Raw genomic sequence first — 144179 nt, forward strand, 5'->3', positions numbered from 1 at the left:
AAACACTCTGTTCTGGCACTTTTCCAATGGTTTTTCCTCGTCTCTACCCTGCTAAGAAGGCTCAATCATTATCCCATATACCAGGACAGTTTCCTATTAGCATACATCCTCTACCAGCCTTCCTGGGCTTTGGCTGCTTTCCCACACACGGCTCAGTTGCTTCTTTGGAAGATGGTGCTTTAAAGGTTTTCTAACTATTTTGGAAGAGTTTGGCTAAAAAAGGGGAGGGCTTCAGAAAGAACCAACCCATAAGAGATTCCTCCATGACAGAATGGGGAGATGACAATGCACATGTGCTCCCAGAAGCTCCACTTCCACACTTGGTGGTGTTTGATAAGGATCATCTCATTCTAGAGACAGAACATGGAAACAAATCTGCTGCTGCCAGGCTTTCACAGACCACTGCTTCTTCTCTGTCATCAGAAATGAGGCAGATGTGGTAAGATCCTCAAAATACAAAACCACACATTCTTCTAGCACTTGGTCTTATGGTGTATGAACATCAACAAGTGAGGTATGTTGGGACAGGTGGTATCTTGTTTGGCCAACCAATATGGGCTCTTCATAAACCTCACCTTATGAAGTCTTTGCATATATTTTAAAGACTGTAGATACTCTACAGTGGCATCTGTCCAAACTGGTACCAAGACTGGCAGTGGTTCCAGAGGATCTCATCTTCACAGAAGGGCTTCATCTCATCTTCCTGAAGGGTTCCAGGTTGTCCCTCTTTTGCCCAGACTCAGGATTTTCATGTCCCTCTTTTGCTCAGACTCAGGATTTTCAAAGTTCATTCCTGTTGCTGCCCTGTGTAATTTTAGTTGGACATTCTAGGCTTCATGTCACTTCCAGCCTTCAGTCCTGCACCTGTTGCTGCAAAGACTGTCTTGGAAGCCTTTGCTCATCCAGCAGCCAGTCTTGGCAGAATGCATAGCTCTATTGAAAACAAAAAACATTGCAAAATTAAGTCTGTTTTGCAGAAAATTTTAGTAGTAAACCAGAGGCTTCTGGATGAAGTCAAAACTTCAGACTCTTTCTGGTAGTTTTCCTTTTGTGAAATGTTCACCGTTCCTTAGTAGTTATTGCACTGGTGGGGTGCAGGATGGTTCTGCTTCTGGTTGGCAGCCAAATTTTGAAAATCTTTTCTGGAATAGAGAATCATATTTCCGAGATCATTAATAAACCACTTGGAAAGAACTGGGGTGGTGGTCGTGGGGTGGGGTGTAGGGGGAAATACACCCCCGACAACTATACAGCAAGGTACCAGCAATCATATTCCTCAAATATGAAAGTTAGAATTGTTTAAAAAAACACCCACATACTTAAATTGTAAAACTTCAGTGAAATGAGGGTAGCAGTCAGAGTTGGAAAAAGAAAAAGCATGAGAACCAGCAGAGATTTTACTTGGAAATGACTTGAGTTCAAAAACAGCTTTCAAAGTAAAATGATAAAATATTGCCTGGGCCCCTGTAGATAAACCAAGCCAAATCAATTACTTTTCTGTCTCTAAGTCATCTCCACTTTATAACGTATTGAGTGAGCAAACAAAGGCACTAATAATAAAGTGTTACCACTTCAACAACATTATTATATACAGCAGCTGATTTTGGGAGTAGGAAGCCTTTCCTCACAGGCAGATGCTATGACCAAGGGTAGTGATTGTATTGAGGTTATATGTTTACTGGCTGCTTAAAGACTATTAATAGCCACATGTGCAAACAGTTAACAGTTTATACAGCACATTTCTAAATTAAAGGAATTAAACATCAGTGTTTTGCTATGAAGCACAAGTGGCTCAGCAATTGCCACTGCAAAATTAATGTGCTGGTTAGCACAGCCTGGAACACACAGGCTGCAGAGGGAGATAGGGGAATGTAAAATTGAAACTGAGCAGGTATGAGTTAGTAAAATAGCAAATGGGGTCACTACAGATTGCTTTCTCCTGACTTCTCTTGCTCTTTCAGCTGTGCATGCACTCTAAGACTTTTCTCTGGTTCAGTAACTTGGCAGTTCTGTGGGCAGGTACCTGCAGAGGAGAGAACAGAACTTTGGGGTGGTTTAGGTAACATTTGCAGCTGTGGTGCAGGCAGCCCCTCAAGGCCCCATCCAGCTTGGCTGGCCTGGTAGAGCCAGAAACGTAGAAATGCACAACTGCAAGGGTTTGCCAGCACAGGGCCTGCTCTGTGTGTGCAGCTTGTGTAGCAGAGCCAAGGACCTCAGGTGCACAATCACTACCTTTTACCATGAATCTCTACAACTGACTCTGTCTTCTGTTTGAATAGATAAAGGAGAGTTTTATTCACATACCCCAGTTCCTTACTGCAATGAGAGAGCAGAAAAGGAATGTTTCTTTTACATAAATATCGTATATTTTAGCAACAGAATGTAAGAAATTTGCCCAGAGTCTGGTCCTTGCTGTGAAAATATATTCTGTGCTAGTCCAAGAGGCTACACTTAACAGGAGTGATTTACAAAGCTTTATAAAAGTGGCACTCTTGTTGCCAAGAGGGAACTGTCAGTGGAACAGGACTGCATATGAGCATGTCATAGGGCTGCCCTTATGACAGTGGCTGTAGAAACAGGATGGGAACATCTTTGCCCCTTGGGTTGTACATCCTTGAGAAGAGCACAAGATTTGACATCAAAATGTGAAGATGCAGTCCCTGCTGCTGATCTCATGTGCCTGCTGCCTGGGCACTTGGGCACACTGCACCAGTTCTCCAAGGAATAAAGGACAGGGAGTACCCAAAGGCAAAGTACCAGCTGCAGAAAATATAGTGGTGTGTGGAGTGTATGCTACTCCCTCTTTTTCACCATTCCTCTGAAATATGCTGCACTTCAGGTAAAACAGAGAAGGATGATTTACTTAGCTTCAGCTCTAGAGCATGCAGCATTATTGGCTGGTTGGGTTTGCTTCTTCAGTGGCTTTCCAGCTCTTGGAATAGTCCCCACATGACTGGCTCCCAGCCCACACTGCTCTCAGTGACCCCAGAGCACAGAGGCACGTGGAAGAGGACTGTCCTACCCATGGGAAAGGGCTGCCAGGTGAACGGCTGGTGAAATCCTGCCATATAGCTCTGCATTTCCCACATCTACCCCCGAGTCTCACAAACTGGAAAATCCCACATGAAACATTCTTAATACAGAGCAGGGCTTGGGGCTGCTAAACAGAGTTTAAGATTACTTGTGAGTCACAAAACAAATGGCTGCATCCCTTTTCTGCTGGGATTGGTTGTACTTACCACTCAGTTATTTGGGCTGTGCCTTTGTCAACAGGTTTTGCACTTGTTCATCTCCAAGATCAGAAATCAGTGCCCAGAAAAATATTGCTAGCAAGAAGCCAGTACAGCACATGCAGACCTTAATGTGAAGGAAACAATATTATTAAAATATTTTATTATTATTATAGGACCAGGATTGTTGAATTAAGATAGAGGAAAACTAACACTTTGACAGCACCATCCCACAGTCACAGGTTTCAACAAAACTTACCCACAGAGCCAATATGAATGAGGAAACTGCACTGACTCTCTAGGCTGTTCTTTGGGCAGTTTTAGCTACTACCTCACCTCAATAGCAGCAGGAGTTACAATTACCTGTTACTCTCAGATTAGCTGTTCTTCCAGGTTTTCTCTTACTCCACCAATCAAATTGCATGAAAACAACATAAATCAGCATTAATCTTACAGGGTATATACGTATGAGAGCAGAGGAGAGAAAACAAACCTGGCATTTTAAGCAGTGCACCCCAAATTTCTTCATCCCCATCAATTCACCAATCCAATCTCAGGAGGAAAGCTAAAAGTGGTCATCTACCAGGGGCAGCATCTCAGGCTTGTGTGGTCAACCCCATGCTGCTGCCCTGTGAGAAGGAAAGTGTCCTCAGAGCCAGCACTGAGCTCCTGAACACGGTCCTTACCCTGTGCCAAAAAGGGAACTCCCTGCAGCATCAGCTGTTGGCAACCAACATCATACTGGGAGCAAACTGGAGCCTCAGTGGAAAGCAGGCACTTTGGAGATTATTGAGCTATTTCTCCTCATCTACCACTTGATCCAAAAGGGAAATCTTGACTGGGAGTTAGAGACTGGTCAAAATGTTCTTCCTCATAGTGCAGCTAAGCAGGGTTGATGCTGTGTTTCGTCCCACCAGCCGAAACCTCTATCCCAGCAGGGCTGTGCAAACAGTGGGACTCACCACAGCAACCTGCCACTGCTCCTTTCCACAAAAACACCACAGGCTTTCAGAGAAGCTCAGAATCAGCTTTCACCAGTTCTGTCCATGGGACCACAGCTCCTCCTGAGCTAAGTACTTGTTTGGGAGACTGGTGGGACAGTGGTAGACAGAAGAAAGTTCTCCCAAACAAATGAAGATTAGTTTTGGTTTTTCCTCCTTTTACCTACCTCCCATTTTCACTCCTCTTCTGGCTGCCACATACAGGTAGCAGATTTTTCAGACATAATGTTTTTTTTGCTGTTTTGACATACTAATGTATTCATGTTTCCAGCCCATTTCACTGCTAACAAATCCTTATGTGGGCAGGAATATTTGTGTAATCAAAGAACAATACTTTTAAGAGTCAGGATGGGACAGTTTAAAGCCATAGGAAATAAAATCATGACTCAAAGCCTGAAAGCTATGGGATTGACAGAAACCACAGAATGCTACCTTCAATGTACTACCTTTTTCATGTGCAGACTCCCTACATCAGAAACTTTGCCTAAACATGGAGTTCTTGGGTGTCTGTTTGAAACAAGCAGAGAACACCAGGTAACTCAGGCAAGCAACCAAACTAACTCCTAGCCATACAAGACATGTTTCAGCTCTATTTCCCATGCAGGGCTCTAAAACCAGTAAATGGCATCCCTAAAGTGGAGAGGGAAGGTAGCAGAAAGTTAAAGCATAATCTACAGGTCTGTCTAAGGCCTTACACTGATTTCCTTTCTGTTGTCAGCTTCACATTTCAGGAAAGCATTTTGATAAGTAACAAGTATATAATAGACAATAAAGTATTTTCTGCAAAAGCTTAAAGCTTTCCTAAGCAATGTTATGAGCAAAGCACCCAGGTAGAAAGTTGGGTTCTGTGTCCTATGGAACTGGGCCATTAGATAGGAAATAATGTAAAATTTACAGAACTCTGAGATCTGACAACAGCGAATTGTTTCAGTGCCTGTGGCCCCCTTGCTGGCCCTTGTCTTTCAGCTGAGATTCTAAAGGCTTTAGAGGTGGGCGAATGTTGCCCTTCAGCAGCACTTGAAGGACTGACAATGTTTTCAAGAAACAAAAGCAAATGATACTACCCTGGCAGAGGGAAAAACAAGGTCAATCATGCTATGCAAATTAGCTCTCTGTTGGAGAGAAAAATCAAAACAGAGGAACCTGCTACCCTCATGGTACAGACTGAACATGAATAATCAAAACCTAATTCCTGCTTGATTTTATCACCAGGGAGAGTGAAAGAGGAAAATATATGGGTGCAAAAATGCTTAGATGAATACATTAGGTTTAGAAACGTCTCAGTGCTTGAAAAATAAACTTGCGGCTATGAAGTCCTGCATTTTCAAACTAATGGTGTATCACATGCAGAAGGCAGCTGAGGACCTCTGAGGAACTGGCATCTAAACAGCTTTTTGCTGGCATGTATGTAAAAAGCATTCTGGCTCTGAATACTGCTAACATTTTCTTGGGTTATTTCATTTCAGTTCTTGACAGAAACCCATACATGAAAGGAAATACTCCACTGCTGAAAATTCACCTGTAATGTCTCATGTCAGGTGAATAGTACTTGTGTATTTCTAAGTTTTTAATTAATTTACTTAAAGGCTTGGTTACAACTTACCAGCCCATCTGTCAAAACAAGATTCACTTTAACTATGAAGCAATACTTATTGCAGATCTTGCAGAAATCCACACCTCACACATTCAAAAATCCCACTTCAAATCCCTTGGCCTAGGAGAATGACAAGAGCAGCAACAGGCACCACCCCAAGAAAAGCTAAAACCTGAGATATCACCACAAGCAGCTCTAAATTCCTGCAGGGCAGAAGGAAAGCTGTGCAGACAAGAATGAAAATGTGAAACCCACTAGGACACCAGAGGAGAACCACACAGTATTATAGAAATGCCAAATGCCTGAAAAACATTTCAAACCATAAGCAAATATTTACTTGAAGATTCTATTCAGTGTCCTAATTAACCAAGTAAAAACAATTATATCTTCAGTGCTTATTGAAAGAATGGACACAACACTCATTTTCAATTCAAATTTTACTCCCAATTGCACAAAGGTTGAAAAGACTTTTTTCAAATTTTGAAAACCAGCATAATAATTTTCGTTTCGTATATAAAAGAGGGAAACCCAAAGAATACAGAGTTGTGTGACTGACAGGTTCCAACATTCAGCATTAAAGTTTTGCCCAATTTTATCTCATACATTGATTTTCTACATTATCTGCTTCTCAAACTCTGTACAATACCCACAGACATCGAAGGTTAAAATATTTTGAGAAAATACTATGTTATGAAAAGTTCCAATGCTAGTACAGATTACAGTACAAATTAATGACAAGTCAGAGCATTGCTAAGAGTTTATTCAGAAGCTTTTACCTTCGGTTCTTATATCACAAAAGACATGTTTAATGTTTACAACAAGGATTAGAAACTGAGATGTTTTTATTTCTACTATTATAAAAGTAACATAGGAGACCGTTCTAAGCCATCTTCAAAATGCAGACCAATTTTTTTTTTTTGTATATAAACTGTACACAAAAAACAAGGCACTATACATTTTTGGATAATAAAGTATAAAGGTTGATTCGCATAGTTTCTCAAGAAATCCATGCTATAAATACAAACGCTTTGTTCAGTTTAGCACCTGAAGCAGCACTGAGAACGATTCATTAACTATTGCAAAGAGAAACTTTTCAGAATGCAAAGGAGATACATATTGGTGGTATAGCTAATTCGGTACAAGCAACTGCCATCCAGCTACTTTTCTGTAGTTTTGACATGGAAGTCTTGAAAGTGAATACATATTGCATTGTTAAATACATACTTGTTCTATGTGTTTATATAAATATAAATTCTTTGTAATCCACAAACTAACAAAATAACACTTTACAAAGAGAACTTCTTTAAAAACAAAAATGGCAAGTATTGGATATAGCCAAAGGACACCTGCAGCAGTAGCTCAATAAACTACTGTTTAAGTGCATAGGAGAACGGAGCTTAAAAACATTACCTTTAAGAGTCAAAATTGAATTCCATTTTCAAAGAGTTCTCTTGGCCTTTTATTATAATATTACACACCTCCAGATAGGTAGTCACTAATAACTTTGGATTATTTTTATTTGTTCTGTAAATGTAGGGTACAATTCTTCTAAAGGACATAGAAAGTGAGAGTGGACATCCCTTTAGTGCTCACTTCCATAAACACAGCTTAGAAAAGTCCTTTTGCCTTCTTCAGGTTAACTTGCTTCCAAGATGGCAGTGCATTGTACTCCTCTCTTGTCATCTCTAATGCAACCTGCATTTAAAATGAAAGGATGTACTATTAGCAAAAACAACTAATGAGTAGCACAACCAGCAAATTACTTTCTTGCATGGTTAGGTGTAGATGCACAGAGTAACAGTGCACCTATTCTCTCCTTACCTCAAAGTCCTGATCTGAAAGGTAAATTTCAAGCTTCAGTGGATCAACTCCCTCAGGCAGAGGCCTAGCTAAGAGATCTGCTAACGGATACACTGTTTTACACAGCTTGGCCAGCACGTCCTCTACAAGTATTATCTGATTAGAAACATCAGCATCCTGAAAGGAGAAAATAGAGAACAGGATCACAATGCTGAAAGCATCAGCTGTGCCCATGGCCATCTGCAGATGGCATGGGATAACCTCCCTGCCAGAGGACAAAGCTGTATGTTTTGCCCTACAACAATTTCACTCTAAAAACAGGTCTGCACTTAGCAAAAGGACATGCTGTACTGCCAGAATCTCAGTTTAAGGCTGAAATCTGTGTTTAGTCATGAAGCCAGCATTTTCTACTAAGGATGGCTGCAGAAGACTTACAAAACAGAAAATGTCATTTGTGTTGAGATGCCCTTTGACTGGAAGATTTTAAAGCAGCCACATGTAATTTGGCTGTGACTCTGAATCCCAGGTGAGGACATCAGTAACAAAGCCCTTTGAGCCAGCTGATCCTTTGAGAAGTGTTTTGTTCCCCTGCACTTCAAATCTGGGGAAGAGACCAGAACTGTGCATTGCTGCATGACTGAAACAGCTATTCTGTTAAGCTCAAACTCCAGCACATCTCTTTCTAAGAGGTGATTCAGGTAATACTTTCCTTCTGTTTTTAACAAAAAAAGAATATGAGAAGTTACATGAAAAATAAAAAAACAATGCCTCTGATATACACATTCCCAGTCAGAATTTAGCTGTGGTGTTGGGTTTTTTCCCCCTGTGCAGATTCCTGAACTGTGCTTTCTAAGTTTATTCTCTGGATCTTGGGGCTTGACAGTGGAAATAACCGATGTTACTGACAAGACAAGACACAATTACTAGCAATAGGAAACAGATTATGCAACGAAAAGATTTACCATTTCTGTGATTTCTGCGATGTCTTCCCTGTGCTCCCAACTTGGGAACATATTAGTGAATGTCAGAGGCTCTAGGCCAGCATGAATTAGATAGGATTTTGGGGGCTTCTTTACATTTTTTCCTAAAAACAGTCAAAATACAAAAAAAGGAGGGAGAAATTACAAAAAGTACAGTATTTACAATCTCAGCACTATTCAAAGTTACCTCCTAAGGGTATTTAATTTTTCCTAAAAAGCTGAAGCAGCTTAAGGCAGAAAGAACAAATTTTCCAGGATTTCTTTTTAATTAATATGGGACCTTTTAACATGCTTTTCAGTATTCTTACACTGGCCTTTTACTGTATCTGACTGCAAAGATTAAAACATATATGCTAAAAATATCCCCAACAGCTACTTCTAGCTCAATGCCTTTATTATCTTACAAAAACAGACTTAGAATAGAGGAAGCAGAGTGTGATGGTCTGAAATAAGCCAAATTCAGGTAAACGAAACCTTCTGGTACGCTCAGAAGAAGTGTCCTGCCAAGAACCAACTAAGCTTAAGCTTGGAGGCTTAAGTGAGAATGTGTAAACTGTTAACTTGTGATTCTGAGGTATAACACAATAAAGCCTTTCCACTGAGAGCAGAGTCAGTAGAGTACCTTGGCAATTTGGGAACAATGCTGTTACTAGCAAATGGTTTGCTAAGAGTGGGCAGTGTATCTTCAAATAAACTGATGTTTATTGCTAACATTGGGGGAGCACCTTTCAGCTCAGGATAGAAGGCATGGACAGGCGTGACACACTCAGAGCAGTCGGGCACAGCAGTCTGTTACCTTTGCAGTACCGGAGCACCGTCTCCATGGCGCATTTCCTGTCTGTAGCCCACCTGATTCGAGCTGATCCAGTAATTTTGTTCTCCACAGGCCACCAGCCTTGCCACAGGTACACTTCATGGTGATTGTCAACAAGGAAGAGTGCTACACAGTCAGAAAATAACAAATCCATCATTAGCCACTTAACTACTTTTTGTAATCCCCTGAACAACCCCAGTCTTATGTGCTTGTCAGCATCACAACAGGATAATTTCACATTTTACCAATTCCTTTGTTAATTATCCAGCTAAACTTCAGCTAAACTTTGATTCTCTGATATAAACAATGTATTTTTACAGGAAGCTTCTGGCATACATGCATACACTTGATTATTTCTCAGCATCTTCATCATGGAAAAATTACTGTTATTGCTTAGTACTGTATAAGCATCATGTGCACAGATTTTCCTGTGATATATCAAGTTAAAAGTGCTTACAACTACTGAGACACTGCCCAATGCTGGATACAGTCACCTGTTTTCTTGTTACTTAAGTATTTTAAGACACATACCTGGCTGTGGGGCAGTGTAAAGATCCTCTTGCAAGAATGGCATGGAATTGATGACAGCAGGGTCTCTTGAAGGGTAAACATACTCAGTGGCTGAGAATTCTCCTGATGAACTACTGAGGCTGAACAGGCGGGGTGTGAAATTAAACTTTCCAGGATCTTTAAAGAACAAAAATTAAGAAGAGTCACAACAAAAAATGTTAGATTTAATTGTAGAAACTAACAATACACTTTAAAAGTGACTGTAAATTTTCTGGGTTTTGAAAAATCAGGAAAGACAACCAGATGTCTTGAGGGACTAGCAACAGCTGTAAAGCAGTCGAGCTGAGCAGCTGGCTGCCATCAGTCTGAATCTGATCCTGGTTAGTTACTATCAGCCATTTCATAACCCGCTGCTCTGCAGCTTAAGTGAAGCAAGCCCATCGCAGAGTTAGCTGACAAATTTTCCACTTGGTAAATCAATTCCCCTGCTACCTTTGTTGGCAGTTTCAAAGCAAAGGCTGGACGGGAATGTGAGCAAAACTGCCTATTAAATCCCTTTAGAAGAGAAGCAAAATATATTTGTAACAGTGTTAACTATTGCTCTGTACTGCCTGAAAACAGAGGGGCAGCAGAAGCGGGGGAGAACAAAATGAAATACTTGGTTTTCCAGTACTTTCCTTCTAGAACAGTATTACTTAACTCAGTAAGACTTTTGGAAGCATTTCTCTGAAGAACTCAACTACCAAAAAATTCTTCAAAAACTTTACATTAAATTTGACAACACCCTAGACTAGTAGAGTAAAATGTGAGTGCCAAGTCCAGGCAGGCAGATCTACCTTGCAACATGCAGTCATAGGCCTTCCGATCTCTCCTCCCCAAGGCGTCCCAGAATCCCAAGGGCTCTGACCCTTCATCACATTCATGAATCGTCACCTTGCTGCTGCTGTGCAGCCCTGCCTCCAGCGGACACCTGTAAAACACAAAGAAACAGTGAAATCATATTGTTCCTGCCCCAAACACAGCTAACACAAACCTGCTGGCCACTCACATTAGTGGACCCCAAAAGTACCCTACAGGTTTGTTGCACACTTCAGATCAACACAGGCACTTGGAAAAATTATCAAAAACCAAGGCAGGGAATTTCAACAGCTAGTCTTGTAGCATTTGGATCCCATTCCCAGAGTGAAGGAGATGCTCACCTAAGTTCTTAGTAGGGATTGTCATTGCCTACTTTCGTAACGGCTGCTGTCCTCCTTGCATGCTTTCCCAAGTTAATTTCCTCTTCCTCACTCACAAGGCTGGATTCTAATCCTCCTATAGAATGCACTATAATTTGCTATTCAGATGTTTAGCATCTCACTCCAAATGGAAAATGACTTTGTTTTAACTGTAATTAGTACAGCAGGAAGAATGTGCGCACCACATCCCTGGAAGTGTTCATGGCCAGGTTGCATGGGGCTTTGAGCAATCTGGTCTAGTGGAAGGTATCTCTACCTATGGCAGGGGGACTGGAGTTAGATGATCTTTAACATCCCTTCCAACCATTCTATGAGTTTATTAATAAATGCATTTGACCTCCAGTGAAAGCAATTACAGGATATGAGTTTTCTCCGCTCTATCAAACCAACCAACCTTCACTCCTCCTCCAGATGAAACATGCACATGCTGCATTTGTACTTAGACGACAGCTTTATTTATTTCAAATTTTCTTTGAGTAAGACTACTTCAAGAAAATTGGTAGTCTATATAATCATCTCAAACATATAGATCAGACACTCACTGTTCTTTTATTTTATTGGCTGCTGTTCTTCCTACGTCCTTGGTGTGAGACTGTGCTTTGCAGCCATGCCACAGATAGATGAGAGCTTTGTTGATATTGAGGACAATCATGGATGTCCTGGAACGCAGGCTGCTGCAGTGACACGCTACTTCAAGTAAGTTTCCTTCATTGGGAACTTCTCCTCGCACGCAATAAAGCCTCCAATCACCTGGAGCAGACAGGAACAGAGCAGCACTATTATAAAATCACATGGGACTGAAAATTCAAAATCTCTGCTCTGGAACAGCTGTTCTCATACTGGATGAATTTCACCAACTGCATGCCTACGTTGTGACAGAATGAACTAGCCAAGCACCCGGTTTACTTCAGAGACCCTGTGCAGAAGAGATGCCTTCTAAAACCTTGCTACAAGAGCACAAGTATTGAGAGCTGAAGAGCTTAACAGAGCAGAAGAGTCAAGTTCTGCTGTTTCATATGGTGAGGAAGGGAAACAAACACAGTATTCCTCCTATTCAGCTCCTCTTCCCCTCTGCACCTTGGGAACATAAGGGCACAGTCAAGTGAAAACTGGAGCATCTCCAAGCTACACTTCCATTGAAATTCTCCTACCTCAGCTACCACATTCAAGGAATGTGTTACAAAAAGCAATGGTTGGGTAATAAAAGCTTAGAGCTTTCTTTGGAGCAGAAGAACTGCTCATAAAAACACTCCTCTTCCCCAGACTGTGAAGAAACGAACATACTTTAAAGGAAACGGGCATTTGGCTTAAGTAAAACCAAACAAAAAAAATTGTTTGTGCATTAATATAATCAAGTCAACATGCTCTAGGGTGACAAAATCCATTCTCTGCTCAAAGAAAAAAAAGGATACCTTGAAACAAAACATTGCAAAGCTGTCTCAAGAGTTTCATGGCATTCATTTTTCTTTTCTACAGAGTAGGGTAGTTGAGACTGAATACAAAACTCTGCACAACAGCTAAAAAAGGGGTTTGGGGCAGAAACTCTTAACTAACAATGATTTACTTTGTGCATTTTCTTCTTCCTCTTCCCTTCTTCCAGCATGCACAATCATCCCTCCTTGGAAGCACTGCAAGAAGCACGGTGGTTCTTTCCCTTGAAGCACTTGTACCTGGAAATTGAAAGCACCACTCTTCATTAAAAAAGTAAAGCAAGTATACAGACTCAGGAAAACAGGTCTCTATGGATTATTAAAAATTATATAGTTATGGCCACCCTCGAAGATGGCTTTCCTTCTACTTTACAACTGCTGACTATTGTTTAAATTACCATATATCAGCATGCAATGGGTTCCATATGTGGCCTGCATATTAAAAGAAACCTCTAGCTGGAATCCAACAATTGAGTTTCAGAGGATAATGGAATACCAAATGAACTTTAATTTAAAATGGTTTAAACTAACCATTTTTAAAATTTTATGAATACAGAACCTGTCCACCTTGACCAGTGTTCACTAAAACCATTATGGAGATAACATAGGAACTGAATTAGGTACAAAATTTGCTATAAAACTGATTTCTATGATAACATGCATGTTCTTTGCTCATTAAACATTGCATTTGGAGTATGAAACTGATCTAGCCAATTCCTAAATCAGCTACGTTGCAGAGACTCTTACACTCCTGATCAAGGGCTCTTATATTTCTCCTCTATGAATTCCTGTCTTGCTGGTTATTTCTATGCTGCTGTTAAAAAACTAATTAAAGCAGGATCAAGGTACAGAAACTAACTTTAAACCACCCATCTTGTATGCTGGTAACAGTGAAGCCACAGCAAAGCCCAAGTCTGCCTAAAGACAAAGCAAATTAGCTTGTCCTCTCAGCTTCAAACTGCATTTGTAGAATCTCTGCAAACAATGCAATTAATATGTAATTACAGAGTAAGCAAATTGAAAATTTCCAATGTATTTTTTTGCCTTGGCCTGCAAAAAGTGCTTCTCCTTAGCACTAAGAAGACAGTCCTGCTATCTGAACATATACTCAAAAGGATGGCATAAATCTGTGCTACTGTGCTTCACCTATTCCTGCAGGGAAGGGAGAAAAGACCTTCTTCTTCAGCCTTTTTCAGAAGCAGCATTTGGGAATCACAATCCATAAAGGAGCTTATATGCATCTTGCAACTGAAATAATGTGAAAAGTAATTTTGAGGTCTGACTATTTGTAATGGCAAGAACACATTTACAGAAAGGGAGGAGGCAAAGAAGATAATTCCTGATTACTGTTCATGGCTACCCAGACAGGCAGATCTTACCAGGTCTGCCATCTAGGAAGCTCACCTGTGCTCCTCTCTCTTCATCAAGTTCCACTGTCATGAGTGCTGATGTTCCTTTCTCACTCACTGTGGAGTGCCTTCCTTGCCAAAAGAAATACACACATTTCTCTTTTCCAACAGCCCGTACTTGTTGCTCTCCTTTTTGTCTGCTTCCAACTGTGAAACAGAGAGCACATGCTGAAGAAAGTATTTTGGCTATAGGTTTAAACAGCACATGGTTTCATCTCATCTGCCAGCTCAGCACTATCCCATCCAGAACAGGAAAGTAAAAATGTGCAATTGGAGGAACATTAGGTCTCCAAGCCAGAGAGTCCCCATGCAGAGCTGGCATGGTCTCCTCAGGTGGATGTAAGCCCACAGGCAGGGATGCCTGTGTTGGCTGGAGAAAGAGATGTAGAAAGACCTGGTACTATCTGGAGAAAAATAACTGACAGCATTTGAGCCAATTTGCATGTGAAATGGCATGTCCAGTAATGTTACCAGAAGAGTGCATTGTGGCTGATTTTCCACATTACACACTGTTCTTTGGCAGGAGGAGAGGAGCTGCTTTTTTTTTTTTTCATTAAGAGTCGGCATTTACTTGTTATGATAAGCAAATAATGTTTACAGCAAGTGAAATTCACAGCACAACCACTTACAGAATATTGCAGTCTTTACAGTGAATAGAGAATAAACAGTTAGAATGAAATCAAAGATTTTAAAAAACCCAAGAGTTTTAAAACAGATTTGAAAAAAAAAAAAACATTAACACATCTGCCTTGATTCCAGCAGTGCTGAGCAGCATCCAAGTGAAACACTTAGGAAAAAGCATCCTGTTTTTTTCAAGTTGAGAATACTCAAAACACTACTTACTTTAAAATTTATGGGTTTCATTCTTATCTGTACATTCAGCCCATAAAAGTACTGCCTCCTACATAAAAATTTATTCTGTTTTGGAGTGATGGAATATGTTTTCATCCATTTGGATTAGAAGTCTGTTTACAGTTCAGTACTAGTGTTACCCACTTCTCCCAAGACTTACAAGCTCTTGTATTTTTCTTGGATTTGCCAGTATCTGATCTCAACGATCCTGACTAAGACCTACCTACATTTTTTTGGCTAAAAGCCTGAAGCTGTATAACTGTTCTGATGCTTTCAACCGACTTTAATAAATTCTATTTGGAACAATCAGTTTTAGACTATTTGTTTTTAACTTACCACAAAAACCACCTATTCTTAGTTTAGTGCCAGAAGGGAGAGTTCCAATGGACTTATGGAGCTGACTGGTTCTCAGGCTTTACCTGCTGCTCTCAGGCTCTTTGTCAGAACACTGCTGAGCCTCAAATCCAGATCAAAGGCTTTCCAGCAATGGCAGAAGGGATAGCAAGGGCAATGAGCTGGCAACGGCTTTTCCTGTCATTGTTATTGATCTCCATAACCAGCAAAGGTTTTTCTTGTTGCTAAGCCTACCTCTTTTGCAAGACATTCAGATCACTGCTATTAGTCCAGCTGCCTAATTATTTTGGTGGTAAGCTGTGGGCATAATTCTGGCTTATGAACGATCCTGTGAACATGTACACCACCAGTGGTGGGTAAAAGCAGAGATGGACAGCATTATATCTGGTGTATCCAAAATAACTACCATTTCTTTATTTTTTACTGCTTTCTTTTAAACAAAATACAAAACTTTACATTTTAATGACCTAGAAAGGCTAAATTAGTATCCCTAACCTTTCAAACTGTCTCACATCCATGGAAATCCAGGTCTGGATCTCACCACTAACAGCAGGAGTTTTAGCTGCACTTCTGCATGTTTCAGCAGGATGAAATGGAATTGTTCACTAACCTGTAGTGCTCACCATGTACTTCCACTTCACCACATATGTGTCTCCCTCATGGAATTGCCCTATGCTTTGCTTAGGCAGTCTACTATAATCGAATTCCAGGATATGCCAGACATCCACAGAGGCAGTGATAATTTCAAACTGCCTCCCATCTTCTCCTTCTACCAGTCCATAACCCCGGCCAATATTCATTCCATCCAAGACTGTGCCCACAGTTGTTTGAGGCACAGCTACCATTAGCATGACATCATATGGTTTAGAGTCAGATCTGGATTCTTCCTGTCAGAAAACACAGAGAAGAGATTTCTTTGAGCACAGCATTTTTTTCTCCTCACTCCACAGTTCCAGTGAAACATTTTGACTCCTGCATATTTCAGTACTTTAGTATCTTGTTGTCGTTTGAAGCCCTGTCAAAGCCACCTCAGCAGTATTAATTGAGCTGCCTGGCTCATATATTAATAGTAATAATAATATTATTAATAATAACAGCAATAATTTAGAATTTATATATATATTACATATAATATATATATTATATAAACAACACATAAGATATAATTATACTATAATCTATAAATAATAATAATAATAATATAAAACAACTCAGTGGGTTCACTGTAGGAGGTGATGTTCTGACCCCTAGGTCAAAGCCCACAAAATAAAAAATGTGCTCTTGATCCTTGAGCACAAGTTTTCCTGGCTGCCATCCCAACTAAGTCATCTAGTTTGAAATACCTAGCATGCTTATTATATGCACCTTCTGGTGAAGGGATTCACTAGAATTCTTCTCATTCAGTTTCTTCAGTTCTGTCCAATCAAGAAATTTTTCTTTGAACAGTATTGTCTCGTTATGTTCTGTGAGTCTGCCAAATACAGCCCAGTCTGGGCGTCCTTGTCCCTTTCTGTGCAAGGGAAGAAAAGATATAGAATCAAATTAAACACTGTGAAAAGAGGGCAAGAAAACTATATATCTGCAATGAGACTAAATTTGAGTCACAATACCTGGGTATGAGGGGATTGCATTCTCCAGGGTCCAGAGGATTTATATCACAATTGGAGTAGTCAAAGGTGCCATTCCACAAGTGTTTTGCCAGCTGGAATGCCACTTTTCTTTGTGCTAAAGTAACTTCTTTTCCATGCCATACATATACTTCACTGCCAAAATCAAACACCAGCACCTAAAATCAAAACCAAACAACAGAAAAATCAACCTGCCATTATGTTAGGTGACACCCTGATCCTCCAGTTTCCTTGTGCTGAACAGAAACTCCTCCAAATACGAGTTTCTGCAGTGACAGTAGCAAGTAGCACTGCAATGTGACTAAGGACAGGCCAGTGGTCTGCATTGTAATGCCCAGTTTTTGAGGATGACTGGAAGCAAGCAGGGGGAATGCTGTGAGGTGTATCATTAGGTGGCTGAAGTCACTAGCAGATTAGAGAGCTCTTACTGCTAAAAACCTGGTTGCATGACTGATAGCTGTCCAGTTTCAGCAACTTTCTCTGCCATTTAGATCTATGCCTTGTCCTACAGCCAGGGAGGGCTGACAGAACACACAATATAGGCAAAAAGGCAGTGACTTCAATACTTTCAAAAAAATGCTTCATGTCCTCATTTTTGAAGGATGGGTGACTGCTTGGGTAAAATGGTTATTGGAAAAGTCAGCTAGGGATAGAAATAAAAGCAGATTTTATTTTGTTTTGTTTTTCCAAAGTGCTACTTGTTCTGCACTTCGTGACTTTGGGGTAAGCCACTGTTGACAAAAAAGATTAAGACTTTCTAATATGATATTTTACTTAGAAGATAATGTGAACTAATTTCTTGAGACCTTGCAGCACACTCTAGACAGCAAAATGTGCAGAAGTCTTTCAGAAACACAGAGGACCCAGCTTTCAGCGATCCTCTCCACGAGCATTTGCAGTTACTGCAAGTCATCACCAGTTGCATGTTCCTGCACTTACCACAGGAGCAGTTAGTGGCACGATACCTCTTTTGGTTGTAGCAGGGTACATTTTGGCACCTTTCCCCAGTAGTCATCCTCAGGAATGAGTTTATCCTCTACGAGGCGGTAAATGCAATTTGTTTCTATTATTGCGGCTTCGTACATTTCGTCTTCTTCAGGACTTCCAGCGGCTTAAGGGAAAGATTGTAAAAAAACCAAAAAATTAACTTCCAACTATCTTTACTAAAGAGAACCAACTCTACTATTTTATTGTGGTAGAGCATCAGATACTGTAACTAAACAATGCTTACACTGGTAATTTGTCTGTCCACCAAGGAGTTTCCAGAAGTCTTTGGCTGCGTGGGTATGGGTATTTATTCCTTCTTCTATAGTCTGTATATAAGAAGCTCTACAGCCAAGTTCCCTCTTTGTCTGAATTAAAGTTGCAAGTTCTGAAGCCTAAGAGATTAACAGTTATCTGAACAGGATTGCTTAAGTCTTTGGAATACTTGTGCAATATTCTTGCTCAGTGAGAAGGCAAATGAGATATAATACAGTAAATAGCAGAAGAAATTGTTATTATTTATTGCACTAAATAAACAGACAATAGAGGAAATGTTACAGAAATGAATTTATTCTTTCATTTGCCTTAAAGCAAGACTGATCTCAGTGGACATGGGAATGAAAAGGACATCCTGCAATTCAGACTATTTTTTTTTTTTAGTTCAGTCTGTATCCTGAGGATATCCTTTTTTTCTCTTGCAGCTTCACAAACTACACACTCCTTCACAAATGCCAGCTTTCATTCAGTGCATGACCTAAAATATATTTTCAGGAATTCTGCGTATCTCCCTGTCACGGACTATCAGTTACATGCCACTTTTTGAGAGAATTGGCACTAAGGCTCAATTTTATCACAGACATATATTGCACAGGTTCTAAAAATAAATAATAAATAAAACCTCACAACAGTACTGACCTTTGCTTTTTCTATGACATTTGCAAACTCTCCTACCCACAAGAAACATAAATGTGGAGTTAACAACAGGAAACAGTCTCCGCTGTTCAGTGATGAGGCTCTTGGTTCAACTAATCTTGTTTGAACATGTCTTCTTCCTAAAGAGAAAACAAAGCTAATTATATTCTTTCAACTACTACTATCAAATGCCACAATCTAATTTGTTTTGAATGAAACACAAACAATTCCAGTACACGTAGCAAAATATGTGGAAACAGACTGTTTAAGAATAATTAAAAGACTACTACTGTGGAAAAAGAGTTTACTCACAGGAAACAAAATAAATGTTGTCTCCTATCAACTAATATTTCTATTATTTCCTGTTCTTGCTTTAACAACTCAGTGTCCTTCTGGAAAGAAATGAATTAAGTAAATGGCAGACAGCAGCAAAATTCTAGAACCTTTTACATTTGCTTAAGTGAAGTCATAGCACAATTTCTGTAGGCAGTAAAAAGTTTTAAGAATTTTGCTTTCCAAAACCTAGCTATTTGCAGAATCAGAAATGTTACTATGCACTGTAAGGGGAAGCGGAGCAAGAACACTGTCACATCATTTCCAAATTATATTGAGCACTGGAAGAATGGGACAGTTAAAAAACTTCCACAGGGGATAGCCAGAATTTGTGAAATATTCTGTTTTCTCTTTGGGAAAACACCGTGAATCAATGTAAAACTATTTGTGAGGTTTAACTTTTTTTACACAATTACCATTTATTTTTTCAGGTTTTGGAATCCTGAAGATTTAGAACAAGCTAAGCATCTAAATGTGGTAGCAACTCCCACATGTTGCATTCAGCCTATTATTTATGGAAAGTAAAAGCAGTTCCAGCATACCTTTAATTTGCAGGAGCATTAGCTTCTTGTATGGCACAGCACTGTTGTTAGAGTTTTGCTCTGTTAGATTAACACTCCTCAGGCTAATATTGCTGAAATTCTCTTTGCTTGCCAGGCCAGCAAGTGCTACTTCTGAGAAATTTGAATTTGTAGACACTTGTACATAAAAAGAAATTGGAGGAAAAGACAGACAGACATAAAAATAACAAAATTATAATTAAAAAAATATTGTTGCATTGAGAAAATAAATTCTGCCCATTATTTTCAGTTTTTCTCCATAGCAACAGTAAAGGCAGGTTGAACTCCGATTAACCACTACCCCAAAATATTTGTTGGTTTAGGATTATCTGAATTTCTAGATATCCAAGAGTACACTGTCAGTGTCAGAATTACGCTGTTTGGCATGAATACCAACTTTGCTAGGAACCATTCTACCCAATGCTTTGTGAAGTACTGTGCAGATCTTCAATGCCTTAGAAGTACTTAATAATAAGAGACAGCACAGAGACAAGGCTAATTAACTGTAATTCCCTTAAAATTTGGCTGAGACAGTTTGATTCAACACGCATTTACATTTCAAAGTCTTAGCCATGTTTTACTGTAAACTTACAGCCCAGATGCTTGGCTACTTTTGTTTATCGCTCAACCAAAGACAAGACAAAACACTTTATAAATTTATAACTCGGGGAAATCCTTCTCATTGGGATGGCAACAAAGTATTACATATATAGTTAGCCTTTTCATCAATACAATTAATAGCTAAAGATGATCTTTCTTTACTCAAGTGTAGTAAGGTAAACTTGTACCCCAAAATGTAAGAGTGGCTGGATGAATCTTTGAATAAATTTTATAATGATGTCTTTGCTGTCTGTCTGGTTGTCAGGAAAAAGCAAATTCCCAAGTAAAGCACCTTGTAAGCCCTGCCACAAAGCACTGATCCTTTATGGAAATTAATCAGAAGAAGTCAAGAAGGCTAATTCCACTTTCTGAGAGAAAATTAGGACTCAAAATTGATGCCAGTGTATCTGAACAAAAATTCATCTACTCTTGCCAGCTCTCACTGCAGCATGACAAAGTTGGATCTGCTTTCCTTGATCTCCCATCCTCACCCTGCACACCCTGCAGGCATCATGGCTCTCTCTCTCTCTGCATAAGGTGACTGTGCTAAAAATAAATAATTAAATTCTGCATACAGGAGGTGGCTATAGGTAGCCTTCCCTGAGGAAATCACACATGCCTTTCTCTCCAGGTCTCCCACACAGTCTACATTTCACCTTATACGTCAATCAATTTATTGCCACTCAGATAAATACATTTCATTCCTTCAGCTCCGTTTTTTGCCTTTTTTTTTTTCTATTTTAATTACAAAGGCAAGATGGTGTCCTGTACAAATCATCCTGCAGGCTTACTTTTTTCTACTTTCATTCGCTTTGACTCCATGAAGGCAACATTCAGTCTTTGTTCAGTGTATTCATGAAGAATATCTTGTCTTGCTGCAAGCATTTTCAGGGGGTTCCTTGAGGACTGGACTCTGCGCGTGGGCCTAACTGCACGTTTGTGCTCTGCTACAGAAGATGTCAACCTGAAAAACAAGTAGAGTTTATAATCATCAGGTAATTTTTCTAGTCAGGATCATCCAATGACAAAATCAGGATCAGCTCCTCAAATCAGGCAGGAGCATGATTTCAGAAGAAATGAACGTGCCCAGTACTAAGATACCTACAGGATGACTTAGAGCTGAACATTTTGAACACTGCCCTCGTGTCTGCATTTAAAACAATGGGGAAAAAATTCTTACTTTGGTGCATAAGGATCAAAGATGGCATCAAAGTCCTCATCAAGGTCCAAAGGCACTGAGGAGGAAGGGAAATCCACATGGCGATAAAATTTGGAAAATGTTTCATCATCATCCAGCTTCATCACCTCTTTCACAGATCTTCCTGTAACTGTCAGCACTGTCTCTTGCATCCCAGCAACTGCAGGAAAAAAACACCTCACCCAGTAAATAGCCATACTAGAGTTTCTAACTCTAGAAAAGGCAAACATGGGTTGTTTGGTAGTTGCCTGGGTAATTTTTTTTTTTCAGTGTGGTGGTAGTATTTTGGTTTTTATTGGGGTTTTTCTGTGTTAGTTTTTTTTTTTTTTAATTGATGGTAGAAGAGTGTGTTGATAAAGAATATTGAAACAGTGTAACTGCAACTCATATGCAATAATCATTATACAAAATGGTAGGGAAATAAGGCTAAATGAAAACTTGGACACTATAAATGAGTTGCTATAGTATGACAATGCAAGTATTTTAGGGTTTTGTATATTCCATCTTGCCTCCAACTGTGTAATTCCTGCCTTTGAAAAGATCTAGAATCACAAGGGGAAAAGTCACTACTTCAGACTAGTGAGTGTGGCACAGTCATTATCCTATGATAGTGCTTCCTGTACTGAAATGTGAATAATTTGTTTATGGTATCTGTTACACTACAAATTACATAAGGATGTAATAAAGATTTCTGCCTCACAAATGAGGACAGACGTATAAGATGGGAACAGCAGACAACTCCAGAGACCTTCATAAATAGCCAACAAACTGTACAGGGAAGCTGATAAGCTGCTACAGAGAGTCAATTTTCGAAAAAGCAGGAAAGTGAATGAATTGTGCTTGGGAGCAGCTTAGTATCCTATTTTGATTTTAATAGGACTCAACTACATTTAAAGATGTTTCACTGTATATGGCAATATGGTTCAGACTGGCTGTGTGCTCTTAGGAAATTCTGCCCTACAGAAGGATGTGTACATTGTTTCTATAGAATTAAGAAAGTTATTTAGGTATCTGTGATTTATTCTACTGTACACTTGTAATAAAATTATCAGTAACTGAAGTCTGAGCAAAGAAATATTCAGTTTCTGCTACCAGATATTTTAACTAAGGGGCACTTTTATCAATTTACTAAAGTCAGAGGGTGCATACACTGCCACCCTTCATAACTCTACTGACCTTTGTTATTCAGCCTTCCCAAGAATGACTCCAACTTGTCAAGCTTCATATCTGATTCCAACTGCATATCAGGCCTGGCTTCAATTTCTAAGCAAACCAGAAAGCAAAACCTGTTAATTGACAGGAAGTAAATAAGCCTGAACATATTTCAGCCATTTTTATTCCTTACCTTCCAAGGGCTTTGTAACTGGAGTGGTAGACTTCTGCCGGAAAGGGGATGCTACTGGTGTTAGTGCACTTGGAGAAGCCAGGCCTGCACAGGGACACAGAACATAGGAAATGCAGCCATGAGTCAGCCTGTGTTTCCAACAGTGACGACAGAGAAGCTATTTGGGGAAAGCAGATGAGCCTGGCTACTTCCTACAGGCCAGCACACTTCCCCAGCCATTGTATTAGAGATGGCAGAGGGCCCTGCCTGCTCCTTTAATCAACAGTAGCCTCAGAAACCAACCCATTCCCAAGAACAAAGCTTCATTTCTAAGTGTCTCTTTGCAAGCTAACACAAGATACAGGCTGTCTCTGTAATATAGTAATTTTTCTCCTTTTCAAGGTAGCAGCAGTTCATTCGGTCTACATTTTGGGCTCCAGCTGTACCACAAGCTACATTTTAAAACCATGTAAGTGTTCTGAAAAAAGGGTAAGTTTATCAGGGAAGTCACCGTGATCTTGCTAGGCACCTCTATCACCCTCTTACTCCCTTTTTTAAATTTAAGCACATCTCTACTAATAGACGTAACAAGATGCATCTGAGTTGTGAATGCTGTCCCTGGTTTTCACAGTAATTTTTGGGCCCTGTTGGGTTTCTAAGAACACGTGGAAATTGAAGTAGAAACGGAAGATGGAATCTCAACCATATCAAGCACTACCCTCTCCTTTTGTTGTACTCTCCTTCATCCTTTTCAGTAACTGTCATAAAGCAATTCATTCTGGACCCAGTGTGTAAAATAAGGATGGATTTTTTAGTTTTAATTTTTATGCGAATCTACACTGCTCTACTAAGAGAACTGGACTCAACAGGAGTCGTGGATTTTATTAGGTAAAAAAGCATACTGAGGCAAAAAATTGCACCTATTAACTTTAGTTGCCTAGACTTTCAGTAAATGGGGAAACAGACATTTACACTGTTCTCTATTATCTATTTTCCACTTAGCCACAGTTTTCTAATTACTGAGCCATGTAAGTTTAAGTCTTTAGTTATTTTGATCAGATTAAACCAATATTGCGCTGGGAGAACATATACTAAACATGTTTCCACTATCTTTACTGCAAGTCATAGCAATAGAATTGCCATAATCATTAAACTCCAAGTTAAATTTGGAATATAACTAAGTAGTTTTTCCACAAGCAATTTTTCCCATGTTACCTAAGAGACTCAAAATTCCAGCAGGTTTTAAGTCAATGGGTAAAGCCTTCCTCAAGACACACTCAAGAGGACACAGCTCTTAAGCAGCTCTACTAGTACATAATCCACAAGACCACACTGAGAACTGCTTAGGAAAGGATCACCTTCCAATTAGGACTGGATAATTTTCAGCCATAAGAAGCAATTAAAATACAGCATCTGTGCACATGCATATGATAAAGATGTTATTTTGCATTGCTTTCTCATAATCTCTTAAATTAAAAACTCATAATGATAATTTATTCTTTCAGGATATGAATCAGCACACATCTAACTAAAATCCCACTTGGGCTACTTTTATTGATTTCACTGTCATTCCATTACCTTGCTTGTTCAAAAGAATCATCATAGCACCTAAAGTGATCCTTTCAAGATCATTTTTTTTTTCTTATTAAGAAGAGCAAATGCTACCACCTTCTTTCCCTTTCCAAAGACCAATATATTTGCAAAAAAATAATCTGAAAGAGCAGGTCTGCGGACAACTGAACATTTTTTTTAGTGACCCTCCAAAAAGGGTTACTCTTTAAATAGTGACCAACTGTCATTTCTAGCAGCAAAACTCTGTAAAATGTAAGCAGCGGCTAAAATATGTTACTAACAGAGGTAATTCCTAATACTGTTTATCTGGTTTTCTGCCAACAGATTGTGTCTTGGATTGCAAGCAGTTACTCCTGTTGCAGTATTGCCCTTGCCCTACAATGGTTTTTTTTCATGGTTGTAATTTAATTCAAGGTTCACTGTTGTTGTGTTTAATAACCAAGTCCTTGTAACAACCCAAAACCTAGTAGTCGTAAAGCAAAAAGATCAGTTTAGGTGTCTTCTTCCCAAAGCTATCATCTTCCCAGGCATGCTGTGTGAACAGCTGCATTCCTACCATGTACAGCCTTCAGAGACTTCTGTCCACTTTAGAAGAATGATTAGATCTGGAAACAGAGACTGAATTCAAGAGATCCCAAAAAAGTCAACATTGCTCCCTTGTCATTTCTACTCTGTGGTTTTATGCAGAACCAGGGAATCTTCAGCCAAACATAACACTTCAAGCTGTTCTCCAAGACAGCATCCATAAAAACAATACTTGTTTCCTAAATATTCCAAATGATCCTAGGAGTGGGGGAAATGCCAGCAACAGAAACAACTCGATTTCACAACTATTCTCTAGGCAGTGCAGCTGGGTTTTCAAAGGAAGAATAAGTAAGAAAGAATAATCCAACTATGTCCTGTGGGTTGCATTAGAAGGAAAACCAAAACATATATCCCTGTTCAAGTGATATTTCCACCAGCCAGCCAGAGCCCAGTGATAAGTGGATGGCAGTGCAGAATAAAATGGATCAATACTCCACAAGAAACTAAAGTGAACAGCCTCATGACACAATTATTCAGTGGAAGATAAACAGTCTTCCTCTTGCTAAATACAGATGCTGTTTCTGCACAGCTTTAGTTTGACTTTATTTTGACTAGACAGATAAGAGGTGTCTTATTTATATTGGGATCATTTAGTCACTGACCTTTTTTTACCATTCGGCCAGCTACAGTGAACTGTGTGGAGTCATTGGCTGCTCCTTTACCCTTGGACTTCCAGGCTTCTTCTCGAGCTGTAATCAGGTGTTTCCTCTCCTCAATGGTCATCTGACTCTCCTGGTTATCTGCCATTCTTTGCTTTTTGGGTGAAAGAAAGAAGAAAGAAAGAAAGAGGTGTTTAAAAAACCTGCTAGACACATAGCTAAAGACTGGCTGAACATTTCAGCTGCCAGATGCAGAGGGAAAGGAGCAGGGAACAAGCTACTGCAGTGAAGTCACACACAGCTTAGTGACCCTGCAGTGCTTCATTGTCTTCCTGCCCCATTACACTGTGAGCACAAGGTTTTGGTCTGTGCTCTTTGACCTTTTCTTGAGACTACCAGCCAGGGCAGATGGCACTCCTCTATGCAAAGCAAACTATTCACTCTGTGTATGAAATCATTTCACAGGCCTTGTTCTTTTGAACCATGACTTGCTACACAAGTGACATCACTACTGACTATGAGCAGATGTTTCCAAGTGTGCAAATCTGCAGGTGGAACAGGGAAAAACAGAGAAGTGGTGTAACTTCAGTGGGTCATTCCTAATCAATCTCTTACAGTAACTTAGCTCCCCAGGCAGAATTAGCAGTGTCTCCAGAGGCTGCTCGTTTTAGTTCTTAAGTCAGCCTGCTCTACTAAATATTTTTCCTGGATCTGAGGAAGGAAAGATCATCTCTACCACTCCCTCCTTTTTTTTCCTAGGTCACCCTTAGCTTTGCTTTCTTGCTTTGGAGGTTGGCAGCCAACAGCTGGAGTGATTAGAAGCAGAAGGGGCACTATCTCAGTGCCCTTCTCACACAGATGGATTGATGATGGTACTTTAGGAAAGAAACTGCATTTACATACTCTGCTGCAGCTAGGTCAGGCCAAAGGACTGTTACTTGAATATACTTATCTTTAAAAATTATCAACATTTCAGGGATTACACTGCATAGAAGTCAAACATAGGAGTATTTTTAGTGCATGGGACTGTCAACTCTAGAATTACTTCCAAGTTGAGGCTATTCATCATTTTTCTTCACAACCTAGCTGCTAGAATTGAAAAAAACAAATTAAAACCTCAAGCTTTAATACCACTCTAGGTCACAGAACCACAGAAGGACGATGCAAAAGTATGCACCAGCTTGTGAACATTAACATTCTTCTCCTTTCAAGATACAAAGAAGACACTGTTATTTTTTATTTTCTTAAAAATCAATCAGACTAAATAAATGAGTCACGTCATATAAAAACTATTGTGACTGCAGGGGACACTCTAATATAGAGACTATGTAGCTTTCAGCATTTACCAGGATCAGTAAATATCAGTCAGAAGAATGAAGAAAAGCCAAGAAAAGGTTTGTACAAGGACTAGGACCATGAGAGCCCTCCACTACTTCCCTCTAGTGCCATATTTTTCTGCAGCCTTCTGCAGCAACACTTCCTCTCCATTTATCAGGAAAGAGAGTTGGACAGCCAGACAATAGGACTGCAAGCCATGATAATCAAGATTAAATACTTGGATTTTTCTCTAGAACTCCAAAATGTTCAATAGAAATAACAACATACAAGTCTATTCAATATAATTTCCTCATCTGTCAAAGCCTCTGAATGCTTTAAAGAAAAACACTGAAGAAGCCTCTTTCATTTCTTCCAGTCTCTACCCATTCCAGTGTCAGCACAGCCACCTCTGGGATGAAAAGTTGGTAGAAAATACCCCAACAATATATTAAGGGGCACCTGGGCAGGAAATTAATAAATACCTAATGAAGCCAGAAGTAAAATTTAATACACAAAACAAATATTTTTAACTTAGTAAGGATGCTGACTTCCATTACGATATGAGGGAAGGGAGGGAGAGGCAGAAAGAAGTAAAATAATGTGGATTTGGGTTTGGGTTTTCAACCTTACAGGAGTCTTAATTTTGGATTTTGTCTCCAGCAAATACCTGGAGTTTCAGCATCTACAGAGCTACTGCAAATTCTGAAGATGCAGACCTAGAAAGTAAGTGTGTTAATCACTACACACATGAATTGCCAGAAAGATTGTCAGTAATTCTGGAGCTGTGTCAAAGGATAAAACAAAACAGCTGTCAGACAAAAACAGACTTTTTTTTTTTTTTTTTATGGAAGTATTCAAGCTGTTCCATTGGGCAAAACAACTTTGGAGTTCCTAACAAAAAAAAAAAAATCAGACTGCGTACATATGTTACACAATTTGGAGAAATTCCACACTAGATCTCTTCTTAATGCATGAAGACTCCTACCTTAATCTATTAATCAACAAATGAACTAAAATATTATAAACTAAATAGGCACCAAGAAATTCCCCATCAACTTAATTTCCCTTAGTTCTGCTGAAAACCAGAAGTATATGCCATGATTAAAGAAATAATAATTTTATATAGCTAGAAAGCTAATATGAGGTAATGCAACTGTCACAAGAGATTTCAGAAAAAACCCACCTGCTAGTTGGGAACAGTTTAGAAAGCTTTCAGAATTGCCACATGGAGAATTTGTGGAGGAATTAACTGGTCAGAGCACAATCTAACTGGGAGAAAATATGCTAAGAAAGCTAAAACTCAAGAAGTTTCTACACCCAAATTTAATTTCTAAGTTTAAAAACCCCAATTACGATATGAAAGAAGAACCTCAAATTTGCAACTGCAAAAAAGTCAAATCAAAAATTAGTATATCGAGAATAAATAAAATAACATATAAAAACTTAGGAATAAAACAGCTCCAATGCAATTTTTTTCATTAAAAAAGTGGTTACTTTCAATGAAATATTCTAATGTATTGTGTATAATACATGGATATGTTCATTGATACCTTAGACAAAAAACTGGAAAAGGCGATGCCCCAAAACACAACAACAAATTTCCAAAAAAAGCCATTGAAAATGGGAAAATAAATAGGATAAAAGCTCAGATGTGGACAATATTTAGAAGTAAAACTAAAGCAGGCAGGAACAGGTCACACAAGCTGTGGGTTCTTCCAGACACCCATGGAAAGGCTGCTGCAAAGACAATCAATGAAGAATCAAATCACCAGCATGTAATTAATGCCATTCCACATGGCATTATGGAAAACAGGTTTAATCAAAAGGGTAAGTTTGATGAGCTCAAGTGTGATTAAATATATTAACACTGTTACCTCTGATTTCTTTAATACATTTGAGTTAATCACAGATGACATTCTGGGGAAGGTTTTTTTGAGCAATATAAAAATATCAGAGCAGCTTACAGGCTGTAAACTGGTTAACTGACCAAACAGGAAAGAGCCATTCAGTGATGTGATTCATCCCAAACTTGATCAAAACGTTTTCAAGAACGTGAAAAACAAAGGATGTAGTATCATCCCCTGAGAAGACCCATATGATGACACCAACAGAGAGAAGAATTATGAAGATAAAGAAGAGATAATCACATAGATGGTTAAAAAAAAAAAGAATATCAGAAAAGTCTGGTAAATGAGGCTTTTAAGAGAAATGTGATTTGAAAAGGGAAAAAAAACCAAAAACAACCCAGCCAATTAGGAAGACAGAAAAAGAAGAGAGACAAAAACTCGCATGGTAAGTTGTTCAGAACAGATAATCTGTACTGGAATAACTCATCCATTTCCAGCCTCTATGCTTCTACCCAGGATGCTGACAATTTTGAAAGGTTTTAGGAAAGGGCTGAACTATTTAAAAAAAGAAATTGACCTCAGATTCTATGAGCTAAATATGTATTTTCACTGAAGAAAGAGTTAAGAGTTACATTTAACACAGCAAGAACAATAACATATGAAAAATTACTTAATATTGCCAATAATTGTCTGTAGGCTGACAGTTTAGAATTAAGACTGTGTGTTTTTCTAAAAGGTCCTGTTTTTAGTCTGGGAAGGATTTACAGACTCAATGCAAGAACAGTTAGAAACAGGGATTAGTTTCTCCCACAGCTTGGTAAGGTTGGATGATGATACTGGTCATTTCTAGCACAGTAACACATTTCTTGAGGGTATGGCAGGCACTCCCCTGTTGATGCTAAGGAAGGGGCCACATCTAGGCAATGCTCCTACAGTTTTGCAGTCCAAGCAGTGTCCCCTTTAGGTTGCAAGAACTGAGAAACAGTGGTTTGTTAGCATGCTGGTGTGCTGTTTGGTTCTGTTGTTTTGTTTTGGATTGTTTTTTGGTTTTTGGTTTGTTTTTTTTTTTTAATAAATAAGAAGAAATAAGATAATTAATGGTTTTCTATGTAAAAGATGAAGACTGCCCCTACCTGGGGGAATCTGAACCAAGAATGAACACAAAAAAGATCTGGTTTTCAAAAGAGGGTTCTATTTAAAATGAATGCTATAAATTACATAAAAGAATGATTCAAAAAGTATCTATTTGTTTTTTTAATACAAGTAGCTTCTCTAGTTTAAGCTCCTAAGATAAAAAAGCATAAGGAGAATCCAACAGTTGTACAAGTATGGTAAAAAGTCTCTGTGTTGTTTTGCACTGCAACTTTATATGGGCCTTCATATAAGAGAACACGGAGGGGAAAGTCCCTGCAAATGTATGCCTTTCTGTTCAGAACTGCTTTGAGGAAAACAGAACACACTCAACTCATGTTTGGTGCAAATAACAAAGTGATTAACTGTGCCAGAAAAAACACCCAAAAACAAAACCCCAAACAAGTCTGCATGTACCTTTACACTGTGCTGGAAGGAAGCAGCTTGGTAAGAGAGAAGGATGTATTTCACCAGAGTCAATGGAAAGATGAAGACTATTTTTGCTCTTTTCCTTTTAGACAGATGGAATGAACAGCTCATTAAAGGGCCTCCTGTCATTACTGGAGGGTTATTATTAAGTTGCACTGTATTGTTATCCTCTAGATACATAAAGCTGGTGAACTCTGTCACAACCAGATTAACAGGTGATCTGAAGTAAATAAGCTATATTAAATCCAGAGCTTATAGGAAAAGAGGTAACACTAACACATTTCAAAATAGTCCAAAATTTAATGTTCAATTTAAAAAACTCATAGTAAAAGATCATATTCAAAAACAGCTATGGAAGTGAATGTGGAAATGGTAAATATCAGTTGCCTAAATGTTTATAATATATCCAGTAGCTTCTTCTGTATTCATCATCCTCAGCTCAGCAGTAAGTATCTGCTCCTTAAATTCACTGCCATTACCCATGCTGGTCAGAAAGCTCCCTGCATGCAGCACAGACTGCGGGAATGAAGAACCCAATGGATTCCTTGTAGCACAGGAACCACAAGTGCGACCTGGGAGGCAAGGGACAAGAAGTGTAATATAGCAGAATTTGATTTACATAGATCTATTGAGACCTTCCAGTGAGCTCTCCTTCTTTTCCTGTGGTTTTCTGCAGCTTGTTTATTTGCCCACTTCTGCCTTTGCATTTTTTACCTCTGATCACGTGAACCAGATATAGTTTGCCCAGATCAAGGTCTAGTACTCTACTGCTCAAAGAGAACTTTGTTATGTTGCTCTGGGTGTAGGAAGTTTATAATTCTCATTATCTATTAATTATTCAAATTGTCTGTGATGGAATTGCAGAGGTACAGACATGATGTTGAAGAACACTTCACATGAAGCTTCTCTAACATTTACTGGAGCAGCAGCAGAACTCTGTTCCCAAGCAAACACAAATCAGGAATATGATCATCAATCTGAATGTAATTTTCTGTCTTACTCCTCCCTCCAAAAATGAAATAGAAATTTTATATAGCATTTCACCTTCCATCTCCAAGGATGACGGTCACCAGAAATCAGAGAGCTTGATTCTTTCAAACTAGTACTACAGACCTTAAAGGAAGAAAGAGAGAGAAGCAGGAAGATGGGATAGTCAGAGAGTAGAAGAAGGATGTGTCAAGACAAAAATCCTTCACATAGGGACTAGGGAAAAGCACTATGGGAAAGTTGCCTCTCAACAAAAGCAGGTTTTTTTTACAGTCAGTAAGTTAGATAATGTTATGTCTTACATTGTACGTGCACATTACTTACAGGGAGATCAGGGTACACAGCATTTTATTTTAAAATAAATGCTGTGTAGTTCTATACTACTCCTTTTATACACTCTCTTTAGCAACTTACAAGTTTTCAGTATTATAATGAATGCAATAATGTTTTCTTCCTTTACTTTCTCACCTATACAGTCTAAAAGAGATACAGAACTTTCAGAAAAGCAACCATAAGAGAAATAGTAGCACAATGTATATTGAAGAAGAGTACACAGGATAGTGGCATAATATTATGTTTCTTTAAAGCTACATTTACTGAGCTGGTTAATCATTTAAGAGGATTATTAATTCTGTATGTTAAAAAACACTGGTAAAATGTCCTTACTTGAAATTGTTGAGCATTTAAATTGTGCAGACTTTTGCTCACCTGATTAATAGGTAGAAAAGGATGAAACTTATGGAGAGCAGGTAAAACAGGAGAGTAAGTAGAAGCATATACAGGTTCCTATGACAAGGACAGAAGCAGAGCAAAGGAATTAGAAAAGAACTGGACCACCAGAAATGGAAATGGGGAAGAAATAACTCCTCTTTCCCTTATTTCTTAGTAAATATTTTTATCTTCTAGAAATGTTTTCCCTGTTGGAAAGCAGAGATCAAAAATGCTGTCATAATACAACAGCACGTTTACCAAAGCCATTCCATGCAGGAATTATCCAAGTTAGTAACAATATCACTACAACCCAACACAGAACAAAACAGCACAGCTGGAAGATACACTTTCTGTATGCTAATAATTTTTATATGTCTCTGTTTTCATGCACCATTAAATTGATGAACCATGTCAACCACAATGTGAATAATTCTGCTGCAAGTTTAATCAGACCCTGCTAAACAGCAAATCATCTATTCTCTGGATGAAAGGAAAGAATGCTTACTGAAACTGGGAGACTCAAAAGCCATCTGGAAGGATTTGCTAAGCCCAGAGTACTCACTGAAGGTGAGTTCACCATTCCAAACACAGCCTACAAATAAACCCTGCCCCAGAGCTGGGCTTACCCAAAGCTGATTAGACATGGCTTTACCAGCTTTAATTCTTCTCCCTTTCTGTAGGTTAAAGCAAATGGGGAACATGGCACAGTGGATGGATAAATGCAGCTTATTAGAGTGGCTCAAAATGAAGCCTAATAATTAGTTTCAGCTTTGATGAGAATGTGATACAAGCACTTGGTGGATGCCATATATGAAATGGATAAAACTCTGACCACAGCAAAAGACTAATATCTTAGTGCCTAAAAGTCACTTTTCAAGGGCTTACCCTCTCTAAGATTTTTACACACTTCATCTCTGAGTAATTTTGAAATGACTTCTCAGCCCTAGCCTTTAACACCAGTGCTGAGCTGCAATTTAAACATAATGTAAGAATTAAGTGTTTCAAATGTCAGTCACTGCTTTAATGCAACTGCAATGCAGCTGGTAATCACATTAATCAGGGACTCTATTAAGAATGGTTTACTATAAAACAGAAATTTTTATTCCAGTAAATCTTTCTATTTTGATATTATGGAAAGATTTTGAAGTTAATTAATTTTTCTACTCAAGAAGAAATCCAACAAATTGCAAGTGTTCCATCTAGCCTAAGATGATGAAAACAAAGATACTAAATCCAAAATATTTTTCCTAAATAAAAGAGGTTTTCTTTTCCAGTAAGACATTCATCCAGTAAGACATTTTCATTCCAGTAAGATAGTTGTTCCCCTGATGTTAGAGCTATTCTTTGAATTGTCCAAATATGTTTTACCATATATATAAATAATTTAGGAAGTCTCGCAGCTTCCAAAAATTTTTCCTCCTGTGTGCAGCAATCATCAAAACAGATGCTGGACCTCCAAGTAAATCTCAGCTTCCCCCCCTCATCTGTATCTGCTTGTGTTAATTCCTTAGTCTCTTTTTTTTTTTTCCCTGTTTGAGGTTGCTCTGTCAGCTTTTCCATGAATTTTATGGTGTTTTTCTACAGTTTAGTCTACACACAAATGACTGTAACACATTTGGATAAATATTTCACCATGTAGACACCAAGAAGAAGTATTTTGACTAGAAGTAATCAAACAGCACTATTTAATGCAGCTATTTTTTAAGAGTATGAATGTTTCCACTTTTGTTGTTTATATGAAATCTAAATGCACTCTAATAACTTCTAATTTCTGCAGGTAGGCTTGAATAATCAAATCTCCAGAACAATTTAGGTAACCTTTTAAGAGAGAGACATGCACACAAAAAAAAACCCCTAAGAAAGTGTCTGACTACATTAATAGGAGCACCATACTCCAACTAAAAACATCAGGCATTGTTTTGAACCAGCAGGGCATGACCAAAGTTTACACACCCTTGCTCTTGATGCCATGGTGTTGATGACAGCCATATGTGGAAATAGTCTACCTAGCTCAAAATTCAGTAATCAACAAAATTCCTGCATTTTTACTGTAATCCAGCAACAGAAAACACTTAAGGTTCTCAAATACAACAGAGTCTCAAAGTTCTACAAACAGATTTCAATAGCACAGTGCTTCATTGTCCTCAAAGGAGAACAGGCACCACACTGATTGCTAATCAAAACCAGCACTTCTAGATTTAAGGGCAGCTGACATGGTGTCTTGTAAGTAGAGTGGTCACCTCAGAAAGGGTTTACATATTTTTCATGTATCACAGGAGAATCAGCATCCCAAACATCAATATGTTCATGGAATTCTATATCTTACACACCAAGTTTTCATCCATAGTCAGACATGAAAATCCTTTGATTTAGGCTCTAAATAGCCAAGAGCTAATGTGAACTATCAGAGTGGGTGACCCAGTGTCACAGAAACTTCCCCTGCTAGCACTGTCACTTCAAAGCTTGTATCCCTCAAGCACTTCATGCTCCCTTACTTGCTTTAAAAGCCTGACTCGAGCTCACTGCACATGGTAACTCAGCAGGGAGGGTATGGGTGCTGAGGGGTGAGAAGAGAGAACAAAGGGTTTGTCTCTGCCTAAATCTTGGCAGCTGTTTAAAGCTTTTTCTCAACCCCACTGTCTTTAGCAGGAGTACATTTGTTATCTGATCTCAACAGTTGTCATTTTGGAGAGTAGCCTGTTAAAAATGTGACCACAATTTTGCTTTCCTCCCTGGAAATATTTTTGCTTTAGTACGTCTTTCAAACTAGCAGCTGACTTTTTGAACAAGTCCACAGGGCAAAACCAAAACAAACCCCATAAACCAAACTGCAAAAATCAGCTTTATTCTTTTCTGTCCAGTTAACACGACTGATGACTCATATGGTCAGGCACAGATTTATCCTCAATAATGACAAACTGTCCTTACTTTTAACTCACTGATGGAACAGGAGACTTTTTGTTACTGTTTGCCTATACTATTTAGTAGAAGTAAACAACTAAATAATTGGATCCAAAGATTACCGTCCCCACTAGCAAGTTTTGTAATACAAATTTTATTTTCACCTGTCCTCTGTGAAGTATTCCTACAGAAATTAAAGGCTTTTGAGACAGCCTATTTCATGTGACTGCGAAGGGAAACAAGTCTCCATTAGTCCTGTACTTTGAGCCAGGGGACAGTCCATTTTGAAGCAAATCTCCCAGTCATCCTCACATTCTGCACTTTGGTTCACACAGCAGACTGCACAGACTTTTGCATAAAGCCAAGCCCTGAAGTGCGCTCCAAGATCCCCATGTAGCACTACTGCTGCTAAAGGCAGTCAGGCCACAGGACCAAGCTAAATTTAGTCTGAAAAAAAATTTCACTGAACCAAAACAAACAGCACATCATCAGTGGTAATTATTATTACCTCAGTAATTATTCCGATTTACAGATCCGCTCTTGCTGGGCAACCTAATTTACTCATGTATAGACAATCAGAGTGTGCTAACAATGTGGATCTCCCTTTCCTCCACACCTTTCTACCCATCTCCCTCTCCATTCACTACCTGTTGTAAGACAGATAAAATCTTGGTCCTGCCAGTTCTGGCTATTCACAAATAAAGATCATGCAAGATAAACAAAAGCCAAATGGCTCATGAATGCTCTTGTACCTTCATTACCCCAGTAGTTCTAGGATCCAAAATTACTGGTTAAAAACCCAGTGTGTGCACAGAGATAACACAGTGTTAGGAATGTGACATTTTTACAAACTCACCTGTACATAAGAAAACATCAGAACTAAGTATTAAGGCAATTTCAATGGTGGGGCATGGAAGGGTGAGAGGAAAGAGGGGCAGGAGATAGGGCTTAAATCATTATACCTGTACATGCTGCAGAAGCCTTACAGACCCACTTACTAGTTCATTATCTTCTGATGTGAAGACACTATTGCACATCCCAGGACAGTGACGACTTCCTCATTAAATAATGTCTCACACTGGGAGAATCGGTTTTTAAACAAGCCTGACAACAAGAGAGTAGCAGGAGCTAGCAGCTAATATTAGGCATGCCTGTCTACTTGGATGCATCTTCAAAAAGCAAAAGCATTTCAAGCAAGATGTTTTTCCCAAATAGGGACAGAGTTACCTTCTTCAACAGCTGCTCAACTTCTTGCATCTGCGCACTGCGATCAGCGACAGGCACTTTTGCATACTCCTGCTTTTTGCTGAGCCTGCTCTTCCAATCTTCTTCACCACTCTTCTTCAGCAATGCCAACCTATAAGGAAAAGCATGCCAAACAGGCAGCTTTAAACATCGTCCTTCCCATTATCCTTAGAAGATAACCTTACTGTTTCACTAATGCTGCATTCAAGATAATCTGAAATTAGGTTTTATACCATTAACTAAGTTATTTACATTTCATACACATATACAAAGCTCACAAACAAACACCAAGCCTTATACTGTACATGTTGAATGGCAATCATCTGTCAAAACACAGACAACCAAACCTGAGACAGACACTCCAGTTAATTTATATCATCAGTGGAAATTGCCAATACAGTCAAGGGAGACCAGATACAACACAGATCCTCCTGAAGTAGGTGTATAAAAAGGTCAGATTCATAACTGCTATTTTCCCCTCCACTCTGTCACTAAGGCACAGCAAGTGAGTAACTTGGCTACGGATACTTATCCTGTAGATGTCCAAAGTTAAGAATATGTATCCTTTGGTCTTCATTGTACTAATTTAAAAATACTTTTAAAATTATTTTCTTTAAAGCCCAAGAAGAAAGAGGTCTGTTCAGCAGGCACACACCAATTAGGTCTCACCAGGCACATCAAAGGAGAACTCTGCAGTTCTTGCTTTCACTAGGACTCCAGGGGCTGAGGTTACTTATCAGACTCCCTGGGCTCACTTTGTATCTCCTTGCTTAGCCCAGGGATTGCTGTGACACAAATCAGCAGCACCAATGCACTAATAACCTGGCGCTAACTACCCTGCAGCTGCGAAATCTATCAGCAAGATTCAACTTGTTTAAAGGAGGTCTTATATTTAAAATGTGGATTACCATTAATCTCAGTAAGTGGGATCTTTTCACAGCGCTGTTTCCTAATCTTGAGCAAAATTCTGAATATAGTACAAAGGGCTGACTGGCTGCAGTGGGGACATGTAGATTAATTTTGCTAGAATTGTATTTGTCCATACAAACCCTGAGGTGACTACTTTTGGGGATAGGGGAAGTCAGTCAGGAATATGAGGTCTATACAGGCATGATTGATCTTCAGTTTACCTTCCTCAGAAATCAACATTTATATGAGTTTTCTGCCCTTCAGAAATCATTCTTAGAAATCCATAAAATGTGTATCTGCAGCACTTTTGCAAACGGTTGCATTGACCTACTAAATAATTATTTTAGTTTAAATAAGTCTTACCACATACCTTTCTCAAATCTACAGCATTTCAGTAAGAATTATACAAAACCTTTAACCCTATTAATGTTTGAATAGGTTGAGTAATTAAACCTATTCTGACCACAAGATACAGAAATTCTTTTTCAGAGATGTGATTACTGTTATCCTCACAGCAAATCTTGTCTGGAAACTCTGAGGAGAAGGAAAGGGTAGAACCGAAGAGGTCTAGCCAGAAGACAAGTTTCAGGCAGCTGCCTCCAGCAAAAATCCAGGGGGTACAGCCATGCTACTGACTTATTTGGGGATGATCAATTGGGCCTAAGGCAGTCACTTGAGAAAAACTAAGAATGCAGAAAACAGTAAATCTACAGCTACAATGGCAGTAAGAATGTTAGTATTCAAGAAAGCAGTTATTTCCTCTCTTCCTGCCCAGGCAGGCAGTGCTGGCAGGCTTCACATCGCCTGGTTGCTTCATACCTCACAGCACGGGATGAGTAGGGGTGAGAAGGACTCACAATAAGGAGCTGAGGTCATGGTCATTGTTTGCAGAAAGGACACAAGATTTCACTGCCCAGAACTAATCTTCTGGAGTGCATCCATGCATGTGTAAAACTGTGGAGGAGACCAAGATGGGACTGAATTGCCACCATGCAATGAGTTATCTTCAGTAGCTATGTTCTCTCAAGTCAGTTTTGCTTAGAAATGATCTGTGATAATTGAAGCTGGAAGGCATATTGGTCAGCCTTGTTTGTTTTTAAAAATGTTTACAGCTACTCAGCATAGCAGGCAGGGGGAAAAAAGTGGATTTTTTTGGATCTTGGTTGTTTTTTTTTTTAAGCTAACATAACCACAGGGTATTTGATCTAGACCTTTGACCCAAACAGCCTGCTTGATCAGGGAGAGAAAAATCTATAATTCTAAGAATACTTCTGTGTCTTTGGAGATGTTGTTTTCTTCTCTGCCATAAGGATGGTTTCATAGCAGCCCTCCATTCTTCACTGGTATGTGTAATGAAAAAACTGACTCCTACAAGTGAGAACACACATTTGCCTGAATTTGAGCAATGAAATCACCACTTAAAAGAAACATATATGCCAATAAAAACTTCACTGCTGTGTAAAACCTAAAGCCACGCATTTCTTTTGAACAATGGAAGTGGCAATAAAGTCAGACTGCCCTGACTCAGCAACAACTGAATGGAGGACACTCTTTTGTATTAATGGAGATGCAAGAACTACTGAATGCGTTCCTAAGAGTAAGCCCACCAGCTTACTTTGAATCAGCCCAGAATTGATTTCCAAAGAATTGGCTCAGCAGCTGATTCTTTGGAAAGTCTTAGAATATAAGGCAAATATCAGGTCTAACCATTAGATTTTTTAAGGCCTGCTGCTTACTAGTTTCATTGAATACCTATATTTTTCCACTCTTTATAAATAATGAATAATCATTCATTAGTCACTTTCACAGTGTAGACACACTACTTTTGCCTCCAAAAGGTCCTTTTCCAATATGAAGAAAATAAGTTCTACTCTTTTCTTGAAAGAAAAAGCTTTCAATGTGTCTGCCCATCTTTGACAGCTTGCTCTGTATCCTTCTTTCACCTGCTACTGAGACAGACTATGTGACATCAAGACGGGATTCTCATGCCAGAGGTATCAGGGTGGCCTCAAAGCAAAAGTTTTCAGAGCTGAAGGCAAAATGCTGGATAGTGAATACTGAAGGGAAACAGAAATGAGATCTGAACAATGGTTTTGCCTAAACAAAGGGAGTTGCATGCAAGGCCTTGGCAAAAATCCTGGCAAAAAATGTCAAAATGACACATCTTTCTTCTGTAGCAATATTTTAGTATCTTAGTTGTTAGTTGTCTCCTTGAGCTAGAATAAACTGGACATAGGCTTGGTTTTCACATGTTCTCCCTTGGCTGCACTTGACCAGCTCTTTTTGGATAAATCATAAATCCTGGAGGGCAATATGAGATATATAACTACAGAAAGGAAGTTGCCTGTTAAAAGAGTGCATAAATTCAGCACAGTGGGAACCAGACTGCGTAAGAAAGTATTGCTCAGGCATCCATACATCAAAAAAGGTTGAAAACTAAGTTTAGGCTAGATTTTTCCTGAGAAAGTGAGAATGATGTTAAGAGGTTCAGCAGAAATTAATCAGATGTAGCTTTCTAAAATAGTGATCATGGCATGCAGCTGACTTCTGCAGTGGAGCTGACAGGATGGGCTTTGGTCTCAATAAATGCACAAAGACAGGAGAAGAGAGTATAGGTGTCTTTCCTCCTTAAAAAATCATTATTTTCATTCTTCTTTATAATACAGGTAATTCTGAAAATGCCAGCCATACATTCACTGTACCAGGATAGTATTAGTTCAGTGAAGCAAGTCTTTGTGGAAAATCACTTTCATCCAGACCAGTATTCATGCATCCTGCCCAAATACTATTTCATGTGTGGAAAAGTTGTTCTTCCATAAGGTGAAAGAATGTCTGACACAGCCAGAAAAATCCACTGGATGGGAAGATGAAGTTACTGAATGTAAAAGGAAAAATAAATCCAAGTGTAATAGTTAATCTTTAGCAGAAATGTTCTTTGATGTTTATGAATACTTGGCATGAACTGCAGCCAAGCAAAAGAAACTTAGTTGTTGTAGTCTTTTAATTCTGGGACAAGAAGTAGACTACTGTGGTATTTTGGAAGGCTGAAACATTTTGATATAAGCTCAGTCATTTACAGATGTTTGGGGAATGAGGGAACACAAACTCCTGACAAGACAGCAGATATTTCCTTTTGTCAGCTCTGGGACTGAGTAGACAGAGTCCTAACAAAAGTGGTTCCTGATTGTGTGACAGGCTTCAGTTCCTCAAGAGATCCACTCAGCTGAGGCATTGAAGTTAGGACTGAAACAGCTACTAAAACTTGGATCTTCCCTCCAACCTCTTTCTCTCCACCAGGATCAGGGATGGTAGATCATTTACCACCTATAAACCAGAAGCCATTGGGTCTTAAACCTCATCTGCCAAGACAATTGACATGTTTAGAGGAGGGGGATGGGGATGAAAGTTGCTTTAAGCAAAACAACAGTAAACTGAAAAAGGTAAGTACAGCCTTCAGAAAGGGCACTAAGACTGCTCAGCTGCTGTAGCTGCCCCTGCACCCCCTTGTGTAAAGGGGTTGACAGGGAGTGGGGATGCTTGTAAATGAGAATGACTCACATACCTCCTAGAACACATGAATTTGGGAAGCAAACTTTGGAATTACGTTTAAAAGAAAAAAAAACGGTTCAGAATGCCTAATATCACACTCCCCTCATTAAGTGAGGGAATACTTTTACATAGTGAAAGTTTAAGCAGGCAGCTATTTTCATTTATTGGTTCTGCTTTCATGCAGAAAAACTGAAGCAAAGATAGGCCAAATAATCGTAATTCACTCACTGGACTGCTACCAGTTTGGGACGGAGTTTATACTCTCAAAGTTTTAACTAAGTTAGGAAAACTTTTACAAGTACTACAGCAGCTATTGGCACTTCAATCCTGAACTGCCACTCTCTGCACAAGTGCAGGACTTCACATTTTGCTTCAGATCAGAATGATCTTGGGTTGGAAAAAGTATTTCTAGTACTCCTATAAACCTGTCCCATACTATCCCTTTAAAATCCCTACAGTAAGCTCCAAGAAGTCAAAATGGCAACCAGGTACTTCTGAAGTAGTGGGGCAATATCAGAGTCTATCTGCGACTCCCTCTAGTCAGCTTATTTAAGGGACTCCTGTAGACCAACAAGAAATGGTTATTAAAATAAACCAGAATTACATTTTACCTGCTGTATAACTGAAAGCAGAATCTGGAGAAGTATATTGGGTATATAAGTGTAATTGGAACATGTATATTTTAGAACTTTAATTTTCTGAAATATTAATTGATTATTCAGGTGACTTTCAAAATCAGGTTATTATGTTCTCTTGAATGGTAATTCTCATTCACCATCACCTGCTTCATAAGCATGTCAGGCAGATTAGCTGCATGTTTCTGCTGTTAGTAATAATAAAGCCTCATAATCACTACTTAGCTTTTTTAGAAACAGTTTTAAAGCTTCTTTTTACACCATCATCAATATAATAACTGTATTTATAGGGATCATTAAAAAAGAAAGAGAAATTTAAGTACCTTTCCTTAATTGACATAGTTTTGCTGGAATTATCAAGGACATCCTCAGCTGTTTGTGCTTTGCTCTCTCCCATGGAAAACATCTCACAGGAGTTCTTATAAAATTTGCTTTCCAATTGTTCAGAGAGCTCCTGCAGTCTACAGGATGCTGCAGCTGCTGTTTGTGAAACTGTCCTCATGGCTGATGTGCTGGTGAGTTCAGAAGAAGGCTCAGCGTGGTCTGCCCATTCAAAAGAGAAGTGCTGAATTAGTTCTATTCTCAAAGACACTTTACATTACTAACAGTGAAGGAGCAAATCTGTATTTTAAACATTCACATCACATACTAGTCTAACAGGGAAAAACTTCTGGCTGAGCTAGAGCACAAAGATTAATTGTGTAGCATTACTTGCTACAGGGACTGGCCATTTGTGACTGATGTTCACATGAAACCACAGAATATCATGTTCAATACACAGTTCTGAACTTCACGTGGGTGAGGCACAAACTGCTGCTCCCCTCAGAACACCAACAGGAAAACGAACACATGAAAGTGGCAGGGAACAAAGAGCAGGGGAAGAGAAGCAGACAAAATTTAAACAAGAAAATTAACTATTTGGTAAAGCAGTTTAATGCTTGAGTAGCATACTAGAACATTTAATAGCTTAATAGAGGTATTATTTTCTAGGAGGGTGTTGAGGGCTCTTTTGGGTTTGTTATTTCAAGCAGCAATTAAACCACAGGAAAAAACTGCCTTGAAGAAAGGTAAATGCACCATGACAGTTATCCTTAAAGAAATGTAATGTTCATTTTTCTTTTTGAAATGTTACAAGCACAACACCCCTCTGATATATGACTGCTCCTATTATATCCCAGTCTCCATCTCCCCTGCAGTCATCAAAGGCTAATTGGACAGAATGGATACTGCTTTAGAGGAATAGAGGCAGAGCTGTACCTTCCTCTCTACACCTGTGTGAAGACCATTAAATTCAAAATAAATTAACTCCACAGGATGGACACAAAAATGCTTTTAGTGCTACAGGGTAGTGTAATCCTGTCACCCATCATAATAAAAGAGAAAAGGAATACAACATCCTTCTAAATTCAGCAGAATAGAAGGACTTATGAAATGGCCAAATTCACTGTTTATTTCCAAAGTACTTTATTTGAAGATGGGCAAGTTTATTTTTTTAAGTTTAAATTATGCTGTGCATATAAAAATGTAATTGCTCTGAGAATTTCCTGGTTTGTATTTCATCACCACATCAAAGAGAAAATAATACTAGTTTTGCAAAATTAATTATCAGAAAATTATCCACTCCTAGTTATGTATGCACATATGTGGGTAATTCATAACTCTATATGCACAGTAAGGCAAAAATTAAGGGCAGATAATTGACTCAGAGCAGCAAGTTTAGTTTGCTCTGAATTTTGGAGGGCAGGTGCAAGGGCAAAACCAGAAAGAATAAATCTTAGCCTGAGCATATAATACCACTTCTTTCAAAGTAAATAAATCTGAATAAAACTGAGCCATCTTTAAAGACTGAAAAATTGAAAGAATAAAAACTCCCTCTATTTGTAAAACTTAACACTTCACAGATATTTCTGTACTTCTAAGCAGTGTTAGAAAAAGGAAACATAACTAGCCTTGATAAAGCTTGAAACACCATTTGCTGAATGAGACCTCACCAACAGCAAGTAATTACCACACCTCTTTGCCAAGTCTTGCTTTTCATAACACTTTCCAAATCCACCTTCTCTTCAAAGGACTGGCCTTTTTTGTCTTCCCATTTACCTTGCATGCCAGTATCGATTTCTTTCTGTTCCAGAGGCTGAAAAAGTGCTTGTGAACCAAACAGTTCCAAGCTGCCCTTCCTCAGGAAGCTGTATGCTGTGTCTTTATGGTGGTCTCCTGTTTTTTCAGGAACAGGATGTGCGGTTTCATCCTCAAAGGAGCTGTACTTTTTAATTTCATTAGCTTCATGGGCTAGAAACCTCTTTCTTTCTTCTTCATGTTTCTTTGATGCTTTTCTGCTTTCTAGTGCTTCCATTGAGGGCTGCCATTGTTCTGACTTGTGTGTGTGTTTTCCTGATGAGTCCAAGTTTTCTGCTGCAGGGTGGAACCTGGTGGCAGCACTCCCTCTTCCATCAGTCCCTGGCTTCCCAGACAGGTCCCCAAACAACGGAGCAAGGGCAGAGGCCATGGCTGAAATCGATGTTGCAACTGCAGATGACAGGGGGGCAATCTTTCCACTTTCACTCTGTACCTATGAAGGGAAAAAACAAACAAAAAAATCCAGAAAAACCAAACAGGACTAAGAAGATCTGAAATTATCAATTCCAAAAAACAGCCTTATCACATCAGTTCATCCAAGGTATGTTTTCATGTAAATATTGCACTCTATCAGGACAGACTAGAACAGGTAAGGAAAGCAACAATGCCCCTGTAATTTGTCTGCAGATGGGTTATTCCACTCAAGGTAAAAACAACTGCATGTGAGCAGCAACATCTTTAGTAACAAGGGGTGTGTGTGGAACATGCAATCTGACATCGTGTCAGGACTCAGGACCTGCAGCAGTGCAGGAAGGAGTTAGCTCAGGTTCCAGATGCCAGCTGACATGCCATGTGCCCAGGCTAATCACCTCTGCATCAGCAGGACTCATTAGCTTTGGCACAGCTCTGCTCTTACACAGCTCTGCAGCACCCAGCTCTGGTGACCACTCAGTGCCAGGGAGAGACTGTTCCATGCTGTCCTAACCCAGGGCAGACATTCCTGATGCTCCCTCCACATAAATCACCTTCATGCAGGACTTTTTCAAATATAAACATTGGCTGTCATGAGCCAAGTATTTGAGCCTAAGAAGCACATTAAAAACCCTTCCAAGCTTATTCTGCCAGCCCTCATGGTGGAACAACTATATTTTCTACTCTTCTAACATGAAAATTTTGTAAAATTTTCCTAGATGTAGTTAAGATGCATTTTTTTTTTTTTTCAGAAATGCAGAGCTTTATCTTCTCCAAAGGAGACAAAAGCTATGAGGGTGACAAACATGCCTCATACACAACTGGAGAGGGCTTTTTTTTGTTGTTTTCTCAAACTGCAGTTAGTTTGCAAAAGGACAGACAAGATCACACCAGTAGGAAGAAATCAGCTCAGAACCTAAAAAGTGCATGCAGATTCCATAAAACACAGACAACAATCATTCTCTAAGCAAACTGGGAAGCAGAGCAAAGACTATGTTAGCTCAAAGATTTCAAAACAAGATTAAGAAAATAGTTACCAGTTTATTTTTTTTCCATTGCATCTATCAGAATTAGAAATTTAGATGAGATCAGAAAAGTGAATTCAGTTTTAATTACAAGATATTTACATTTTCAAATATGCATTTTGGGAATATAACCTCTAGTTATCTATTTTCAGAGCTCTCTTTTGCTTCTTCCTGGAAAAACCATACTTGCATCTCAAAACCCCCCAACATTCCAATGAAAAGTTAATTGTAGAAAGTATTTTTGAAAATATATTCCCATTGAGCTTGCTTTCAGAGTCAACTCTGATTTCATTTGCTAGGTTCAGAAAGATGACACAACATGCTTCCTCTGATTTTCCTTGCTTGAAAAGCATGTTTGCTGTGTAAGGCTGACAAAGTAACATGACTGTCACTTCTTCCCATCTGCTTCAGCCCTTTTCTGTTCACCACCTTACTGGCCCCCAAACAAGTCAGTGACACAATCATTAAGGAGACCATGCTGTGACAGTGACTGGCACGTGGAGAGTGAATGGAAAAGGGACTATGTAAGGTCTGGAAATCTTGCTTAAATAAATCTGTCAAGCATTTATTACTACTTCATGTGCAAGCAAAGTAGGCATAAAGTACAATTATAATCTGTACAGCCTTGAACCAATATGTTTAGATAAATTCTGCTTTCTCACTATCCTGTTATTATAAAATATAGAAAATGTATAATCATGAATGAAGCATATAGAAAGAAAAGGGTAGGAACTTTCTAACACTCAGATTTATCCAAATACAAAGAAATACAACATGCACAGGAGTTGTGCTTCACTGTTAAAGTGATTTCTTTCTAAGCTGTAATGCAAAGGGACTGCTGTTTCTGCTATTGTGAAAAGATCTAAAAGACCACTTTTAGGCCACCTTATGCTGAGGCTTTACTAAAAAGGCATTCCTTTGCAGTTCCAATTAGATGAAGTATTCCAGAACAGGAAGCCAAATTTCACTGCACATTAAATAATTTCTCTCTGACTTCCTGAATTTCAAAAGTATTCTGCTTTCAGGGAAAAAAAATACAGACAAAAATCAATGCCCCTCCCATAGGAAAATGACAGACTATGTCCTCAATAATAACAGAAATATATTGTGCTTTCAGGAAAGAGCCTGAAAACTGCACATGACAAAGCTCCAAAATGCTCTGAAAATACACCTAAAGCAAAATGATGTGTGTCTCAGTTTTTTACACCTTTGATCAGGAATTTACTTTTAGGTACAACATGTAATACTCTAGTGGAAGTGACCCACACTGTGAAAGCTACAACTTGCACTAGGCAGGAAGTCGATATACTCTCAAATTACTTTAAAAAAGAAGAAAACCATACCAAAAATTTGAACACTTCAGGGAATGTTCAATGTCAGAAGGCAGCTTCCTGACAAACTTTTTCCTGTGTGTGTAGCTCAGAGCAAAGGAAAGTCCAGCCTTTATGGTATCTTACGCTGAAGCTGCTTTCTCCAACAAAAAGAAATGCAGAAGAGCTATGATGGCACTTACCTGTTCAACTTCTCCAAGAGTGACTGGCTGGGTCTGGTAACGAGCATTCATTCTCCTGTGCCTCATATCTCCCCGATTCCTGGTGGAGATGGCCCTGGATACTGGTTGAGACAGTTTGTTAAACAAAGCCATCTTTTCTGCCAAGCTTAAGGTGGAAGAATCTGGTTCCTCAGACTGATCTTGCCCCATCGCCTCTTTGGCTGCTCTTATCTCCTCTTTAGCTAAAATTTTTTGGTGTGCTGATGCCTGCAAGCTGAAGAAGCAGAACTGGAAATTAGTTTTGAAGAAGCCATTGTGCAGTTTTAAAATCTCAACCTGATAGAAGCAGAAGATCTGCACGTGAAGCACAATAGCCAATGTAATGTAGCAGCCTAAGTGGGTATGCAGTGGTTCAACATTGGCATGATGAATTCTAATTCAACAGCTGAAGATTTAAAAAAGAGTTACATTTTCATTCATTAATTAATTTGGGACACAACATTTTTTACAAGGGAACTCAAGACTGAAGAGAGATTTTACAGACAATCTCTTTATACAGAGCACAGAGCTATAGAGAGACATTTAAGATGCCTTTAAGGTCCTATAGTGCAATTTATATAAAGTTCAATTTTATTGAAAGCAATTTGTGGACCATCTATGATAAAAACATTTAAAAGACAGACTTAAACTCCAAGTTTGTGCTGCTTTTAAGTTAGAATAAATTGTAATGACTCTTCTAATCCGAAGTGGAACAGAATTCAGACTGTCTTTTGTTTTGAATTATCTGTGATAAATCAACAACAAAAATTGGTTTTGAAACACAGTCCATTGATTTTGAAAATTGACCAATGCTGAAGGCAGACATTTTCATTCATAAAAGCTGTAACCGCATTTGTCTCTACAATAATGTATTTTCTTCATCTTTACTATAAAAGATTTTATTGTTCAACTTCTTTCACATTTACAGAATTAGAAATATTCTCTAATTATTTTTTTCTGTCATGGTCTCTGCTAAAATTCTCATTCAGAGTAGTATTCTGCAACTTTACCTATAGGTGGTGCAATTTCTTATATTTCCTTTAATTTTGCAAGCTAAAAAAATACATGTAGAGACAGACAAAGGACATGTACTGCTTGTGAAATCAAGCACTGAGCTGTGCTATTTTCATCTCAGGATGACACCACCATACAAAAAAAAATTACAAGAGCAAAGAGGGTTCTGCTGTGTTTGCTCACATGCAAATTAATTTCTTTCAGAAGAAGAATAAGCTTCTACAACAGGTTAAGTGTGGTTAGAAGGGTCTTGAAAACAGACGCTTGACAAAAAAAAAAAAGCTGCTTTGCTTTATCATGCAAACATTAATGAAGTTGACGAATGTTTTAAATATGCTTGAAACAAGTATTCACTTGACACATTAAAAAGGCATTCAAGACTTTAAAGATGCATCTGCTATTGAGGAATCTTGTGCTCCATGTAACATGCATGTTTACCCCCCCAGTACCTGGTAGGTTGTACAGTGCTCTTAACTACAGTGGGACTAGGTACTCTTGTCACTACTGTGTGGGTATTCACAGAACGTGAAGCAGGGGTAGTTTCACTTTAAAGAATTGCCAAGGAGGGAATTCACAGGGAGAGAGAAGAAAAAAGCATTAAGAAAAGCAATACATTAAGTGTTAACTACAGAAAAGACCAAACCAAAACAAAACAGAAAAAAAAAACCAAACAGCAATCATTTTTAATTAACTGAGTTATCTGCTGTGACATTTGCAAAGCAACTCCAAATACCTTGAAAGAACTAAAAACCTAAAGGAGCAAACAGGCTGTCTCATGAAGTTATTCTTAACCCATAAAGTAAGTTAACAGCTGACCATTAGGTGAACATCCATTCAATTCACTGTTGTTTAATTTCCCCCCACCCAAAATGATTTTCCCTTTTTCAGGAAAATGTCATGATATATGAGTACAGTGCAAGAAAAGCATTTCCAAAAAGTACCATTGCGATTTCAGGGTGTAAAAAGTTTTCCCCAATACATATGCATTCCATAAGAAATTGTGCGGATTTCCCTCAGCACAAACTATCTTATTCATTTGGGTTATGAAACAATGCTGTGATTAATCTCGTTTTCCTAATCCACAGGTTCCTGCCAAATTACAGTTCATACAAGTTATGCTTTACTAGTCCCTCTACATTTAAAAAGGAATTTCAATATAGCTTCCCCTGTGGCTCTCAAGGCCCTTAGCAATAAATGTTTTCCTTGCTACAAAGTTATAAGCTCCACAGATATGGAGCTTATTCCCAGATTTGAAGGCAGGAGCCAGGGGTAAAGCCAACACGTGCACCAGACTTACGTGGCTGCAATGACCACCTCCTCACTGGTGATGGGCTGTGTGTGAGACCTGTCCTGCAAGCGCCGCAGCCTTCTCTCTACTGCCGAACTTCTGGTAGGCGGTTTGGGAATATTTTTCATTTCAAATGATTTTTCCATTTCCTAAAAGGACATATGTCATAATTAAAACCATGGAAGAAAAGTTCTGAAACAATACTTTTTTCTTAGCTTTCTTGCATGCACAGCAGTGAAGTTCCCAAATGCTCATCTCTGAATTAGAAGTGAGATGCAACCACACATTATGCATGGAGATAAAATTCACTACCCACTCTCTCTAAATGACATTCTTAAATCAGGCTTTAGAGCAACAGGTCTACTGTGTAGGTAGGGAATGAAGTAAAAAACAAAAGTTATGTAGCTTGAACTTGGTTAACTGCATTATACTTCATTCTAATGCACTTTGGGTTCCTTCAACATCTTGTATTTCAAATATTTCATTCAACCTGCTATTTAGAAAATGCAATACTCACTCTAAAAAGGAGTCTCTTTGCAGCTACGCTTAGTTTAGCTCGGTCATCCAATTTTTCTTCATCTACACAAAGAGAAAAAAAAAAGGAGACTGAACATAGAGAATCAATCTCATATTAAGAACAATGTTTTTAAAATATGAATAATTACAAATCAGAAAATAAGCGGTCTGTTTCTCACATTTAACAAAAAACTTATTGTGAACCCAGCTGTGTAAACTTTACCTGTTTTTACACATATTGCATCAAATGAGCAATACAGTCTGACATGTAGTCTGACATGATTTGCAAACAAAAGACTTGTCTTCAGGACAGTTCAAGTCATTTCCAACTATTGCATCAGTCTATGAAAACACACGGACTAAGAAAATAAAGACTGCCTTAAGGGTGAGTGAAGAGTGCTGAACATCTATCTTCGACTAGCTGGCCATTCTGATTACCACCTTGTGTCCACATTTCTCAGAGGCTAAATTGGTATCCTCAGGAGCTGAAATCAGCATCCTCCAGATCCAAGAGCCAGCATCTCAGAGCTGCAAGGAATATCAGCTTTCAAATAGCATAAGGCATTATATCTAAATATAGCTACTCATGAGATTACCTACTTAATTTGTGCCACACTTGCCAAAGGGGACAAAAGGGAAAGAGAAGCAAGATGGCAGACTGAATTCTGTAATTTAATAACTTGCATTTTGCAACTTCCTTAGCCAAAAAACATGTTAGCAACATCAGTTTCACAATAACCTAAAGGCTTTCTTTAAATTATAAGTCATAGACCAGTGATTAAATCTGACCAATGATTAATTTTTTTCCCAACAACTAGCCTACTTATTGTCTAAATTAGGATAAAACCCAACCCCAACTATATTGGAAAGTTTCAAGCCATTCTCCACTTGACTCCCATTTGAAGTTTGGTATCCACAGACTGACTTTTGGACTGAAATGAGTTTGAAATCAAGTCTGTAGTAGATATGGCCCAAGGAAAAGGGGTATTTCAACTATATATCATAGGTAAAGATATTTTCAAGTGGATTTTGTTTGCATTATCAAACAGTTCAGTCAAAACAAAATAAAACACATCAGATCCCATTTCTTCCTTGGAAAACAGTACAGGAACATACCGTCAGCAGTTGGTATTTCTGCATACAAAATTGACCTAGTGAAAAATTATCAAACAGAAAAAAGTTAGCTGGAAACAAGACATCAAAAATAAAATTCAAATTCAATCTGAAGTAGCAGGACCTCAAAGTCTTAAGTGTTTTTCAAGTTTCAGCAGTGTCCACTTGGGAACATCCTTTAATAAAGCATAAATGCAAGCAATTGCAGCCAAACTTAAATACAGTAAAGGAAAATTATTTCTAGTTTACCTTGCAGAAAGTAAGAGTCTATGATTTGCTGCCAGCTTTTTAACATAAAATAGGTACCTTTGGTAGTTTACAAAGAGAGTAAATGATAAAGCAGAGTAGATGAAAAGGAAACCCTTTATATAAAACCAAAAGTGTTTAACATTCAAATCAGACAGCTACAGTACTTTATGATGATTCACTGTTCGCTATTTCAAATGGGAGACATTTGCAACAAATTGGTTTTGTTGGAGGGTGGGGGGTTTGGGTTTCATTTTATAAGAAGCTATAATAAATACTTGATTGTTTTTAAAGACAAACAATAACCTTGCAAAACGTTTATTCTAACAGATGAACAAATCTTGTCCCAACCTTGTTAATATCCACCTGCGCCAGAATGCTTCACAGAGCTACGTACGTGCCTACCTATCTGTCTCCTTTCGTTCTGCTGATGTTATGGGTTGAGTTTTAAATCTCTCAGAAGTCTTTCTATTTTCACCAGGAGTGAAATAGCGCCTTGCCTTTCGTGGCCCACGGTCCCCATTGGCAGACACAGTACTACCTGCTGCCGACATCTCAAACCGAGATTCACTTTCAAATCGCACGACAGAGAGCGCATAGGAAAGAAAATAGGAGAGAGAAGTAAAACACAGATGTAAGCATCTCAACAACTCCCCAGAGATCACTCTGCATGCTCCTCCGGGTCCATGCGCAGACGAACGCATTCCAGCTACCCCACATCACAACTCCCAGTAGCAAGCAGAAGCACAAAAGCAGGGTTCAAACCATCTCAGCCTCCAGTACACACTGGTGAGAGCTAAGCTGTGTGCTTTAAGTGCCGAACGACAACTGCTGTTGAGTGGGTGTAATTTTGCCAAGGACGTGCAAGTTTCACACGAAAATACGAGTGAAATGTCACCTACAGTTCCGTTTTCTTGTTGGCATTAGCAGACTCCAGAAAGACATTACGGAGCTGGGCAACAGAGACTTTTGTGTCAACCATGCCAATCTCACCATTTGGTGGATTTGCTTCCATGCTCTCCTTGCTTTTAAAAGGCTCTAGCTTAGTAGTCACAGTATAGTCAGACATGGAGCGAGTCAGGACCTTATGCTTTGTTGTTGACACTTTCCAAACAGGAGCCTTTGCCTTGTCAGGCTGCAATACGGATCCGCTCTGTATGTACATAACAGCTTCACTCCTTTCTACGTTCTCAGGGGTCTTAAACTGCTGCTCTGGGGCCTGTCTCTTATTGCATTCCAACTCCCTCTGAACTTCTGAGTTAACTTTCGGCTTGCTTGCAAAGGAGGAACTCCCCACAGGGGTCTCCAATTCTCCTCCACCGAAGAGGCCTTCGTGGTTCTTCCCTTGCTTGCGAATCTCAGATGGCAGAATGGGCCTTCTGCCTTTGGAGGCCTGTTCACCCTCCAAGGAATCTTCTTCAGCAGGTTTTGCTCCGTAACCAGGTGCTTCTTTCTTTTCACTCTCTGATGCAGTGGCTGCTGAGGACTTTGTTCCGAGGCTAACGCTGTCTGTCGGGAGCAGGCTGCCAGCAGGGGTGTTTGCTGGCTCTTCTGTTGCCATCAGCTGAGCCGTGTGAGCAATGCCAGCAGGCTGGATATAGCCATGGATTGGCTGGCGGACGGAACTGACGGGCTGATTTATAACCCTATCAAAGGCAGACGTTTCTGTCTGAAGAGGCATGTAGTGGGCTGGCACTGGATGGGATTTTCTCTGAGATACTGTGTCTGTGACAAATTCAGGGCTTCCACGAGCACTTTCCTCTTTCACCAATTTCTCTCTAACTTTTACTCTTTAAGAAAGAAAAAGGATTAAAGCTGTGAACAGCAATACCCAATCTGGAAAGGAACACAGACACCTACTGCGGGTACAGACAGCAACATTGTAGTAAAATAAAAATCAATGCATTAAAACAAAGCAATCTTACGATGCAAACCCTTTCTCCCCCCAGGTCTTAGCAGCAACACTGCTGAAAAACAGTCAAGTGATTCATGGGCCATGGACATGCATGACTCCTGAGAAGGTAACTGTGCAAGCTCTGGGAACATACAGCATGTTCTCATGAGATCACAAGTGTGTTTGCCAAACAGCACATACCCATAGTCTCAAAAAAACAAGATGATCAAAACTGCTTTTTATATTATCAGAGTGTTTGGTTCAGCCTGAAATTGCAAATTCTACTGGCGGTTGTGTATGCAGTCAGATGTTTGAAGATGTCTAAACACTCAGAAGCTTACGTCATACCAAGATGTTGTTGCATTGGGGAAAGGGATGAAAAAAACATGTTATCACCACCTAGCCCTTCAGATATTTTGCCAGAGACTGGTTTACTTGTGTTTTTGTATATAATTTAAGACATCTGAAAAATCACATGTAGTGTAACCTGTTTCAGTAAGTGAATAAATACATTGAAAGGGCAGGTCCTAAACCTGAAAGCAAAACTATGGCATGGCTGTTGCTCTTCAGAGAGCTTGCAGGGAAAAAGGCATTTAAAAACTGAAACAGGCATTCTGTTTGAAAATGGTTTATTACATTCTAACATGCAAAACTTGCAAAAAAACCCCTCGTTCCCAAAAGTTACCTTACTTCAGTGTGTTTTCTGGAAACACCTCTGGACTTGTGCAACATCCATGCAAAACAGTTTTATTTAACCTTTCTAAACAGAACACAGCAGCACAGTGGGAGGCAAACACGCGCAGCCGGGGGCAGCCTTTGCTCGGGGGCTACTGCTGCAGGTAAAGCTCTCCAGCACTTTCACAGCCTCACCAAGGCTCAGACACCTCACAGGGTGAGTGTCTGTAGATAACACACACAGTATTAAAAATGAAAGCCCTGTACTTCCTCCCATCCCAAATGGATATGAAAAAATAATTTTAATTTTGAGGAAAGAGAGAGAGTCAAGCTAGGAAACTAATGTTTGAAAGTAAGTAATCCAGCTCAAAGTATGTGCAATTCCAGGCTTGCTACCAACAGACTTTTTGGAGTTTACATCATTAAGAAAAAAAGAAAAAAAGTAATATTTAGGGGGAAAAAAGGCAAATTATCTAAGAGAATAATTCAGGATATCCAAAGTTATTTGAAACACCACTCTTTCTAACATTTTGGTGCTTCTTACCTCTGAAGATTGATGTACTTGTCAGGGAAAGTTGCTTAAGCACATAAAGTGTATTAAGTCTGAAGAAGAATGCTTCGAACTACATGTACCAAGCATTCTCCAGAACATCCACACCAATGTTAGTACTGGGTTATGGGTATTACTTTAATCAGGAACATGAAAAACAGTCTTCTGGCAATGCTTTTCATGGTGGGCTTACTGTACACGTTACCAAACCAGGAGAAAACAGCTGCCTGTAGCTTTGATCACTATTTTGTTTTACTTTTCCATTTTTTTTTTTTTAATTTCTCTTGTACCATCTCCTTTGGAATTCAAGGAGTTACTTGTAGGGAATGCTAAGATGGAATGGTGTACAGTATAAAAATATAATGAGATAAAATAAGAAGTTATAAAATCTAGTAGAAGCCAGAATGATAGTAACTGTGGAAGAAGCTTGGGGAATTTGTACTTCTTCATCAAAACACCAATTGGTTCTAAGTTAGAATAAAAGCAGATGCTTCAGAAAAGTTTCACAGGCTTTTTATTCACAAAAAAACCCACTTTCTTACTTGCTGCTGTTAAAGGAAAATTAAGGGCAAGTGTTAAATGTAGACAGCAAAATGAAAGAAAGGAGGGGGTTTGTAGTCTGATTGTTAGCCACACAGCTATGTTTATGATACCTGGAGGGCCAGCTGATAAGTGAGGATGTGTCCCCTTCTGAATCTTTCTGAAGAAACCATTCAGGTTTTGCTTTCCCTGCACTACTACAGAAAACAGAACTTCAGATAATTTCTGAGATCTCAATACATGCTCCCATTATTTCTCCCAATCTCCCTTCCCCACTGCTTTTCATTTTTGATTACTCAGTTGCAGAGGTCTGTTCGAGAAAACAAAAGCAATGCACACTATGCCAATTCAAAGGTGATAAACTGTGAAAGAAATTATTATATAATCCCACAAACATATACAAAGTATGCCAAGGGGTAAAGATTCTGCAGGGGTAACTTTGGCCAAGTGCACATTGCCCAAAAATTGAGAAGTGAAAGCAACTACACAACCTTATTTTTGCGTTTGTCATTGCAGGTCAGTTTGTGTAAGGACATCTGAAAAAGTTGTTAAAACCATTCCTTTAATTTGTGATTTAAAGTAGAAAAGACTGCTGCAACCAAAACAAAGGAGCAATAGGAATTTAATGAAGTGAAAAATTCACATGCCTACATCATATTTCCTAAGAAATTCTCAGGAGTATCTGGAATCCCTCTGTCCTCTTGTAACCCTGTATCACAGAGCTTCAGAAATGCCCACCTGGTTAGCACAAGTCAAAGACACTGTGTCACTGGGTGACTTGGAAAAGGAAAAACTTAAGAAAAAAAGTGACCCCTAATTTAATCTTGCCTTGACTTTATTCTGTTCACATTTTGGAGCTGAAAGCATAAAAAGAAAGAAGAGCTTTTAAAAGCCCTGCAGCAGTGCAAGAAAGGGTGTTTGCAGGCTGCCTACATAAAGTTTCTCAAAAACTTTCCCAATGCTCACCTTCAATCCCCCAGCAACAGCAGAACACATCAAGTACTTTTAACCTTGCAAGCACAGCCTCTCCTGCCACATTACCGTTTACAAACTCACTCCCCAGAGGTGACAAGCAGCCAGGATGCTTTCCATTACTTATAGCTACGTCTGAAAAAACTTTTCCATTGGAGAAGAGCCATTTGGGATAAAAACCCCAAATTAAGCTTCAGGTCATATACTTAAATTTTGCTTAGCTACTCTTTCATGAAGAATAGTTGAAAAAGGTTAAGTCAATAACTGTTCTGGAGATAACAGTGTATTTGATGCAAGTAAGTTTAAATTTGAGAACTCACCCACTGTTGTCATTGAATCCAAATCTATCTTAGAACATCAAACACCAACTGTTGAAACACCTTCTGTTTTTGCAAACATTTTTGAATCCCTAACGGAACTGACCAAAGAGGAGGCGAAACCTTTTCACAGAAGCTGACTAGAAACAGCTAGCTGGAATTGTTTTGAAGCACAGGAACTTCCTTCTCTCTTAATGTGTACTTTGGCACAATTTTATAGTGGGCACGGCCCAAGCAGCAATTATTTGTACTTGATCATTCATCCTTTGAAGACTGCAATCAGAAGAACGTAAGCCACCTTTTGAATTTAATCAGCCATTTCAGGAGCCAAATGCAGGCAATGTCAAATGATACCTTCTCAGTGATGGGTAACTGGATTAATTATTAAATCTTAGTACTGAAGTCACAAAAGCTTTCATATATATTCCAAAGTGATCTGCATTTATTTTCCAATTTAAACTCAGGAAATTTAAATTTAACAAAACCAATTTTATAGCCTGCATATAATGTGGAACTGACTTCAGAACAGCAGTCACATGAAAAACTGGAGTTAGCCTTTTTTTCTCTTGTGCAAATAGCTTTACAGCAGACCACCACAGAGTAACTTTAAATGGACTGCATGGACACAATGACTTTTTTACCACTCAGAATCAGGGACAAGAGTTTCAGAGAGGTTATTCTTACATCTCTGAATATCATACCAGGGAGTACACACTGGCACTGGAAGTGTCAGAGGTATTAAAGAATGGGGTCTTGGCAACATGGCCTTTAAAATACCAGCAACTGCCTACATGTGTATCCAAACAAGAGACCAAATCCCACATTTAAGTTCTTGGCTGCTTTAAGTACTACACCATATCTTGGTCGGTGCAGATGGTTTCCTTCAAAAGATGGAGAGACAGCAATTAGGAGAAATTTGTTTTATGCAAATACTGACCCAAGCCTCATCCAGAAAAAAAACCTGAAATTAGAGATAATGCAGTCAGCAATTTGTATTATGTTATTGCTCACAGAATAGTTTGAGTTGGATTGGACCTTTAGAGGTCATTTAGTCCAATCTCTCAGCAATGGGCAGGGACACTTCAACTAGATCAGGCTCCTCAGAGTCCCATTCAACATCACCCTGAATGCTTCCAGGGATGGGGCATCTACCTTCTCTATGAACAACCTGTGCCACTGTTTCACCAGCCTTTTTGTAAAAAATTTCTTCCTTATATCTAGTATCAATCTACCCCTCTTTTAGTTCAAAACCATTCCTCCTTGTCCTATCAGAAAGGAGGAATGTTCCTGTTAAAAAGTCTGTCCCAATCTCATGCTCACCTCCTGCAGCACTGAAAGGCTGAAATCAGATCCCCCTGGAGCCTTCTCTTTTCCAAGCTGAACAACCCCAACTCTCTCAGCCTTTCCTCATAGGAAAGGTACCCCATCTCTCTGATTATTTTTGTGTCTCTCTTCTGGACTTGCTCCAACACTCCCTGTCTTTCCTGTGCTAAGGATTACAGACACAGTATTCCAGGTGGGATCTCAAGAGAGTGAAGTAGGGGGGCAGAATCACCTCTCTCAACCTGCTGACCATGATCCTTTTGATGTGGCCCAGGACACATTTAGCCTTCTGGGCTGCAGGTGCACATTGCCAGCCCACGTCCAGCCCCTCATCCACCAGTTACCCAAAGTTCTTGGCAGAGCTGCTCTCAATCCCTTCAACCCCCAGCCTGTACTGGTACTACCAGGGCTTGCCCCAGCCCAGGTGCAGGACTTTGCACTTGGCCCTACAAAAGCCCTCATGAGACTCTGATGAGACCACTTCTCAAGCTTGTCCACATCCCTCTGGGTGATTATCCCATCCTTCAGAGTGTCAACCACACCACTCAAATTGGTGCCATATGCAAAACTGCTGAGGGCGCACTCAACCCCCTGGTGTCATTGAGGAAGACACTAAATAACCCTGGTCCCCACAGAGACTCTTAAGGGACACCACTTGTCACTGATGTCCATCAGGACTCTGAGCTGATGACCACTACTCCCTGGATGCAGCTGTCCAGCCAATTCCTCATCTACTGAACAATCTATCCATAGCTCTTCAATTCAGAGAAGGATGCTGGGGGGAACTGTGTGCTCTTGCAGGAGCACAGACATCTGTAGCCTTTCCCTTGTCCACTTATGTAGTCACTCAACCATAGAAGGCAACTAGATGGGTCAGGCAGGACTTGCCTTGAAGAAGCTGTGCTGGCTGTCTCGAATCACCTCCCTGTCATCCATGTACCTTAGCATAGCTTCTGAGAGGATCTGTTCCATGATCTTCCCAGGCACAGAGGTGAGCCTGACAGGGCAGCAGTTTCCAGTATCCTCCTTTCTACCCTTTTTAAAGATGGGTGCAATGTTTCCCTTTTTCCAGTCACTTGGGACTTCACCTGACTGCTCAGATATCATGGAGATATATCAGCCAATTCCCCCAAGACTCCAGGATAAATCTAATTGAGCCCTGTAGCCTTATTTTTGTTCAGTTTCCTCAGACAGTCAGGAACATGATTTTGTTCTTATAGTGGGAGGGACTTTGCTCCCCCAGCCAGCACCCTGCTGTCCACCCACTCATGAGGTGTAGAAAGAGAGGTTGCTATTGAAGGCTGAGGCAAAAAAGTAGCTGAGCCTTCTCCTCATCTGCTTTTACTCATTTTACTTTGACTTTTCATATCCAGCTAACATACCTGTAGAAGTCCTTGCTATGCTTTGCATCCCTTGCCAAGTTCAGTTCCAGCTTCACCTTGCCCCTCCTAACCTCATCTCTGCACAACAGGTAAGTGTCTCTATACTCTTCCCAAAACACCTGTCTCTGCTCACTAATGTGCATTTACTTCTTTAATAATCCATGTTGGTATCTTTCCTTTTTTTTCCTGATTTCTCACAACTGGGAACTGAAAAGCTCTTGTGCCCTATGGAAAGCATAAATGGTTGAGTTTATACCAGTTACCTCAGTTTCTTAAAAACAGTCAACACGTATGTATAAAATTAAGTTCTCATTTACATAATTTTTAGTTGCAACATTTTAAGTTAAGGTTTTACAGTTATTATTTTCTATCTATCTGCCTACCAAGAAATTAAACACTCACACTTAGAGAAAATCATACTTAAAAAATTCTTAGTCACACATTATCTTAAGTCATCATAAGAATTTGACAGTATTTCTATACCACACTGAGAAATTGTAATGTAAAATTAGTGGAAACTAATTTTTTTTTCCTTTTGGGAGAATCTGGTTACCCTATTACCATAGCAAATTTGTCAAGTCTAAAGCAATTCAGCATAGAATTTTATCTCTCCCCTCTGCCCCTTCATGCACATAGATGCCTGATATTATCTGAAAAATTGACTACTACAGTTCAAAAAGGTTTTTACACTTTCACATCAGGAAAACAAATCAACTATTATTTCAGCTAAGACACTCTTCAGCTTTCAAGTTTGAAAACTATTTTATTTTGGCAGAAGGCATCATAAAGATATTCAAATCTTCACTGAGAAACAGCTTGCCTCTACTTGGAAGCTCCCAGCCAACAATTACAAGATATAGAAGAAAGAAAGTTAAAGACTTGCTCTAACAGGTTATTAAAAAAAAACAAAAAACAAAACCCAAGGGGATTTAGAACCATAACTCCTTCAATTTCTAGTTTGTGTCCTCCCCACAAAGGGCCTAATTTTAGCAAAAATTCCATAAATATAAAGTGAAACCAAGGACATAGCTAATTAGAGAAATACATAGCCACTTCCTTGTATCAGGCACACACTGATACAATAAACTCAACTAATCCAGCCTGAGACATCCAAAGCAACTAAATACATTCTTCAAGGGTAATAAATACATTCTCATTAATACTGTAGACACTGATGCAGAAGCTGATTAAGGTAAAGGAATCTACAGTAAAACAAAAAATAGAAATCATACTTACCTTTGTCTGCTGTTACTGTGCAAGGGCTGGTCATTCTGCAAGTGGGTGGGTGAGGCTGCCCGCTTCGGTGAAGAGAGGGACTCTCGGGGGGCTTGCTTTGGTGGTATTGGCACTTCATTATAGCAGGAAGAGTCTCGTCCAGAAAGTGAAAGGGAGACAGAACTATCCAAGGTTGCTGAAGGGTCAGAAGGCTGTCTAATGGCACTGTCATCTGCTTTTCTAACACCTTTTTCATTTGAGAGGCCATCTTTATCTTCACGGCTGGAGTATTCTTTGGAATCAGAAATCACACTCTTTGATGCCTTCGTCTCAGTCCTGGAAAAATAGAGGGTGCCATAGTCCTTGTTTTCATCATCTTGCCTTTCACTTTTCACTCCCTTTCTTTCCACGCTGTCAGGATCTTTCCTTGCCCGTGTATATCTGGATGAGTAGTCAGAATCCAAATCAGACTCAAGAGATAATCCATACTTTTCTGCCAGCTGGCGTCGCCTCTCTGCCTTGTACCTAGCTATTCTTTCTGCTTTTGACTCCAGTTCCTGGACATCCATGTTTGCTGTACTGTACAAGGGCTCTGTATTACCTCCTGTGGTTTCTGATCGGTATCTGGATGATCTGGGATGTTTCTCTACAGAAGAATCTGAAGTTTCCTCCTCTTCATTTGATCTTCCTGTCAAAAGTGCAACATACATGAGCAAGTCCTTCCCAAAACTCCAGGTACCCCACCCACCACTCAAACTGATTAAACTAAAAGCTTTCCATTTTCTTACAAATCAAAGTGAATGCAGAGACACATTATATTTTTGCACTTGTGTCTCCAAAAGCACACACAAACAATTAGAAAATATGTATTAGGAATAATTCTTTAATAAGTAATAGTTCTCAATTGAATAGTTATTTTAAAGCAATAAGAACAATCAACGTTTTTCAAGTAAGACAACTGGAGACTTAAAAGGCAAATTTAAAAAAACCCAAACAACCTGACAGAGCTCTTCTGTAGAAGAGCTTTGAGGCTGATAGTGTAGCAAACATGAAGTAATTCAGCAGTGCAAGATGGACTGCCATGTGCCACTTACCTAAGTGGGGGCTGTATGGGTCAGTTGCACGCATATATCTTGGTGTATCTTCCTCTAGCAAACGATGTGTGACTGATCCCGGGCAGTTTTGTAGAAGCATAGGTTGTGTATCATTTTCAATTCCCTCTAAGCGCCTAGCTATTCTTTCTTTCCTGAAAAATATGTAAAAAATGTGAAAACAGGCATCTTGAAGATTCAAGGGCAGAGTTCTTCGAGGAGGTAACAAAACAAGTTGTGTGTTTTGTTTTACAGGCCAAACACTTTTTTTCCTTTACCTTTTCATTTCCAAAAAATCTCGGTTGTTTGGTTCAAACAGTTTTCTTAATTCTGAAACTGAGACAACAAAAGATTATGTAGCTTATAAAACAGTAAGTTTCAGAAACTTGCTAAAATGCTTTAGAATAAGAAGGAACAGTCAAATAAAGTTCAGTGGTTTGAAATAGCTTTTGTGAGGAAATGAGCATTTTCCTCTTGTTTTCCTAGTTTATTAAGGCTGTGCTGTCAAAAGTGCATTAGGCACATAGGTGTGACCACCAAGTACTCCTCCCCTCCACATACTTCCAGGCTAACCCCAAATTTGCTATGCCCATCCTAGCAGTTTTCAAGATATAGTACATACTTGAAAAGTTGTATTTTGATTAGCTGAAGTCAAACTTATGTGCCCTAGTAACCCAATTCAAAACCAGGTAGCATGGAAAGTCTGCTTACCCTGCCTACTCAAAGGTCAGGGAGTGACCATGTTTAAAGAGAAGCAGTAAGGAAGAGGTCCTCTCTTCCTTACTTCCCTCCACACCCTTATATTGATCAAATCCCAAGAATCCCAGTGACTCATTGCTTAAGTGAAAATTACCATGCACCATCATAGTACTCTTGCATGGTTGATCACTTGCTACTTTGCTAACTTTCCCTTGTAGTTTTAATTGGACATACTTTCCTTCTTTTTCCCTGAACCCTTTGCTGGTGTTAAGTGCCAGCAGACAGCTGCCACAGTCCACAAAATTGTAGTGAACCAAGGGGAGGCACAACAGATGAAGTAATCCCTATATATACACACACATGTGCACGTGCAAACCACACTGCAGCAGTGAGTGCTACACAAATAAGTGCAGTGTGACTTCTTACCACCAGGAAGAGAAACTGCCCAGGCTGTCCAGGGAAGCAGTGGACTGGGGTGGGGTGTGCCTAACACACAGACATGCACATCCACACCCCTGCCCCTGTATTGCGGCCTTGGCAAATGTGGCACTGAACGCTGTGTGCACCTATTCTTGAGACAATGCACCTCTGGGTCTCTAACCCTGTTGACCCAGGGATCAAAAGTTAAAGCAAGTGAAAGTCTATGCCTGCTAAATTGGCAGAGATTGCCATCAGAAACACCTGATGAGTCAGGAGTGTCTAGCTGACATTGTTCCACTGCAGAGGTAAACCTATCAGCTTATTTTTCTTGCTACCAGATCTCATTGCTCTAGATACTTAAAGATCAATATTATTGAAACACTGCCCTTTTAAAGGTCAGATGCACCTTTTCTGCCTTCCCTCTACTGCAAGAACTTAACATGCACAGCTTGGTCAGGGTTCCAGCTCACTGACTCATCCAGGAAGTTTGCTGTACTCAATACCAGTCCTCACATCCCGTAGATACTCTTGACATTGACTGCCACATCAATCTCACAAGCTGTAAAGTCTGAAAGTAGGACTACAGATAAAATGTGGAGGATCAGCAAGAATTAACACATTGTGATCCTCAACCAACACCAAAGCAAAGATGAGCCCTTATGTTGTGTTTTCACAGATTTTTCTCTCAATGCATGAGCAGTTTCCACTGTTGCCCTGTCTACTCAAGCTGTGCTGGCAATGGAACTGTATTAAAGAGTGAACTTGCCCATTTGAAACCAGCCTTCATTTCAGATCCACACCAAAGGAAATGATTTCTCATAAAGACTTTGCTCTCACCTCCCCAAAACTATTGTTTAATTATATTCCATTAGCTATTAGAGTTTTTCTGTTCCATCTGTTGGCTATGTATATACAACATTTCAAAACAAAACCCATAATTATCTGTCTTCAGACAAGTAAAAGGCCTCCAGAGTTCAGAGTTACTAAAATCACATTCCATCCAAATCCTGATCCTATTTTTCTCCCCAGTCACCAGTCTATACAGTCACCAAAACCATCATCAGAGAACAGGTCTTTTACACAGCTTTAGTAAATCTCTAAAGCACAGCTTAATTTATTAGTGAAAGTCTTCTCTCCCCCCACCCCCAGAAAAGGAAACTTGACTATAAGTTGTCCACATACAAGAAATGTGGAACATCCAAAGAACTCCTAAAGCATTAGTTCAACACTCTCTTGCTACATGCTAGCTGAAGTTCCAGGGATTCTACTACCACTTTGCAGTCCTAATAAGAGCACTGGTCTCATGAAAAATGTCTCCCAACACCTCCCCAAACAACATGGGACAGAAATAGCATGGGACTACTCTATGCTGCCTTACACTTTTTCCAAGCTTGAGATTACAGAAGTAATTTCAGCTAAGTTGGACAACACCTGCAGAGTATTTTCGGGGAAAGCAGTTCCAGCAATATTCATGTTTTGCTAATGAGGGAGAAAGAACCACAAAGAAAGCAAAACCAAAAGAACACAAAATGAAGAAAATCTTCTAGTCTAGTTCTAGAAGAACTAGGCTAGTTTATTTTTGATGAATAAAATATTTTACTTTGAAACATAAAAACCAGTTGGAGACATTTCACTCCCAAGGACACTGGTTGGCCCTTGCAAATTTAGGTGACCAGGCTTCTCCTTTTTAGTTTACAATTTGAGTATGTTGGTGCCAGCTCCCATCTGACCATGTCATGTTTTCCCATGTGACCATCACAAGCAACACCATGGAAGCACTAAAAAACAGCAACACTTTTACCTAAAAAGTAGCACAAAAATCTGATTCAGCACATAAGAAAAGACTAAGAAGCTTAAAATAATTAATTTCACAGTAAAAGCTTCTTATCTAGATTACTTCATGGCAACACACTTTGTAAGCACCATTGGTCAGTTAAGGGCAAGAGGAAGAACAGCCACAGCTCAGAAACAGCTCTGAACTTGAGGCTTTATTTTAGGATATTGAGCAAGATGCTGTGGTAGGACACCCTCTGAGGTAATATGTCAAGAGGCATCTTAACTTTGGCAACTGTAGTCCTTCGAAACCAAATTTACTTTGGAATACCATTATTTAGGAAAAACAATATTGTTCTGTATGTTGACCCAGAATGAAAAACAAAAAGTAAATTTGGAGCACATCTTATATTTTAAAAACTCCTTAAATTAAGGTGGAATATTTCTTATAGAAATATATATTCATAGAAATCTTTCAGAAACCTGCTATAGAATATAAACATGTTTATGCTGAAAGCCCTTTCTGACAGCTCCAGAGGGGACTTTATGTAAATAAAGTTGCAGCCATGTAACAGCAGTCCTCTTTTCACAATACAGAGGCTGTAAATACTCAATTAAGCCTTCCAAAAGTTGATAATAGAGGGGGAGCATGTACACTTGTGAAGCCTGGATAGATATGGATCAAAAGGTTACCTGCCAGAGGATTAACTTATCAGAGATGGTAAATATCCATTGCAAAACAGGTACCACACATTTTCATTCTGAGGAAAATTTAACAGAACAGCAAAGCCTACCAGCCTCATTCCTACTTCCTCCTCTCGACAACTGGAAAGGTGATGGTCTTAAAACTAGGCTGGAAAAGCATTTATCTTCTGTTTATGCCAGCAAAGGTGTATTGATAGGTTCAATTCCCAACTGCAGGCCTCAGTTCAGTTTGTATCAGTTGAAAAGTAAACATATGCCTTCAATTTCTCAACATATGCAAACCTGGATCAAAATTAGGCTCTAGAAAATAACGTAGATTTTCAAAAAGCCCTGGTCTTTAAGTAGTCCTATTGGAATTAAACTAAAAGCTCTCACTGCTGTTTCTTAAGTCTGGTACACACCAAATATGATGTCTTCATAATGAGAATATTTTTTTGAGAAATAGAAACATCCTGGAATAGAAATTAGTTCACTGTGAAGCAACTTACAGATAAGATTTCTCAAGTGAAGGCTCAGTTAAGTTGCTGGCCACGTGACTATAAGGCTAAGTGTAAGGAATAATGAGGGACTATGGATTATTACTGTCTGGTGCTGTCCGAAGTCTGTATTGTATAAATGCACATCACTCTGTTCCATCATTCTGCCAACAATGTTTCTTTCTGAACATCTGTAATGATCATATTTAAAAGCAAGCATGTCACTTATATAGCACTTAAATGTTATGCTGGAAGAAGTGCTCCTTTCTAGAGGAACTCTGCAACAAATGACATTAAAAAAGCAAGACAGTTCCTTTATGTTGGAATTAGTGCATTTAGCCTTGCAGCTTGTCTGGAAAGAGTAAATACCACCAGAACATACACACACACTATTTTAATCCAAGTTCTGATGTCCATAATATCCTTGAATGAAATTAACATCTTTGTGCCAGTTGCACATAGTTCTTCAGTTAAATGTCACCCTTTGGGGGTCAAGCACATTACGATTTTCTCTAAATAATTCAAGAGAATTAATTCTTGCCTCTACCTCAACTGTGTCAAATGATAAAGATGGAACTGCCGTTTTCTTCAGAAATTACTCAGACTAAGACAGAAGTTTGGAAAATAAAAAATATCTCCCAAACTAAACTCCATACGCACTGCAGGCCTTTTAGCATGCAATACAAAAATCCAATTGCAGTCAATTGGTCATGCAAGCACAGTGACTCCACCAGCCACCAAAGGGCCTGGAAGGAGGTATGACTCTTAACAAGTCAAGTTAATACTTTTGAACTCAGGATTAATCTAACTGTAAAAAGAAAAAGCAGGCAAACAAAGCTGAACTTTAAAGCAGGGATGTAGGCAGGTCTCATAAAAGAGCATCGTGGTTCATCCCCTGTTTCATCCTTCATGCATACTTCACAGAGAAAACTCATTTACAAAACATCTGTGCTTAAGTGATTTTAACTGTGCCTTGTACTCGCATACATGAAACTTCACATGCTGTAAAAATACCACTTGTGTTCATAATACGTCTCCCTTACTTACCTTTGGGAAGTACTGCTAAGAGATTAGCATCAATATCCTTTGTGCTGTTCGCAAGTTCTTCTTTATCTTCAAGTGAGAACTCCTTCTGAAAACTGAAAGCAACATCTGGTTTACAGAAGACTGTGGATGTCTCTGCTACAAATCCAATAAACCCAAGACATAACCAATTTACTGCAAGATAGTCTAACACAGATACCAAAGAAAATATTTTCCCTAAGAATGAGCTAAGAAATAACCCAAAGAAACTCAGAAAGCCAAACCTAACATAATTTGAAACTTGTTTGGAGCTGACTGTGACACATTATTGCATTAAATTACTGGCTGCCTTCAAAATGCTCTACTAAGCAAGTACATTTAAAATAATTATATTGAATGGTTCTTCATAAATATTAAAACATGTCATCAAATGCAGTACTGCATGTACACTCCACCTAGACGCCTTCTGCACAACTACTCTGCTGTTGTTACTGCACTGTTCTCTGGATCTTACACAGTTTATAATATGCTAATAGGAGTACCAGATCATTTAATTTTATACCATGTCTTTTCAAAACAGGAAAACTGTCCATTTAGATGAAACAAAATATTTATTTGAACATATTCATTAAATATGCAAATTTTAACTCTAAAATGTAGGTGTCATAATGGTCTAAAGTAGATCCCAACTGTCTACAGAGACCTTTTTGGAGGAAGTGTTCCTCCTTGTAAGCAAGATTTTTTTTCTTCAGTCAATAAAAATAGAGAACAAATTATTGTATTCAGCCATTGTGACTGTTCCAGCTGGGCATAAGAAAACATATAATGGTCTTAAAGCCTTTAGCAAACTGTGTAGACAGGTGTAACAGATATAAATCCTCACAGTGATCCCAGGTTCTTTATTTTGTCACAGTAGTGGTGTGCCGTATGATTTAATGTCATTCTGATTAGAAAAACTGCACAATCTTACTGTTGGAAAATCCTTCCTTAGGAAAGATTTTAAATGGTTGCTTTTTTTTTCAAGGGTACGAATTCTGTACTCACTATTTCCAAAGAATAATTCTCATTGAAAAGAGTTTTAACATATATTGACTAATATGTTTCACAAGTACTCCCATTTATAAATATATAGTTTATAAATAACATCCCTTTTTAAGATATTGAGGGGAGAATAAAACCCTTGAAATGACAATGAACAAACTGGGCTGTGTCACAACCAGGCACCATGCCACCTGCTGCAAATTGTCTTCAACAACTGCACTTAGAGAAATTATTCCAGGTACTGCCAAGAAAAGCAATGTTAGCCACTACAGAAAATAACAAATAGAAGATGGAGAGCTGCAATAAGCTGTCCATTAGAGAGAACTGTGTGTCCTTACACAGCAAACACATGGTAATTGAACTAAACAAAAATCAAAACACAACAAAAAAAAAATAGCAGCCACAAGCAAATGGATCCATGTGTCATTTGAGACTGGGCAGAGACTCTGACAGTTAACTGGATGTTTTTCTATGCCTGACCCCCACTGCCAACACTTGTAATTCTTACTAGTCTCACAATATATTATTTTCCTACAGACACACTTCTGGATGGAGAGATAGATACCCAGTTCCCATGTGAAAGCAGTTTCTACTCCTTTTAGCTGAGGATGAGTTTGAAAAATGCAAATAATATTGGCCTAAGGCTAGAAACTAACCCCAAATTTATTCTGCCAAATCAACTTAATTACTTAAGACAAAAGTGCTGAAGGATCCAGCTCATTGGAATGAGCTTCAAAGTCATTCAGACTTTTGAATACCTGTGCCTTATTTAGCAGTATCTCCACTTGCTTTCATAATGCCTGTGACAGTGCAGCACCTTAAGCTTCCCTGAACAACGGGCTTTGTACAGAAAAGCATTCACTGAAGAGCAAAATCCTTATTTAAATGAACTATGCATGAACACCCACCACTATGCCTAATTCCCACGTGAATTTCCAAGGGTAAAAGAACAGAATCAGGACTGGCACTAGCCTGATGGTTCTATAAACAACCGTATTATTGGATTGCTTGTAAACTAGTTACATTCACTCTTGCTCCTCCCCTCCAGGGAGTTCTAGCGACTTTGAAGGCAGAGATCCTTTAAATCCTGTTTAAATGTCTGTCACTGGGTTTCCATCCATTTGTTCTCGTGCCAGTGTTGTCACTTACCTTGCTTATTTTTCTTAAAAGAGGTTATGTACATGTACTTGGATTTCTTAGGACAGGCTCTCAGTCTCATTGATTATCTGTTACAATGTCCTCTACTTATTCCAGTTTTAAGTAATCTTTTTTTGTATCTGGTGACCAGAATTGGATAGTCTTGATTCCAGACTTGGGTCTCAGCAATATCTTATGAAAATATGATTTTTTAAAATAGAGAAAGCATTATTATATACCTAGTTGAATGCTGGGATCTACAACACACTTGCCTTTTTACATATACACTGTATGGGTTGCTCAATCCTGCATGAGAAACTAATATGCAAAGGCTTTCCTTTCATCAGTTGTAAGTGACAGAAAAATTTATCAGCCCCCAATGCACAAATGTGCACTTAGTATTATTACATTACATCCTTTTTCTATTACTCCTCAAGGTCATCCAGTTCTTCCTGTATGGGAGCTCCCTCCTCCTTTATACAGAAGGTGGCTTGCAGCCTTTGCTCACTGGCAGATTTCATTAAAATTCCTTAAATAACCACAAACTTCCTAAGCTTAACCCTCACTGCACTAGACAGCATCACAGGTTATCTGCTTTGTGAAAGTCCCTTCACAGTTTCCCTTATGCCCCCATTTTCCACTTCCCTCTGGACAGACTGTCAACCATTACCTATTTTTTAAAGACTAACAATTTTCATACACTATTTTATCCACAATTTAGGAGTTTTATCTCTTCAGACACTTTGTTTTTGCCCTCTCTTGCTAAGTTGCAGGTGGAATTGCTTGTTTTAAATGTTTGCACATGAGAAAACCCAAATGTTTTAATCCAGTGCATAATTACATTGCTTTCCCATGCACAGAGGATTCAGAGACAGCACTGCTCTGAAGATGATAGAGTCAAGCCAAACAATTGAGTATTTATAGACACATACATCAAATTAATTCTAAAAATGAAAGTAGGCATATTTAGGACATGTCATGGTGTTCAATAAGAACATTCATCAAGAATCTAAATTGAGCTGGAATGGTGTTAAGGCAATTCCAAATAGGGAAAAAAAATTACAGGAGGCTACTCATCACCATTTATAAGTATTTTAAAAAACAAATTCATAAGTAATTCCTTAACAAGACCTCCCTTTTTACTCAAAAGGATCTTTCCAGACCTTTCCCTGCTTTATTCGTTTCTCTGGTGGAGGAGCAGTCGCAGCATCAATTCAGTTGCTTAAGCAGTCAGATAGTCAGACTTGGATTGTCAAATATATTGTACCTTCAAACTCATTCAAACCCCTCTTCTAGAAATACCACAACTACATCTAGTCATGCTGTAAATTTAGATGCAGATTCTGAGCAGCAGCACTATGAATTTTTGCACTTAATAGCTAGGCTATGCACATTTATTATTAAAATAATTAGGGAATACATGGGTTTCTCTAAATAAAAAATAATTAACCAGATGTTTGAAAGAATTCTTTCTTGAAGTTCCTGATAAATCTGAGTATTGAAAGAGGAACGAACTTATTGTCCTTTTCTTGCTTGAAATATGCTTTGATCATGATTGCATTCATGAAATGCAATCAACAGCATGAGGTTCCACCAGTTTGTTTCACACAGGATTTGTGTGTGGCTTGGCCTCAGGTCCCCAACAAACTCATTATACTCTCCATTGTTCAGGAATTCAGATGATTCCTGTTAAAACACTAGCAACCATATTTCACAATCTTAATAGTTTTTCTTTAGAACAATGTATAATGCAGGATTAGTAGAGTACTTGACGGTCTCAGTAGTTGTACTGTTCTGGCAACTTCCAAAGTGAGTGTGAGCTGCATGCTGCACATCAGGGATTCCAGGCTGAAAACTTCATCTGCTGCTGCAGCAGCAGCATATGGTTTCTAAATAGCTGTCCCACTAACCTAGTTACATGCTCAAAAGAAACCAGAAGTTTGATCCAAATGCCATTGGTAACACTGACCTGCCATCCCAATTAAAGCTGTGGCATATACTGAGATTTTATGATTGAAGTACAAAACCCACTTGTACACCTGCCAGCTGGTTCACTTTTCTTCTCTTTCTCTACCTCCAGGAGAACTTCCTTCCCTGGACTCTTATGTAAAAGGTCCATTTTACAGTCATGTCCTTCTCTCCTGCTCTCATTGCTACTTTCCCCTACCCGCTTTCATAGCACCGTGTGTCTTGTACATCCATTCCCTCCAGCCCTCTGCAGGACCTAAGAACCAGCATGGCAGGGAACCAGGTGTGCTCCAGGTGTGTGCACTGACTGAAAAGAAGCCCACAAATATGAGCCTGTGCACCTATGGCAGGTGGATTCCTGTGCAGCTGAGCCAATGACACAGCTGGTTCCTGGGGCAATTCCCAACTCCTGACTTCCTCTCTGTGCCATTGTGAATGAGTCCAGCAAGCACAAATGTGGACATCCAAGGCAGCTTGGATGGAAAGAGAGAGGGAATGTGACCTGCCTTCCTGCTTAACTGTTTAATTGTATTCCCTTACTCAGCCTTGTGCAACTGTGCCCTAAAAAAGCAGACCATGAGGCAGCCACAGCCCTGCATGGAAGCAACACCACCAGTCCATTCATTCTGCAGTGTCCTCTTCTTCTCTCTCCCCCAGATTGCTCCATGCAAGGATGTATAATTAATTCACCCACTTCAGCCATCTGCTTTTACAGACAGGTAAGTCTTCCAGGCTGGTTCAAACTGATGTCTGTACTCTGTCCATGTCATGCAAGGAAAAATGGGCATTAAAATGGGCACTGCAATGGCAGGAAGCTCAGTGCACAGTGGGACTTTCCCTTCAGCAGTGTCAGCTAGAAAATTTAACTTTACTTTAGAGGCAGTTGGTGTTTTCAATGCTTGATCAGAGCATCTGCTCTATGCAAAAGCTTTGTCCTGTGAGAGGACCAATAATCACTTTTCCTGACAAAAGAATAAATGTAGATTCAAGCAATGAAGGAAAGTTACTGCACCCAGTCATCTTCACTGGGCGAGAAAAACTCAACCTTACCTTAATGCTCTCTTCCTTAGGAGCAGTCGTGAAGGCTTAAATCTGATTGAGTTTCCTTTGGCAAAATCTGTGAAATAGAAAAAAAAATCACATCAATTTGAAAATCCTGTAATAAATGGGGAACTTTTGGTACACTAGGTTATAGTTTCCGAGCATAACCTTTTTCCCCTGCAAAAGACTGTGCAGAGGCCTTCTCTCTAATCAAAGGAGCACCAGCTGGCTTGTCCAAGATGGTGAAAAAACAAAGCTTTGCAAAAATGAATACAGACAGTAGACACATCAAAAGCATCAACTTTATGGAACTGCCATGTTCTATTCCTAATATTTGTGGTGTAGCAATACAGCCTGAGGTGATCATTTAAACTCACTGTTTCCCAGCTTATAAAATGGGGAATGGACATGTTTATGAAGCACTCTGCAAATGAGAACTGCTGCAAGCAGCAAAAGCCTTTTTGGCTGCAGCCTGGCAATACTGTAAAAACTGCATATTCACTGCAGAAGCCAAGAGATGCTCAGCTGAGGATTTATTGCAACAGTATTACACCATCCATGACAGAAATATTTCTGAAGATTGTCTACTGTTTGGAAGCTCCCTTTTTTTTCTTTTCTGAATAGCCTTACAACATGCACTTCACAGAGGAACTCATGTTTACACTGAGAGCAAAATTGCAGCCTTATGTTAAAAAAGCATGTATGACAAAGCCTCTGGGTTCCCAAAACTGTGTGAACCATAAAAAGCAATGGGCAATCTCCCCACCCTCTCCTAGATTAAACTTTTTCATTTCTGCAATCAAGTGCATCACCAGAGGGTCTAAATGATGACCAGTGGCAAGAGGGAACAGTGTTCCAAGCACCCTCTCCCTCCATTCAGCAAGGATGCAACCAAGACACCCCAGAGCACTGCCAGCCAGGGAGCAGATCCTGGTCTGGAACTGCTGTGCAAAACCACATGGAGCTACTGACAACTTACTCCCAATGAAAAATTGCCTTCCGTCCCCATCTGTATTAAATCTACTACCCAAGACCCTACATTAATAAACAGTTGGCCACTGACACAGCAATCATTTTATTTTTCAAAAACAGACCCAGACTTTAGAACACAGTCCAGACTTTAGAACAATTCAGTTGCAGCTACACTCCTATTACTCTGCCTCAGAACTGAGATTTAACTATTTCAAGGAAGAGCTAACTGCAAAAAATATATTTTTTTGTTTATGCACAGTATTTTAAGTTTGGGTAGAATGTATTTTATTTTTGCAGAAAGGGTTTTATGAAACTTATTATAGCTGACAATATGGGTCTTAATTTAGAGAATGTACATTTTGTCTAAGCATTTCAAAACTTCTTGTCCTCTTCCATTTCCTTCTGCCACCTCTACAGGTATAAAGATTGAAAAAAAAAACTTTTAAAAAGTAACAGGAAAAAAAAGATGATTTTAACAACTTGATAAAGAAGCTTAAGATATGCAAAAAGGCATTTTGTAAGCATCTGCTACAAGTCAGTGCAGATTTCAAGCAGCTTTGCTAATAGCAGTCTTCAACTTTAATAGGCAACTTTTCCTGTTTTTGTTAACATTCATTTTCTCTTTCCATTAAATGGAGAATAAAGCACATAGATTACACAAAAACATCTTGTTAGATCAAAACAGAATATTGTAAGAAAAACAGTGTGAATGGTATATAAATCATTGTATTTTACACTGCAGCATTAAAAAGAATACTCTGAGCCATATGGATCCTCTAAAAAGGCGAGATTTACATTACTTTGAGAGGACTATGCACTAACTTCCAAAGCCCAGCTCAATATCAGCTTAGCTAATCAGAACCAGGCATATCTTAAATTTATAGCTGTTCTAACAGGATGCAACCCATCCTAGAATTATTGGCACTGGAACAGCTGTCCACCATGAAAACCACAAGCAGACCACAGAGAAATTCTGCCTAGCCCAGCCAAAACTGGGGAGGGAATATGAGAACGGAAGAAAGGAGCCTGCATTGCTTCCCTGGGAGCAGAGAGGGAGAAGGGCTGCTAGGAGGGGCACATCAGCCTGTTTGGCTCTTGCACCCCTTAAACACATTCAGCAACTTTCATACACACCACATCTTTAATGCCTCAAAATCCTCTTAAAACTTTGCTGTGTTTCACAGAGGTGACTCCCAATCTTTCCCCTCATCCCAAACACAGAAAAACTTAGCAGACAATTAAATTCCATTACAGAGTTTTGATATTTTATGTATTTCCTCCTGTTCAAATTAAACACCATGTGGGGGGGGATTAAAGTCCAATAAAACTTACTTACCACAATATGGAAGTCTTAAATACAAACACAGGGGGAAAAGTAAATAATTCTGCATCAAAAGACAATAAATATGCCCACAAAAGAAATATCAGTTTAGCAGAGTCATATTCAATGGTTAATTTAAAGATAAAAAACCACCCTCACTGTACTCTATAGACAGAAGAAAAATGTTTACTACAGCATTTTGTTCTGCTTTTTACTGAAGAATTCTAAACATGTTCATAATCATATTATAGCAATTTAAAATATTTTTATTCAAAATTAAGAGTATCTTTACTGAAGTGTAAATCAGACTTGCTCACCAAGTTTAACCATTTGTTCAGTAGAATACCCTCTCTCTTAGGCACAAACTACCCGATAAAACCACTATCCATAATTTAATATGTTGGAAATTTAAAATGAACAATCTAAAAAGAAAAAGTAGATATAACCTTCCAGCGTTACTTAGTATATTTAAAGGCCCTAAGTCGGTGGCATGCTAAGCTAATTAAAAGATCCATCTAATCGGATCTTTCAAAAGTGTCCTTTAGGAAATAACAAAATAGCCTAGTGACTAACTGCATACTGATTGCTAAAGTACCTAATGCAGCTGCAGGAGAGCCAGTCAAACAATATTTACACACGCACACATATAGATGAGAGATTAAACATGCACAAACTGCATTTTCTTTTATCTGCTTGGAACTCTTACCTTGCTCCTCAGAGTATTTAACATTTCCCAAATAGCTGGAGATCCAAGGATTTCTGAACATGGTTGCACAAACAAAGGATTCGGCAAAGAGAAACTACAATAGCAGCTAATTCTCAGGCAGCCACAGCCCTTAGGCCTGTCTTAGCAATATCGTGTAGAGATTTTTCATAGCACAGGACTGGAGCTGTCAGGCTGTGCGTCCCAGGGAGTACAGTAAATGCATAGCAATAGGCTGCAAGCCGGAGCAGCTCAAGCCAGTAATCAGATTACGAACAGAAATTAGGCACATGAATGCTAAAACAGATTGGGCAACGGTGATTGGGAGATTTATAATATTACCACTTCAAAGATCCAGCCAAATTGCACATTATATTCCTGCAAAACGAATGCAGAACCTCTGAATCCTCATATTAAGAAACGAAACAAACAAAAAACACCCCAACTACAACAGAAAAAATGTCAAGAAGAGAAATAATTCCTTCATATATCTAATCAGGATAAACTGCAGTGCTTATTTAAGAAAAACATCACCCAGGCTGCCAAAAAACGGACTCTGATAATCACAGCATTATGCTTAAATGTTTTGCCTAACTATTAGTTGGAACATTTAAAACAGACAAGATTTATGGATAACATATGAGCAAAATTACTGGTGGGGGTAGGGATTTAAGAACAGACACTACAGCTCCAAATATTTTAATTCGAGACAGAAGGTGAAAAATTGCACTAAAGTACTGTCTAGCTACCTTTTTTTTTATGAAACAGATTTGATGGATTTTGGATTGAAGAGTTGGAGCCCTTTTAGCTAATTTTGAAAGTCTGGAAATATTTGTTTGCAATGGTGCAATAACCCTGGCTCAGTCACCCACACTGAGCTACCTGATGGCCTAACACAGACACAAAGAAGCATTAAATCTGTGATTGAAACAGGTCCATGCACTTAACCCCATCCAAACAAATAGGGACATCTATCAGCTTTCCTCCAACAGACTTCTTCCTTCCCAAAAGATTTCAGCTACTATCAGTATTACAGGCTGAGAGAGCTGGGGTGGTTCAGCATGGAAAAGGTTCCAGGGAGACCTTAGAGCACCTTCCAGTACCTAAAGGTGGCTACAAGAGAGCAGGAAAGGGACTTTACAAGGACAAGGGGTAATGGCTTTAACCTGGAGAGGTAGGTTTGGATATTAGGAGGAAATTCTTTATTGTGGGGGTGGTGAGGCCCCTGGAACAGGTTGTCCAGCGAAGCTATGAATTGCCCCATCCCTGAAGTGTTGAAGGTCATTCTGGATAGGGCTTGGAGCAACCTGGTCTGGTGAAAAGTGGGGCAGGGGGGTTGGAATGAGATGATCTTTAAGGTCCCTTCCATTCCAAAACAGTCTATGATTCTATGTGTAGAAAACTCTCCACAGGACTGGGGCTGCCAGGACCATGAAAAGGCAGACTAGAAACACAAGGCTGAAGTTCTTGTCTATTCTTACCTGGTTTTGTGATGCCTGGCACAACAGAATCCTGATCTATGCTGGGAACTTCAATGTACAGACAAGATATGAACAATGATGATGTGAAAGAGACTGCAAAACCACAAGTGAAAAACATACTCTACCAAAAACCTATTAATGGCTGTTGGCTCATCATGAAGTTGCATTTAGCCTGTCTAGGTCAACAAAACACTGTTCTTCATGCTAACAAGTTATTGCAATGGATAGAAGAACACACATTCCATCTTGTCTAATGCACCTGATATTTGTTTTAATCTATTTTTAAAACCATAAATCATGTTGGAGTCAACCTAATCAAAGCACCTTTTCTTAGCTGATCTTTCAACAGTCCATAGCTCTCTGGAACAAGAGTCACCCAAAACAAGCCCAACACAAGCCTCTTGAAGCCTCTGACTCATCAAGTAACCTTCTCTGTTCAGAAATATTTGATGGTACATACCACATTTATTTTCTTTGCCTGTAACCTTGCCACCTCTTGTGTTTAATTCTAACCACTCCCAGCACTATGAACAGAACACAAACCAACACTGCTGTGCACTCCTGACCAGCTGTGAAGGCCTCCATGTACTTGAGCCTAATATATACAAAAAATGTAATCTCTTGGCACTAGTCCAAACCTGCAATTAACATGAAAATCTGGTGCTTTATGGCCTAGGCATAAGTGCAGGTGTGCTTAAAACACAAAAGTAAGATGGGGCAGAACTAACTAAGAGCTGCTGGTAACAGTTAATGGGGAAATTCTGGACTAGGATATGTGTTGGTATAGCAACAAGAGACACCCTGCTCCTGGCAAAAAACCTTCTTTCTCAAGCCTGCCTATCTGAAGACTGTTTACCTGATCTTGTGAATAGAGGTATTATTACTTGCAGCATTTTTAAGCACCTGTAACTCATCTGGTACACAGTAAGGGAAGTTTCTGATGAAGCTCAGGTAAACTCCACTCATTTGATAAATATTGTGTCTGCAATCTTTAGCAAGGTTGAAGGAGAAGTTAGACTTGACAGCTGAGCTGATGCAATAGCTCAAGGCTGCCAAGAAAGACAGTCCTAGCCATCATTTCTTCTGCTGCAGCACCTCTGCTAGGTCCTGCTCCCCTAGTGACCCTGCCTGACAACTAAACTGCTGCTTCCCTTTTATTTCTGCTGGGTGTGCTTTTCAGGAGGTGCCAGAACAAAGGAAAAGGCACAAGATCTTATGATCAGGAAAGGGATCAACTCTTCTGGCTAACAAAGGAGGTGAGCTCAGCTCAGATGTCACCCCCTGTCTGGCATGTCCCCTACAACAGAGAGGAGGGGTATGGCTGTTTTTGTGGAGGGAGGGGTCAGACTCCCCCATTCCTCTGCTATAAATCATCCTCAGCATTTTGTCCTGGTGAATGAGGTGCAGAAGGGAAAGCACAGAGAGCTGCAGAAAGACAGGAAAACTGTGGAATGCCTTTCACAATTGTGTAATTTTTAAATGGGCTCTTGCTTGTGCTGTTCAGATTCTGCCTACAGGACACAGTAAGAAGCCAGTCTCTCCAAATGGAAATATCTGTGATAGGCTTTGGTGCAAACAGGACTCCTTTTCCTACTATATACAGCTGGCAAGTCAAGAATCCAGGGGCTACCTCATGGGTCCAAAGAGATATTCTAGGGGAAAGTAACATAGTCAATTAAAAAAATAATCTCTATCAAGCTCTTCACAAAAATACCTAGAGTTTGGCTTCAAGATCATGTTTGGTTGGAAGGTGATCATCACCCATTGCTCCATGCACAGGACCTATGATTTAACTTTCCTGGCACTGCTGCTGATACTAAAACTGTGCTGCTGTGCAGAATCTGCAAGTGTTGATTCAAGATAAGGGGTATGTGAAAACACTGCTTCCAATATTAAAACTCTGAGATGTTGGAGCCTTTGGGTATTACAGCAATGCTATGCACTTCACACAGATCATTTGGAAACACTGAACTGTAGGTAACTGACCACTTGCTTTCCTCCTTTCCACCAAAAAGGGATCATCTACGACAAGAGGAGTCTCTGTGCTGCCCCTTAACCAGCTTTGGAAGTGGAGAAAATGGTGCAAAAAACAGAAGTCAGCAGAGTCAACTAAGGGTATCAAGAAAAGAAGTGTCGGATTTAGCATTTTGCTTCTTGTTTGAAAACAGCAGGCTTAAGAGCAAATCTTTCCCAGAGGAAAAGAAGTTAATATCCAAATATTTGATGAAGAAAGGAGGAAGGGCAGTTTGTCCTTCAAAAATGACCCAGTCTCCAGGACTTACAAGTGTGCTCAGCCAAACTACGGTATCAAGGCTGTGTTACAAATCGGTAGTAATGTTCCTGTCCCCCTCTGCCATCATTAATTCTTCAGCATTAGCAGCTTCCAACATAAGCAAACACAGAGAGAACAACAGTTCAGCCTTCAGAAACGGGGGCAGCCCAGTGGGAAGCTAAGTTTGCAGTCATCTGGGCTTAGAGCTCGAGGTTAAGCATGTATACATTTCAAATCTGAGACCGCTCATGAAAGACCAGCTGGCAGTTAAATGTTGTTCTGAAGCTTCCCACAGGAAGAGAAGGAAAATATCTTCCTTTTGTCTGGCAAAACTAATAGCTCTAATCAAAGCTGGAGTTTAAACGACTTGCAAAACACTTCCCAACTTACAGGCCTGCCAGCCCCAAAGTACTAAGGAGCCAGGTCCCACCAAGATCAGGCCTTTCTTCCTCTTGAATTTTGATCACTTATGAATTTATATTTAGAAGAGTTTAGAAGTGATAAAGAGAGGTAGATACTTTGTTGTGACTTGCAGTTATCATAAAAGCAAAAATCAAAGAAGCTCATGACAGCTGTTTGAAGAAAACCTAAAAATAAAATAAAATTTTAAAGAAATCAACAATGCAGAAGAAAGAAAACCCACAGTGACTGCATGAAACTTTCTGCAAATATGCTAGTTAGGTAAACAGGAATCTGAGCAGCACAGAAAACGGAGACGTTCTGTATAAATGTAATGATGAAATAATATTTTCATCCACTCTTCATGGGTAGAGTTCTAAAGGAGCTCATAAATTTTATTCAACTGCTCTTCTGGCCAAGGTGGGCATCCGTGGATTAGCTAGTCAAAATGAGCTATGCCAAGACCTGAGATGCTGTGGATGATGGCAGGAATGAAGGTCAGAAGACTGGGCTAAATCAGACCACTCTTTTCCATCAGTCCATCTGACCTCCCCTCCCAGGCTGCAGGCTTCTTGCTTACCCCAGGCCACCCTGTCAGTTTTTGGTATGTAGGCATATCTTTCCAAAGGAAGTGGCAAGGCACTCCCTTTTGTTATTTCCCCTTCCTCCCAACCTCCAGCAATCTCTGCCAAGTTGCTCAAGAAGTCAGCCCAAAGCTGAAGAACAGGTCAAAAATCTCCCAGAAGACAACTTCAGTAGTACAATCACTTAAAAGCTCAAGTCACATCCCAGCAGCCCACCTTGCAATCACAGTATGTATTCTGGGTTGGCAATGCCAGTCAGGTTTGTCTTCTCCATCCAAACCCCATGTATGTGGGGAAGTAGTATTTTCTCATTTCTTAAATTGAGGCCATTCTTAAAAACTTTAAAAATAGGATAAAGTTTCCTGACATGGTGTCATCGCTCCAGTGGAAAGCAAATACAAACCTTTCCAAATAATCATTGGCAAAACGATTTGTGTTTGACCAGTGATTGTGTTTTGGACAAGACTTCAGTTTAACTTCAGCACTGCATTGCTTGTGTAGCGCACTTTAAAACAGGTCATATGCAAAGAGATGAAAAAAGCTGATTAGTAGATTTTTAAAGGGGACTGAGGTTTGTAGTACAAAATGTGTTGAAAGAATATGGATGGTTTTTTTGTACTGGCTATTTAGTAATGTGCTCTGGGAAAAGGGAGAACAACAAGTATTTTTCTACCCACACTAGAAATCCCCTTCCAATCTCCAGATTACTATTTCAGATTTCACTCCACTCATTAATTTCAGCAATTAATTACTCCTAAAAGGAGATTTGGTATCTTTCAATTTTGGAACACATTTCAGAGTAAGGAACATCCCCACTTCTCATATCACTGTTTGCAAAATCGCATGGCAAGACTGTAGCATAATTAAAAGATGTCCAAGGTTTTCCTCTTCAACAGTAGGATCAGACTAGAGGAGCTCCTTCAAGGAAGTTCAAAGGCCAGATGCCCTTTTCTCATGTGGTAATCACATTATCTGAATTCAGTCACCTATTTGTCTCTGGGCCCAAAGCAGTAACAGAAGATGCCAGATGTAACACAGCCACTTCTGCACTGAACAAATGGCTGGAAAGGAGGATAAGGCAGCAACTCCTCTCCCAGCAATGCAGACAATCTCAGTCATTAAACAGCTCAAGGACTTTGAGGAGACATGGCAGTGAAACAGCACTGGAGAATGCCACACTACTGAGTTTTCTCCCGGCTGCTCTTGAACACCTCTGCACGTGGGTAAAAGCTCAATAAGAGGGCAGAGAGAGGCATGCATACCCCAAGGAAGAATTTATTATAAAGTTCTTTGGCTCTTCGTGATAGTCATCTAAGGAAAATACCCATTTTGTTTACCACTGCAATGTGACATTTCACAGGCCTCATCCTATCCCTGCATACTTACCCTGAAATGTAATTTTTCAAGCCTCAGGCAGACAGCAACCTTGCAGACAAGAAATCCATGACCCCAGCTCCCATCCTGTTTATGGCATGTTGCAATGCTTTCTCAAAAACTTAAATATTTATTAAAAGAAATGAAGAAAAATGTATGCTTTATTAAAGAGCTGATTGTCAAGGTAGGACACTCACTTGCAAGTACTGTCACTGCACTATGAAAAAGGCACATGTACCAGGCTTAATTTGCAATCAGCATGGCTAAGCAAAAATTAAAGAGGAAAGAAAAGCTAACTCAGTAATGCTGCAGTTCTGGAGTCTGTCTCTAGAGAGCAGGTTTAAATTCATGGCAGCTACGGCGTTTTTCTCTTTATTGCCCTTATTCACTCCCAAGGCCCCTGCAAAAATCACCAACATTCTTGCTGGTGCTCAGGGGGGTACCAGGAAGTTAATCGCAAGTTAGATCTCAAGAAAAGCCTTCCCAGAGCTGCCTGGGAAAGTTTGCACAGCATCTGCTTGTCTAAATCTATGGAGATTACGCTAAAGGAAAAAGGTAAATACTTTTTTAAAGACTTCTTCCATGTGGAAGTCAGATTTTATGAGGTGGGTATGAAGCAACCTAGCTTAGTCCTGGTCTGTACACAGACAGTGGGTACCAGTATTCCCTTTCTTCTGGGAGCAAGGTAATTGTTTTAGCCAGTAAAAATCAGGTTTCCAATAAAGGGCATAAAACTGCATAATAAGAGAGGAGAAACAAGTCCCAAAGTCATTAAAAAAAAAATAAATAGTTCCTCTTAGTCCAGTATTCCTCTGAAAGCAGGCAGTGCAAGGAATGAAGACACACTTCCCAGCAAAGGCCCACAAAGTGTTTCACTATATGGACTGACAGTGTGAACTGGCGTCCTAAGGTTATAATCAAGCACATAAAAAACACGCCAGGAACAGAACTACATCCACTAACATTTACACAAAAAGATTTCACTTTTTAAAGCCACCTCTAGCATAATCTCGATATTTGCCAGGCAGAGTGCAGTGTCAGTGCCAGCTGCGCTCAGGCGGCAGCAGCTCGCTGTCAGCGCCGCGGTACTGGGTCGTATCTCCCGGGGTCTGCGCCGGATCCGTTCTGTTCTGGGCTGCGTGTTCCGTCCCCAGGCACGGCTCCGCAGCTTGCCTAATAAGGCCAGGCGTGAGTTGACTGGCTGGCTTATAGGTCACCCAGTGTTTACCTTGCGAGCCGGGGGCAGCTGCAGCCTCGCAGCCCTCCTCTGCTCCGGGCCGGCCCCGCGCTTGCAGGGCCGCGGCACCCGGGGCCCATGGGCGCTGCCCGGCAGGCCAAGGCCCTCACAGCTGAGGGGGACACTCTTTGGTTTCACCATAGCAGCATGAAACTGCAGGGAGTGCAGGTACAGTTTCCACCACAGCGCATTGTACGATCACTAGACTGAAAAAATAATCAGGTTTCTCACTGCATGAATTGCTCGAAAGTAGGGCAGCGATGTAGGTATGAACAGCCACCTTCACAGCTCCAAGGAGCAGACAGGTACTTGTCAAACACCACAACCAAGGGAACTAGATGAAAGCAAGGCAGAGATACTCATTTGAGCACTGCTATTTAATTATTTATTACTCTTGATCAGTTATGGTGAGATTCACTGCAATTCAGACAGATGGCTTCAAAAGTAATGATTTACCCTTCATAAAAATAGCTATCCGGCCAAATAAAAAAAAAATCTTTCTGCTGCTGCTTCCCTTGTGATTCAGTCTATTTTCTCCTTTACACCACTACTAAGGCAACTTGAAGATGCTAGACTTGGATACTGTCCTACCCTCTTTCCCAGCACAGTTTGAGGAAAGCCAGGAGACGGCTCTGCGGTTAGAGCTGGCACAGGTCACCTCGTACCACGGCGCTGCCACGAGACCCCTGCCAGGGGACAGCACAGTGGCTTTTGCCTTCAGGTCAGTACAGACAATGCATTTCCATCCTTCATCAAAACCACCTTGTTAGGTTTAAATATCTACCTAATACAATCAGATATAATGATGTACTTATTGTATGATTCAGCTAGAGAATTGTCTGAGCACAGGGAGTAAAAGTAAACTATGATTATCACCCTACTGAAGTAACCAAATGATCACAGTTATGTCCTGCTCCTCCTATGAACCTCGGGTTCACACTATTATAATTAAAAGAGATAAAATATGTGGCCCATTCACTCTTAAAACAGTACATTTAACAAAACAGCTGATAGTTTGTAAGCTTAGCCATTATCATTTTGGGCTGAACCTGTACCCAGGTGCACACACAGATCTTGGCTCAGAATTGCTGACTTTCGCCTCAGTCTGTTCTCACCCAAAATATGCTTCACTTTTACAAAGAAATGGGGCACACACATTCAAAAAAGGGCCAGTCAGACGTGATTACACAAAGGTAAGTCCTAAAATAAGCCAACTCACTTTGTGTCCAATTTGCTTAGATCAGCAGCACAATATGCTCTTATGAATATCAATAATGAATGCTGGAGGAAACTAAACAACACACAAGCAATGAGAAGAACTCCTGTTAAGAGTTTCAGGAAGAAGTCAAGATAGCCCTGAACTTTGAAAATCAGTCACATTTCACAGACATTTCACAGACTTTCAGGCTGGGATGAGAGAAAAGCTAGAAGAAACTTCTTTGCTAGAGGAAATGGGTTCACCTATTCGTTTCAAGTCTCTCTGAATACACAGTGACAAATCCAAAGTACCAGGGGAACACTACTTCTCCTCTTGGTTAAAAAGGAGAATCTCAATAAACCTAGGCACATCTGGAAGGGAACACTCTGACACCCTCACAGGTGATTGCTTACTTGTCGCCAGTTAATTTAGTTTGTGTAACTGCCCATGAGCAAAGGCTTTCCAATGCTTTTATGCTTTCACTGTTTTAATTTTAAATGGGAGATAATGTTACAGCTGACTTTTCTCCATTTTAACACTCCCATTTTTCATCTTTGCTCACAGACATTATGACTTCCAAGACAGGCTTCAGAAAGGTATTTTGGAAATACAGCAGTATCTCCTCCCCTGTGTTAAAGATGGGGAAAAAGGTAGAATTAACATTTTTTAAAATCTGTGTTCTGAATATTTTAAACCCAAAAGGATACCTAAGTGGTAGAGAAGACACCGTCATGAAGAAATCTGGCTTTTTCAATGCTCAGGACAAAGCACAGTTACTGTAGTCAGTTAAACCTGACTGGTGCAGAGCTAGAGAATAAAATTCTCACTGAATTTTTCAAGAACAGGCCAGAAAAGCAATTTCAGCAAAATCTGTACATGCATAGCAAAGGTGATGCTGAAAGAACAGAATAATGGCTCACATAAGACCTCTGCTTAAATCAAGGCTGAAGAATACTTTCCACACTCAGTCCCCAAAAAAGGCCACCTCCTCCAGTGACCTTACAAGAATCAGCTGCCACCCCAGCTCTCGGTCACACGAGAGGAAACACATCCACCATGTAATCACCAGTTATGTGCTGCAGGCACACATTCACTGAGAAGACAGATGGGGTTTCAGTGAGGTAATGGGGAGGTGTTCTTCCCCTGGTCTACAGATGGTCAGTTCAAGCTCAAAAGTAAAACATCATGACTTTGTTGAAATGAAGTGAGCAGAGAAAACAGCCTATAAATGAAAGAACAAGGGCAGTTGCTTGGGGAGCCAAGAGGTTTGTTATGGTCCAGATTCCCAGAGCCACCTCATGAGCACACAGGGAACAGCCCCCAGGGCTGGTGCAATATTGATGCCTGTGTAATGGCTGGAGAAAAGTGCTCAGTCACACCCCAGCTTTTACTGACAGATGGAGGAGCTCAGCTCCAAATTTTCTCTTCCCAAGACTAGAACCACCATTTCCAGCTCTACTCCTTTTAGTCTCCCAGTTCTCATTTTTGTCAATCCCTCACTTCTGATTTTATTTCTGCTGCCTTCTGTATACTTCCACCTTCTTCCTGTACCCCATACTATGGGTAATCCCCCTGCATTTCTATTCTTCAGTGTTTCCAAATGTACTCCCACTTCTCCCCTGGCTCTTCTGCTCTCACTGCAGATTCTGCCATTAGAGACCCAGTCTCCTCACTGGCCCTCTTAACCCACTTCATTTCATCTCCTGCACAGACCCAGCCATCTTTTTGAGAAGGGTTTTGTTTTCCTTCTCCAGGAGATTTCAGTAAAGGTCTGTCCAATCTAGCACACTTTATTAGGAGAGAACTGATCACAGGAAACTAAGGAGCTGTTTTAGTGAGAGGTGAACCAACTGCAGTGCACAAAGCTTAACTTGAGCAGCACGCTGTGGAGCAGCCAATAACCAGAAGGTCACAGTGTAAACATGCTGATACTCTTGGACATTTTTTTCTTGCAGGTAAATTCCCTTCATCAGTCAACTTGTTTGTCCCATGAATAGCATCAAAGGAATGCTGCACTGTTTTAAGAGAGGCACTAAGCATGTGTAATGGAAAGAGACATCCCTTAAAAAAGAGAAAAGACAGGCAGCTTGAACAAATTAAGAGCTGGAAAGAAAGGACTCCCTTGATGTCTTAATGGCCATTGGTTGTTACAGTAATACACCAACAGAAGGGGTGCTGGACTAGAGCCTTGCAAGGCAAAGAAAAAATACCTTGCCTTGCAAGGTATTTGTCTAAAAGTGAGACAAAATTCCTGCTGAGGAATAGTGTATAACCATCAAAATCACAGACAAGCACAGTACAATATCTCCTAGCACAGTGGGACACAGCTCTGTGCCAGGTGATGCTACAGAATGCTCAGTCCCTAGGACCTCAGGAGGGGCAAACCCCAGCAGAGAAATGGGGTATGTTCTGCAGTAAGACTTCTCTCTGCCACCATACCACGCTGTTTCCAAACCCAGGACCTTGCAGTTCTCAGGGGAAATGAGAAGCAAGCCTTGGGGAATTTTGGGTACAGGGACCCTACGAAGCTTCTTTGTTAAATGCTCCATCATCCTCACATGCACCATAAAGGCTGGGCCCACAATTTGTGATTCAAGCAAGGAAAGGCAGCTGTTCATGAGCCTCAGCACCTTGACAGAGCATGTACTGGACAGACACACATGAAATTCATGCACCGAGTTTATTGTCAGCACAGTGTCCTGCCCACAGAGTCCACAGAAAGGCTTTCTTATGGCATGGAGACTGTCCTTCCTACACCAGGGACCCTCTGGGAGCCATTTGGGAACTTCACATCAGCCCACCAGCACTACTGGCATATTTACTATCAAGTTCTATATCTACATTTCACACAAAGGATGTTGAAGTCCAAGCAAGATGCTCGCTTTCCTCATTGCCTTTCTATACCTGGCCTGGCTTGTAAGTGTTAATGGAAAAACTGAATAAAATAAAGCAGTAGAAGAGTTAAGTAATCCAGTAGCTTCTAAATGATTTAACAATTTGTAGTGCAGTTCAGCATACACATAGATTGCTTTGACTTAAAAAAAATCATGTGCATAAATAGTCAAGTGAACAAAAAAAAAGGCTCAGTGAAGGCTACATTTTAGGACATTCAGACTATGTTATAAAGATACTGTTTGCCAATGGCTGTAAATCAACCTGCAGCAGTATTTCAGACTGCCATGGAAAGTATGCCTGCATTAAAACCCAGCACAAGAAACTTTAAATTCCTGACAGCATGTGGCCATGCATGAGGTCACTGTGAAAAGCTGCAACATTTTCTTGAGCTCTTTATTTTTGTTTCCTGAGTAGTTTGAAGCCATAATCACCAGCTTATACCCCATGTCTAGCTGTAAAGTCAGCACAGGCTGGACTAAGTCCAGGAGTTGCATTAGTTCACAATATACAGGAAAAGAACAAAATCCTATCCAAGGAGATCCAGAGCACTAGAATGCTATTTAATGAAGCTGAACAAAACTAGAGGACTGCTCTAGTGAGGGCACTATATGGGATTTCACTGGGATACCATAATTTCATTTTTATAGTCAAATTCTCACTTTCTGCCCTCAAGGGTATGTGTGCATATGTGTGAAAATATCCTATTAAACAATTTGGCATATGTAAGTTCTCAAATGGTTCCTTTTTTGAGAGCTTTTTTTGGCTAAGTATTATCATTATTTCTTGCAAGTCATTATGAAGAACAGTGTATGAACATCCAGTTTCTAGTATTTCAAGGGTCTGTGGGTGCATAAAACACACCTGCAGAGGAACTGGGTTTTACAGGAAGAAATGTTTCATTGGTTGGGTTTTTTTAGATTTTCTTTTCATCTACTGACTATTAGAACATTTTATGTGAGATTAAACACAGAACTCACCTATCCTGTCATTCTGTCTTGCAATCAGAATGCAAAGAACAGCAGAAGTCAGGTAACTTGGTAAATAATCTCAAAAAATTAAAACAGAAAGTCAGGGAGGAGAAAAAGGAGTAAACTGAGGGGCGCCAAGGTGAATCAGCTCTAGGAATGCCAGAAATCTCCTTTTAGTGGACTGCTCTTATGTTTTGTTTCAAAAGTTGTTTCTGTGTGGAAGTCATACTGTTAGTTATGTTTCTTTTTCGAATCAGTGAAGCAAATGACTGTGTTCCATGATTACTACTTTCTGGAAAATACCTTAATGGGAACATCCAATAGCAAACATTGTTAAATATTGTAACAAATTTATCCCTCACTACACAAAAATAAAACTAACATTGTATTTCTATTTTCTTATCTACAGGGCTTAAGTGCTCCTGTTCGTTGACTCTTTTTTCCTCTTTAATATCCTCTATTGTGAGAAAAACAAACAAACAACGGCTCTGTACAGAATTTTTCATTTTTTTAAATGTGGAGACTGCAGCAGGCCTTTTGCTTCCTTTCAGTTACCCTCATGAAGAGATAGGAGTTGGAAAAAAAAAATCTCAGAACAAATTTGGGCTCCAACTGAGTTGGAAGAATATACAGTTAACCCATTTCTATCTACTGAAATTGCTTTAATTAACTTTTTTCCTCTTTCCATTTTTAATCCCATCAAGTGTTATGCCAGCTAATTCTCTCTCTTTCCAAGCACAAATATTATTAATTAATCAGGATGAAGTCCTATAAATACTCATATTCCAACTTTATAGAGCATTCTGGCTACCTCTGCCATAAATAAAAGCTACTTAAACAACATGCAGCTAATATACAAAGCCCCTATCTGTTAGAACTGAGCCATCACACTCCATTAAGTTCCAGTCAGATAATAGCTTTTCTGTAACTTGTTCCACACCACATATCAGTCTAAAAACACTACTCCTTTTTGGTCAAGTATTAAAACAATATATTAGTTTTAGCTTCTAATATTACCTTCCCTATGAACTTGCTACAGAGAGGCCATACTCAGTAGCACCGATCCCTCGAGTCTAAGGGTGATCTGCTGTCCAGTGTATGTGCTCAGGACATTTCCTGAGACTCATAATACAGGTTACTAAAGCACTAGCAATACTGCTGAAGTGGTAGTGTTGGAGGGCATTCACAGCTAATTACAGGCAAATTCTGACAAATTTGAGAGCAAACCACAAAACCATAGCTTCAACACTAGCCATGTGATCAAAGAGTTCCATGACTCAAGTATCCCATGGAAGGGATATTTTAACATACTTTAATCTTTAGAAGTTTCTATAAAACTATCTTCAAGAAAACCAAGGCATAGCTATGGCCTGTTGATATCTTACAACATCAAGGATCATGGAAGATGCTGCAGTCTTTCCCACTTGCTGTGTAACTGCTCCCAGTACCTGACAACATTTTTCAAATTGTTGGTTTAGCAGGTTGGAGGAAGCTGTCTTCTGGCAGAGAAAGACAAATGCTAGTACAGCTATACCCTTTCCTGGCAAGTAATTTATCTGAATTAGATTAAGCTTTTCTGACCTCCTCCACCTACCCAGGGCTTGGGTTAAATTCCAGGGTTACCTATCCAGCTCCTGCTGTATAAACGGGACCCAGCTGAGTAAACAGCTCTGCCTTCCTAACATACAGCAGTGGGACTCAGAAAAATGAATAGCCTGGTTCCTGGGACTCCTGAGACCACTACAACAGCCTCAATCGTTTTGACCATCATAACTGATACTGAAAGTCAGTCTTGCATGATAAAGGCAGATCCTGTAACTTTAAAATACACACAGAGGTTAATTTAGAGAGCATTTGTACAGACAGCTCATTAAACACAATAAGAAGTCAGATGAGCAAGCAAGAAGATTGTGACTTCTACTTTAACGTATTTAATCTGTCCTTGCTTTAACTATAATATTTATCAAGTTAGGATACAGCACTACAGAAAAAGATTGAAAAGCTTTTGTTAAAGAGTACCAAGTAGTTTTCCTCTGCTCTCCACAGTGTGCATACTGACAGTGAGTGCATCATCAGATCTGTAGTGAAACCACATTGATAAACACAACCTAATTCAAACCTTAGAAACAGCATACTGCCAACTCTGATAGCAGCACAAGTAAAGCATCAGTTATTCTACAAAGCCTTGAAACCCATTTTTCGAATATGAACTTGGTGTTAAGTAACTTCTTAAATCAGCGGTGTAGGCTAAGGATGGCAAGCAATTGATAAAGAATGCCTGAAACGAAATTTGTCTGACAAAGTTCCTTTAGATAAAACCAACTATTTGTCTACAAATGACTGATGTGGCAATCACGATTCTCAAAAATCCTACAAAACCAAAACTTTACAAAGAGAGGACAAAGAACTAAAGTTTCCTACCCCCAAGATACTAAGAACAGTCATGAGCTCATCAGGTACTGGTTTTATAGCCTCCCCCTGTTTAACAGGCTGTGAAGTCCTTATCTCTTTCTACAGTATAACAATCATCTTCCTACCCTCCCTCCTCCCCTGAAGGAATATCATACCAGCTAGCTCCTCTTTGGCAGTTCAATGCATGTCTGATTAAACAGGGCAGTTTTTCATAACTTCTGTTTAACCTTGAAATCTGCTGCTTCTATTTCAGACCTGATGAAGTGCTCGTGTGCCTGCAAGCCTGGCTCATTTTTTCCCCCCATACCAGCTGGTCTAATAAATTACCTCTTCCTAACAACCTCATGTTAGCTGTGTCCTTAGATCATACACAGCTAAACACTATTATGCCACCTCAAACTTGTATTAAACCATGATGAAGAGTACTGTTGGCTTAAGAAATAATAAAAAAACCAAAGTCACCCAAACTACTACCTTGCATTACAGGTACTCATTCACCTTGTCCACTCCTCACATAAGATGAGGAAAGGATCACATTTAAATTGTTGCCAGGAACATGAGCATTTTCTGTTTAAGCTGCTCTAAATGTATAACAAAATACATAGACTGCACATTTTAGTAAGTTTGAGGTGCCTCCAGGCCTGATGGTTCCCTAACTGTCTGCCAGAGAGAGAGAGTTTAAAACAAGCAGTTTGCGTGATTTAAATTTTAAAGCAACTTTTTAGCCTAATTTGAGAAAGGGAAGGGGTGGGGAAGGAGCATTTTGTTGCAGAAAAATCCCCTCTTTTCAATCCACATGTAAAAAGTCCTTTCTTTAAGGTCCGGCAGTTGGAGGCTGAACTCCCGATTCAGACATGCCTTTATTTGGAAACAATGCAGGAGCAGGCAAGGCAGGGCTTTTTCATAGATGCTGCCTGGCCACAGGCAAGCTAACAACAACTCAGCAAAGTGACAGGCAGCTCTGCACAATCAATACAGCCATGTGCTCCTTGAACAAAAAAAAACAAAAAAAACAAGCGTGGAGTTTATGGTTTGAAAAAGCAAACAAACAAAAAACCCCTTTGTAACTGCTTATTAATCATTAAAGGAAAGAGGCAAAGACCAGAGCTCCATACAAATCCCACCAGGATAAGGCTCACCCAGCTGCACTCTTGGGACATATTGCCTGGAGCAGAGTGCTGTCTTCAGGACTGCAGTGTACCTGCTCTGGAGCACAAGCACCAGCTCCACAGCAGAGGCCACAGCCGTGCAAGGCACAGGCAGAGCTGGCCATGAACAGGAGCTGGCTGAAGTGCTGACAAAGAACTCGATGTAAAACTCCAACTGCACACCATCAATGTACCAAAATGCAGGAATTCGGGGCAGATCCCACACTGATGTTGGGACTCAGCTGTTCCCAGCAATACCTGCAAGATGGCTCCTTGAGATCACATCCCCCTTCTTCCCACAGACAGGGAGAGAGACTATTTTTACACAGCCACTGACCACTTTGACAAAAATAAATGTAAGGAAAACTTGAGGCCAGTCAAGTATCTTCCTGATACTCCTCTCTCCCAGGGATCTTGGGCACATTAGAGGCAGAGGAGACCAAGTGAGAAGAGCAGACCTCAAGAATTTGAAGAAATAACCTGACCTCAAGTGAAAGATCAGGATCTGCATTTTCTTCCTCCACCCTGCTTTCTCTCACACCAAGAAAAACTCGCAGCTAGAAAAGCTGACATATCTTCAGAAATTATTCTTTTTTCTTTTGGAAAAAGAGACTCCATCCAGCTCCATTCAGGTTTTCTTCCCTACCTTCCTCCTCCCTAGCATTGCCAAGATCAGATACAGGAGCCATACATAAAGGCATGAAAGCAAACAGAAAGAGGAGGTATCTATTTAAAGGTACTTTCATCCTTTTCAGAAAAAAACCTTTTTCTTCCAGAAGTTAAAGTTCACACTCTGCACAATCTTTACCTTGCGGTTTTCCCTACACTCCTGAAGCATTGGTCCAGTGCTGTTGAATTGAGTAAAAAAAATCCACTTCAATGCTGATCCCAGCACTGGTGCTGGGTGGACCACCACCACCACTATGCCAGTCTCTCACTTTCAATCTCTCTAGACCACAGTGTTCACATCTGGCTTCTATGATAGGAGCCACTCATACCCTCTGATGGATGGTCAATATGAGAAAGAAGGGCAAATACTTATTGAAATATTATTTTGCTAAGGAAAAGCCTAGCTTTCCAGCTAACATGGTTTTTCTTTCCAGTGGACAGGTTTGTGGTGGAGGTTTGGCATCTGTTCAGTTCTTCCTCTGTGACAAGTAACTTTCCTGTCTCCTGCATGGATGCAATCAGCACAGCTTTGGCTGCCAGCATGGGACACCCAAAAGCCTTTCATCTACAACAGTCTTGAACTTTGTTTTCCATCATGAAATACATCTTGCAGATGTATATTTTTATTTTTCCACCAGATCTCAGGTATGGAGGCCACATTGTTAAAGCATCTTTAGTAAGCAGGAAGAAGGTGGGCAGGACACAGTTTCTGTGGCACAAGTCCTTCTTGAAGGAAAAGGATTCAAGACTGAGCAGTGTGGAAGACCTCATGCTTACGTAATCATGCAAACTGCAGGATCAGACAAGTCATAAATATGCTTTCCTCTTGGAGCACTCTGAAGGCCTCTGTCAAAAAGGCAGCCTGTGTTTTACACCCAAAAGCAGATGCTGCCTCTTTATTCGCCCTCCAAAAGGGCTGCTGAAAGCTGAGGTTAAGAAATTATTTACCTTCTCAAAAGATTGCATCATATCTCTCTAGACATTAGCAATTTCCTGTTGCACTCCCAGAACTGATGAGAGTTCTTGGAAGTATTATTTCTGATAAAATGCATTTCAAAATGTAACACTTTTTTTCATATTTGTGGTCACAAAGCATCTCTATTAGACTTACTGACTGCTGAAGTGCTGTCTCTTAAGAAGAAAGACTTCAATTTCAAAGCAAGTTGGAATGATTTTCTAAATTATCCTAAACTTGCAGAATCAATTTAACCTGTTTTGAGATTTGCAGTTGTTTTCAGGCCTTTTGCTTGGATTTAAGAACTGCTTCATTGATGTTCACAGTGTTTTTTTCAGGTGTTTCTTGACCAAATCAAATTAACTAGTTTGGTTTAGATTTTAATTTCATACAACATCTTAAAAAAAATTTCAATAATTATTTTCTTTCTCTTCCTTCTCTGGACTGTGCTATTAAAAGGGTCCTGTGGTACAAATTTTGAGCTGAGAAACACAGTAATGTGTTCTTTCTTTTCACCCTTTCTATTTAAGAAAGGAAATATTACTAGAAATGGAACAGTAGCATTAATTTCAGTAAGATCCCACAATTTAGAGCTTTAACCACCTGATTCCAGGGTAGTTATAATTGTGTTCAGTAGTTTTGCCCATTGCACTACCAAAATACCATAGGAAGAGTCACAGAATATTCTGAGTTGCAAACGCACAAGGATCATTGTATCAAACTCTGAATGGCCCATATGGGGTATGAAACCCCATGCTCTACCCAAGTGAGCTAATAAATATGAGGGATTGGCATTGGCATTTCTCCTAGATTTTTAATCAATGCTGTCAAAACATGCAATACCAACTGATTGCTGCCTTGAGTAAGTAAAGGTAGTGAAGTCTTTAGTATTCCCTGTAATAAGGCTCATGAACACTACAGATTGCATATAACAATTGGCAATTTTCAAGGGAGCCACCATAGCACGGCAGCCCAACCCTGCAGGGCAATTTATGACAAGTGAATGAGCCAGAAACTGAAATCAATTCAGTGACAAAAATAAGTTCAAAAGACAAATAGCAACTCAACCACTAGAAGCTGATTTATTTCCACAGTAGTTGGATGTAAATACTTCCTCTTCCCTGCACTGCTAGACTTTCAGTTCAAGGAATATATTAAGAGATTGAGAACCTACATCCAGCACTGGCTCCCTCTGATTGTTGTATTGTGTTAAAACCATTGTAAGAGTATGTTCAGCCTAGTTAGTCAAGAACTTTACGACCTCTGTAATTAACTCTGGAATCTGACATCATCATCCCCTCAAGGTTCTCTTAAAATTTTAATAGCCTGGTTTATGAATATTCATTTGCCAGCATTACACTTCCAGGGATTTATGAAAACCCAATGGCATGTCAGTGCTCAAAGAGGTTCTATTACTTCTGCTGCTTCCTTAACACATTTATTACAAGTCAGAAAGTGCATCAAGGCTGCAGTTGATCCAGCCATCTGGGTCAATTAATAGAGATTAAGTGGCACAGCAGACACCTTGTGTTGCTGCTCAGGGTGCCCATTAATCCTTCCAGTGGACGTGACGCTTCTTCACAGGCCTCATCAGTTCTAGGCTATGAAAACTGTTTGTCCCTTATCTCCTCCTGTTTCTCTCCTCCTACATGCCACTGCAATTACAAGTCACACAACAGCCAGCCCTTCAAAGGCTGCTCCTATGTAAAAGAACAGTTGTCCAAACCACAAAGTTTATCAGATATGTACAGGCAATTATTCCCCATAGTCAGCTTGTTTCAGCAAGCGCTACAACACATATGGAACTGGCACACTGCAACAGCTAAATAAAGTTTGTGACACTTTGGTCCATTACCAAGAGGCGTAAACATTTCTTTTGTATCACCAGCTGTAATTTGTTTGACAGTTTTTTTGTGTTTTCCAAATTGTGATAGTGCTGAAGTTTCAGGCCACTGGCTTGGACATTACTGTGTGCCACAGACAATGTGAACCAACCATCCCCAGATGTGAAGCATCTCCAGTTCCAAAAGGAGAGCTCAGTAAAAGTTCACAGTGCAGGCAGATCAAAAGCTTTTATGAATCTGAATAGCACAACAAATATTTAGAGCACAGCTTGTAACGAGTGTGAAATTCAAGGCTGCATTTAATGCATTAAACCTGGTGTATTATTAAGCCAGAAGCTTCCTCCTAATAGTTATGCAAACACTAAAGCAAAACTAGAAAGCCAAATAGTGTCATTTCTCCTATGTATTCCTTAGCTATATTTCTCCTTTGCCAGCAAAGAGGCAGCTCAGCAAAGCTCAGAACTACTTTTGTCATTTCCTGACAAAACAAATTTAGTTAAAACTTTCTGAAGTTATTGTCAAACCTTACCTTACAACAATTCATGCAATTATGTGATTTTCCCTTCAGCACCAGTGCTTCAGAACAAACAAGGTAAGAGGTTTGATCATAAATGAGCATTCCAAGCTTCTGGTTTCTGATTCTGCTCAAAATATTTACAGAACAGTGAAAAGCTCTGAATTTGGAAGAGTAACTTCCAACAGCAGCACCTGGCAAATGCAATATTATTTAAAGGCATCTCCAAAGAGAGCCTGTAGACTATTCAACAGGAAAAAAGATAAGAGAAATGTAAAGAATAACAAGTCATAAAAAGGATATGAAGGGAAAGGGAAGAGAAAAATCCCTGAAGGGAAAGGGAAAAGAAATTAGAGATCAACAACTGAAACAGTGAAGAAAAAAAGGTTAGAAGTCCTGAAGCGTGTAATCATGATCCTATTTTAAAAAGGGAAAGGCTAAAATTGTGACTGAGACAATGGCCTATGGGCCAATCCAGAAAGTCTGAAGTGCCATAAATAAAATGGCTTTGTAGAAATCATCACTTGATGCTTCCTCTAGCTCCCAGGTCACAGCTTTGGCCAGAGACTGGTGTTTGGGAAGGCTACTGAGAATTTCCACCAGCGCCTGGGGGAAAGCTCTGCACTGCAGCCAGTCCTGGACACTGGTCAGGGCACAGCAAGCACACATCACTGTGGTTGAATTACACTATTTCTGCTTGGCTTCTGTAGAGAAACCAGCTTATTTGGACTTGTTTTTTAACATCCTAGCCTTCCTTAGGGAGGGAATAATTTATGCTAAGTCTTCAGAACACAAAGACCTATTGTCAAAGTCACAAGCTGCCTGTTTGCCCTGTTTGCTTTGTGGTGCAGGGGAAAGCAAGCCTTTCACTTGTATGCAATCTCCTTAGAAGCAGAATGTTTGGGGGTTTTTTTTTAACTATTATGATTATTTTTTAAAAGCAACAGAAGTTTAAAATAATTTACTTCAAGAATCTGACCCAAAAGCTTGATTGTTGCTTTGCTAAGAGCTCCAAAAGTAGGTGAAAAAAATCCAAACTGAGTCTGGCCTGCAAAACTCTTACAGCACCATCAAGTGCCTTTATTTATTTATTTTTAGTGGCTTGCCAGTTAAATCTCTAGCCTGCAATAAAATCAGGTTTGGGTAGCTGTCAACCCTTAAATCTAAACAGCTACAACACTTGGCAGGTGGTTTTATAAAAGACTTTTAGCTACAAAGAAAAACATGATGGGCTGGATAAAGCTGAATGCCCAATTTTTTTTGGCACCCAATACTCTTGTAGGATAGACAGCCATGTTGGCCAGCTTCAGGGTCCTAAATTGTGTACGTATTTCCAAACATTTTGAGCCTGTCTGCCTTGCTGGACCACCCACAGGGAGTACAGCTTGATGGCCATGGGAACATACCACCAACTACATTGTTTTTTTACTGAACTCTACTGAATACACTAAACCTCCAGTGAGCTGACAAAATGACTCCTCTGTGGAGGAAGATCCACACATGTTTGCACAGCAGGAGATGCATGAGGCATCCTCTTGCAGGAAGAAGGGCTCATCTCAGCTCCACTGGCTTTCATGGCTATGTTTTGCCCCCCAGTTTAGCAACATGCAAGGGACACACTTGTGCTTTGCTCCCCAGGTAACAGTGAAAGTGCTTAACACAAAAATCGGTGCTCGTGGAAGCAACACAGACACCAGAAAACATCATGGTCATTCAACTAATTGTTACATGCCACAAGAGAGAAGGAATTCAGAAGTGTTAATCAGCCTGAAGCTCATTTGAACTTGAACCATTCTTTAGACTCTGCAGTTGAGCAACAAGTTGTGTTTTACAGACTGAGTCAAAGATCTGAATAAGGAGTAAAACATGCCCAGGTACCGGATGAGGCATTGCCAGGCTCCAGGTCATGTAAGTGAAGTCATGTTGAGAACGAGTCATTTACGCCTCCTAGGGTGTAATCCCATGATGCAATGTTTAGATTAAATCTTAGGCTATTATGCCAGCATATCAACCCTGTCTGCTCCCAGCAGAGGTGTCTGAAGATCCTGTTTAAACTAGCTCATTTATCCAATCAAGACAGGAGAAACAAAAACATGAGAGAGTTCCTCTTGTGACTCTTGGGGATGGTGCTGGGCAGGGCCAGGAGTTGGACTCGATGATCCTTGTAGGCCCCTTCTAACTCAGCTTATTCTGATTCTTTAAGTGCTTCCCTTGAAGATACCTCTGCCTTTCCATCTCAATGCCTGGTGCCTCATCCTCGATCTCAACTCCTGCTTCTCTCCTCTCTGTCTTGCCAAAGTCTTGCACAGGGAGCAAGTGGCCTGCTGTGGAAGGCCACTCATGACACCAGGAAATACAAGAAAGTGAACCAAACAATTATTGATTTAGCTGAAGCATTTGCTGAGAGGATTATGTGTGGAGTCACTTCTTTCCTGACAATTGACTTCCATGGAGTTGTGCTGTCATCACACTTCATTGTCTGCATTCAATCCCTCACAGGCACTTGAAGTCACTCATAAAATTCTATTCAATTACTGGGCCCTAGGCTTCAATCAAAAATATTTGTTCATTTAATATTTCACTACCAATGTGCTATTTCTGTGCTGGCTTCAATTAAACTTTAAAGTACTTGTGATATCAAATATAATTCTTTCATAGTTACAATTCAAAATTCTGCCCCAATTTTACTTATACCTATTTTTACCTAAGTCCAAACAAGCCAGCACAGGCAGTATATGAGCTTTGGTAATTCAAGAAAGGAGTTTACATACATCTCAAATCAAAGATGCAGTACTAAGTAATTTCAAGCAAAAGACTGTTCAAACTTAAGTCCTCATGACGACACTCTTCCAGAGGCATTACACAGAGGCAAGTAGATCGTGGGCAGTTTTAATACTGGGCTAGAAGACACAGCAGTAGACTTGGTCCAAGAATCAATAGAGTGCCTTAAAATAAAGCAGAAGTTCTCTTTTGCTTAAGAATATTAGCCCAACACTCACAAAACACATTTCCCTACGTGTCTTACCAACATTTGCTTAAGTCTCTAAATCAAGGAAACAGGCTGTCACAAGTGGAGTATGACAGACCTCACACCACAAACATTTAAATGTTGACATCTCACTTGATGAAGGTGAAAGCAAAGCACTGAGGAACCTCACAGAGCTCATAGATCCTCCAGTTTTCATCTCTTCTCTTGCCATGTAACCCAAGCCAACACAGTGTTCCTTCCTCACCTGTCCTACAGGCTCACTCCCACACTGAGCAACTCTTTCCAAAGCCTGACTCTTCCTCTGCTGCTAATTCAGCACCCACGCTGACACAGCCATGGTGAGCAGGTCTAAGCAACCCAGAGGACTTGAGAGATATGGAAAAAACTTCTGACAGAGTAGTTCCCTGATCTCTGTAGCCATGTATCCAACTGATGCTATTTGAGAGAGTGGTTCTGGAGCAAACTGGGAATGGAAAGACAAGTGGGAAGGATTCCTAAATTGGTATTTTAAAGCCAGGTTGCTACTTCCACTGTTCCTATCTGCCAATCCAAACCATCAGCTGCCTAAAGTAGTCAGAAGAACAAAACTGGTAAACCTGGCCTTAAACAAAAATCTCATTTTGAAAGTTACCCACTTGAAGCCTCAGTCCACTTCAAGACAGCCCTAAGCACCAGTCTACAAGTAAATGAATAGCAAGGCCACTCCTGGCCTCTCTGGTTTAAAGCTGGGCAGCTACAAAGAACACAAAGTCTCATGGATGATTTTACGTTTTCTTTCCTTCAATTAGTAATTGCTATGAATCCTAACCAATATGTCTGGAACACATTACTTACTCAGAGAACAAAATGTTGGACAGAAGTGTTGATGCTATGTTTTCTCCTTTGACTTAACACTTACAAATCTTTATAGCTAGCAAATATGCGTAGTCCAAATAGCCAGAAACATGATTAACACCAGAAAATCCAGGCCTCTATGACTCACTCTGAGTAAGTGCCAGGATGGATCATTTTTCTTTGCCCACCTAAACATAGCTCTTACATATAAAGGGTTGTGACTTCATCTAATGACAGAACAGCAAAGGCTGCCAGCCTCTGATCGGAAGAGAAATGCCAAACATTTGCATATACAGGAGCTTTTTTTTAACTTCACAACTCTTTCAGCTCCTTTCAGAGTTCCTCTGATCTGAACACTAATCTCTTATCTGGCACACTATGCTGTAAATGAGCAGGCAATCATCAAATCTGTCCTTTTGAGCTGTGACACACTTCAAGACAACCATTTCTTGGCTACTTTTTAAATGAACTTAACCTAGCCAGGTTTTCTACATCTTAAACATGCCATTCCCACCACTGCAAGATCTCCATCTGGACAGGTCACTCTTCAGAGGCACACAACAATCAGGAGCCCTGATGAAGGCTTGGTATAGATTCCCACACTCCAACCTGCTGGAACCAGCTCTGAGCCTGCCTGGCCCTTCACTGCACCATTTGTAGCTGCTCAGAGCAGCAACACATTTGTGTCTGTTTGCCCTTTACAGATGTGTACACACACCTATCTACCTGCCTGATCCCCACTCCTCCAAAAGCCTTGGCAGATGTCAAGGGTAGATTTACATGTTATTTCATAAAATTTAACTTTGTCAGTTCAGTTAGTCCTTAGTGCTCCAAATAAGCCAAAAGACCCTTATCATTTCTGGAAATATCCACAAGAGGGGAAAAAAAAATAAAAGTCGTCCAGACATCAAATACAAACAATTTTTGCAAACAGATGTTTCCTCCACAAGTGTTTGAGTACAAAACCACTCTAGTCAGTTGAAGCACAATTCTAGATGATTGCTATGTAAGCAGAACTGACCACAAGAAAACTTCTAATGGTTTTGTTTGTTCTCAGTACAGTTGGTTGACTGAAAATGCCATGCTGATTTTTGCAGAGCTACAGTTTCCAATAATTCCACATATAACCTCACAATGCATTTTGACAATGTCAAAACTGCATCAGTCACAATTACATTTGCAGCATATCTTTACATATCTGTGTACTGATAAAAAGTATTTTAGTATGCAGAGCTCTATAACCAAAACATATTCTGTGCTATTTTTTAAAGTTTAGTTTAAGGAATGAAATTTAAAGAAATATGGGATACTTCAACCTGAGAATTTGGTTTTTAAATCTGTAATGCAGCCTTTAAAGACCTGAGTTAATTTTACAGATATGAAGTTTCCCATTCTAAAATTCAACTTTCATCTATAAATGTGAAGTTTCCTTACTTGCCAAGCCAATCCTTACTATCCAATCAGAATGAAGGGATGGGGGCTGAGCTGTGTTTTCAAAATGTACAACTTACACAGCTTTTGCTGAGTGCAACTCAGGGAGCTAGCATATCTCTTTTGTTTGAAACAGGTTAGTAAAAACTAACTCTAGGGCCAGCAGTGAGCTTTATTTTCCTCAGCTTAAGTTGCTTGGAATTACCAACACTAAAGCCTTGAGCCTGCTTTTCAAATGAATTTTATGCTCTGGATGTTTGACGACAGTAAGAAATATATCATTCAAGGTTAGCTTTACTCACCACAAAAAATAGCTGCTCCTCTTCACAATGGAAGAGGTAAAAATGTGAAATCCAGTGCTGCTGGAGCAACAACCGTGTTGGTTGTTCAGTTCCAGTTGCCTGTGTTAAAACATCTGGCCGGTTTTTTTTATTGGAACTGAAGGCAGGCAGGTGTTAGAATGACTGACACCAAAGCCAAGTGAACCCAGGTCTCAACTCCCAGACCTAACTTGTGGCTGCAGGGTTAGGCTTATCCTATTCTAGACACTGCTGGAATGCCAACAGCTGCCTGAAATGCTGCTTTCAGTAGGATTTCCCCTTGCTTTTGGGACCAGTTGCCACTTAATGGAAAATGACATTGACATACTGTCCATTTTTCACCCTAATATAAACAGTTGGGGCAATTATTTTCTAAGAGTTAAAGAGTTATTGTAGCTGTCTCTGAGGCTTAACTGGGCTTCTTGTCAGAAAGGGAAAGATTGAAAAAGTCACATGTGAAGCACATATGACTTGCATATTCTCTAGATCATTTGGTGCCACTGTTTTGAAACAGTGATCCACAGTCCTTCATCCTGCAACAGAGAGCTGATGGGAGACAGTGCTACCTTTGTTTTATTTTAGGGAATAGACAGTAATTTTGTCTAAATCTAAGGCTGATATAACAGAGCAAGAATGAAATCCTGCACATCTTTGCTGCCTGCCAAGAATTTTACAGGTATAAGCCACAAGGAGCACATTTGGCAGTCATTAACTCCACAGAAGTATCATTTACTTCTCACAGTACTTTGGCACACAATCTCTGGACTAACACCGGAGTGAAGTCCCTTTGTAACAGACACTGGTAACAGCTGGCATTTTTTGGTGTCAAACAGCTCAGTTCTGTCAGGAAATTGCGCACTTCCTTCATAATGGTCTGATGGAGGCTCAAGTTGCTTTAGAAATTTGTCTGGCCTTAAATATTATGACACATGATGCTTGATGTCCAAGTTCCTTGTGATGATTTTTTTGTGTACATGAAGAGAGACATGAAAAGCCAAATAATTTTAATCTGGGTCTTTGAAAACTGACTTCACTTTTTTTTTTTTTTTTTTTAACTCTGAAACCTGGCATCATTAGAGCAAAGAGAGACCATTCCATCAACTGAATCCAAATAAATCATCAAAGAGTTAATGCATAATTGCTGTACCCTCTGTACTGAAAGACTCCCTTCAACACACCACCACGTGAATCAGTGACATCAGAAGCATTTTTACCACCAGTTACCCAATGCATTCTTATCTGCTTAAGGCAGACTCCAAGTAGGACGTGTTTTGCTCTTTAAAAATCACGACCTTCCAATGTGTCCATTAACTCTCAAGTGTCTAGTTGGGAATATAGCAAAAACAGGGAATTAACAAGGTGAGACCATGGTGCACACTAATTCCTTTGCAAGCTCACTGTTCCCCTGCAGTAGCCAAATGGAGGCTTCTCCATGCAGAAACAGAAGACAGAATTCTTCTGCATTCAGCAAGAAAAACACTCTGCAGACTGCAGGGTCTCTGCAAAGTGCATAATCTCAGCTACCCTGTTCCTGCAAACTATTCCACAGTTTTTGCCTCCTGAAAATTACAGTGAAATTTCCATCCACAGCAGCCAACACATTGAGGAGCAAACATGAACTCAAACAATGGCAATTTAAACTGAATAAGCTTGTGCAATTTTCTCCTCTGTTCATTATATTAAAGGTTTCACAGACACCTGATCTTGTGAACATGTTCTAAGAAAGTAAAACGACAATGCTGCATTTAAAAACCCCCAAAACCACAAACCACAAATTCCACACATTCTTAATCACCTTTTGCATAAACAAATGTACTAAACTATATACAGCTTTCAAACCACTTCATCAACATAGAGACAAGAGAAACCTCGGCTCATACTGTGTTATAATGTGTAAGACAGACACTTTCCAAAGAGAAAACTGGCAAAAGATTCCAGTGACCTGCCTAAATGTCTTGGTCACAAATGGCTCACCTCCACCATCTCTGAGCCTACCTGGGCTCACTGTGAAGGAGCAATGTGCACTACCATTTTCATTTTCCTCTACCAGACAGTTCTGGGGAGTTCTGTGTACAGTTACAGTGTAATCTTTCTTCTCTGCATAAAAAAAATAAACGTGGCGTAGTTAAAGACAGATTAAAACTGTTTTATGTCCCCCCTACCTTTATCCCATAAAAAGTATAAAATACGAAGAATTTAGTGAAGAAATGTCAAGTGCACAGGTATAGTCCTGCTGAATAAAGCTCAGAGAAAATCTGAAATCCTCCTTCCTATTGGAAATTTTTGCCAAAAATGTAATTTAGCAATGCAATCAAGACAAAACAACATAGGAGAGGCAGAATTAACTTTTAAATTGAGATAGGGAAGAAAATTTACCTGCTGTAACTAGTTTAAACCTTTGCTGCACAAAGAGAAGCTGATATTCCTACTTTTCATCAATCAAAATGTTTCCTTCATTCCACCCTTCGGGCACTTAAGTCTTAAACTCAAGTTAAGAGCTACTGCACACTCTGTGGTATCTAACTTCCATATCTGAAGTCTCTGTGGTCTGTTTTAAGACATTGACACCTTCTATCAGGATTACAGGAACAAAACAGGCGTATTAAATAGTGGAGCAATTTATAGCAACTTGCTTTTTAAAATATAATTAGGAAAAGAAAATCAGATCATCCAAAAAAGGATGCTTATTAAAAATACTCATTTTAGTGGAAGCAATGTAAAAAACGCTTAAAACTCAGTACCAGACTGAAGCACACATATGTTATACAATACAAAAATTAAGAAGATGTCCAAAGGAGTATATTTATCAGGTAGTTTCTTCCTAACCCTCACTGCTTCTGCAGGTAGGAGGATTCAATCTCCTATAAAAATCTCCTATGCAGATACAGGTGATTATTTAAAGATGTTATATATCTAACAAAGTCTCTGGGAGAAAGATTCACTATATGGGGGAGTTTATTCCAATACAATATTCCTATCACTAAACTCAAAATGGTTTTAGAATAGTAATGCTACATACATGTTCTGTATTCTGGTATTCTCCAGCCTAAACAAAGGTTTATATAACTCAGAACAAAAATTCTAGATCCATTTGAGAGAAATACAGATTTATAATCCTAATAAAATGGAAGGTGGCCTTAAATTGCTAGTTTCTGAAAGGGCAACTGAGAAGCATAATTTTCTTTTATTTTTAAAATTTTTTTTGTCAAGGATACTATTCTTGTGTTTCTGGTGATTAAAATACAACATCTGGAATATCCCTGAAGCAAGGAAATTTGCCTTCCAATACCTCTGTCCTTTATGCTCTCCCCTTTGAAGCAGGCTGGAATAAATCCACTTGCATTTCAACCTGACAGTGCTGGAAATTTTCTGAAACAAATGCCTGAAGGAACTGTGAGCAAAGATATTCCTGCAGGAGAAGAAGCTAAAACAGTGCCAGTAACTTCTACCTCTTCTACCTGCAGTGTTCTCTTCTCTGCAGTGCTCTTCTACCTGGTAATGTTTAAAATTAAGAGAATGGAAAGTTGGAGCAAGTCTTCCGCAGAATGCTCCAAGTCTCAAAATAGAGCACAGTTATCCAATGCAACAGTACTCCCATGTATTTATAGAACTTCTTAAACACAAGAGAAAAATACCACTGAAAGTTTTGTTATTATAGAAGTGTTCTTATAGCAGTCTGTAGTACTGTGGCTAAGGTTAACATAATAAAACTGAAAAAGAAAAGAGACACATCACACAAAACAACCAGCAACAGGACTTTCCATTCATAGCAGAATGAACTCATCTTCTAAGCAAAACCACGAGAATAAAAAGACGAAATGCCTTAAGGAAGGCTGAAGGACTGGCATGCACAGGCTGGAATAAACCCACTTGCATTTGTGAATATTCACAAACAACTGGCTCAAGCAACGGTGTGCAAGCTGCCCGAGTGAGGTGCTACTTACTTCAGAATCCTGTAAAAAATCCACTTCTCTGCCTTTACACAAAGAGGACAGAAAGAAGGTACAGATGCAGCAAAAGGGGTCAAAGTCTTCTCAAAATAGTTACTGATAACGCCTGTAGCTCTCTTTGGCCAAGTACTTCATTATTCTTGTTTTAAAGAAGTTTCTCGCGTCAGTTAAGATTCTTTTCCCAAGAACCTAACACTCACCCACTTAGAAAACAGAAAAGTGACTTCACAAAAGTTACCAAATATCAACATGCATGGCTGGCAAGTACATGTGCAGTCAAGATGATTCAGATAAGTCAGATAAATTTAGAACAGCGCTTTCCTAAAAGCATGCGTTCACCAAATGCAGTAAATATGCAGGAGCTATATCCAAGTGCTGATTCCAAACATCAGAGCAAAAAATTTATTAGTGAAAATCTCCTTTTAAGAGTTCGCTGCCATCTGAAGTCCTCAACAGTGTTATTCCTTGATCTGCCTTTAGTATTTCCATCCATCACTGGATTTATCCACATAAAAAGCTATAGGCTCTCCAGCCTCTGAGGACTAAGCCAAATGCAGTGTGGCAACTTCACATAGGACCAGCCTTTTATGGTTGGAACAGTAGAGCTTTGATACAGCTAATCTACCATAAATAGCTCTTGAAACTCAGAAGGATCAAATCAGCTGTTGCAACAGTCCCAGCCTCTAGCTGCTTCAAATCCAATTATACTGTCAACTCTGTCTTGCAGCTCTCCCTTTTATTCCCCCTGTCCAAGACATTTTATGTCCTCTTCCTGGCAGAAATTAGAAGCTACTAAGAAGGCAAACACAGCAGAATCAAACCCATTAAATAAATTTTGAAACAGATGCACAAGTATTCTTACAATTACCTTAAGGAAGACAAGCTCTGTTCTCTTAAAAAACAGCTTAAGTATTTGATGCCCATAAAAAAAGAAGTTATCCCTGACTTATAAAGCAAACACATAATTTGAAATAAGCAAACAGTTCCAAGAGCAGCAAGATCAGCTTTAAAAGGTGGATGAAACTAAGCAGATAAACTTCATGGAACACTATCCATGTCCCAGATTAAGGCATAAGGCACTGAATTGCTTCCATATTTTTTCTGTAACCTAAATATACTTGAGAAGTACTAGAATACCCTGTTATAAATCCTTGAATTACAATGTTTCCTTTCAGGTAGTTAGAACCATTTTCCCACAAAGAAGTTAAGAACTGTAATTTAATAATTCTCGCAGAATTAAAAGCTTCCAAAGTATATGTTTACTAACCATATAAGTTGGTATAACTAAAAATTACCACTAGGTCTACAAGAGCATAATAATTACTGAGAAACCAGTACAGTGACATTGTTCTGAGAAAAAAAGCAGGGCTGGATCCAACAAAACACAGATGAGCAGTATTATCTTCAGGGTTCACCTCACAGTGCAAAGAAACAGTGCACAATGCAAGCACATAGGTATACACAAATAAAAGGTATTTTTTCAGACATATATTATTAACATCCCACCAGTCTTTCCAAAACATTACATCCCAAAACATCAATTACTCCACTTCAGTACAGGAGCTCTGGTACTTCAAAGGGGAAGAAGTGTCTTGTGGGCAAAGTCTGTATCTCTACCTCCCACAGGCACGTAAATTCTGAACATTGCCAGGGCATCCTCCCAAAATACTGGGCAGGACATCTACATCTAGGCATCCACCCTCCTTACTCAGGCAAGGGTAGAAGAGGATTGCCAATTCCTGCTATGCAAACTGCTTTAAGGGTCTCTAGAAGCTACTCTAATGGAAGGGCCAAAATATAAAAATCATCAGCTTCCACTCAATGGAGAATTGTCACCCATACACCATCTTATTCATTTTCACACTTGTGTTCAATTTTATCATCTCTGTTAAAGGGCCTGGGTTTTAACTGATTTGCAAAGCATGTAACATACCCTGAACACAAAAAAAGAGTCATAAATTGCCTACAAAGACAATAATAAAACAACTTCAATTAAGTGTGGGTGGGTGAAATGAACTGGTTTGGTGTCTCCTTTAAATTGTGCATGAATAACCCAGTTGGGTCACTTTCTGGAAGTCCCAGTAAAGTCAAAGAGCTATACAAAGGCACAGACATCCTTCTCTTTAGGACCTAGAAAATGCCCAACTGATCCAATTCAGATGCATGAAGGACAGTGAGCATTTCAATAGCATGGAGTAAACTCAGCATGTTACAAGTAGATAAAACAGACCAGCAAGATCTGCCTGAGTAAGTTAATAATTTTGAATAAAGCTTGTAGAATATGTCACATTATGCTTCTGCACTGTGGTGAAAAAAAAGTAGCTGAACCAGCTGCTGACAAAAGTTCAACAGAGCTCTTAAAAATGCAGCAGGCATGCTTGCAGCTGGTATAGAGAAAGAGCAGCCGAGAGCATGCTGCCACAGCACAATCACTGGTGCTTTATGCCCTATCCATAACCATTAAAATCCAAGGTCTTTTATTACTGTGGAATTTGAAGGATGCAAGTTATGAAATGGAAACACACCCCCTCTCTAGAAGCAAGACAGGGATTGCTTGTTTCTTTTATAGAAACCACTCTACATTCATTCTCCATATCACACAAGAAACTATGTTGAAGATTTCATGTTTGTACCTAACTAAAAAATATAAAAAATAAAAATCCTGCATGTGCTTTTCCACAGAACATAGGCTTCCTCGACTTCAAGCACATAAAACAGAGCTGCCTACCACAGAAATATATCAGTTTCTTCCTCTTCCTCCCCAATACAAAAACTGTGTTTCTGTAAACACAGAGCAGAGGAAGCCACAGACAATACATTAGTTAACCACTATCCCTTCACAACAAGCCTAGCATCTAGAATGTATCTTCCAGACACTATCAGCTCTATCACCAAAGAGAGGGAGACATCAAGCACTTCTCAGGCCACAGGTTCTGTCCCAGTGAAGACAGAAGTACAAATCAACAGACAGGCTTTTGATTCTGAGGTCCTGCTTTGCAGGAGAGGATATGTGCTCCAGTGAGTAAGAGCCAAGAAGTAACACCAGGGTAACACACAGTGAAGTGCACACAGCGTGCAAAGTCTGGGTTCAGCATTCTCTTATTTAACAATTCAGCTTCCCAGTTTACAGATAGCTTCTTTTCAGCTTGGGGGGAGGGTGGGGGAGGAGAAGGAGAGACTTCCCAGGAAAAAAACCCAGACAAATTTAATAAAAAGCGACTTACCAGCATCCATTGTTAGAATCATGACCCCACTTGTGTGTCCCAGGAAGCAGGAAGCCTTACCCATCCAGTGTATGCGAATGACTCAGAAGGACAGCATGGCTTTGTTTCAGCTTATATCTTCTGGCTCATTCACCCCTCCTCCCTTTCGTGGGATAAAAGTGTTGCCTGTGCCTGGCCATCCCCATTGGCTCAGCTAGGGGAACCTACCCATTTAGCACATTCAAGTTTCTGTGAGAGCCTAAAATGACTCACAGAGGATTTTTATTTATCTTAAAAAAGCACCAAACACCAACAACATTAAAAAAACAAAACCAAACCCAACACAAACACTTTATGTCTTTCTGGGAGAATAAATAATTTATTCTTTCACTATCAGCCACAAATTACAGTGATGTTATTGCCACAGGGATGGACAATTCCCTGCACTCTGAATCGATGAGAAGGTGGCAGGTTAAGGAGGACAGTCCCACAGTCTTCAGCAATCCCCAGTTTGCTGCGTTGTCTGTCCATGGGAATAAAGCCACACATTTTGTGTCAAAGCCTATGCCCCCCAGCCCAGTTTGTCCTCAATGCAAACTCTATATAATCCCAAAATTGATCATCTCCTGGCATGGTTTGCCAGGGAGGATTTGCTCTTCCATTTTATTTTTAAGTAGGCAAACCAGTAAAAGATTATTGTTTTAATAAAGACACACACCCAGACTCCCAGACTCTACAGGTTTAACTCTGCAGTGAGGAAAATTAAGTGATATTTTCTTAATCTCCAGGATTCTCTAGGTATAATAATTGGTACAATCTATGCTCTGCCTGAATAATTTGAAAAGCTGTTACAATCTGTTTGTGAGCCTCCTCTCTAGTGAGATAATAGTGTTTAAAAAAGAAAAAAAATCTATCTGGTCAAGAGATATCACAACCCACTGTTAACTTTGATCAAACCACAGACAGCCTAAAAAGCACATTTGGGTGAGCGGCTGGAGGGGGAAAAGAATTTGTTTTTTTCTATATTGCAAAATCCTTAAGAACTTGCAGTTAGACCCCGAGAGGGAGGTGCTATGTCTTAGCACCATACACTGTCAACAGATTTGACATCTGTCCTTAGGGGTTCAGCAAGCACAGAAAGTGAAACACCGGTGTTCCTTGCCTCTGATAAGAACTACCTTTTCTAAATAAAGCGTGGACATATTAGGCTACTGTCTCACCACATTACTCACCACCAGATAACCTAAGATTCATAACTCTGAGATACAACCACAAGTGTATTTTGGAAGTGTTGCTTGTGGTTGTTGAAATAAACAGAGTGCCCTCTCTCCTGCCTCCTTCTGTTTTTAGAAAAGGTATCAGTTGCAAGTCACAAACACCGAGGTTTGTAGACACTACTGATGAAGTCAGAATCCACAATTCAAAGAAATCAGCAAAAGCAGCACAATTGAATCATCACTTCTCAGATTTCTTGACCCTTTCTCATTTTGCAGCGTGGCTTTACAGCAACACACTTGAGTCATTACACTTTGGGGGGGAAACACATTCCTAAGGCTGAAAATGTCTGATGTTTTCTGTAGGCCACTGCAATAAAAGCTTTGGGAAGAGGCTTGAGTAGTCCAGATCCCAGAAACAAAGACAAAATCTTTCAGTAAATGGAAATTAGGGACAAATGACCCAGGTGGACAGGCTGCTCCTCAAAAGCCATGCTACAGAAAGAAGTGCAGTGTCAGAACTGAACTGAATGGCTTCATCCAAAGTTTACAATTCTCAAATAGTCAGGACACTGCTTTGTCCATAAAAATAGCTAAGGACATTTGGCAACAGCCATGCAGGGGCCGTGTGCAGAGATACATGTTAACTTTTGGGATTGATATGAGGCAAAGCTTCTTTCTTACCAATAATTATTAGTCTGAAGAAAAATGCAGCAGTAAGAGAGACGCTTTTGCACTCTTCCTGTTCCACTCTTTTTCACCTGACATCTTCATTAAAAATTTCCTGTGGTCTAAATAAAATTCATGGCAACAAAAATCAGTTTTGAGGATGCCTTCAAGTAATGCAATCCCAAAGACTGGAAGGAACTTACAGAGAAAATAACGTAACACTTATCCTTACCAACAAGGTAGAAGGGGAAGAGCTGGTAGAGGGAAGAGCTTTAAGGACAACTAAAGACCTTCACTCTCTGCACAACAGACCAGGAGAATGCAACATTTACACTCCCATCCTCAGGTAAACTGAGAGTGAGTAACACTGCCAGAGAATACCAGGCACAACAGGTCTTATGCCAAACAAATACGTTTTAAGAAAAGCATTATCATATGCTGTGTAAGAATTAACCACTTTTGACAGGATGACATTTCCTGTAAGCTTGGCTTTTGCAAGAAGTTCAGTACTATTGTCCTGGAACAGTAAAATGCAGAAGTTCAAGCAAACTGTTTCCAAAACAGAAAAAAAAAAAAAAAAAAAAAAATCCCCAACTGCTGGATCAGCAATGGACTGTGAGGTACTGCATGTACTATTTTTAAAAATGGTGCACGCATTAATAATTCAGCTTACAAAGCATTTGGAAAATGAAAACCATAAAAATTGAAACCATGGTAGAGAGGAACAATCTTACTGATATAATAGAAAAAAAAGGAAATACATGTATTTACCTTTATTTTCACAAGGGAGAGGATGAAGTTTTCAGTTAGGCTAGCAAGAACATTAACCTGAAGGGGACTACTACACAACACAGGATTTACAAAAGCTGGGCACCTCCAATGTTCCAATTCTATTCTAGATGACAGGAATAAACCCACTCACTGTTTTTCAAGCTATATTAGCCAGCAAGAGTTGGCTGAAATTCATGTAATTAAAAATACACCAGTATTAGAAGGAACACTGTATGTTTCTTCACATATAAGCAAGTGTCCAGCAAGACAGCACATGAATTTGTACACAACAAAGCCTTGGCTTTCTTGACATTGTGGAAGCTATGAAATACAGACAGCACATGATAAATGCCACGCTGCTAGCAAAGTTAGCATACTGTAGATTAAAAAAACAAATACCTGTCCATAAACTGTTTCTATTGTAATCTTATGAAAAGAGGGTATAAGTGATTGTGCACATTTCCCAGCCTCTAAAGTCAACTGGCCAGTCCTAGATGCAACTGAAGCAATGAAGTAGAAAGCTGTCATGAGCTCCAGAAATCACCAATTTTTTCCCATAATTATTCAGTCAGATAATCTGAAATCCATGTAATTGCTTAATGAATATATGTTATAAGGCAGTAACAGGTACAGTAAATACTGCATACAATTCCAAGATGCTGTGGAAAACCATGAACACACTCATCTGAAGACTGTATTCAAATAGCCCAGGGTTTAGTTATCTGACAGGGTCCAGCTGTGTCACATCAAGTGTGTCAATTGCATACTGTTAACAAACTCTAGCTCTGTACATTCTCTACTAAAATAAACCTCTCTTTTGTTGCTGATTTTTTAAAAATACAGCAGAATACTCATTCACATGGTCTAAGAGTGTCATTGTCTGAAGCTTACAACCAGTTTATGATTGTATATACTAAGAAACAAGTTCAGCAAGAAATTCTCTGAAGGCTTAACTTCTTTCAACAAAGACTCAAGTCAAGTCCATATTACCCTTAAAAAACTAAATTCCCATGACTGTTGACATAATTTTACGTACCTGCATTAGTCTTGCAAGAGCACCTTACTTCTGCTCACCTTCATTAAATTATTCCCTGCATAGAAAGCATGCAGCTAATAACTGTGATGTGATCTGCTTGCTCTAACATTTTTGGAGGGAACTTTATTAATATGCTTTAATCCTGAATTGTCAAGATCCAGTTCATGTTTTCCATGATCATGCTCCAAGCGCAACTCTTCAGCTATCAAGGTTAGGTTTTGCTTTTCTACTGCAAGGCCTTACAACTTTTCAGGCTTTCTAGCACATGTAAGAGTAAACACTGTTCCCAGTCCCTCACTTTCCTTCTTTTAAGTAAGATGTTAAAACCAGCAGAAGATTATTTCATTCAAGCTTCCACTCTTTACAGTGTTCTCCCAGACTTCAGAAAGCTATGACAAGTTGCAAGGGAAACAGCTCTTAGATAATTCTGGAGCAACAGCTGAAATGGTGCCTTCCATACCTCTGAGAGAAAACTTAGGCTACATGTAGCAGAACTAACTGCATGACAGCTCTTGTCTGGCAGTATGACCAGAATTAGACATCAATTCTCTTTAAGGAATGTTAAAAGACAGATCATCTACATACTAATTTTGTTTATTCAAAGCCACTGAGACATTCCTGATCACGTCCAAGAAATCACATCTCTCCAGTAGCCAAAATTACACAATTCTCCAAGAGCAAGATTAATCCCACACTTTACAGAAATTTTGCAAGCTCTGCCTTTGTGGAACCAACAGAACCTGCTATGCACTTCCACACACAAAAAGGTCACTTTTGTTCTTGGCTTGTGTTCACACAGGGAAATGCTTTTCCATAGCTAAGAGCTGGAAAAAATCCTGAGTCAAATCTAAACCGCAAATATTTACTCAAAAGTCTGCAACACAGAGCGGGTAACATGAAAGAAAGCACAGATCTGTAATTAATTAAAATATTACATTTGAAGGATCTAGAATGGTTGAAGCTACTCTGCTATTCAACATTTGGAAGAAGGAATAATAGAAAGGCTGGAACGGGAGGTCCATCTTAGCTGCCTGCTGCCTCCCAGGGAATTCTCAGAAGCAGATCCAGGAACTCTTATTGCTACTTCCTTATTGAATAACATTTTTTCCCAAGGCAGCATTAGCATCTCCTAGGTATTTAAATACCAGTCAGCTTTTCTGAAGGTCCTCTGGGCTACTCTGGAATCTTAGCTGTTATATCACTGCATTTTATTAAAGTACATATGCACTAGAAGGCAGACACAGATCCTTCTTTAAATGTTTGATACAAACACCTCCAGAAAAAAAAAAAAAAAAAAAAAAAAAAAAAAAAAAAAAGAGAGAAAAAAACCCCAAAAAACAACAACCCATAGTTCTCGGCTCACATCTGTATGTATTTTTCAGCAAAGTTTTACCTTAAATCCCAGCCATCCAGGCCTGACCCTCTGGGTACAGCTGCATCACCCTGCCCAGGTGGCTCGCGGTCCAAAGGCAGTCCTCCTACAGGACACAAACACAACAAAGCATGGGTGAGAACCACAGTGCATCCCAGGCTATGGCAACCTTTCAGAGCCAGCAGGCAGATGCACAAAGGGGATGAACTGATTGACTGCAAGGGCTGAGGCAGCTTAAGGCATACTGCTACCTTGCCCATTCATACAGACAAGAGCTGAACTTTCCCTTGGCCACCCCACAGGAAGCCTTTATTATTATATATTCAGCCTTTCAATAAGGCCAAGCAGCACTGGAGATAATAACAAAACCAGAAGCATCTACCAAAATACTATTACCCTCAAAATCCTATATTTTAAACATCAATGGAAGCAACTGAAAGAGCCAATTCTCTTTCTAGAACCACAGCAACCAGGAGACAGACCCAAAACTTCTCCTAGTGTAGAGCACTTGACCTGTCAAGCAGTTCTGCAAACAACACTGCCACAAGGCCTGATTTCTGATCCCCACACCTTGAACCACAACTGTTTTTATTTTATTCTTTGGCAAATACAAAACACCTCTGGCTGCGCCTGTAACATTATTTGCTGGGGATTCAGACCATGTGGATGCTCATTTTAATTAGTGTTCAAGTTAGATTGTTTCAAATTAGCTGAATTAATCCAGCACCTCACTGTCCTTAAAGATGCCAATCCCCTGAACATATAAAAACAAGCTGCTCTGGGCTTCTTACTCTATCCTGTACCATATGCAGTTCCTTCTTTCCACAGAGAGTGAAGAGTTCTTCAATGCAGACCTGAACCACCTGAAGCAGTCTGAGCCATTGCCCAGATTTTTGTCTCCCTCCTCTTACAGCTGCTAAGTAAAACAACATTTTTACTCTTGCTCAGCTCAGGCTTAGCTCACCTGCATATGTTTAGGTGCCAAATATACTGTTTTCACTTTCACAACTGCTTTATTCAAGTTTGTTTTTTTTTTTTTTTTCTTAATCTATTAGGAGGTAGAAAATGAAGTCATGCTATCCTATGTGACTAGAGCAACAACGCTCAAGAGCAGTCAGGTCACTGCTCTGCTTCCTGCAGCTGCTGAACATGTCAGACTCTAATAACAGCATCTAGAGAAGAGGTCAAAACAAAAATAATTCATTGAAAAGACAGATAAGATAGAAATTTTGCCTGGGTTGGGAAAAATTCTGATTTTGGAAGACAAGCAGACCCCCAGACATAGATTACCTTAGAATACATAGGGACAGGTAAGACAGCAAATCACTCTTGTCCTAATGTTATGGAACTGCTCACAACAAGTGAACTAAGATAGTTTGTAAGATCTACCCACATTTATCTCCTCAGGGAGGAAACTCGCTTAAAATTCCAAGAATATGGTAAACCACATGCTATTGTTTTTGCATTTCCAGCTTCCATTCCCCTCAAATGAGCTCTCCTGCACTTTAGAAGGGTAAATTGAGTGGGCACTTCAATTGAAGTAAATTGAGTGTGGTAGGAAAGGTGAAGAAAAATGATGGTTAACAATGGATAGTTGGAGGAAAGATAAACTAGTTTTTCCACCATCACATTATTTTTGATTCCATATTCCTTCTTGCTACTTAACCATAGGGTTGCCTGATTACTTCCTCTGTTCTTACTTTGCATCAGTATTTAAAAAAAAAAAAAGAAAAAAAACAAACAAAACAAAACAAAACAAAAAAATTAAAACAAAACAAAACAAAACAGAAAATAAAGGATTTGAAATCCAGCTATCATTTTGGTCAACTACTTCAGAAACTTCCTGGAAGCAACTGTGAGGTGGGAAGAGGGGACATTTATAATGCACAGAACACATTAAACCTGGGTGCACACTGCCATTGTCCCACTACTACATTTTAGTAATTCCTCCTTTTTTTGGGAAATTCCTCCTTTTTTTGGCAAATGCTACATTTGTGTATTGGAACAAGAGAAAAGAAGAGGGTGCTGCAGTCTTGAAGGCCTGCAGCTTTGAAGTCTACACTTTTAAAGGAACCTTGAATAACTGGTGTGAGTGGAAATATCTTGACAGAGTGGTTTGGGGTTTTTTATATATACATATATTTGCCTGTGTCACTAGATGCTACAGATCTTTGATAGTGTCAGGAGGCTTATGAGAAGTTTTGGCAGGAACACAAAACAAACAGAAGACCTAACAAATACAGAGCACCTATCAGGAAACATTTGAGATTGAAATCAAAATGTGAGGGCTGGCAATTGAATTCTAATCTTTTCACGACTGAACTTGGCTGCAACTTTTTGCACTCTCTCTGCAGTCCATCTGAGAAATTCCTGGCAAGCCACTTGAACTGTATGTCTGATAACCCCTGCATTTTGAGAGTTTAGAACAAAAGCAGGAAAAGACACTTCAAATACTAATTCTTGCCATTTTCATGGACTCTTTATTACACAACAGATTCCAGAGTTAGTCAGTACATCATGAAGGAAAAAGACGTGAAAATATCATTAGGATAGTTCCTATTAGGAACTAGAAAGAGGGGCTAGTGGGTAATCATCTCTGCTTAGCCACAAAGATCTGTCATTTTTGAGCCAAGAGAATATTCAAACTAACATTTCTTCTAGACAAATACTCTTCTAGATGCAGAGAGCATCAACACTTGGACTGATTTAACACTTGACAGCTGAACCAAGAAAGAATGTCACCATGTGCAACAGACAAATAGCTGCTCTGCAAGAATCTGCAGTGATCCATCAGGTTGCCCACTGGATTGGCTGCAGGACACCTACACCACCTTCTTTTCTTCAAGATAAGCTTCCTAGTTCCTGAGCTCCTACATACAGAACAGACACTGATGAGTTCCACTGAAACAAATGAAGGTTGCATGCCTCCAATCAGAAAAGGATAGGAAAAGGAAAGCAAATTTTAGGATGCTTTATTTCTTGCTTGATGACTTATATCACATCAGTTTTGCAAAGCTATCCCCTTTCAGGCTCTTGCCCAAGCAAATGAAGCCTAACACCACAGAGATGTTTTGATAAAGCCACATTCTGCAAAGCCTTGGTACATTTTCATTTCTTACAGGAAAAGAAATGCAGCCTGGAAAAACCTGGGAAAGAGGCAGAAGAGTGCAACATCTTTCCTTTGAAGCCAGGCATCCTCACAGAGAATCCAGCAGCTCCTTCACACTGTCTCAGCTGAGGTGTTATCCTTCTTCATGCTCCAGTCATGTAACACTACATACTGGGCAGCAGCCAGGTGCAAAGGAGATTTTCAGACTGCTGGTTTTCCTTTTACTGTGTCTCCATCCACTTCCACCTCACCAAAAAGAAAGCCCACAAAGATGTTCATCAGTCCAAGTCTCTTGAACAGTCAGAATTATCATTTAAAACCAGCAAAATTCCACTCTGTGCCTGCACTTACCCTCTACATTGGTGCAAGCCTGTAAACTCTTAACATCCCATGTTTCATTTTTCTGAGGCATTTCAGAAGAACTCTACACAAGAGTAACAGGATACAGGCACTTCTGTTTGTAGTCAATTCTCACAGAAAACATCCAAGAGCTCAAATCCACCCTAGTGGGGTATTTCCACTATCTTACTTAAATTGTCATTTGTGATGCAGCCTGCCCAGGCAGCAGGGTTCCCCTCCAGTGCATTTCCTTCCCATTTCACATCACATAACACTGCTGGAGTTCTGCTCTGGTGCCCCTGCCCAATGCTGTCTGCAGCAACAAACTGCTTTTGCACATTCCAGATGTTTAAAGAAATTACTTATCTGCAGAATTGAAGAAGAGCTGCTGAGGAAAGAATCTCTGCAAATACCATGACAGCATCATACTTGACTGCGCTTCCTCAACCCCCAAAAGCGAAGCCGCCCACCTGGAAGTCACCAGCCCAGTGTTCAGGAAGCTGACACCTACTCTAAAAATAATGGATTCATGTGCAATTCTCCCCCCATGCCCTTCAGAGTACAGTGCACAAGCTGAGGATGACTCCTGTAAATACCCTGGCATACAGAATTATGAACCAAAAAGTCATGGCATTGCAGTGAAAGATGAATGTTTGAGGTGTACACTGGAGCAACTGACTGTGCACATTCCTGCTTACCACATCAAAGCACTCTTACTGATATTTGCTTATATTTGCTAGGCAAGGAAAGTTAAAAGTAGGAAGCTCAAAAAAGTCCTTTAGCCAAGAAAGTCACAAGACACTTCAATGTTAAGTTTTTTCCATAGCAACAGGCTACAGTTTCTCTTAGAATCTGGTTTCAAAGTTGATGAAATAGGATTCTGCAAGAAACTCTATACCACAGCACAGAAGCTCCCATCATACACTGACCTCTAGTGTAATAAAGACTCAAAACATCAGAAGTCTCTTTGAAGACTTAGAAAAATTATCATTTTTTTCCCCCAGCACTCTGAAGAATATTTTCATGCAATAAAACAGACTGAAGTCAGAAGGGCCTCCCTGGAATACTCTCAATTGTTTAAGAAAACTGGAGCATGGGTTAAAGAAGCTACAGAACTAAAATTGTTCAACGGATGTGAAGTTCCTGCTGTGTTTACATAAAGTAATTTACATCAAAGCTGTATTTAACTTCTTTGAACCCAGCTGAATTTAACACCTACACATTCTGAATGTGTAGAATTGTTTCCTAACTACAGTTTTACAAAGCTAAATTAAAAAACATTTAAAGTTGAAATACTAAGCTTGGGCAAGTCCTGCATCAGCCAGATCACAATTAGACCACCCCAGACTCTGCACAAGACTCTCCAAGTGCCTGTGGACAGGGTGCCTGACTCAGATGTGCTTCCTGCAGCCAGCACTGAAGACAGGGAGGTTGCTGGAAATGCAATATCGAAATCTGCATGAGTCCTCACTCCTGAAGACACAAGGCTCACAGAGGTATGTGGAGGTGGCCCTGAGCCCAGGCAGACTGGGGTGAGAGAGGGGCTGCTTGGTTTGGGTTAGCAGCTTTTTAAGATGGTAAAAACACAATCTACCAACAGCAAACAAAGAGCACAAACAAAAAAAATTTAAAAGTTAGTTTCAAAAACTGTTTCAAACAAAAATGGTTTCCCCACAACTTTTAAGATTTAAAAAATCTGCATTTTTTTAATGAGCTAACTAGTTTTAGGACAAGAACTACTTAATTAGAGCATAGCCAATTCTAAGAGAACAGAACAATTGAAATGGACACCCAAACTATTTAGACATGTATGCCACTTGTGTGCCACTTCTGCTCCCTCCCTATGCACCTGCCTCTGGACAACAAACCCCAGAGATGCTTCTTTACTTCAGACCATTTCTCACATCTCTTTTAAAAGCAAGGAATCGTCCAGAGGCTGTTTCCAAGTGAAGTGATATTTTCAACATGAGCAAGCCTTCCCTAGTCTGGAATATGTGGCTCTGTTGGAAGAAGAGCTTTCACCTGCACTCCAGAGAAGGAGCTCTTATAAACTATCTTTTGAAAAAGATGTTAAAAGCCTCAGAAATACTAAATTCAGAAAGAGTTAAGCACAGCAATAAAAGCAGCCTCATAATGTATGAATGAAGTATTCAGAAGTAATCACAGAGACAAATGTTTGAAACTAAGGTCAGATCAACCAGAGAGGTCCTTTACATTTGCAGTCCTGGACTTGAGTCTGTGAAGATAAACTAGGAAGTGAGGACCAAATTGTTAATACTGGTTTCTAGCTGTGAGTATCAGAACCCAATAAACCCTTATCTGTAATAACAATATCTAAAAGATAGCTTTAAATGACTTTAAAATCCCACTACTTAATGATGTGTTCAAACCTACAGTTTCAGACCACTTCTGAAATACATGCAAGTCACTAGGAAGACAACTATTAATATCTGCCACTGGTCTTCTGCACAGTAGTGGGATTTTTACCAGACCAACACTTGAGTTCCACCTCAATTTCAGCTGTGACCTGAGCCTTGACTCGGATTTTTGGGTATACTGTGTCCTGCACTCTGAAACTGGCAGCCCCTCTGTCAGAACAAGGTGATAGCACCAAAGGCTTTAATGAAGCTGAAGTCCTTGTTCTAGAGTGATTACCACTTCATGCAATTTGGTAATCACTCCAGGAGAAGAAGGACTTCAGCTCCTGGCCCACAGAGCTCCAGATCAAATCTTACCCAAAGAATTGCTTTTTTCTTTATCACATTTCTTTTATAAGCAAGAACTCTCACTGCAGCTATAGCACAAACAGAAGCACTCAGGATTTACAAGGATATTGGTCACCAAGTTAGATCACTTCAGGCAGAGTTATGGATAAGATTCATGTTTTAATATGAGTGCTCCTGCTTTAAGCCACTTGGCCACACTTTGTTTGCAATACAAGGAAGCCAACTCAGCCACCTACTTACCTCACATGCAGCCCAAACACCACTCAAACAAGAAACTACACTGAGAAATCCCTTTAGTTTATTAGAAATCCCTTTAGAGTTTAGCCTTATGCTCAACTCTAATTTATATCCAGAAAACAGTTTACCACCAACTAGGAAAGCACAATACCACTCCCCCAGCTCCAAGGAAGGAAGAGCTGAGGCACAGAGCACAGCAGACCCCTGAATTAGTGACTGGAGAACTGTGTGAGCGAGCTCCAACAGCTTCACAACAGATCCTTCCCATTGTATTTGACAGAATGTGTCCTTCCAACTATTTTTTTCTCTAAATTCTTGTGTTTAATTCAATGCATGTGGTGAGGGGAATGACTTTTAGAACAGCGATGTGCAGCAGTACACAGATGTTCCACATTTGTCATGTCACATGAACCTTGTGGCTAACACCCAACCTTTAAAAGTCTAAAAAGCCTCCTACATAAAAATCCATATGATATATTTGTTCCTAGAAGAACACCAGATAATATATTAGATTGCTGGTGACAGGTTTCTCCAATATTATCCTTTTTAAAAAACAAAACCAAACCAAACAAAAAAACCCACCTGCAACAAGCTTTCTTTGATTCCAAGAAGTTAAAAAACCCTCAAATCAAAAAACCAAAAAAACATAACCAGACATAGAAATTAAGTCAAGTGGTAGGTTGACAAGATTTGTCACAGCTAGAAGAAAGCCCTTCAAATTGAATTAGCTGTAGTGTATTGTGCAAAGAAAATGCACATATGTTACATACAGTCACATCCAGAATATTTTTTGGCTAGCCCTTTTTCTAAAGAAACTTTAAAAAGACAGAAGCAACACAGACAGATTTATAACCAGCACAGAGCTCCAAAATCTTCACTCAGAAAAGTTTCTTAGTTTCTTTCCTCCCAAATGAACTCTAACAGAAAAATAGAGCATAGAAATTGATGTCAGAATACATGACCTAAGCCCTCATACCCTTACTTTCAGCACTGCTTTCATAATGTACATAGCTCAAAGTGCTGTACATCCAGAAATTTGTGTGCCCACGATTGGTGAAATGCTCCATTCTAAATTCTAAATAAAGTATTAGGCCACTGATGAAGTATCAGCTGCAGACTGTGTGAGTTATCAAGCAACTGTGACCAACTGATTTTTTTACCAAATTGGCAATATAATACCATGCAATGATTTGTTTCAAGCACTAACTCCTAAGCTATCTTTACTAAAAGGCAGTAGTCCTTATACAGAAATGTCCTGTAGTTGACAGATCACTACCTGTACAAAAATCACATTTCTAAGGGAAAGCTAGCTCGAGTTAATTATGAATTCCTTGTGGAATGCACCCAGCTCACACCTGAAAATGTACAGTTATGACCAGTTCAGTATGTTTGGATTTTGGCATACACTAGAAAGCATCTATTAATAGGAAGCACCCACTAGAAAGCAACTATTAATTCTTACATCAATATTTGCAAACGAACAATAAATTCAAGTAGAATAAGTCCAAAGCCACTTCCTGCCAGTTACTGCATTTGACAGACCTGTGGTCAGCACCCTGTACAACACCAGAGAGGTTTCAGTTTCCTGCTGACAGAAGCTTGTGTGACCTTGGCAAAGTCACCAGGGCTGGTCTGTGACTCCATGGCAATCTCAGCCAGCTGCTGGCTGCCAGATTCCCACTCCTCTCCCTTCCCTGCTCCAGTGTTTGACCCTGCACTGACTCATTTCAGACCAGCAACCATAAAAATAATTCAATTGCTCTCGTAGGTATTAAACGCAGATGACTCAGCGCGGGGTCAGGAGAGCAGAGCGGGGCAAAGGGGGAGCTGGTACATGTGGGTGAGAACGTGGCAGCCAGCCCCAGAACCCAGCTCCCAGCCCATCACTCAAGATAAAGGGAGCTCTTCAATTTCACAGGGGTCTGGTGAGCATAAGTAACAAAAGGTTAAAAAAGCACTAAGATTCATATTAACTCACTGGAGCAATTTTTTAGATTATTTGTCTAAGGAAGGGAATTTTTTTCTACAGAACACACATTTTGGTGTAAACCTTTGGCTTCCATCACTCAAACTTCTAAGCTCTGCAGGGACTTTGAGTCAGAGACTTAGTGAAGTAAAATAAAGCTTACAGAGGGATCCATGCTGATGCAGACTCCAGGACAGGTCTGTTTTGCAGGAAGCTCCAGTACAAGGGATGTAAAAGGGGAAAGGCACAGAAGGGGCCTTCCCATACAAGATCACCAGTTGCTGCTGTTTCTTTGTGTGATTCCTTCTGTATCTGGGTGTGGAGCATTACACAGATTTATCTGAACAAGTACAAATTCCTGTGTCAGAAATATACAGTGCTTTATTTCAACTGGACAAACACCTAGCACAAACAAACAAACAAAAGATAAGACAGTCTTGAGGATGTTCCCTAGATAAGATGTCCCCAAAAGATGGAACTCGTTTCTCCTCTCTCAAAAAATGGAGGAGACACAATCCATTCTTAAAGCACCCCAGAAGGAAGCTACATTTTCCTGTGATCTCCAGAGTGCTGGCTGTGTCTCTATGGCTGTTTGGGGCTGGCAGTCTGAAAGCCCAGGCAGGACAAGCCATTAGGATGAAGTCCATCAACTCCACGGCTGAACACCTCAGCTATCTCTCTCCTTCAACACCCAGGTTCTGAGGAGCATTTTTTTCTAGCTGTATTCTTCCTAGTGCTTCTGTTGGCACAGCTCTCTTAGGGGGAGAATTAGATGGGATAAATAGGCTCAGAATAGAGATGTGTTAATAGTACCAAAGCAGAACAAAAAAGGTCACAGCAATGTTCACTTTATTACCACAATTAGAATACAGCAGAAAGTATTTAGCGATATATATTATCTAGCAGAATAAGTAGCAAAAAACTCACTGAACATTTAAAGGCTATTTTGAATGGATTACTAAAGTGACCTGATGGAAACACAGCTATATGGGTAAGGAAATTCAGCACATATCTAACAATAAGTTTATTTCTTAAGGCATACGTCATACAACTTGCCATGTATCAACTCACACATACTTTAAACAATTAAGCATTAACATTTACCCCTCTGCAAAACCTTAAGTAGCCTCTGGAGCCTTTAGTCTCCTTGTTTTATTTTATGAAATCACATCACAAATAATCCAGTCTTATTCATGAGCAAAGCTCTGGATTTTTCTCACTTAGTAGTCTACATAATTATGGCAGAGATTATCTTGGCCTGGGGGTTTGCATAGTTCCTTGCTAACTGTCTCTGCTGTTCAAAAGTTTACATTGCTTAACAGTTTATTTATGGACTTAGGTTCTTTTGGTTTAAGATAACTGTCTCAAATTATAACCAAAGCCTTGGATCAGAGCAATTCTGTGGCGCACTTCATTGTAGCCAAGAGCAGTCCTGTTAGTCAGTAATACAGCTGTGAATACTGTGTGTAGAATTCAGTAGTTGGAATTCACTGGAAGCAATGACATTACCATTCAATCTGCCAGTTTTGCATAAACCTGTTCAGAAGATACTGATGCTGTTGGCAGGGTAGTGAATAAACAGCGGGGAGAAAAAGCAAGCATGATAAGGAGACCTTGTAAAGGAAAGTTATATATGTTTTTTGCAACACAAGAAGCACTTATGGTAAGGTTTTACATTTTCAGAGTGAAATAGTCTGTGCTGACAAATTCAGTTTTGAAAACAGAACCATAAGTAGCCTAAGTCAGAGCACCAGGAAGGCTGGAAGAGCCGCAGTTTGATTTGCATATTTAGTTGTTAGCAGCAAGAAGCTTCCAGCAGAACAAGTGACAGAAGAACATCTTTGCCTCATGTAACTCCTGGGAAAGCTGATTCTCACAGCATGTTTACTGTGATCCCCACCTGGAGCCTTATCAGGGCTGGCAAGCTCAGCCAGCACTCCTCTCCTCCACCACACAGCTGGGAAGGCATCGCAGCAAGCACAGCCCTGCCTGCTCCACACCCCTGAGGAACTGCAGAGCCACAACATCAGCACATCCTGCCCTGCACAGGGGTGTCCTCCCACTTTCCCCCAGCCCCAAGGAAATTCCTAACCTGTCTGTCTAGGACAGGAGTTCAGTCAGCCAGTCAGCCACCAGCAGGCAAGTGCTTTCTCTGAAACTTACACAGGTATTTTATTTCTTTCTTTAAATTAAGTTGTAGGCAACCATGTTTCACTTTAAATGAAGAGTGTTTTTTAAGGCTAGTAATGAGCCACTGAAAAGCTAAATACAGTGTAGAAAAGCAATGCCCTCTCAGCCAGGTAAGTTGCTGTGCTAATGCAAAAATTAACTCTTTGCATCACTGTTGAAATGCATCTAAATTCAAATTAATTTCCCTACTTAGAAGTGAAAAAAGAGCAGGAAAAATAATCCCTTAAAAAACCAACCCTCACAGCACAATGCAAACAAACAGATTAAAATTTCAGGGTTTACAGCACATCTAGGAATCAACTCCTGTCTTCAGTATCTTCCTTGCAGTTTAGAGAGTATGTGCTGTAAAACACCCACTTCATGTATCAGCCAGCTGGCAGACCCAAGCGGGCTGTGTTTAAGTTATCTCAGTGACTTCTGAGCTGCACTTGCACGGCTCTGCTCAGCCAGGCCTTGGCTAGAAACTGGGGCTGTGCTGTTTGCACTCCTCAGAGAGTAACCTCTGACACGGGCCAGTGTGCAAGAGCAGCCTGGGAATCTCTCCTGACAGTGCCCCGGGACAGAAACAGCGGCCAGAAACACAGACTGTAGTTAGAGCTTCAGTCATGAGTTCAGAGGGCAAATTGCATTGCTTGAGCCCCCACAGGCACACTCACTCCCTAATCTGCAGCTTGAATTCCTTCTACATATCAATTAGATATAGCAGAATAAAAGCCAAGCACTAGCTGTAGGATGAACTAGCTCATCCCACAAATCCAGTTTTTAAAAAGTGCTGCAATTCTTTCATGTTCTAGACAGTATGAGAGTGGGCATCCCAGTGATAAACAGTGATAAACAGGTTTTAGTCATATTTCTGTATACATCTGACTGAACATTGAAATAACTTCAGCAAAGTTGAATAAGATACACCTGGCAAAGAGAAGATTCCTTTTATACCTGTAAGCCAGCTGCCATTAATTCAAGTCACAGTCATCCATCCTAACACAGGCAAACATCTAATGACACTTGCAGTCAGTTGCCTGCTCAACTGTTTATCTGAGCAAGAACAATTACAACTTTCAAAATTTTCCCATAAACCCCCTAGAAACGGAGCACAATTGTAATTAAATAAATGCCAATTTTATCCAAAATGAAATATGAACTTAGGTTTAAAGGTTTCATTATTTAATAGCTCCTTAACAACTAAAATGTGACATCAGAGATGGTTCCATTACAATGCCTCTCTTAGCTCCTTTGGCAGGGGCATCAATTATGTAGGACATCTTCTGAAAGGGCTGCAAAACCAAATTATGATGTTCTTAGTCTTGTTGAGTAGCAACACTCATGAAAGCAATATTTTACTAGCATGTAAACCAATGTCTCCTGCCAGCCTAACAGTACTATGGAGTAGTGCTAATAAGTACACACTTATTAGATTGTCTTCCAAGTCCTCAAAGTGAATTTTTGAAAAGTTTCTTCAGACTCAGACATTTGCAAGTTCTGACTTCATAACAACAGCAGTTTTTTTCCTTTAGAACACACATTCCATTATGCAGATTACAGTTCTTAACCACCACTTCAAAAAAACCCCATACATTCAGTAATTCATTATTACAAGGTACATTTTATTTGATTTTCTTAGATTATCTCACTTCTCTGACACATTTTTCTGCCATGTTATCTCCTTATTGTAATTTAAGTCTATGGCATCCCTAGTACATAAGTTTCAGGGTTAATACCAAGCACTGAGGTCTAGAGAGTCTTTCTTTCAAGCCAGTCTGTTCTCTTTCTCCAAAACAAATCAATTTCACATCAATTTTGATACTTTACTATTTCTCTGAAATATATGAGAAATACTGAAATTCAGATGCATCAATTATATTTTAGAATGTTTACAAACACAGCCTGGAGCACATTTTAAGTAAGAAACTGCTCAGTTTCCACTTAAATTAGTTACTCCAAAGCCATTCACAGCATGAAGTATTCATTGCTTTAAAGATGCTGAACTTCTTACATGCCAAGAAGTGGAGTGATCACAGCTGCTTTCTACAGGACCACAGAGGAACAGAGTTGCTGCATTCAAGGACAGAGACAAGAGTGACAGCAGTGTCACCTCTGAAACTCCAATTCATCACAAAAAAACACTTGGAGTTTTGAACTGCCAGCACTTATCCAGAGACAGGTGTCCATCTCTGCAGTTCAGTAATTAAGGGGCGAAAAAGTCTTTTTAAAAGACAGTTCTACATATAATAATTGTACAGTTTTGAACATCAAGTACTTCAGATTAGTCTGCTCTCAAAAACAAATTAGTTTGCTTTCAAAACACTCAAAAACAGTTTTGCTGGAGTTTTTTTAACCCTCATTGGGTCTTTACCAACATAGACAAAAGTTGTTGAGACAATATCATTCCCATAACTCATGCCCCCCTTCCAAACTCACACTACTTCCCCACTATGGCAAAATGATTGAGTGGTGAAAAAAAAAAAAAAAAAAAGTCATATTAAAATGTGCATGCCTCTCTTTTTTTTGGCCAGAAAAGAAAAATACTGCCAATATGGCTAAAGGGAGAAGATTTGGTGAGGTCAGGCAAAGGTTGAAGTACTAAATAAGAATGTAAGCTGTGCAGACTCATAATAAAAAGTAGTCCCTTAAAATACAATCAAAAAAGTAGTCTTATAATAGAGACTCATAATAAAAAAGTAGTTCCATAAAATATAATCTGCCTTCCAGCAGCCCTTTCCCTAAAGCCACTAAGAAGTCACATAATTAGGAATCCTGTTTTCCTCTTCTTTTTTCCACAGGCATCTCTCCTGGACAGGTTATTATGCATCATCCTAAAATGCACAAGCACATCATCCAACTCCAACAGAAAACAAGTTACCTCAGCTACTGGGACTACTTGGATCAACTGGATGTGGCTGGTGTCTAGCAATCAAGGCTTTGAAGCAAGCTGAGGAGGAACACCCACCAAAGAAACTTCCCAAATACCCCAGAATCGACTAATGATAGAAAGAAAACCATAAAATCCAAAATAGAAACAGTTGAATTTCCTACCAAAGACAATAGTCACTGCTAACCACAGTCTCTAGAAAGATTCAGAAATGGAAGGAACAATAAACATTTGGTTTCCCCAGACAAGTCAGAAAGACATGACTAATCATGCATGATCCTTAGCCAGTAGGTTGGGCACTAGTCCATTCAGATCATCCCTTAATATATTCAAGAGAGGACATTTGCCCACATTTAGATTTATCTCCTGGACTTAAGCATCTTGTGAAAGCGTGACTGAAAACAACTCCCTTATTAATGAAACTCATTTCATTAAAAATAAATTTAATAAGAATTCCAAAAGTTTTTTAAAAATCTATTTTTCAAACAAAATAACAAAATGAGGGACATGTTGGATTCACGTCACCCGCTGCACTTCTGTTCACCTATGTGAATTTTTCAAAAACACTCTGTTAGTGACCACACTGTAAAACAGAGGAACTCTTACAGAGCTACAATGGTCTTCTGATCTGCAACACCTCAAAGCATCTCAAGCTCCCTTGACAACAACTGAGATTTCTTCACTGAGCAATTATGGAACAAGACAGAAGACTTGCCTATACATGGGAGAGAGAACTATTTTCAAGGTCTTGCAAATGGGTAGTACCACACAAGAATGAAACAGAAATGAAGCAAAGGCAGTAGACAAGATGAAGCAAGACTCTGAAGACCCCTGAAACATAACAGTGAATCTTGCCAAGCAGGTGCCCACACAAATAAATCCTCATTCTGAACAGCAGCACTGAATACAAAAGATATTAAGAGGATTTAAAGAAACCAAAAACCAAACATAAAAGACAATACTCAGGTTGCCATGAACCAAATAAAATCAGGTCTTGTGCTCAAAGATCTAAGTAAGTATATTAATTAAATAAAATGAATGGAAATGATATTGCAATTAGCCCTGGAGAAAATATAAAGTAGCATTTTTGAGCATAATCTGAACAGCCCCAACTAAGTTCCAGAAGCACATTTCAGGATAAGGCTCCTCCATGTCCCATCAATCAAGTTACACATGTTGGTGCTGTAGGACATCAAAAAGAGCACTTAAACAGCAGAGTGCTGCAAGCAGTGCTCAGCTAAGAAACCCTGCAGCTCAGCTGAGCAGCGAGAGCGCCTTTGTTAACAATTAACACAGCAACACCTCTGAACAACATGGACTTTGCTATGGAGATATATTAACTTTGAATCAAATCTCAGATCCAAATTATGCTGTATTTTGGATGATAAGCTCACCAGACAACAATGTAAAAACAAAATAAAAAAAATCTAATGAGAATCTTTTCAGGACACTCCTCAACCTGTGAAGAGGTTCATTTATACAAGTGAAGCTCAAAGCAGTCAAGCAGTTGCACTCTGCTCATTGCCAGATGGCTCTGATTTTTTTTTTTTTTTTTATTTCATCTACCTGAAATGCAGAACACCCTCTCACATCTGGAGCTTAACACAGCCATGAGTCTTCCCTTCACACACTGGATGTGCATCTACTGCCAGAATTAAAAATTTTCAAATTGAAATCAAATTGTTTTGGTTTGGTGGTTTTTACATTGGTCAAAAATGTATATATGAATCAACCTGGAGAATATACTGACAGTACAGCACAGCTCCTCTAAAACATTGGAGCAATTCAATACCTGCAGCAAGCAACAGAGCCAGCTCAGGTGTCCTTTCCAAAGGAAGCCCAGCAATAATCTAGAGATCTTGGACTGGGAGATGCTGTCTGCAGTGACAAGACTCTTGCACTGTGAGGCAGGTGTGCAGGGCCAGTGGCTGGCAGGGAGTTTACCAGGCTGCACCTGGGATGCCATGCAGCCAGCAGCAACAGCTCTGAGAAACTCAGCACTGCCTGGGAAGCCAGGGCACCTGGAACTGACCATCCACCAAGCTGTTCTGTTAAATCTGATTACTTTGTTTCAAGCCAGTGTTTATAAATGACCAGTTTGTACCCTATATTAAAGTGGTTTTGAGACATTAAAGAATCCTGGAGTTTATGCAAGTTGTCATAACTATTTTGTGGCCAAATGCACATTGGTGGCACTATTGAGCATTTACAGAAAGGACTAGGAATCAGCTCATTGCTGGGAATGTTTCCAACCTTGTATTCTGCTAACTCAAATAAGAAACTGATCTTCCTTGTGCCAAAGTAAATTCCCAGTTGCAAAACTGGTGAAAAAGCAGGCCTTCACTGGTGATCACAAGCCAAAGCCATCAGGTTCAATAGCATGTATTACTACCCAGTACATCTTTAAGTACTCAGCCTAAGTTTAACAAAGCTTTCCAAAACTTCCTATGTTGTCTGCATTGACCCATGTATAGTTATTTCAAATCTCATAGTTATTTCAAATAAATAAACTATTTATTCCCCGCTCTCTTTAATTTTCTCCACCAGTACAAAGAGACATGCTGTCACCATGGCCATTGTAACTCCAAAATACCATAACTCAGCCTAATTTTAAAAGATGCTGGATGGTCTCACAGCATTTTTACAATCTGACAAACAGGATCTACGATTTTAGGTTAGTAAGAGTCATACACAGTTACAAACCAACAGAGCCAAGCAACTGCAATCATTTCAGGCCTTTCCGAGCTGCAATTTTCCCTGGGAAGTGTAAAGCTTCCTTTAAACAAACAACATGTAAAAACAGCGTTGTATAGGAGCTACAAACACAAAGGGAAAAAAATACAATTCCAACATTTTAAACTTCAAATGAACACTGTTTAGGGGTTCCATTTGAAAGCTTTTAGTTTGTCAAATCAGAACTGAGAGGTGCCATCAGAAAACTCATGTTCATCTACAGATCCATGTTAGGCAAACTGAACTGTGCAGAGAACATATTTTTGTCCAGTCTGACACCGTCCCCACTGCACCAGCTCCCACATACCTTGGAGGTCTGAGACCGTCCTTGGTTCACTAACAGCAGACACTGATCTACAGATCCAGCAACCAAAACCTGAGATAAAGCAGCTTACAAAGCTGAGGGAGTGGACTAGAACCACCCCAGAATAATCAGCACATGCATACAGCTGGGAGCAGGAAGGAAAGAGGGAAATGGGAGGAGAGTTGTTAGAGTAATAAAATTTCATCCCCAAAAATGGCATTGTTGAAAGGCCACAGACATAAAGGGGTTGTTTTGAAAATTGTGGTACAGGTTTCAAAGCTCATTAAAACTGTGTCTAGAACAAAGTTTTCAGAGTAGGGTTACAGTGGGAGAAGGGGAATAATTTCTCTAGATTAAGAGTCTGCTGCTCTACAGAAGAGTTCTGAGGCTCCACAGAGTTGCCTCATTATCCTGTGCACAGAATACTTGATAATACTGTAATAATATTGTACAAAGTATTTACAATAAAAGCCTTCAAACTGATCAGCTGCTGGGACATAAACCAGAGTTGAGAGAGCAGCTAACACTGAGGGAAGGGAAAAGTCCCAAACCCCAAGGAAGTCAATGTGCAAGCCATGACTTCAGAATCAAGGGAGGAAACCGAGGGCAGGACACCAGGAGGATGCTGCTAGGGCTGGGTCCCTGAAGCCTCCGTGTGTGCAGCACGAGGCAGTGTTAACACTGTGTGTGAGAAGCATGCATTTATTTTGTGCACATCCTTCCAGTACAGAAAGTTACACCTGACCAGAAAGAAAAGTTAATTTGGCCTAGTTTAACAAATTATAGAAACTCTGCCAAAGCATTGTCCAGAAGACACAAGACAAAGCTACTGGCAAGTTGCTGCTCTCAGAAATTACAGACTTCCAGAGTTGTTTAACTTCTGTGTTATTTTTAGGCTGTAGAAAGAGCAAGGGCTACATAGGTAGAGCATAAAGGCAAGAATTGTTCAGGCTTGGGGAAATCAGACTCTAGACACATCATGACAGATGTCCTGCCTTAAATAGCAGCAGTAACGTTCCAGTACTTGAGAACCCAGCTAACACTCCAAAATAGTAGAAACTATAAAACATTGATGAAGATATGATAAAGCTGTTTCAAACAAGTAGCCTGCACTGCAAAAAAACCCTCAAAAAACAACAAACACTTTTATCACTGCTAGCTTATGTGATTTGCTATATCCCCAGCCATTGTCCTTTCTTCTGTCATTAAAAAAAATAAAAAGAATGTGCCTGAATAATTTGAGTGTATTAGAAACTCTTCATAGTGTATTAGAAAGGAATAAAAACTAAGTAAAACTTAGCTAAGAAAGGGTTTTACTTCACGTGCAGCTTGATCATAGCTTGCACACCAAATCCAGAATAGAGATTTGAAAAAAAAAAAAAAAAGAGGAAAAGACTGAAAAAGACTAGCATAAGAAAAAGAGGGATGCTCGGTGAAGTCATAGAAGTAATTTTTCCAGTAATTTTTTCCAGTAATTTTTCCAGTCACCTGAAACTGAAGCCTGTAGTACACATCACATACTAGAGGTGTACAAGTCACACTGACATTGCACACAAGTGCTCCAGGGAGGGCACACAAGCACAGGGTGTGTCTGTGTGTGTGTGTGCCGAGCGACTGCTCCAGGAGCTGCCCCACCACCAAAGGCAATTTCAAGTGCACCAGTTTCAGAAACCCTAACAAAGCAACTCATCAAACACATTGCTGTATTTAATACAGGGATCATGTTCACTTGCTGCAACTGTCAGACTTGAGGGGGTAAAAATAATTGAGCAATAAAGATGGTCTCAGGCTTGTAGGTATTTGAGAAGTATCCAAGCCCCAGCAGCATGCACTACAAGTGACTGGAAACATCTGAGCAAGTGATCTTCTGTTTATCAAAGGAGAAGCATTTCTTAGAGCAGCTCTCCAGAGGCCACACAAAAAAAATCCAAAAACCTAGAACATTCTGAACATTTAATACACAAAACTAATGACTGTTTTACAAGAGCTAGAAGTTTTCCGCAGTAAGAATTTGTGGTTTCCTGTGCAAGGAAGAATGCCAATTCATACCAACATGTTCATGGAAAAAGTTTTTTCAGGGCTTCCTTAAGAAACAAACCTCTGTAACACCAAGACTACTTGCTTTGTTTCAGAGGTGATTGGCATGATTATAAGTTCTCATATTGGTCTTTGCATAAGAAACATTTAAAGAAGGAATATTTGTTTTATTGGAAGAGCACTGTCGTCATTTGTATGTTAATCTAGGAGTCTCACAAGTCATCATCATTTTTGAAGGCAATAATGAAGGTGCCCCATTTCTTTATTGCCTTTGGAAAGATCTTTCAGCTGAAGTTCAGCACAAAACCACTCATTCCCAGCTTCCTTACTTCACACACATATATGGGCCTTTTGGGGTTTTGCTTTTGATGTCAGCAGCTCCTTGCTGGCAAACACCTCCTGGGAGTCCAGAAAAAGCATGTTCAACCAAATACTGCTTTAAAGATTTCTTTTAAAGGCTACTAGGTCCTCTAACAGCAGGTCAGATGAAACAAAATCACTGGCAACTTCTTTTTCACAGCTCTCTGTCTCTTACTGTAAGGCAGGTTAGGTTCCCAAACCAGGCCATGGAAATTTATATCTCACCTGGAATGTTTCATCTGCCTTCTCCCTGCCCACACAAATCCCTTCAAGTTATCTGTGGCTGTTCTATCCCAGCAGGGTACACCACACAGTGCACTTCAGACATGAAGTTTATTACACAAGTATAAACTGAGCATTCCCCTCTTAAACCACAAATTTTAAGAACCTGAAATGCATCCCTAGCAGCTATGGTTTGCTTTTATTAATGTAAGCCCTAGAAAATTGTTTAACTGGGTTCAGTGTCGCTTAAAATCAAAGTTAATTTTACTCAACACAATTTAGGTACAAGCTAAAAGAATTAAACTTGCATTCCATACCAGGAATCCATGTAAACAACTCGCTTCCATACACCAGGCTTTTGCTTGCAGTAGGAAGCCACAACTACTTTGTTGCCAACCCACAGAAACAGTATAAAAATAGGCATTTGCATGCAAGTTGTCGAGTCAGGCATGCAACAAATATTATGGAGACAAGACAAACAAGTGTCTTTCAGGAAAAACAAATCCTTTGCCTGTCAACTATTGGCACTCTGCAGTACAACAGGAAGGAAGAGGACGGGCCCAGGGGGAGCATCCCGAAGAGGTTTGGTGTAATCCCATGCTCAGGGTATTTATAAGTGCTGGAGAGTCTTTACTCTCTGAGCTTTGCAAGGGTCAAGTTTTGTACAAACTCCTTTGAAGTAATATTTGTCACAGCATATTCTTCAAACCACAAACAACAGAAGACTGACTGAAGTAGCTTAAGCCTAAAGCCAACAGTGTGATCTAAACAGGAATAGCTCAGCTGAGTTTTGTGGAGTAAGGTGGGAGCAGAAGCAGCAGTACTGGAACTGTTCAGCAGTTTACAGCTAAATGCAGGTTACAGATGAGAGCACAGCCTCACGTGCAGCACACAAACAAGGCAAAGCAGCCAGAACTCAAGTAGCTGTTTAGGCAATCCTAACAACAGAGCCTAACTAAGCCAGATCCTTACTGACACATATTACCCAGCAAATATATTGCTTTCTTTTTGTAATTTTGTTCATTATTGCAACTTTTGCCTAAGCAACCTTCTTTCAAAGCCTTGAGTCTTTCCAATGATAGAGACAGCTTTGTGTGATCTCTAGGGAGCTGTGCACGTGGCTGATAAGCTACACACAGGGCAGAGACTAGAGCCACACAACCTGTGAGATAACAGGCACCCAAACTCATCAGTGTGCTGGGAATCCCACACTAAGAGCTGCAGTGACCACCCTGGAGAGAAATAACTTTAAGTGCCAAAGTAATGATCATAATTCTCATAAGCTTGCAGCTTAGTGAAGAAGCTCTATTAGAGCCACTGCTCTATTTCTGTCTTTAAATTGACACATACCGTAATTTTTAGTCCCAGAGAGCAGTGGAAGAATCAGTGGAGTTAAGCAGGTAAAACAGATTTAGCACTGAGCAAAGGAAATCATTAACAACAGCAAAAGGAAACAAAGGTGGAAGGGATTAATTCAAGCTACATTTTCAGAACAGCCATTTTTCTGCTGCTAGAAATGCTGCTCTTCTGTGCAATCAACAAAGTCTCCCCTTTATTAAGCCTTAGAGTTTTCAGCTTTCCTGGAGTTAGAAGGTATTACATAGACAGACATGTCTTTAAAGTGGCTAGGAAGCCAATTTAAGTTTAGAGGAAACTTTAAAATAAATATTTTCCCCTGTAGAGGATGGAGCAAATTTAAGCCAAGTTAAAAACACTGGCAGAACCTTTCATTTAAAGAAAGAAAGAAAAACACCTAACAAAAAGCTTTCTCAAATGCTTTATTTTTATGCCTTCCCAAAACATTCACCAACTTCATTAAAAACAGTCTCGGGAGGTGGGTGAGACAATAATCCCTTCCTTCTCCCCCTCTATTATTTTAAACATGTTTAGCCAATTTAAGGCCATTTAAGATCTTTTCACTTCACTTCCCACCACATTCTGAAAGAAATATTTCTTTCTCCTAAAGCCTTCACTAATTGAACACTAATCACTAATCAGATACTCCCTTCCTCCTCTGTTCAACTGAGGACAAATGAACACTTCCTTACTTTCCTACTTTTCAAAATCCACTTCTCCCAACCTCCTCTACGTCCATTCCCTAAACTCATTCCAAAGGGGTTTATGCATTAATCAGCAGCACATAAAAAAATTAAAATGTTAAGATGCTCTCCCTAACTTTCTGTGTGACAGAAGCTCCTTCTCCATTCCCTACCCTCTCTCCATGCTCTCAGTATCGCACTTGGTTGTCTCCCTCTGTTTTTGAAGCGTGGTCAATCTGCTGTTCTGAAAGAGAAACCCTGTTACCTGTTTTCTAAAGAACCGTTCATATATGTAATTATTAAATCCAGAACTCACATGCATTTCTACATTTTCTGTGTTAGCTAGACATTTTAATCTAATATCTATCACTCTGCTCAGCTAACATGTATCCAGTATGACCACTTCAAACTGTAAGCCTGTATTTCTGCTATGATTTCAGACAAATAATGATTTAGTGCTCCAGCACTGACTTTGAAAAATTAACTTTCCAGAGGACAAGTGCAAGCATCTAGCCAAATAGTGTTCCAACTTCTTTTAAGATGCTTGCATTACAATGGAAAAGTTCAAACTCTGAGCTATCTGGAGATACGAAAAACAGATCCTGAAACATGCCACCTTAAATCAAAAGACTTTTTTTATGGTTTTGCTTTTGTTTTTACAGGTCAAGGCTCTACTATGAAGCCAGAGTCATCCTAGCATAATTTAGGTAATGTTGATGTTTAACATGAACATGAAAGCCACAACCAGCAAGGATAGAGCAGGCCTGGTGAAAGGGTGGGAGAAAAAAAGAGGTAGAAAAAAAGAAATATATTTACAGTCACCTGGAAATTTCCTCTCTGAATAATAGGGTATTGAGGCCAGTTACAATGGGTAACTTGGACCCTGGGGCAGAGGCAGTCTTGCAATCTTTTCTGCAATCAGGAGCAAGAATGCACAAGTCATTCCCTTCCAGTCTCCTTCACCATGAAACGAATAGCAAAACCTTGAAAAACCAAATTTATATATTTCAAATACAAACTGCATTAAAAATTATTTCAGGTGAATACCTGATTTATCCCCTTGTATGGGTGTAAGGAACACTAATCAATGGCACCAGCTCAAGCCTCTGAAAACTTTGCTGTGTCACTATCTTTAGCAGTCTCTTGCAGCAACCAAGGATACGCTCCTCCTCACCCCAAGTTTCAAAGTGCCAGAACAGGTTAAGTGATTAGAATAGTAACTTTAGTCATGAACAGAATTATCTCTTTTTTCCAAAGGAGCTAGAATTTACTCTGACTTTCAACTTCTGTATCTCCAGGCAGATAGCTATGGATTCAAAGCTGCAGTAAAAAGGAGTTCAGTCACACAAAACATTTTCCAGACATTTCCTATCACTTTCATGGCAGGGAGAGCAGGCTGGAAAAGGCAGGTTTCAGCCTGTGGCTCCTCACCTGGACTCAGCACCCACTGCACATACAAGACACTGCAGAGCCCCTGTTCCTTCCTTGACATCCAGTCTGAGCAGTGCTGCCACTGAAACAAAAGTTCCCAGATTCAGTAAACAAAAAAAAGGGTTGGCTGACAAGAGAGCACAGGATGCATTGTCAAACTGAACACTGTTCAGAGAAGTGGTTAAACAAATGAGCTGTTGACATGGCTTTAAGGCACACCTTTTTGTAACCCAGTTCTTTCGGATTAGTTGCTGCTACAATCTGTGGCTGTGCATGTAAACACAATTGTGTTATGTATCTGTTTCAAATCTACAAAACAAAGATTTTTATGCAATCTGTTCAACTAGTGACAAAGAAAACTTCTACCAACTTCGATGTGGTAAGAACAGCCTGCTTTTGTTTCAAGTCCATTCGAAGCAGGAGCGGGGCTCCCAGCATCTAACATTTAACAAGTCAATTTTATCTCCACTAATACTTAACACCAGAGAAACAAATGCAGCTACAGTTGCCTGTATTAAGCAGCTGGCAAGCTCAGAGATGGAAAAGTTGCAGAACAGCTGGGGAATGCGAGACCCTTTTGAACAGGCTGCTATATGATCCAAAATAATGGTACATGTTTACACACAACACAATGGCAGCAACAGCCAAATGCAGGTCTGGAGAATGGACTACAGCTGCTCCTTCCCTCAGACAAGCACACCAAGCAGATAAAAAGGAGTTCATATTCACAAAATATGGCTTTCATCTCAAAAGGCAGCAGTCTGAGCTGCAAAATAGACAGCTGAGCCTCCAACTGGACCAAACTGTACAAGATTCTGTATTAGAAGTTACCCTCTAAAACAGGGCTGGTTTAGGCTCACAGAGCTTCCCAGGCTGCTGCTGCTGCTTTACACCAACAGTTTCCAGCAATGTGTTACTCAGACTAACAGGATGCCATCTAACTTACAAAAAAACTTCTCTCATGACAGTATTTTCCAGCAAGAGTTAGGAAGACAGCCATTTACAAACTCTTAACATAGACTATACAGAAATCAGCTTTCCACTTCAGAGGAAGACGCTGAGTATGCTGGAAAGGAGGGTTTGAATAAACATGGACTATTTTACATCGTTTTTTACTCTGGTATTGCACATGGGTGTAAAAGTGAGTTGGCAGCTGAAGGCAGCACATCCCACTGCTCACCTAGACAGAGGGGTGGCCCTTATTTCGTGCCTGCTTATGCAATAAGTGACAGCATGTTGCAAGGAGCACTCACTTGTTTCACAATTGCCATCTGAAGATGACATAATTTTGTACCTGACCCCGTACAAAAATTGCATCACCTTATTTCAGGAGATCTTCCCAGTTTTCAAGTCTCAGAAGCACAGTATCAGCAGTACCATCTGTCTTGCTCAAGAAAAACCATGACTAATTAGTGCTAAGGAACTGGCTTAATTAATATAATTAATAAATATAATTAATATAATTAATTTATATTGTAACCATATCAGCCCTAATTGCACCAGGCACCAAAACAGAGTTAGTAATGGATCGTTTCAACTCATTGCAACTTGATTAACACGAGTGTAAGTCAAAAGAATTATTTTTTGACAGAGAGGAGACAGCATTGAAAGACCTCCACTTCTACTTCCTTTGCACATGGCCATTGAAGTTACAACCCCAGTTAGGAGCTACTCAGAATAGGATGGTTTAAACTGGACAAAGACAGCTGTCCTAGCAACAATAATAGATGCAGACACAATTTTTAACTTCCTTTGCTTTTACAAAGAAAAATGCCACTAACAGCCATCATAGAAAGCAGGATTTTGAAATATGGGTTGTAAGACTGCCTGATAACTAATGGGACTCTGCTAATGGCAAACGTATCTCTCAGCACACTTAAGCAACAAAATGACACATCTGTACACTTCAATTTCAGACTTCAGATAAAGAAGTCTTTCTAGTGAAATTAATTTGTGAATTAAGCCACATTTGTAAGGAAATTCCCCATATTAATAAAAAAGGAAAGTAAGTTGAGCTTTGAATCTTACTCACAGTAAAGATGCTTCCTGTACCAAAACAGTTCTATGCCAGGTACCCTTCCTGCAGTCAAAGAAGTGACAAGCACACTAATCCTCCCATCTGTAAAGGTAAGAGCACAGATTTGCTTTTCCTGCTCCACTGACAGTGCATGGATACAAGCACTGGGAGCAATGATTTGTATCCCCAAGGGACCTCAGGGAGATCCAGAGCCCCATTTGCACCAGGGGTCTTTTCTCCAGTGTTTGGAACCACTTCTGCAACCCAGACATGGCCAGTTTCGAGTACATCCCACTACTCCAGTGTCTCTAGAGTCTTGTTCTCAAAATAAAAAATTAAGAATGGAAGCTTAAAACGTTGCAGGATGTTGGGATGAGTTGTGACATCAGCAAAGCTGGGCACAGTTCAGTAAACAGATGAGGTTTAACTATTACAATTAATGCACTGACAGTCAGCCCACATGAGCAAGTGACAGGGGATTGATCTAGACCATCCGTAAGATCACTGAACCTCTCCCAAATTACTCTCTGTACTTATTGTAATGGATCACTCTTTCAACCAAGCTCATAATAATAACAACAGAAAAAAAATTTAAAATACACAAAAGAACCAAAGAACTATAGTTTCTCATCAACTAGTCTCCACTGAACTAATTACTGTTTCAAAGGAGAAGATACTTATCTTAAAACTCGAATACTGTACTTAGCAGGTACAGACAAAATAAGTGTACTTAGAAATCATTCTTTAATTCCACTCACTTGCTTTGTAGCCAAATCATATACTGTAACTTATGTTCAATTACAAGAAAGAGAATTTTTGTGTGCATGAATGGGCGTGAGTTTCTGTATTTCTGAGAAGTAGTTTTTAACATGCATTTTACCCGTGGAGATAAACTTGGGTATTTCACAAGACAATTAATTACCACTGGTATTTGCCAGAGAGGAACTAAGAAAACAAATATTCTAATAGCTTATTCCCGGTTTTACTATAACTGCCCACAGAGGTTGTTTTAGAAATTGTTGGGAGGTATATCTACACCAAAGTGTACTTGCCATAACAAAGATTTCCCTCCACGTAGATCTCCTGACAGCCATGTCCCAACAGGCTCCAGATCCTTCACACACATACCACGTATTGTTCAAAGCAGACTTGCTTTAAGCAAGATTAAATACCTGTTCAGTTTGAACTGTCCCAGTGCCAGGATAAACTACACTAAACTAGTTCAGATGATTATCCTGCTGGGCACCAATGGCCTTTGAAACTCCCAGAACCCCAGAATCTGCTGCTTCTGGGAGTTATGCCAGGAGCTGTGGGATAGCTCTCCACAGAGGACATTACAAATTAAATATTTTAGAAGTGTGCCTGTGTTTACATGGAGCAAGGCTGCAGTTCAGCATATGAGTCAGCACGGTTTGCATCCACTCAGAACCGAGCAGCGCAGTTGGGAACTATAAATTTTCTAGCGAAACAAAGGGTGTGAAATGATTCCCCCAGGGGAATGCAGTCAGGCCACACCTAGCAGGAGCTAACACTCACCTGAAGACAGGAATTTTGTTCAGACCTTTATTGTGAAAAAAACCCATGCCTTTCCTCTGGTGACTGCAGAAGTTTCTACACAGGACAGACACTTTGGTCCTGCCTGTATCAGAGGGGTTTGTAATGATACCACGGCCAGATAAACTCACAGGCATGCCCATATCCAACTAGGATACAACTCTTTAAGGACAGGATACAACTCTTTAAGCATTACGATGCTAGGATACAACTCTTTAAGCATTACAATTAACTACTTTAAAGTGAAAGCTGAAGCATATTTCCTATCAGGATAGCAAATCAAATTTTAACTGCATCTCACTTAACACAGTGACATGTAACAAAGCCTCCACACAGATAAACAAAGCAGAACTGAAACTGAGCAAACTACTCTAAAGCATCTCACCGTGCCATTACCTAGGCCCAGATGCATTTAAGGACCAGGTCAAAACCCTTTTATTGTAGCCTCAGGGGGCAGAGGAGAACAGGGTGACATCTCAAGCCTCTCCATGTCCCACCAGGTAAGAACGTCTCTTGGCAAGAACAGCTGTCAAGCCTGTGTTTCAGGAGTGGGGCACATTACCACTATTCCTTCCCAGTCTCCAGAACAAGCACTTCTATCTCATGAAGGCTCCAAAAGGACCATAAAGCAACCAGGACTGTTTCTCTGAAAACTCAGGCTGGACCTACTGCCACTTACACAAAGCCAGTGGGCAGTCCCATCCTCACCTCGAGCTGCACTTCCAGGTCTGAGGCAACAACACCTCAGTGCAGGAGCACTGCTCACCATTCTGTTGTCATAAACCTCATTAGCCACGCGCATCAGTCAAGAGTGGTTTCAGTTTTCTGGTGGCTGTTGTTTTCATTTTGAACAGATGAGATTAAGATATTACAGGCTGAGAACATTCTTCAGTATGATACAGTCTGGTTTACTCTTCCAGAAACACATTTGCCCATTATAAAAATAACCAGACTTGTTCAGAACATATTCCATATCAGAGGGACTGCTTGCACAGCTAGAAGAGGAGGTACCAGACAGGACAAGAGTAACGTCTTTCAGTGCATGAGATGCTATCTGAGCTAGGATCGGTCTATGATGACACTTACAACCGTCAAAGACACAATATCAAAACTAAATGAGTAACGTTCACTTCCTATTTTCATTCCCAGGCTTCATGCTGCTGCCCCCTGCCAAGTAATAAACTTGAGTACACTCAGTCTTCGAAACACCACTTAAGTCTCTCTTAAAAGAGTCATAATCCATGATCATGATCCATCAGACTGCAAGAAGTGTTATTAGTAGAATGGATGCAACACTGTAATTAAGTAGTCAGCTGTGCAGCACTGGGTATCCATGCTCTATGTAAAACCCTACTGCACTCATAACCATCGGCATACCCTACTCATTTTTGTCCTATTAATCACAATATCACATTGTTTCCCCCCTTTCTAAACGTCATATTGTTTTCTGGAGTTTGGACAAGTCGGGGCAAGCCAGAACCCCACTGCTGAGCCATTTAAGGTGAGTACTCAGTCTCTCCAAACCGGCTCGGGGGCCGAAGCGGCTCCGTGCACCACTCAGCAAGCGCCCTGTTGATTCTGTCCGCCTTTCCCGGTATCCCACTGAGCTGCAACCAGCCAGCATCACGAAGTCCCTCTTTCTCTACATCACACGTGCGCGCTGCCGCCGCCGCCGATGCCTTTCCTTTTCCAGCTGAAAGAAGAGACAAAACTCCTCCGAACATTTCTCAGCCCCGCTGCGACGCGGCCCCCGCGCCTCGGGCGGCCCGGGGAGCGGCCCCGGGAGCGGCCCCTGCGCCGAGCCGAGCCGAGCCGAGCCGAGCCGAGCCGAGCTGAGCTCCCGGCCCCGCGGCGCACGGAGCGGAGCGGGCCCGACCGGACCGAACGCGCTCCCGCTCCCGCGGGCTCCGCTCCGCTCCGCGCCTTAAAGGAGCCGCGCCCGGTGTGGGTTGAGCGGCATTTTTGGGTCCCTTTCACCGAGCGTGGCCAGTAGAATTTTTAATTGTTCAAAGGAGAGCAGGGTGAGCGAGAGAGCCCCGGTACAGCAAAGGGCTGGGAGCGCTCGGTGCCGTCACGCACACGCTCGTTTGTGGGCAGCTCCTGCATTAGCAGCGTTTCTGGACAGTGTTTCTCTGTAGTGTACATTCAGACACACGACTGTTCTCTTTATTGACTTGCACCACCTTTCCAGGCTGTCTCAACCCGATGGAAGAGTTTGCTCCTGCTGGGCTGCAGCAGATCCTGGAAGACCTTGGGGAGAAGGCTGTCTAAAGGAGCAATTCGATAAATTCCCTGCTCCTTCCCTACTACTGGGGCCACATGAGGTAAAAGTTTGGAAGTCATTGCCACATTTTATTTAAATGGTGAAACTTTTTTTCCCTCGGAATGTTTTTATTTAAAATTAAGGCATCATTAGGAAGGTGGAGGAAATAACGTTACGGACTTCACCTCTGATACAGCGAAGGTGTTTGTCCACGCAGTAAAAGGGAAACATAGCATTGAAACTGACTAATATTAAGCATCCCAGAGGGCAGAATTTTTTTATCTTCTTTTCACTTCAGTCTTTTACTTCAATAAAATATTTTATAAATTAATTACATGGATAATTCAAGACCTGCTTGATCAAGTCTTACAAAGCAACCTGCAACCTGATCAACAACACAGAGAGAATAATCAAAAATCTAAAAATCATTTGAACAATGTGTTAAACCTGACCACTTAGGTAGAGGACGCCCAGAACCAAACGCAATAACATGCTTCTGTTCCATTCATTTGCAAAGAGCTATCTTCTCTATACCTGTGTGAAGTCTGTGGAGAGAAGCAGGAGAAAATCTTGAGGTGTGGAAACATGCTGAGATGAGGCAAACCCAAAAAATTCCCAATCAATGCTCAACAAGTATTTTACGAGGCATGCAACAAAATCTCTCTGAAGCACCACAGCAACGTGCCCTAGGTGAATTCAGACTGAATATTGAGGGCTTAGCTTGAAACATCACTGGGCTTTATAGCTTTGTGGCAGGGAGAATTTTCTTAATTGCAGGATAATGATGTGGTGTGGGCACATGCCTTTTGCCAAGTGGTTATGAATTATTTTGTGCAGATACATGAAACCCACATCAAATAGAGAGCATAGACATGTCCTTCCAGTCTGAAGGAGAGAAGGAAGAAAACTACTGTGGAAAGGAGGTCAAACATAAATCACAGCAAGGTTAAAAGCCATGGATTAAAAATATGACCTTGAAAATACAGTTTATCCTGCTGCCTTTCAAGAAAATTTGTCCTGTTGTTCACACCCCTATTTGAAACTATCAAACTATCTTTCCTTATGAAATAAAAAGAGGGAGCACCATCTCACTAGAACTGTCAAGATTTAGAGATGGAATTCTGGTTCTGAAAAAAAATGCCCTTTAACACAAGCCTGACAGGATTGTCTGAGGGGACAAAAAAGTAATTGGAATGCTAAATTTGCTTTTCTTGTAGATGACATGAGGCTGTTCTTACTTGTTTTCAAATATCAGAATGTTTTCTTGATGGAACTTTGGTAACTGAAAACCTGCAACCCATTAAACCAGAACTCTGTTTTCACCCGAGCTCAGAACTGATTTGTGTGTCTGGATTTAGCTTTAGGCACGGTCCCTGCCATCTTCTGCCAGAGACTTTTCTCCTGCAAACTTAATCCATGATCCAGATACATGATTATTTCAAATTTACATTTCAAAAGGAGTAAAAGATTGATTTTAATTCCAAGGGAGAGGAGGGAAGCACAATGATGTTGTCGAATCTTTTGTTCCCAGAAGAATCAGCAAAAAATTAACAGTATTGAAGAACTATAATTTGGGTCAGACCAACTGTCTTAATCCATGTCTGCTATTTTCTACTCTTTTTTAAATGTGTTAGACATAAGCATGTTTGATTTATGACAAGAGTCAAAAACATCTGTACTTTGGGGCACAAGCAAATACTTATTTGAACAATGGGCTCCCTGGGGAGGGATACAGAAAAGAAATGACATTTTTTTGCAAATAATTCAGTGTTTTCCACTCCATAAAGTATTTTGCTTTGTTTTGAAAAGTGCTCTGCAGAAGACACAATGACTCAATCCGTTGTAAAGGAGTCCAGAAACTTTCACCTTTATGTGACTGTGTGTCTGTGAGCCAGGGTAGCACTGGGGAAATGCTGATACCATTTGCTGGCCTTGGACTGACCCACGTGAAAAGAATTGGTCATCTCGGTCCTACTGGCAGCATACAAGCATTCACATCTTAAAAACATTTGGAACTAGTTGGCAGTCTGAGGCCTTGTCTGTACTGAGGATTAGTTCTGATTTCAGGAATTATTTTAGCTTCTGCTAAAAACCCACTGTAGATCAAGTTGTGCAAATTATGATCTGTGCTGCCATCTGCATCAATGAATGGCTGATGTGGGGATTAGTTCTAATTGCAGATGAGTTTGAAGGAGAGGAACCATGTTCTGAATATTACATATTCTGGTTCAACTCTCATGATGTGCTTTAGTAGTTTATTTGAAGATTTTCAGGAAAAAAGTGTCAAAAATATCAGAAGATCAATATCTGTACCATGTTCAGTTCAAGCCTGCACTGGCTGGAGATTCAGTTCTGTAACCAGATGCTGTGCTGCATTGACATGATTAGAAACAGGCTTGAAAGTAACATTTAAAGTCACTAGTAAACTTCTCAGAGCTCAGTAAGCCAGGTCTGGGAATGAATGCTGTGCCCACTCCTTTTAAACCATAATCTTGAATCCAGACATCTCTGCACTTGAGGGCCTTTCTTGCCAAGCCTTGGGGCTGACCTCTGTGGCTGAGTGCAGCCAGCCCACTGTGACAAAGATGTGCCTCACTGTAGAGCCCAGTGTAAACTGCTAATGTCAACAAAGAGGCCAGAGCAGAGAGACAGAAATAATGTCTGCTCCTGTGAGGTTCTCACATGTAGAGAAAGCAGAAAAAAAGAAATTTAAAAGTAAAAATCCACATTTCAGCTGCTTCTCTAGATGAACACATTCAACAATGTGGCAGTCTAGTAGCTTTCTGTGCCTGTGGTAAAACTATGCCAAACTACAGTAAGAAAGCCTAGGGTCTTTTAAAATAAGGTGTGAAAAACTCTGTAGCAAGTGTAGAATTTTAGAAAAGAGCCAAAGCCTCTGTCCACCCTCAGAAGAGCAAAATGACAGAGCTCTGGCAACCATAGCAGCCACCCCCGATTTATTTACGAGTTCCTGGAGCTGGTCCAGTGTAATTATGGGCCTGAACTCCAGATCAGATTCACTTGACATTTGAGAAAGTCTGTGGAAAAGCAGTAATAACAAACTGATAATAACCATCCATCTCATGAGCAACAAAAAATAAAGAGAAGAGAAAGGGCAGGTGGGGAGAGGGGGTGCCAACATAATCGCCCAAAAATCTCTTGTTTGTCAGGAGATACTTTCAGTACAAACTTCCATGTATTTTCTAAAAGGAGCTGTGGAGAATGCTGGAGTAAGTCCTGCCTTATGTGTGTGCTATTGCAATTATTGCACTGGAAAAAATGAAAACAGGGGGTGCAGAGGAAATTTGGATAAGTTAGGACAGCAGTTTCTACAGGTGGAGTACATATTTTGTGGCCCACATGGCATTTATACAAGCATGCTCATCACCTAAATCATCTTACCAAGAAGCTGTTGAGTTTGGAAAAAGATGTTTGAAGAAACTGTGCTGGAGCATATGATTTGTTTTAAATTTCATTCACAGTATATAAATACATTTTTCATGCTTTACTGTTGGTCTCTGATTCTGCTTGTTCATTTCACTGTATAACATGGATGAGTACCAGGGTTAAAAAAAAAAGTCTTTGTATGTAAAAACATCTGAAATCTTATATCAGGATTTATATTCCACTTTTTTTCCAGTCCTTTCTATTTAAATCACTTCATACGATTTTCAGTTGAGGTTCTATAAGACTGCTTTAAAAACCCAGCCCTCTGGGTATTTTCCAAAAAAAAAAAAAAAAAAAAAAAAGTATTTTTAAATAAGGTAAGTTGGTTAATTCTGCTGAATGAAAAAGGCAGCTTCTCCGGGAAGAAAGAGAGCTGACATTTAGTTTACAGTTGTCTCAAGTATTTTGTTACAGGTGATGGAATTGAATTGCAAGTTATGAGTGAATGTTTAGCAAAACAAGGCCAGTTAGTTACATTTATGCTACATACAAACAGCTTTTCTTTATATAGGTTTCAGAATGTATCACCCAGATATGCACAGGTACAAAGGACTCCATGTATGAAAAAGGTTTTCCTCAGAGGAAGCGCTCCAATTAGCTGCTTTCATCAAACAGCAGCAACCAAATGTCAAAGTTCCCTGGCACTCAATACCGAGGGCAGTAACACGAGACAGTGTCTGAGGGAAAAGGAATCCTGGGTGAGTGAATGGGGTTACTGGCCCAGAACGTGTTGCCTTCGAGTGACCTCCTTTGCCGTGCTCGCCTGACTCCTCAGCAGCTTCTGCTCCCAACTGGAGTGAGTGGCTTCAGTTCTGAAGGAGAAGGAATATTGGAAAAGGGTCCCAGCTGTATTTAAAAGAAACGCAGGTCTCAGGTACCAAGTGCCTGTACACTTTTTCAGGTTAGCGTGG

At 39.9% G+C, this 144179-nt stretch overlaps 1 protein-coding gene across 14 annotated transcripts; it reads right to left on the reverse strand.

The window, feature by feature from the left end:
- Nucleotides 1-6244: 6244 nt before the first annotated feature.
- Nucleotides 6245-111464, reverse strand: SVIL (supervillin). 14 transcript variants are annotated; one of them, XM_041488671.1, is made up of 41 exons: nt 111447-111464; nt 70700-70766; nt 65528-65619; nt 60686-60743; nt 60411-60562; nt 59338-60004; nt 54221-54304; nt 51351-52238; nt 50854-51018; nt 50206-50240; nt 49091-49152; nt 48583-48722; nt 47735-47830; nt 46254-46506; nt 44753-44776; nt 43182-43737; nt 41492-41711; nt 36058-36187; nt 31927-32004; nt 31276-31344; nt 25511-25661; nt 22773-22856; nt 22604-22690; nt 21410-21587; nt 21021-21193; nt 19612-19767; nt 18740-18876; nt 18072-18219; nt 17806-17951; nt 16823-16998; nt 16578-16722; nt 15823-16099; nt 14002-14153; nt 12732-12837; nt 11710-11917; nt 10766-10899; nt 9951-10106; nt 9402-9545; nt 8588-8709; nt 7647-7802; nt 6245-7520 (listed from the first exon to the last, which is right to left on the reverse strand). In XM_041488671.1, exons 4-41 carry the CDS (start codon nt 60691-60693, stop codon nt 7434-7436), a joined length of 6750 nt encoding a protein of 2249 aa, XP_041344605.1. In that variant the 5' UTR covers nt 60694-60743; nt 65528-65619; nt 70700-70766; nt 111447-111464; the 3' UTR covers nt 6245-7433. The 14 variants fall into 14 exon arrangements, with proteins under 14 accessions (XP_041344605.1, XP_041344567.1, XP_041344534.1 ...); XM_041488633.1 differs by lacking the exon at nt 111447-111464 and adding an exon at nt 106385-106463 and having other exon boundaries at nt 43266-43737; XM_041488600.1 differs by lacking the exon at nt 111447-111464 and adding an exon at nt 106385-106463.
- Nucleotides 111465-144179: the final 32715 nt, after the last annotated feature.

This window comes from Pyrgilauda ruficollis, unplaced genomic scaffold (assembly GCF_017590135.1).
Source record: "Pyrgilauda ruficollis isolate IOZ18807 unplaced genomic scaffold, ASM1759013v1 scaffold12, whole genome shotgun sequence".
Classification (NCBI taxonomy): Eukaryota; Metazoa; Chordata; class Aves; order Passeriformes; family Passeridae; genus Pyrgilauda; species Pyrgilauda ruficollis.

Bases quoted from the DNA above. Each gene is read 5' to 3' on its own strand.
- SVIL (XM_041488600.1), bottom strand. From the start codon at position 106,448: ATGGGTAAGGCTTCCTGCTTCCTGGGACACACAAGTGGGGTCATGATT. The intron at 21,194-21,409 runs GTAAGAATTTTT...CTTGTTTTTCAG, and splicing joins TTTGATCCTTATGCACCAAA to GTTGACATCTTCTGTAGCAG. The intron at 11,918-12,731 runs GTAAATCATTGT...TGTCTGCTCCAG, and splicing joins GGAAGAAGAAAATGCACAAA to GTGATTGGAGGCTTTATTGC.